The sequence below is a fragment of the Martes martes genome (genome assembly GCF_963455335.1).
Source record: "Martes martes genome assembly, chromosome: 14".
NCBI lineage: Eukaryota > Metazoa > Chordata > Mammalia > Carnivora > Mustelidae > Martes > Martes martes.
Window position 1 is genome coordinate 42,117,001 of NC_137902.1, and position 142,462 is coordinate 42,259,462.

The window sequence follows — 142,462 nt, forward strand, 5'->3', positions numbered from 1 at the left end:
GCCTATTGTTTTCTTTTCCTGTGCTATGTTTTTGCTAACAGAATTATGATTGCTTCAAAGGGCACCTTCTCTTTTACATTTTTTTTTCTTTCTTCTGGAAATCTGTGTAACACAGGGATCATCAATTACTTTAATGTCTTGTAAAAATATCTGGCCCTTTTGAAGGGTATATCTTCAACAATTTTTTCTATTTCTTCATCAGCTACTGGATTATTGAGCTCTTCTATTCCTTCTGAAAATTTTAGTAATTTACATTTTCCCAGGAAATACTGTTTCATTAATTTCTAGGATGTGTGGCATGAAGTTATATACAATATCCTCTTCTGAGGCTCCCATCTCAGCACTTATGGAGGTGTCCCTGGCTCGTTTGTAATGTTTGCCTCCAGCTTGTTTTCTTCTTAACCAGGCCTGCCCAGAGTCTGCCAGCTTTGATTTTACTGTCAAGAGCTGTTTTATTTTGGGGGCACATGGCTGGCTCAGTTAGTGGAGCATACGACTCTTGATCTCGGGAGTTGCAATCCCAAGCCCCAAGTCAGGTATAAAATTCAAAGCTTAAAAAAAAAAAAAAAAAAAAGTTGTTCTATTTTTCATTAACTTGTAATTTTATATTTATTAATTCCTTCGTTCTACTTTATTTGGGTATATTTTGTTTTTAATCAGTTTAAACTGAATATCTTGTTCATTCAGCTCTAATCTTTCCTGTTTACTAATATTTAACTGCTATGAATTTTCCATAAAGTTTCACATTGGTGACATTGATATGCAGTGCTCTCACTGTAATTGGCTGCTAAATTGTGTGACTTCAGTTACGATCGTCTCTTTAAGTTATTTAAAAGATATGTCTCTTCCCTTGCTCTGAAAGAAAATAGATGTTTCTGTTTTGGATTTATGTTCTTTTTGGTCTGTATGGTTCTGTTTTGGAGGGGACATCCTATTTCTGCTCATTTCTACTGCACTATGGTCAGGAAATATAAATTAACCTATTTTATTTTTGCTTTCTGAAAATCTACTGATTTGTGGCACAAAACATGCTCACTTTTTGTGACTATCCCATGTGTTGGGAAAGCATACATATTCTTAAGAAATCTCTGTGGGAACAACAACCAGTCTTCATTAATGATCCAGAACTTAGAAATGTAAAGCCAATGAATACCAGTAGCTATTTTTCCTCCCCAATAGCTACACAATTCCTTATTTCAGCAATGCATCTGATTCAATGTTCTATCTATATATTCACTTCTGATCACTCAGCTACTTGAATTCCACCCTTGAATCTGTGTCTAATGACCTGAGCACTCTAGTACTAAGTTCAAGCAGTCTCCAGTGACCCAAAGCAAATTCCTAGGCCAAACAAGCCAAATAGCCCCACTTGGATCAGGGTTCCATCATCACTCTACTCAACTACAGCCAGGGAAAGCAAGGTCATTGTTGAAAGGCTTTTTAAAGTTTACCCACAGCCAGGCCTCCTCTACTTCCAGGAGCAAGGGAGAACTACATTCCTCCATCCTCTTGCAGTTAGGTAAGCCAAATGACGAGTTCTGACTGAAGTTTCATGATTACTAGTTACGAGACCCTCCAATGTTTCTTCCCTTCCACTGCAACCAAGAAAGCCATGTGTTCCAGAGGGCCAGCTACAAGAGGACAGAACCTATGATAGGCTTCATCTCAACTGCCTACTTCATTCAAGCTGTACATGGGATGAGAATGAACTTTTTGCTGTCTAGCCAACGAAATTCTAGGATTTTGTTCATTAATGAGGCATAATTTAGCCAAACCTGGTTAATACTGTCCTGCTGACCATTAGCTCCCAGAGCTGTGGGGAAGTCCAATTCTCTGATATATTCCCGTTTTATAACAAAATTGACGTTTCTAGTACAAATGAAATTTGGGGGAAAGGGTCTTTCTCTTCTACAGTCTCCAAATTTTTCTAAAAATAACAAATGTGGTTTTCATAATCAGAAGGAAAAAACCCTTTAAAATATTAATAAAAGTTTCAATGGACTTAGCACTTTGGAACTGGAAACTTAGCCATCATCTAGTCTAGTCCTGATCTTTCATTCTATAGAACAGAGAACTGAGACCTGAAGCGTGTCCTGAATAAGACTACCCAATCAGTCGTATTGGACTAAGGATAATTACTCAGGCCTCTGGACTGCTGAATTTAAGTCAGTCACGATAACACATTTTAGGATTTATTCCCTCTTCTTTTAAAATATACTTTCTGTGACTCTCCATGAGTCTATATCCCCCACTTTTATCCTAATCAGTTTTGTACACTATCTCACTACATTCTCAACATAAATAAGCTCAGGTCTCCTATTATCCACCCTTAGCCCTCCAACCTTTTCTTTCCTAGCACCAATATCACATGGTAATCATATACCTGGGTGGGTTTGTGATTTTTTTTGATGCCGGTTTCCCCCACTAGAGCATAAGCTGGATCCATGAAAGCAGAACTCAGGACAATGTTATCCACCATTAAATAATAACCAAGTCTGGATAGTATGGGTCTATAACAGGTACTCATTACATACTTACCAAGCTGAATTAAACTTTCCAAGTCTTAAAGACTTAGAAATAATTACCAAGATGAAAACTAATCACCTCAAAGTTCTTTTCTCTGTTTCTTCAGAAAGCCTGTTCTCCTTAGAAAAGTTAAGGGTTCTATGGAAGGGCCAAGAAAATGGAAGGTTTTCAGAAAGGTTACTGAGATAAAGCCTCCTAGAAACCAAGAAAACGAGGAATGAAGTTATGGGGCAGAGGAAGTTCAAACATACCAACAGGAAGGGTGCCTGACTGGCTCAGTTGGTAGAGCTTGCGACTCTTGATCTTGGAGTCATGGATTCAAACCCCATGCTGGGTGTAGAGCTTACATACATACATACATATTAAAAATAATACTAATAGGAAAACAAAGTAAACCTATTTCTATCATACCTTTCCCCCTTATTAAAAAAGGAATTTGATGTAAAATATAAAACTAAAATTTTCCCACTCTATCCAATCAAATTAAGAGGAATTCCAATCATTTCAATTTCTTGAGATGGACATTTGAATCATTGATCTTTAGCCTTTCTAGTTTTCTGATACATATTTTTAAAGCTGTAACATTTCCCCTAAGTATAAAATTAACTGTCCCAAATTTTGCTATGACATGTATTTTCACTATTATTGAACCTATTAATTTCTAATTCCTCCATAACTTTTTATGTAATTCATGGATTTAGAATTAGAAGTATACTGCTTAATTTCAATTATTTTTCTTTGTAAATGATTTTTTTTAAGATTTTATTTATTATTTATTTGACAGAGATCATAAGTAGGCAGAGAGGCAGGCGGGGGGGGGGGGCGGTTAGCAGGCTCCCTGCTGAGCAGAGAGCCCGATGCGGGACTCAGTCCCAGGACCCTGAGATCATGACCTGAGCCGAAGGCAGAGGCTTAACCCACTGAGCCACCCAGGCGCCCTATAACTGATTTCTAACTTAATTCTACTATGGTCAGAGGACACTGTGAATGATTTCAATCCTTTGATATCTGTTGAGGCTTGCTTTATGACCAAAAAATGGTCATATTCTATCCTCACTGGGTGTGGTGCTCTGTATTAACTTTTTCTTTGTGTTGTTTGGTTCTCTACATCCTTACTAATTTTTTTGTCTGCTAGTTAAATCAGTAGTTAATGAGTGCTTATGATCCCTGATCTAAAATTATAAACTTACACACTGCTTATTATGGGTCAGATATGGTTCTAAAATATAAAACATAAAACATATATATATAAATCTTAAAACCACTCCATGAGTTAAGGAGCATTATTCCTATCTTATAGAGGAGGAAATACAGATGTTTGTCAAATCAGTTTGCCAAAATTGCTAATTGCACAGCTAGGAAGAAGCATATCTGGGATTTAAACCAAGAAGAGTTGGTTTAATTTAAACCCAAGAGGAGTCCGTGCCCTAAACCACTACATAAATAACATTAAATTTTATAGGGGCTCCTGGGTGGCTCAGTCAGGTAAGCATCTGCCTTTGGCTCAGGTTTTGATCTCAGGGTCCTGGGATCGAGCCCTGCATTAGGCTCTCTGCTCAGGAGGAAGTCTGCTTCTCTCTCTCCCTCTGTGTGTACACTCTATCTCCCTCTCTCTCAAATAAATAAATAAAATCTTTTTTAAAAAACCACTAAATAATATGTATACCAGCACATATATATATAAAATAGGGACTTTAATACACACTGTCATATATAGTGGTTAAGAGCATAGACAGAGGGGTGCACAGGTGGCTCAGTTAGTTAAACATCTGCCTTCAGCTCAGGTTACGATCTCAGAGTCCTGGGATCCAGTCCTGCGTGGGGCTCCCATTCAGCAGACAGTCTACTTCTTCCTCTCCCTCTGCCCTTCCCCCCAGCTTGTGCTCTCTCTCAAATGTTTTTTTTAAAAAACAACATGGATATATAAATATTTACATATATATGTTACAGATATACATAGAAATAGTGATCCTAGGATAAAATGTTTTCCCTCAAGTAGGGAAAAATTTTACTGAAAGAGCACCCAAAAAAATAATTAAGAGCAATTTTTTATCAGAAGTGTTTAAGATGTGAATTTGAAAGGACACAAATATTGCATCCTCAGTATCAGCAAACCATGCAAAAAAAAAAAAAAAAGAAAGAAAGAAAGAACAGAAAAAGAAAACAGAGAAGAATTATACTAAATATGACCAATGGTTATTATGAGATATTGGGGACTTTATCCTTTTGTTCTACTTTTGTTCTACCTTCTTAATCCTGACTAAGCATCACCTTTAGAGGGAGGAACACAAAAGCTTACTACAAGCCCTAACCGAATCGACAGTGTCCTGTCTTAACTCTCAAGTTAAGAGTAATGGTAATAAGACACTGAAAATCACAGGAGATAATGGACATAAAAGTGCTTTGTAAACTATAAAATATACAAATGTTAATAATTACAAAGCATCCTAGGACTAAACAAAAGCTTTTTCATGCCTTTCCCCTTTTAAATTTCAGCTGCTTTAAAGTGCCTAACTTTTTGAAAACATATTTTGTTTAAACAAATTCAGAAGACTTGGTTTTGAAGGGCAGAACATTAAAGTGCCACATATCCTTGAGTACTGACAAAAAGGAAAGCAATGACAAATTTTACAAAAGCATCAATCTCTCTCAGTATCACTGAAAATAGCCTGATCTGTAATTTAACAAAATGTTGATTCAGGGCTGATGATATAAATAGGAAATCTACATTTAATCCAAAAAAGTGATGTTATTTCCAGAAAAGAATTTTTATAACCCCCAAAATAGAGGAATAATTCATTTAAAGATGAATTAAATATACATTATATAACTAAAAAAGTATACATCATAATTAGTGATAAGACTGTACGCTCATTCTTTTAAGGATATACTTTCTTTTCAAAGTTTCTTTCCCTATTTCTGCACAGACTCCATGAATAAAGAATGCACAGCTGCCTCACAGATGTATAATTTCAGTGTTTAGATTCCATTCTTTCTAGCTTCATTCTGCTAGAGGTTTTGGATTTTCTATTTCCATATGGTTTTTGACCTCCCTTAGTTTAGGTTCTACCTCCCCACATCTTATTCTATTTTAGTCATTACAGAAAAACACATCAAATCTGAAACATCTTAACTTTCTTTTCAAAGCTTAAAAGTTGCAAAGCTGAACAAGAAAGGGAGAATATACAGAAAAAAAGATAATCAGGTAAGTAGAACAAGACAGCCAAATTTCCCAAATTTCCTAGTCAGATAGCGCCCGCTCCCTGGAATTAAGCCCCACCTTAATTCCAAGTTTCTTCTATTTCAGTTTAGACATTCACACTTAATGGAAGAGAATTCCAGTTTTGCTCACCTTTCCTCAAACTCTTAAGTTATGGTAGAAACATTTGGGGTGGGGGGGGGAGAAAGAAGGAAAGGTTAAGCTTTTTTTTTTTTTTTAACTTAAACTGCACATACCAAAATGTTTACAGGGGTTATCTTTGCATAATATGAGTATGAAGGATTTTTACTTTTTTCTCGGAACTTCTCTATGCTTTATACTTGTTCAGTGAGCATTACTTTTGTAATCAAGAGGCAAATAAGGCTTTTCTTTTGTTTTGAAGAAAAAACCTGCAAGGAAAGGGGTTATTTTTAAATGTCTACATGCCATAATCAATTATGTTTAAATAACTTCTGTGAAACAACACATGCAATTTAATAATATTCCAGGGGACAGTCTCGGTATCATTAATGGGTAAAAAATCAGGTTTCATTTCTCAACCCTCCTGACTCCCAAAACTGCCCCATAGATGGGCTTATTCACTTTCATTTTTAATTGATGTGGCAGTATTTCTTTTCTTTTTTTCTTCCTGTTCTTCCACAGGGTAGATTTTAAATGTATTCTAAGAATTGTGATACAAATCACACAATTATGGTAAGCAAATATCTGCCCAGTCTCAGCTACTTGGCAGTAACAGCCAAGATAAAGCTGTGAAAAAAAGGCCCGTCCGTGTGATCATCAACAATCAAACTTGTGGATACCTCAGAAATGAGATATATGATACAACCCTAATTTTTTAACAATACTTATGGGAAGCATTCTGGATAGATGCTTAGAAAGCAACTGCACTCCAGTGGCCTTTGAATACAGTTTTCTCTACGATGCAAAACAAACATCAGGGAAGTCAAAAAATACCAAACAAAAGTTACCAAAAAGTTACCATTACCACAAATTTTAAGTATTAAAAAGAGAAGGAATCAACTGTCAAAAGTCAATCAAATTTAACCCACCAAATACGTATATTTAGACCATGAGGAGAGAGGATGTTTTACCAGGTACCTCCATTAACACACCAACAAACACAGGCAAATCCATCTGTATATCAACAGGCAATAGTAGCAGGCAAAAATAAAGTAAAATGTAAAATGTGTGTGTACGTGTGTGTGTACAGCACACATCCTCATCTTAAAATGATCCTACTCTCTTTGAGAACAAATATAATTCTGTGGTTGAGAACATCGTCCCTGGAGTCAGACCACCTACATGTGATTCCTTAGCTCTGCCATTGACCAGGTACACAACCCTGGGCAAATTAGGTCACCTCTGTGGTCTCATTCTCCTCTTGTGTAAAAGGGAACTATCAACCATATCACATCATAGACTACTTGTAAGGATTAAATGAGTTAATATGTGTAAAGCATTTAAAATAGGACCAGTGGAACAGTCAGGACAATATGTTAGGTATTATCTAGTACCTCCAGATCTTTTATTTTATTGCTCTACAGTATTTAAACTAAAACTCACTCACCTTTTCTATGTGGACAATACTGAAAGTTAATTTAAAACATCACAAATTCAAAATCTCCTATGCTGAGTAAAAGATATTAAACTAAGGCTTTTTAGGGGTGCCTGGGTAGCTCAGTTGGTTCAGTGTCTGCCTTGGGCTCAGGTCATGATCTCGGGGTCCTGGGATCGAGTCCCGATACCAGCTCTCTGCTCAACAGCAAGTCTGCTTCCCTCTCTCCCTCTGTGATCTCTCTCACTTTCACTCTCTCTCAAATAAATAAAACATTTTTTAAAAATTTAAAGAAATTTTTAAAATAAACTAAGGCTTTTTACTGACTACTTTTTATTTAATGTTTCCAAGGTCTGATAAACTCCAACTCCATAAAATGAAGGAATAACATATTTTACTTACTGTTTCAATTTAAAAGGTCATGATATACAGTTTATAATTTGAAGTGCACTAGTCAGAATTAAAATATCCTTAATGTTAAAAAATTATATTGTGCAGAATTGGAATGTACTTGGAAAGAGAACTATTAAGAAGATCAAAGGGTCATGTATAATACTCTAATTGCTTTATACAGAAAAAAGAATGGGGGCTGGTGTCAGAGGGCCTTTAGTGGGAACTTAAACTGATACGTATATGATTTTATTTTTTGTTTAAAGATTCATTTATTTGTTAGAGAGAAAGTGCACACAAGCAGGGTGAAGGGGAGGCAGAGGGAGAAGTAGGCTCCCCACTGAGCAAGAAGCCCTGCAGAACTCATCCTGGGATCATGACCTAATCCAAAGGCAGATGTTTAACTGACTGAGCCACCCAGGTGCCCCAATACTTATGTGACTTCAATAAGGGTCTGAAATTGGCACAAACATAAGAAAAGGTTTTTTTTCTCTCCAACTTCTACCTCCAATTATGGTTGGTCCAATTTCCCTACCCTACCCTTTAATGATGTCTGGAACAATTCCTACAGCTTTCCCAGTAGTTTTCAGTTATTAAAAAAAAAGTCCAGTCCAGTTTATTGCTATTTAAAACTTTAATCTTCAATCTTACAGTCATCTCTTTCCCTCCAAATTCAGACTTGGCCCATGGTCCAAGAAAGTTCAACCAGGGAAGGGGTGTAGTCTCAACTGTTTGGGGAGGAGAGGGCAATGAGGCAATCAACTGTCTCAACATGCGACCACTTCTGCAGTCCTCTGTGGTGGCTACCACCGCCCTGGCTAACACAGACTATGACACAGGCAGCCAAATGATGGTTTTTCTTCTGGGGACAGGCCGGAGCTCTTTGGTGACTGAGGGGTGAGAGGCTCTAATCCAACTGCCCATTTCCCTACCCAGAGATCTGCTTCAGCTCAACCCCTTCTACTTTTGCTCCCCTCTCCAACAAAGCCAGCCCTGTCAAGATGGCTAAAGCCTGGCTACCTCCACACTGCCCACTTGAACAGAAATTCAAGACAAGTACAGGCTGTTCCACTGCTACCCTCTCTGTCCACTCTGAGGTTTCTGTCCACTTTTCTTTATCCCTCACTCAAGTAGGCACAGATAAACCAATCAGTTGTGTAACAACTACTGTCTCGGTAATGAGGATTCTGGTTCTGCTCCACTTTTTCCTCGTATTCCTAAACTTACAACTGGTTCTCTTAGACCTTCCCACACTAAACTCCTTAGGAAAGGCCACCTCAAGGGAACAAAAAGGGAGCAAAAAGTACAATGATCCTCACCGAGGCAAACGAGCCGTGGACAATTCCCCTCTCCTTCATTCTCTGAAAGCTTTCTGTCACACCCTAATAAGCCCTGGAAACGATTCAGGCCACTAAGTGCTTGGGCTTTCTTTAGAATATGGAATCCTTGACTTACACTTAACTCTGAGGTCCTAGTCCCCATTCTGAGCTAACTAGGAAAGTCCGGTGCTATTTACTTCTTTTATTTATTTACTTATTTTTTAAGAATTACTTATTTTGAGAGAGAGAGAGAGAGAACGTAGGGCTGAAGAGCAGAGGGAGAAAATCTCCAGCACACTGCCCGCTGACCTATGTGGATTCGCGGCTCGGTCTCCCCACCTTGAAATCAGTGCATGAGCCGTAAGCAAGAGCCAGCTGCCCAACCGACTGAGCCATCCAAGCGCCCCTGCTACTTCTTACTCCTACTTGTTTGACCTTGGTGAGACAATTAACCTTCATTATTAGCCTCCAATTCTTAACATATAAAACAAAAAAAGCAACAAAACCTCCCATTATCAATTTGCCAGTACTCCTGTACACAAAACTACTTTACAAATTCAAACGTTAATAATGTGAATAAACATAACACACACTTCCAGAAGGTATTAGATTAGATGTAATCTTCAAGGACCCTATATAGCAGCCATTCAAACTGCTTTTGAAGATAAACCTGACCTCATCTTCTCCCACACAAATACTCTCTCACACAAACATTTATCAAGCATTACTATGTGGTAAAATAGTGTTCAGTGCTTAATTGTGCTCATTCAGTCTTCACAGAAACTGTGAAAAAACTATTATTAGCCTCATTTCACATACAAGGAAATAAAGCTTAGAGAGATTAACTACTTTGGCGCACAGTCACAAACCCAGTAAACAGAGAGTAGTAAGGGATGGAACACTAAATACAGAGATAGGCAACTAAACATAGAAATAATTCAGGGTTTAATGAACATTTTAAGTTATTTGGAATCCAGAAGTCACTGTAATCGTATCAAGATCCCTTTATCTTCTTAGGCAATTAACAGCTTCTTTGTATAAAAATTTCACTATTTAACCTTAACTATATGACTTTTTGTTGTTTTTTCTGAATGATGTGACCAGTGGAATCTGTTACAAACCATCTTCTACACAAACTGGTAAGTCGCTAAGAAAGACTAGGAAACAGTGAATAACTTTAAAAAGAACAAAGGCTTAGTCAACACAATTAGAATAATGATGCCACTTGATTAAGAGACAGCATTATTATTGTAGGACTATATCCAGGAAGACAGGGATGTCTCTTTAATAATACATACCACTTCATTTCACTAAGTTTTAGTTTTGAAGAATACATGTTGAAAACTGTAGTTTAAAGAAATTTGACTTAGGTTCTTTATATTTAAAATACCTCGCTTTGTTTTTAGACAGAGAAACTTCATTTGCTTATTATCCCTTGCCCTAGCAGCCAGAAACAATCAACCTGGCCACTGCCAAGAAGGACAAAATTTTCTTCTACCCTCTTAAGTTCTATATTTGGGGGACTGCAAATTAAATGGACAAAAGATAGATTAGGAAGAGAAAAGACATATTTTCATTCACTTAACAGCGTTTACAGAAAGATGTGACTAAAAGAGGCAATAGAATTTGAGGCTCATGTGTTATTAGGGAAAAGAGAGGGGAGGAAGGTATTTATAGGAAAACAAGTGACTTTTAGGAAAGATAAACGGGCCCTTAGGAGAGTGGATATGATATATATGGCAATGTCAGTTTAGGTGTGGAGCCACTTTTTCTTTCTTCTCCTCTCTAGTGATAAGAATCAATCATCCCTGGTTTTGGCTTAAGGAGCAGCTCTGTGACAAGTTCTTCTGCGAGGCTATGCTTTTAGGCAGATAAGGAAGTTCAGGAAAAAAAAAAAGCCTATTCTCAAATACCTTCAGCTGAAAATATTTTTTATGCCACAGTGATGTATTCTGGACCCTTTCATCATCAACACATATAAGTATCTGAACACTTACCGTATACAAAGCATTGAATTAGTACCAAGGGCAAAACAAAATATTTTAAGACAAAATTCAGTCACCAAGGAGCTTATAAAATAAATGAAGAATATCAGTTAACCTAAACTTTTTTTTTGTTTGTTTCTAAACACTCTTACAACAGCAAAGGAATTTTTATATATCCTGAACAAAAATGAAAAACAAGTGACCAAAAAAACCAAAAACCAAAAACCAAACAAAACAAAACAAAAAATGCAAAATGCCAAGGAAAGAGTTAATATCCATACCCCAAAAAAGAATTTCTGCAACATGAATAAGAAAAAAGATTAGAAAAATAAACAAATGAGAAAGAAATGCAAAGAACCAACAAACATATAAAACTCTGCTCAACCTTAATCAAAGAAATAAAAATTAAAACTATAATACTGTTTTTTCAGCTGGCAGACTGGCAAAGATTGAAACAAACCAATGTTATTATGTGTTGGTGAGGGGGTGGGGAAATACACTCAAACACTGTTGGTTGGAATGTAAATCGTTACAAAGATTTTGCAGAGCAGTTTGGCACTGTAGCAGAAATGCATGGCTTCTCTTACAGTAAACACATTTCTAAGAATTCATCCTATAAAATAAAAATAGCCTCACAGGAAATGTACAAGCACCACAGCACTGTTTACTATGCAAAACAAAACAAAACAAAAAACCCACATCAAACTGACTAAATAGTCATCAATAGGGTATTAGTAAATAAAATGAAGGTATATTCATAAAAGGGAATATTACTTGGCTACTAAAAAGAATGAGTAAGTCTATATTTAATGACAAAAAGAGTCCTCCTATTTATTCAGTGAAAACAAAGAAAAAATGGTGCATAGTATCACCTCATTTTTTGGAAATGGGGAGAGGAAAAGAAAAAGAAATAAAGACAGTGGAAAAGAAAGATTACATTTATCCAGGCACGTGGCTGACTCAGTCCAAAGAGCATTTGACTCCTGACTTCAGGGTCAGGAATTCGAGCCCCATGATGCAGAAATTACTTAAATAAATAAAACCTTTTCTTCTTTAAAGGGGGTGCCTGGGTGGCTCAGTTGGCTGAGTGTCCGACTCTTGGTTTCAGCTCAGGTTGTGATCTCAGGGTTCTGAGATCCAGCCCCATACTGGGCTCCGAGCTCACCATGAAGCCTGCTGGAGATTCTCTCTCTTCCTCTACCCTTCCGTTTGTGGGAGCGCTCTCTCTCTCTAAAATAAATAAATAAGTCTAAGGGGAAAAAAAAAAAGAAAGACTGCATTTAACTCTGTACTTTTAACACTGGTAATCCGTGGGGTAGTGGAGGCAGGATTACAGAAGACTTTCACTGTCTACTTTGTGCCTCAAGTTTCAACCAAATACGTGTAACTTCTGTAAAGAGAAGAAACTAAGAGGGGGTGGCACCTGGGTGGCTCAGTTGGTTAAGCGTCTACCTTTGGCTCAGGTCATGATCCTGGGGTCCTGGAATCAAGCCCCAGATTGGGCTCCTTGCCCCTCTCCCTGCCGCTCCCCCTGCTTGTGCACGCTCTCTCTCTTTCTCTAATAAATAAAATCTTTAAAATAGAAAGAGAAGGGAACCTGGGTGGCTCAGTGGGTTAAGGCCTCTGCTTTCGGCTCAGGTCATGATCCCAGGGTCCTGGGATCGAGTCCCGCATCAGGCTCTCTGCTCGGCGGGGAGCCTGCTTCCTCCTCTCTCTCTGTCTGCCTCTCTGCCTGCTTGTGATCTCTGTCTGTCAAATAAATAAATAAATAAAATATTTTAAAAAAAAAAAATAAATAAAATAAAATAAAATAGAAAGAGAAGAAACTAAAGAAGGCTCTATGATAATACAGTTAGGGAAACTGTATTGGGGTGTTACCAGACTAAAAGCTGAGAAGGCTTGTAATAAAGAAATCTGATATATTAATACATGGTACAAGAAACACCAAAAGACTGCCTTTAAATAATGATGCGAAAGGTATGAACCACTGAGGAAAGCTTCACAGCAGAGATAGGATTTTGAAGCATTTTGATAAGCAAAGAAGAGGAGGAAGGAGAGTCCAGGTAGCCCTGTCCATTATAATACATAATTTTAAGTTTTTTTACTAGCCATACTAAAAAAGCAAAAAGAATCAGGTGAAATTAATTTTACTCCTACTTAATCCAACATATTCAAAACAATCATTTCAATAAATAATCACCATTTTAAAAGCATAATGGGATATTTTACAAACCTTTTTTGTACTATCTTCAAAATGTGGTGCATAATTCAGACCAGCCACATTTCAAATATTCAACAGCCACATGCGGTATTGCCTACTATAGGGGATAGTAGAAGTCTAACGATTCTGAAAGAGAACCCAGATACTTAGGTGATACAGGCTAATATAAATAGTAGTTTGAAGTGAACAAGAAGGCAGACTGTACCAGAGCAAAAGGCCAGTCTGAGATAATCTGAATTTCATATTGTAAGCAAATAAGAAACCAAAGGAAAATATTTAACAAGTAGGAATGATGACTACAGCACTATTTCAGGAAGATTAACTTCTTTTTCTCTACTCAGATTATATGCATAAATTCAACATGCAATTTTCTTCCCAACATTTTTATTACATGAAAGATTACTGAAACAAAAATAAAAAGAATTATCTGTCATCAAGCAACCACATTTTGTTGATTTAAGATACTTCTGAGTATTTACTGTTGAAATATTTTCATTTCATGACACTTAAATAATTTTTTGAAAAATGTTTTAAGAACTTTACCAAAGTTTAACAGCCTTTAACACTCCCTATCAAGAGCTTTTTTTAGCCAGAAATCTGAAATATTCTTAATTAAGTGCAAATTTAAGACATTTAAGATCTTAAACTACTGGCCTACAATACAAAAAACATTAACTGCTAATAGGAAAACTACCTACAAATTTTAATATACATAAAATGGTATCAAACCATGAAAGTCTCCAGATTTCTTAATTTCAAAATTGAGAGCTTCTAACATTTTGGATAATTTACCCAAAGGCTAGAGGGAAAAAAAAAATGCTCAAGAAATGAGATAAGAAATCAGGGCATGAAAGAACACCACTGGCCACAAGCCATTCCCTTCGTTACTTACAATGACTGCCAAGGCAGGAAGAGGGACTCTACAGCCAAGAGTCAGAAACCCAGTGATGTCACCACAACCAAAAGCATTACACGACCTGCAATTTCAGCAAGAAACTGCTCTGCTTTAAAGCTGGGGAATTTTCTTTCCCTTTTTTTTTTTTTTTTTAAGTAGAAAATGATCTTAAGGTTCACCAAGTACCCTTCACTTTTTTTTTAATCTTTTTTTTTAAATTTTTTATTTATTTTCAGCGTAACAGTATTCATTGTTTTTTCACCACACCCAGTGCTCCATGCAATCTGTGCCCTCCCTAATACCCACCACCTGGTTCCCCCAACCTCCCACCCCCCTACCCTTCACTTTTTAAGATAAGGAAAAGGAGATCCAGATAAGTTTAGCATAGTATCCAAGACTGCACAGCTAACTTAGTGAACAGCTAACTTAGTGAACCAGTACTAGATGTTAATTTATAAAAACTCAGAAGCCAAAACTTAAGTGTTCTGCTTCTTTATAAATTTTCATATTTCCCAGATTATCCACATTAGCTGCATTTCTTTTTTTTTTTAAAGATTTTATTTTATTTTATTTTATTTCATTATTTGAGAGAGAGAGAGCGAGCCCGAGCAGGGGGGAGTAGCAAAGGGAGAGAGAGAAAGACACCCTGCTAAGCAGGGAACTGGATTGCAGAGCTTGATCCCCAGGACCCTGAGATCATGACATGAGCAGAAGGCAGCTGCTTAACCGACTGAGCCACCCCTAGGCACTCCGATGCATGTCTTTTATAATTTTTAAAAGTCAAAAAAAGTTTGCTTTAAAAACTACTGAATATTGGGACGCCTGGGTGGCTCAGTTGGTTAAGCGGCTGCCTTCGGCTCAGGTCATGATCCCAGCGTCCTGGGATCGAGTCCCACATCGGGCTCCTTGCTCCGCAGGGAGCCTGCTTCTCACTCTGCCACTCTGTCTGCCTGTGCTCGCTCGCGCTCTCTCTCTCTCTCTCTCTCTCTCTGACAAATAAATAAATAAAATCTAAAAAAAATAAAAAATAAAAAAAAAATAAAAACTACTGAATATTTTCAGAAACATTCTCCTTCTGCTTCCTGGTTTACAGTCTTACTCTCAAGGCTACTTTCTCAGGAAAGCCTTCCAAAGCCCCTATACTCTAAACAGACAAGTTTCTTTATTACACACTCTCATAAGCTCCCTGTACTTCCCCTGTATGGATTTTTTTTTTAAGGATTTTATTTATTTATTTGACAGAGAGAGAGCACAAGTAGGCAGAGCAGCAGGCAGAGGGAAAGGGGATTGCAGGCTCTCCACTAAGCAGGGAGCCCGATGCGGGGCTCCATCCCAGGACCCTGGGATCATGACCTGAGCCGAAGGCAGCCGCTTAACTGACTGAGCCACCCAGGTGCCCAATGAATCTTAATATAGCTACAATTAGACAATTATTTGTGAAATTACTTAATATCTATCTTCTCTACCTAGGTCTTACACTGGTATTTCTCAGGGCTGTTCTAGGCTCTTCGCTGTGTACAGCAGGATAATATAACCATGTAATTATACACAGAATTGCTATTATGTGTGTATTTTTCTTCAGATACTCAAAAAATGACTTTACAAAAGGTGAAGAGCCAAAAGATAGCGGATTTTACGCTGTTCACCTGCCTAGAGCCATCCTTTCTTTGGGGGAAACAACCACTTTTCCCATCTCTCATGGCTCTAGGAAGGCATTCAGTGCTGGTGTTTAACTGGCTCTCTGACTGCTCCGGGACAGTAAATAGCCCTGGCCAATGATGGCACCCCAGACCCCAAGTAGTCCAAATAAGAATCTCTCCATGAGACAGAATATATGCACCTGGGAAAAAGATGCCCTTTTTACATCTTGACTCCACAGCAGTAAGAGCTATATAAGCCTGGAGTTGCCAGTGGCCATCCTCTGCCAGATGAAAGTCCTGCCTGAAAATCAAACCCAGAGAGTGGAGAGTAGATAAAACAGAACCCCTAATTACATCATCTGAACACTGAGATCCAAATTTCTAGTCTTTTTAAAAACTTGAAGTGCGGTGGGAGGTGACAAGTCTTTTTCCCCTTTAAGCTAATTTGTGTTGAGTTTGTCATTTGGAAGCAAAAAATCACTTGAGAAAGCCACCCAATTCTCATTAATAGAATATACAACCTACATGGCAGTTGCTCCCAAATATCTACCCGCAGTTCAAACCTCTCTCAAACTCCAGCCCCATACATGTACCTGCCAAGCGGAAATCTCTACTTGGTTGTTAAAACTCCATATTATCAAAACTAAACTATTTTCCTTCACAAACCAGCTCTCATTTTTCATCTTTACCCTATCAAGTTTCCAAACTAGAAATCTGCAAGTCATTCTTTCCAATCCCATTCCTTCTCTCACCCATAGCTAATTACCAAGTTCCGTCCATTCTAGACTCTAATTATCTGCCACCTTCCTAATCTGGGCCAAGATGGAACAGGTTTCAGTGTCCCTACAAGTTTTGGTGTCCTCAGTCTTCCTCTCTTTGAAATGATTCTCCACTATATACCTAATCTCCTTAAACTGCACATCTGATTATTTTATCCCTACACTTTATATACCCCATCCTCTTCCTTAAATCAACTAGAGGAATAGCCAAGCTCCACTGTTTCACACCTAATTAGTAGTACAAACAAATATACACCCTAAAGAAAACAAAATTCATCCGGGCGCCTGGTTGATACAGTCGGTCGAGCAACTCTTTTTTTTTTTTTTTTAAGATTTTTATTTATTTATTTGACAGGCAGAGATCACAAGTAGGCAGAGAGGCAGGAAGAGAGAGAGGAAGGGAAGCAGGCTCCCTGCTGAGCAGAGAGCCTGACGTGGGGCTCAATCCCAGGACCCCGAGATCATGACCTGAGCCGAAGGCAGAGGCTTAACCCATTGAGCCACCCAGGTGCCCCATGAGCAACTCTTGATTTGGGCTCAGGTCCTGGTCTCAGGGCTATGCAAATGACTGGTGTCAGGCTCTGTGCTCAGCAGAAAGTCTGAGCTTCTCTCTCCTGCCCCTTCTCCACTGTGTTCTCTCAAGCTCTCTCTAATAAATAAATCTTAAAAAAAAGTTAATCAGAACCATAAAAGTATGAAAATGGAATGACACCAGAGTAGCTCAAATTCACCTGTTTTTAATAAAAGATACTAAAAAATAACTTCCTTACCTAGTTGATGTCTATATGAACTTGGTTTGGGGACCCACTGGGCCCTCCACACTCTGATCTACTAAAGCCCTGCTCTAACCTAGTGTTGTCTTCCAAAACCACTACTGGGGAGCTCTAGGCACATCATTTTGTTTCTATTTTTAAAGAACTGATAGCCTTAAAATATTAGCTACAAAAACTGATATACAACTATGATTTAGAAAAATATCCAAACATTTACAATTACTTTTGTATTTACTTTTTAAAAAACTAAGTATATGATGATTGTTAATGATGACACATAAGTACTGGGTATTCTCTTTAAAACAGTCCATAAAATTGGCTATCACAACTCTCCTACAATTCCACCTTTACATTATCTGCACGATTTTGTGAAAATTAAGCTCTCAGAAAGCTAAGGGTCAACTGCCTCACAATCAGACTGGCACAACTAGTTGTAGGAAACCCCATCCAAAAATAAGTATTTCTCAAAAAAAAAAAAAAAATAAGTATTTCTCTATACTGCCTAAAATGCTTTACTTGTTAAAAAAAAGTTTAACAAGCATCCTCTTTAAAAAAAAAACAAAAACAAAAACAAAAACTTTTCATAGTAACAACAGAACTACAAGTCACTCCCACATAAGTGTGGTTTAAATTCTTCCCTACATCTAAAGGAATGGGAGCTTTGCTTAACTGAGAAAAACCCTTTTTGTCAGTCCTAAGGCACACATATTTTTCATATTTTAGCATCTCTGAAAATAGGGTCCATCTTACAATTGATGGCTTCTTGAAATTAACTAGAAGCAGATTTTCCTTATGAGTGGCCCATAAAAGTATGGTGCATCTTGTAACTTCAATACAACTCAGCATTTAATCTTATAAGTGTTAAAAAGTTAGACTGACCTGGTCAGTACGGACCTTGAAATATTTAAAGGCATTCTAAAAACATAAACACTAATAAAAAGTGGAAGAGGGAAGGACTTCCTAGTTCAAAATATAGCCTGAGGGGAAACCCATTTTCCTTTCTCTTTATGGCTCTCTGCTCCCCAAATCTGAAAACTGGATCGGTACTACTATAACTGATGTCCAGCCACTACTAGGCTAGACACAAGCCCTTCTCCATTTATTCACTTTAAAATGCAACAAAGTCAGTTACAGACGCAGATGGCAGGTTAGTAGTAGAACTAATATTTGTATACTAATCGCTATAAAAGACCAAATAACTCACAGAACTGCATTATCAATATGTGCATATCACTATATATAAATGATACTTCAATAAAGGTGACTTTTTTTGAAGATTTTATTTTTAAGTAATCACTACAACCAAGATGGGCTTGAACTCACCACCCAGAGATCAAGAGTCCCATGCTCCACCAAATGAGCCAGCCAGGCACCCCAATAAAGCTGATTTTTTACAAAAGACAAATTAGTAAGTGCAGTAAGAAAACACTAGATAAAAACTGTCCTTAACAAAAAAACCCTTCCTTCAGAAGGAATTCCTTCAAAAGGGATTTCATTCAGAAGAAAATGGGAATGACTTCAGAAAGGGGGAAAAGCACATGTGCAGAAAGCAAAAATAGTGGGAGACAAGAATAAAGGAAATCTGAGATAAATTCCCTGGAAAGAACTTCATTTAATAAAAGACACTGGAAACTTCTAAGTAGAGAGGTGACAAACTGGGCTTCAAGATTAACTTAAGCAGAATGGCATAAAATAACCCAGATAAACCTGAAAGTGCAGGCAAAAAGATTGTAATGCTGGCCCAGGTGCAATGAGAACCTGATTCAGTTAGCAAAAAAAAAAAAAAAAAAAAATCAATGAATCAATCAATCATCAAATATACAAATACATACACAATATATACTGTTGCATACAAATTTATATCAAATCCAAGAAATTTAAAGAAAAAGAACTGTGTGGAAACAAAGTAACAGCAAATCTGAAAACTCAATAAATCTCTGGAAAAAATATTAAACACTAAAACTCACACAAGAAATAGAAAACCTACGCAGACCAACAGTTCTTAAATAAACTGAAATGGTATTCAAAGTCCTCTACAGAGAAGAAACAAACAAACAAACTAAGCCTGAATGGTGTTATAGGTGAGATCTGCCAAACTCTCAAGATAATTCCAGTCTTTATAAAATGCTTCTAAGGGGTGCCTGTCAGTTCAGCACCTGATTCTTGGTTTCAGCTCAGGTCATGATCTCCGGGTTGTGGGATCAAGCCCTGTGTCTGCTCAGCATGGAGTGGGCTTGAGATTATCCCCCTCTCCCTGGCCCTCCCCCAACACTTCAGTGCCCTTCCTCTCTCTGAAATAAATTATCTTTAAAAAATACATAAAATGCTCTTGAAATGAAAAAAAGGAAAGCTGCCCAATTCATTTTATGAGTCTATAACCTTCATACCGACATGTATCAAGACTTGTACCCACATCACCAGAAATAAAGTGGAACAATACAGTGACAGTAGAAGCAACAGATGTAGACTGCAGGTAAGATGTGACGGAATGGAGAAAGGTCTGGGTTTGGTATGACATCAACAGAAATAAGGAACACCAGGGAAACAAGTTTGGTAAGGAAGAGTTCAGTCTGAACCAGAACAACCAGGTAGAGGTATGTATAAAGCAGCCGGGAAAAACAAGGATCCGCGGGCAGAGAAATACAGAATGAGATCTGAGAATGATTCAGACAGAAGAGCCTGAACAATAAAAATGCCAAGGGACTAGTGACATATAGAAAAGTGATCTGAAAAGTGAAACCTGGAGAACACATAATAAGCAGGAAGAATGGAAAGGGGCAAAGAGGGGAACAAAGTCAGTATATCACAGAAGCCCTTTGTCCTACTCCCATTCATCCTTCAGAATGGTTCCAAAGGGATGTTTTAAGGCCTTTCCGGATTGTCCCAGCACCACCAGCACCAGATCGGGTCCCCATTTTAAGCTCTTCTAATACTGTGCACTTTAATTATAATCAGTTACAGTTAACTACAGAATTCCTTCTTCAATCTCTGTCTCCTCCACTAGAACTTAAGCCCACGAGAGCAAGGACAATGTCTGCTGTTGCATCCAACTGCCTTGCAGGGTGTGTCAGGCTAAGTATCTGTTGAATAAAATGGATACATGAAAAAAAAAAGCCAAGGAAAGCCATTTCAAGAATGAGAAGATGATGTTAAATATCACATAAAGCTCAAGGAGATTATTTAGAAAAGGGGCTTAAATGTGTTATTTAGGTTATAGGTAGCCCTTGTGAAGATGAACTGCAGATAACAAGGGGTTAAAAAGTGAAAAATTAAATTAAATTAAAATAAAATAGAAGTGAATGGATGGCCAGGAAGTAAATGCAGAAAAAGTAAACTGCTCTTGGCAATCTTCAGAGATGAGATTATGGAGGACTGATTTTTAATTTTGCTTCAATTTTGCAATATTTTACAATTTTTCTTTAATGAACATCTATTACGTTTGCAAGGAGACTTTTTTTAATGTTAATATGATTTTAAAAGGAAGAGCAGCAACATGACAGCTTGAGGGAGTAGCATGCTCAAGGAAAGGTTTTTGTGAACTGAAAAAATCTTAAGCACATTTTTACTCTCAAGAACCCTAAAAGAGAGTAACTCCTACTCCATTAAGTAGGAGAGAGCAGAAAAATGAAACAAGGTGTTAACTAAGAGGAAGGACAAAAAAACATTCCACGGAGATGGAAAGAAAACAGATGATAGAAGTAACCCAATACATTCTGGAAGGAGCTCCCACTGAATGCCTCAAGCTTTCCAGTAAAGGGGGTGGAGAAGTGACAAAAAGTTTTAAGTGAGTTCCACGAACACTGTGCAGAGGGGGAACACCCAAAGACACGAGTGGAATACTGGTTCTATGAAAGGGTATTCTAAATTTCCATCACTCTTTTGTAAACTCAACCCCTTTCTAGCTCAGAACTGCCCATATTTTTGCTTTAAGTTCAAATATTTAAATAATACTCGTTCACAAACTTTTTATTTCAACTGAAAACAGTGATAAGCATTAAGTTACTTTCTACTGCAATTCAGAGTTGAACTCCTCTTTAAGTAAATACAATAAAAGAGTTGTTTTCAACTCAAGCAACAAAACAGCGATCGTTTAGAGTACGAGTAACTGCAAAGTGCCCCTAAACGTAAAACTGTTTGCAGAAAGAGGTTTTGTTGTTGCTTTCAAACTCATCCTAAATCTCGCTCTGACAGTTCCTGAATAGCAAAGAAAACCCTGGGTTCAAATCCCAGCTCACCCAGACAAGCTACTGAACCTCTTTGTGTCTCGGTTTCCTCGTCTAAAAAATGAACACAATAACTAGGGTTATCATAAGGATTAAATGACGTCACACAGGTGAATGTGCCAAGTCCGCACTGTGTACTCCAAAGAGTTTGGTAACCATTTATTTGAAAGAGAAAAACTGCAGCCCCCTGACCAAGTAAAACATCCGAGAGCATGGAAGAGTATACAAGTCACAAAACGCCAGACCCTTAACACATCGCACATTATTTTTCTTTCCTGACGCAAGCTATTTCTTTTTCTGCCAAATCTTTCCACTAGGAGTCTGGAAAGACCGGGGGGAGGGGGTTGGGGGGGATAGGTTACACTCAATCCGGCAGAAAGTTTTCAGAAACTGAAGTGCAGAATCACAACAGACATGGCAGCGGAGGCCGCGCAGGCAACAGGTGAACCTCGGAGAAACCTGGCACCTTCCCGCGGGCAAGTTTTGAGGGGGGGCTCGGAGCTCCGCCTGATTCTACCACCCCACGGAACACTTTTTCCCCCCCTCCTTCGCCGCAGCGGAGAGAGACAAATCGCGACTATCAGCCTCGCAGCTCCTGGGCGAGAGAGGTGAGCGCCTTTCCCATTTAAGGATTCAAGAAGCGTCCTCGGAGGCGGCTTTCGCCCACACCGCCTCTCCAAACTCTGCCTGAAACCCGGGGGTGGGGAACAAAAGAGGGGCCGGTCGGCAGGGCCGCCGCAGGGGGCTGCGAGGAGCAGACGTCGGGCGTCCGGGTGGCCGGGGTCTCCGGCGGGGCCGGGCCCGGGACCGGGGCGCCGGGCGGTGGGGCCCAGAGGGCCGCGGCCTGACCCAGCCGGGACGGCGGGGACCCCGCGAGGCGGCCGGGCCGGGCTGCACCCCGCTCGGGCCTCCCGCGCGCGCCCGGCTGCCCCCGAAACTTCGCCCCGCGCCCGCGCCGGCCTCCCCGCCTTCGCCGCCGCTGGCCTCTCCCGGCGCGCACACGCACTCACGGACGAGCCAACTCACCCGGCCCCCGGGGAACTCATCGTCCAGCCCTCGGCGCGGAGCGGGGTGGGCGCGGCGAGCCGCCGGGGCGCGGCGGGGGCCCGGCTCGGCCTCCGCCCTCGGCGTGCAGCGGCCCCGGCCCGGTCGCCCCTCGCGCGGCCGTGCGATCCTCGTCTCCCGCGGACGGACGCGCCGAAGTCCGAGCCTTCCTGCTCGCTCTCCCCGCCCTCCTCCCTCCTCCTTCGTCGAGCGCCAGCAGGCGGATTCCAATCTCGGCGGCCGCCGCCGCCGCCGCCGCCGCCGACACTCGCACGGGGTGGAGGGTGGGGGGGCCGGCGCGGGCGCGGGGGCCGGGGGGGAGGGGCGGGCCTCCGCCGGACTCGGAGCCGCGCGCGCGCACTGGGAAGGCACCCGCCCCGCCCCGGACGCGAAAGGAGCCGAGCGCGCGGCGGAAGCGCCCGAAAGGTCCGCGAGGCCCGGCGCCCCCTTGCCGGCTGTGGGCCCTTGTCCCCGGCAGCGGGGCGCCGGACTGCTGTTGGGGGGGCTTTCTCCTCCGCGGTTCCCCACCGGCCCCTCCCCACCGAGCAGCCCTACCGCCGCCGCGGCGGGGCCGGCTCGTCTCCGGGAGCCGCGTCCTACAGACGCCGCGCGCGGGAAGCACACGACGGAGCGCCGTGGAGGGGCACGGACACCGCCGGCGCTGGCTGCGCTCGGGCCGGGACCTCTGGGACGGGCCGGCCTCTCGGATCCCTTCGCGTGGACCCCTTCTCTGACACACTCTAAATGCTCCACGTGAGCGCCAGCACTCACACACCACGGCGAGGACTTGCCAGATCGTGGTAGTGGTCGTGGCGACAAAGAAAGGAGAGTGTGGCCACACTACATCCATTATCCACCCACCGCGCCCCGGCTCCTGGGTCTGGGCTCTCTGCCAGTGTGCCGAAGCCTAGGTAGGCCGGCGCAGGTGGGCGGGTCCGAGGCAGCGGCGGGGACAAAAGGTATCTCCGCTCCCACCCCCCGGCAGCTGGGAGGCCCGGCCGCTCAGGGCCCTGTGACCTGCGAGCCCGTGAACTCCTAAGGCAGAAGAGCGGCGGCGTTAACCTGGGCCAGCTGAAGTCAGCGGACTATAAATATTGCTCCCGCCTCTACCTTGGCTCACTCTTAGGACCTCGTGTGCCCTCCGGAGTCTCATTCCCTCCCTTTGGAAAATGCAATTAATTGTCACTACTTCTCTTCTAGCATTTCCCCTCATTCCTCGGGGAAAATGCTGTTAAACGTATTCAGTATCCTGTATCCGAAGAAAAAATATAGGCCCCCTTTTAACAACCAAATGTAACCTTAATCTCTTTGCTCAGTGTTGCAACAGTTACGTATCGTGTTAAATTAAGTCTCTGCAAAAGATAGCTCTGTTTAAGTCCTTTTATAAAATCACTTTTTCAGCGAGGTAAGAAGAAAAAAGGAAGGAAAAGAATGTGCCAAGCACTGGAATTTGTTTTTATACGCATTCTCCCTAAAGAGATGTTTAGATTCCAGAGAATTCCCTTTTAATCTTGTTTAAATGTCTAAATTCTTTTACATTCTTGTTTAAAGCTTTTTTTTTCTTTTTTCCTTTTACAAACCACTTTTGCCCTTGATGCCTCAGATACCTTCTGTAATTGCAAGGTTTTGTGTGTGTTTTTTTTCAACTCCGGCAATTCTCTAATTTTTTAAATGAACTCTTGAGCTGTCTCAGGTTTGAGAGTCAAGAGTTGTAGTATCTTGAGTGCAGGGAAAATGTATGATAATACGAGTTTTCTTCCATCAACCATGAATTTCCTTTCATCAACTAAAGCTTGTCACTTTTTCAAGTTTTCTACATTTCTACATTCTACATTTTCTACATTTCTGCTTTATTTTTAGGGGAAAGGGTGAACCTTTTACTGAAGGAGATTCAGACTCATTGGCCAAAGAACTCACTGATGTATGCTGAGCAATGTGTCCGATAAAATCATGACAAGTGTGTTAAAATACCCTCTGAAGCCTGCTTCGATTTTTAGGCATATGAGTCAGTCCATGAAATAGACAAGAATTTCAGTTTAAAAATTTAGTACATCAAATTTCTGAAACTTGCAAATCAGTGTTGCCTGGGTTTTGTTATATGCCACTGTAGAAATGATAACAAAATAGAGACATCCTGTCATGGTATCTTTGCATCTCTATGGAAGGATCTTCTTTTCAAGTCTTTGGGTTACTTGACATCCTTTTGTTCTCTTTAGATAAAGCACACGTAGTGACCAAGCTTAAAACCTTCCCATTTTCACAGCAGGCACCCTACCTACCTACCACTGAGTAGGGCATGGTGTTCTCTCTGGTTCCTGGCATGTGTATGCATGCCAGCTTGTTTCTCCAGTTTGCCCACTAAATGAACAGAGCAGCCAGGAAGCCCAAGGAGACATCTAGACACGTATTGTCTGGCCCCCAAACTCCAGCAACACCTCAAGGTCCAATTTTAACATTCTCTAATGTGATGGCTTTCCTTTAAGAAGGTTAATAAAATGGCTGGAAACGACCTTTTCTTCCTCTGCACAGTTTGAGGTGTAGGCCCCAAGAGTGGCAGTTGCGTACTCAAATCACATAGCCTTAGTTTGGAATGTAAAATTACACTTCTACAGTTCGCAGATCCTCAGACACCTTCCCTGATTGCCCATCTTATATTAGCACCCACAGCCAATTTTGTTCTCTTTATACCACTTTTTACTAATTGAAATTACCTTGTTTGTTTAGTTATTGGTTTATGGTCTGAGTTTCTCTGCCCTTCCTCCCCCCCTCCCCCCCCCCCCCGCCCCAGCCGAACGTAAACTCCATGACAGCAAAGACCTTGTCCCTCTTATTCTCAGCTCTCTCCTCAGAGCCTAGCTCCTGGAATACAGCAAGTGCTCATATCTGTTAAACACATAAGTGAGATATGACTAGAATTTCCTCTAAGCATTTCTGAACCTTGTCATCAAGACCTAGCTTTTGAGGGTGGCATGGACTATGCTGGAAACAGTAAGGGTGGATGAGGGTAACTGGGTTCTACCATTTTCAGGGAAGGCAATAGTTTTGATTGATTGAAGTTAATCCATCCAAAGTCATTTCTTGTTGTAAAGATTTTGTGAAGCAAAGGCAGCCCTCAGGCTCTGGATATGGAGGTAAGTTAGAGCCCAGTAAGGAGGGACTAGTGAAGGAATGCCCTTGGCGGGGTGATACTTTAGGTTAGCTTAAAACCCAGTGTTAAATGGACAAAAGCATTGTAAAAGGTAGAGGAAACAGCTACATTTCTCAGCATGGCCACTAATACATTATTCTACTGGTTAGTAATACCCTGTTATGGTTTAGAAGGAAAAAACCAAAACAGAAATTGTGTTTAAGAAAAAAGTGGTTATCTAAATTCAGTGCATAAAATAAAGTTCAAAAAATCTGCATTTGTTCTTTTCTTTGTAATGGATTTCTTTCCTTTTTATTTTTCCTTCTGTTTTTACTTCTCAGTTACTTGCTCCTTTTTCCATTTCCATTTCTCTTTGCTTCAGAGCTCTTGTTTACTATGATTCAAAGATGGTTTACTGAAGCTCTTGCTGCGAAGTAGCCACCGCGTGGTCCTCCCTAGCCCACAGTCACTATAGTCCTCTCCCTGCTATCTGTATACCCCTTACGACAGAACCTAATCCTTTCTTGGCCTTGTGGCAGGAAGAGTCTCAGAGCTCCTGTCCCAAGCCAGAACCCAGCCTCCTGCTACATTTGCTACTTAAGTGGGGAGCCCCAACCTTGGCTCCTTTCTTTGAGCTGACTCACAGCCTCTTTCTTGTGCTTGAAGCCCTGGCCTATTAACCTGTGTGGAACCTGATTTTTTCCCTGCCTGTTCTCCGGACTCTGCTCTCTAGAGTCAGCCCCCGCCCTGCAGTACACTCTGCTGTGCACTCTTACCCTTGGTGGCAACGCTTATGGACCTCCTGCTCTTCGTTTCTAGATTCTCTGCCCATATTCTATCCATCTGTCAGGCCTCCTTTCCCCATAACCTCAGGTTGGGCATCCTGATGCCTGCTGCTCTCCTGGACTACCACCTGTTGTTTACTCACGGCTCTGTGACTATCAGGTACTGCCTAGAGGGCTGGACTTCCTCCCACCGACCACCTGGAGCTGGGGCCTCCCCACCCCAGCCCCCAGTAAACCTTTTCCTTCTCCATTCTTAGCAGTCCCCCACCCTGCCTTTCCCTTTCCTGAGGGCAGTGGGTTCATGGCTTAGTATACTTTATTTGTTAACCAGATAAAAACAAAGCAACTAAATATTTTTTATGTGTATATATATGTGTGTGTATGTATTGTTTTATCAAGTTAATGAATAATCAAAATATAACAGATGTGTGTGTGTGTGTATCTTTGTACATGTAAAAACCCACACCTGATTCTTCTTACTACTCCTCAATGTTGGTTCTACTCAAGAATTCCTTTGGGACGAGGGGCCCAGAAATGCCCGCATCTGGAGCTGAGTCTGATTACCTTGTGAATGACTAGACAAAGGAAGACGAGGTGTCGGGAATGAGGATTCAGACTGAGATAACTGGGGAAGTACAGTCCTGGATCAGGAATGCTGAGTCATACTGTACCTACTGGATGTGGTCTACGCAGTAATCCAGATGTCTTCCCCTGTGTGGTATGGTGCCACCAATGTGACCAGGCATACTAATTTATACACCACACATGTTGGTGCCTATCCATGCCCTGGGGGACAGAAACTGTCTTATTTTCACTCCACTATATCCCTAGGATTTAAGATACTGCCTGGCACACCAGTAGGTGGTTAGTTAATACTTATTGAATGAATGAATGAATGAATGAATGGACCAACTAGGCATTTTATTGGACTCCTGGCCTTGACTGAATGAAGGAATGGATGGATGAACTAGGCATTTTCTTGGACTCCTCTCAAACTTAAAATCTAGTAAAAAAAAATAAAATAAAATAAGGCATGCAGATAATTCCTTCATTTGATATTTGCTTCTGGAGTTAGGGTTTATTGCCCTTAAAAGAGTTGATATTTCAGTTTGTTCTCTATGGATAGTTTGCCCTCAGTCATTTATTGTGATCAACAAAGACAGGGTTATATCCTTGACTTTAAATTCTAACAACTGTTTTCAATAAGTAAAACTTGAGTTCTAGAGTTCTATATGCTCTTTAAAACAACTTCCACACTTCTTTCATGGAGAAGCAGAATCATATAGATAGTCAACCAGGAACCAATACCTGTCAGTGTTTCTATACAAATGTAGATTATTTTACATTTAGTTTGCTACCCACCTTAACACCTGTCTTCCTCACTGTCTACCAGAATTAGTTACTAAGTATCCTCCTAATGGTCATTCCCTCTTTAACTGATCTTACTCAGTTTTTCCAGATTTCTCTTTTTTTACATTTTTTAAAAGATTTTATTTGTTTATTTGAGAGAGAGAATGTGTGTGTGTGCACAAGCAGGAGGAGAGGAGCAGAGGGAGAGGGAGAAGCAGGCTCCCCATCGAGCAGGGAGGCTGACCCAGGACTTAATCCCAAGACCCTGAAACCATGTCCTGGGCCAAAGGCAGATGCTTACTGACTGAGCCACACAGGCACCCAGACACCTTCCACCTGGCCCTATTGAATAACAGAAAAGTACAACTCCAACTGCAGGCTGGGAGCCTTATCCCTGGCTTGCTTCAAGAATCTGCTTTTTAGGGTGCCTGGGTGGCTCAGTCGTTAAGCGTCTGCCTTCAACTCAGGTCATGATCCCAGTGTCTCCCTCTCCAGCAGCCCCGTGCTTGTGTTCCCTCTCTTGTTGTTTCTCTCTGTTGAATAAATAAATAAATAGGAATCCACTTTTTTATTGTTTAACATTATATATTTCATATAATGTTACTATAACATATATATGTAACATATATGTGTAACATTTTATTGTATAACATTATGTACCTTATATCTTTCAGGGCATTTGGGGGAAATGAAAACAGCAGGATGCGTATTTGTCAGAATTAAGTCAGTTAGAATCCCATGTAAGATGTATAATTAATCAAAATTTTTATTTATTTGATCAAGGTAGATGTTCTTCTGAATAACAAAAGTCTTTCATTGTTATACTTTCAAAATTCAAAGACGATAAAACGTCCAATAATGTGCTTTTAAGAACTGATGAAATACAATGTATTTTAATGCTTCTAAAAGGCAAAACGACACAACCCAGGCCAGTAGTTTGAAATGTTGAGTTTCTAGGTTTTTGACATCTAATCTTATTTGTTTGTTATGCACAATCCTCGAATAGCCACACTATGAATGTTAACCACAAAAGCAGAAACAGTACAGTTCAACTGCATATAAACATGGAAAACAAACAAAAGTGAATAACTTAGGATTCAGTCACAAAGTTTAGAAGAAACACTAGCATGAAGTCACATGCGTGGATTATATTACAGATAAAAAATTAACTTTTTGACAGCTGCTTATACTGAAAACATGCCATGACCAGAAGAATTGCAACGTGGTTTTTACCCAGGTTTTTGTCTTTGGAAAAAGTCAAACTAAACAATCAGAAAAACCTCAGCCGTGCAGTAGAATGACTTTACATCTATCCCGGAAGCTGAACAATAGTGCTTGTTGCTTATGGGGCCATCAGGAAAAGCCAGCTGTGGATTTCTTTCTAGTACAATTAATTGCTTCCGCTGTATATAAAATTGAAAGAATTGGGTGCTTTAGTGCGGAAAAAGGATATCCTGCTACACTGCTCCTATTTCCTCACAAAGGCTATTAGCGAGCCTTTTGCCATTAATTCACATGCATTGGATTATCCTGTGATGAAAGACCGAAAGGCTTTTCATTTTTATAGTCTCTTATCTCCTATTTATTTGGCACCTCTCTGGAGATACCTGCTCTTCTCCCAAGACTGGTTAATTGCTAGGATGTCAGAAGGTAGCTAATGACTGACTTCCTTTTCAGAGACTAATTGTGAGCCCTTCTCCATATTTTTTTCTTGGAGTGGCCTTTCTCGTTGCTGAGAAGGTATTCAGAGCTACGTCATTGTTTGAAATGGCAGATACAGCACTCAAATGCCAAGTTTCAATCCCTGCCCACCGTACACTCTGAGACCAGCAAGTAACCCCTTTATAAATCATCTGTGTGGACCTGAACCGCCCCATAAATAGTCACTTGCTGGTGTGACTATGTAAATTTTAAATTAGTTAAAAGTAAATAAGGGGTGCGTGGGTGCCTCAGTGGGTTAAAGCCTCTGCCTTTGGCTCAGGTCATGATCCCAGGGTCCTGGGATAGAGCCCTGCATCGGGCTCTCTGCTCGGCAGGGAGCCTGCTTCCCTTCCTCTCTCTCTGCCTTCCTTTTTGCCTACTTGTGATCTCTCTCTCTGTCAAATAAATAAATAAAATCTTTAAAAAAATAAAAGTAAATAAAATTCAGTTTCTCAATCTAGGCACACTAGTGCTCAATAGCCGCATCTCGGAAGAGTGTGGATATAGAACATTTCCATCATCACAGAAAGTTCTGTTGGACAGTAATGGTAGAGACTATGACCTGCTCAGCTCAGGCCTCATAACAGTATCTGAGCCCATCTCCCAAATTGATTCTTTCCCCGTTTCTATTCTCACCATTCAAAACAAATGGTAGAAAGACTACTTTCAGGGATCATTTCTTACTCTTTTTTTTTTTTTTAAGATTTTATTTATTTACTTGAGAGAGAGAGAGAGCCTGAGAGGGGAGAGAGTCAGAGGGAGTAGCAGACTCCCCGCCGAACAGGGAGCCCGATGTGGGACTCGATCTGGGGACTTCAGGATCACGAACTCGCGGAAGGCAGTCTCCCAACCAACTGAGCCACCCAGGTGCCCTTGGGGATCATTTCTATAGTTTGCTACTAGGGAAGTTTTTGTGAATGTGCAAAGCACCAGAAATAGAGGACTGCTGTTCAATAGGGATAAAATTACAGTTATATAAGAGGGATTCTTGCCACATTACAATAGATAAACGTAAACATTTTTAAATAGTATAAAATAAAATGTAGAAAATAGGCCAAAATACTAATTGTGATTGTCTCCAGGTAGTAGGACTAGGATTACTTTTTTCTTCTTCCTATTTATACGTGTTTTTTGGATTTTATTAAATACATATTGCTTTCTTAGTTTAAAAAAAATAACATTCAAGGTACATAAACCCATTCATTTCTTTTATCACCAATTTCAGAGTAAGGTAATTTTATCCAGTCTATGTGTCTAAGAGAGAAGAAGTCATTCTGAGCAACTGTTTCTTTAAAAATAACTCTCAGCCACCAGCTTTTAGTTCATGGATAGATTCGTATTCTCTTCGATCCTAGCCTGAAAAGCAGAGAACCTGCGTATGGAGAGTCCTAGAGCCCTGTTAAATAGAATCACAGGACGTCCCTCTGGAGGAGATGGCTCTGCATCACTAGCACTCCCCTCCCCGATTCGTTGACTGCTTTGCATTTGTAGACGGCGGTGCAGAGACTGGGGATCAAGACCTCACAGGTTCAGGAGGCTTGTGAGGCTGGAGAAGGCTCTGGTTTAACCACTGAGAAGAGAAGCATAAAAAGAAGTCCTCATTTCCTAAAAGTTCAGGCATGACCATACAGGTTTAATTAGGAACAGCCAGCTGTTTACAGCAAATTATAAACTGTGTAAAGCAGACCTCAGTGGACACGCCCAAGATGTTCCATGAACCCTTCCTTCCCCAAGTCCGGATTCAGCAGATCTGGCTTGGCGAGGTAGGGTGCTGCAATGCCAGCCAGAGGAGTAGTCCAGAAGTCCCCTTCCAGAACTTTCCATGACCAAAGGAGATGGCCAAATCACTTATGGAAAACGTCTGTTTTTCTTTCCTTTTGTCCTTAAAACTTGAAGTCAATCCACTGTTCTCTTGACTGCCTCTGCACCCACCCGGTAGACAGACACTTCAGAACAGGCTAAACAATACGATGCGGTGGGAAGAACATCAACTTTGGAGTCAGAATTCTGGCTGAACTTCCTAATTTTTGACCTTGTGTGGACTTTGTCAACCTCTCTAAATCCCCATCTCTTCATCTATAAGATGGGGATAAATAAATAAATAAAATCTAATGAGACAGAAGTGAAAATTAAATGACAATATATGGAAAACAGTTGGCATAGAGTCGACGCTCAATTAATTTTCGTTACCTTTCCTTTTTCTTCTAGAAAGTGACTGGTCCATCAGTGTTTATGCTGAGGGGGAAAGAAAACAAACTGTAAAACTCCTAATGAGCCTTACTTCAAATACAGCCCAGTGCCGTTCAGTAATTAGTATGTAAGTTCTGGTTCAGCTTGGGCTGGGCTCCCGTTCTTCGTTCCAGCCTTAGCTCAGGAATTTCCTTCTCTAGAAACCCTTTGCTGCCCATTCTCAGGCTGAGTTAGTGTCCTTCCTGATTAGTCCCGTGGCACCTCAAGCTTATTTCTGAAAACCTGGATCCCAAACTCGATCAGTTTCTTATCTAATCATTGCATACTTTTCTTCAGGGCCTCCTGAACCTACCGTCACCGAAAAGTCACAAGTATGGAAGGAGACTCTGTAGGGGTCTCCGTGGCGATGACCACAGGCAGGACGGAATTGCCCTCACTACTGGTCTTCTGTCTTGGACCGCCGGCACACCCTGGATGCCTTGCACCCATTCTGCAAATGCAAGGAGCCTCTGTCATTCAAAGCGCTTCATCAGAAATAAAAGACAAGACCTTTGTTCACGGGTTCTCCCTTGAATCTGAAAATTATTTTGAAAGAGTCTATTTATACCTACTTTTATGCATCAATGAGACCTTGAGCTAGGCTTAGATAAGGGGACAGCTGATTTGCAAATGGAAATGCAGCCCTAAGAATTTACTTAGCGAAATGTTTTGGTTTTTTAAATAAGATTTGTATGTGAGAAAAGGAACTCGGCTCCCAGCTAAGCTGCATCAACATGGCATCCTTTTGCCATTTCGGTTCTAAATTTCATCAGTATCCTGCCTAGCTATAGATGGGGGGAAAATGATAATCCAAGGCATGTGCTGCTGTGGAAAAGTGTTCAGAGTTTTCACAGTTTGACTAACCCATAAATGCACTCCAAATAGCCATTGTTTATAGCTGTTTCTTGTGTAAACAGGTGAGAAAGACTTACATAAACAGTCAATTATTAAGTAATGGGGAAATGGGAGAGTGTTGTGGAAGGACCAAGGACGGAATGCTGGCTCCCAGGATGGCCAAGAAGAGAAGGTAAGTCCGTGACAGGTTAAGAGGCTAGAGAAATCCACAGTGCTAGTGTGTAGGATCCTGTATGCAGTTAGTGTGGGCGCTACTGACTGGTCATGGGAAGCCGTTTACAAATGTTAAGCAAGACCATTAACTGGCCAGATTTATTTTTGAAGAGATATCACTACCTGCTGTATGGGCGGTGGGTTAGCGGTAGATGGGCGGCCAAAAGGAGACAAGGTCAGGAAGTTGGGGAGATACCTAGAAAAAAGATGTTTGGAGGTAGGAAGGGTCCTGAGGAGGAGAGGAAGGAACAGATCCCAGACAGATCATGAAATAAATATGGCGGCCTGTGGTAACTCTTGTCAGAAGGAGCAGTGGTAGGAGAAGACAGACGCATAGGATGACTCCCAGATTTCCAGGTTCAATGACCAGGTGGGACCTGCCATGCCCTGAATGAAACGATACAAGGGGAGAAGCAGGTTGGGGGTAGAGCCGTAAACTCAGTCAGCACCAGGTCCAGAATTCCTACACAGAAGAGGTACAAGGCAGCAGGACTATGGGACTGGTGCCGAAACTATGTTAACAAAAATCAGCAGTCTGTCTGTTCGGATGGGGTGGCATGGTAAGACAAGTGGCAAATGGTGGGGGCTTCAGCTCCTCCCACCACCCTGAATCCAGCATGGGCATTGTATTGGTTGAGATTCTTCTGGTTGCAAGAGACAGAAACCCAATGGAAGCAAGCTCAAGGATCAAGGGGAAATTTATTACATCAAGAAAGAGATAGGTGTGGCGCCTCAGGAATGACTAGATCCAGGAGCCTTCATGTTGGCAGAACACTTCCTCCTTCTCATTTCTAATCTTTGCTTCTTGGTATTTGTTGGCTTCTCTCTCTCCTATGGCAGACAGACTTTCTCTGCACAGGAGGGAACACAGGGCCTTTGGACTAACATTCTTCCAGCTTGGCCACCAGTCAGAGAAAAACCTATCCCTTTCCAAGCTCCAGGTTTAACAAAATCTCAGGGAAAGGTTCTGACTGTTCTGGTTTGGTTACAAACCCACTTCCTGAACCAAGCACTACACCTCAATGGTACCAAGAGAAAAGATGGGAAGAACCCAGCCATGGCCATTCCTCCAGCCTATGAAACAGGCTGACTTGGAGATGGCAGTAGGATATCCAGGAGAGACAGTAGAGAAAATCTGGATGTGTGAGCCTGAGGATCTCAGGAGAGCTGTACATGGAAGACATAGACGTCAAAGGATTCAGCAAAGTAGCTGACAGCCTTGACAAAATTCATGGCAGAATTTATGCCACAAGCTCAATAAACACATTACCTCGGGATCATTATTACTTAGATCACCCTTACTATGTATTTTGTAGAGCTTTATTTATTTAAGTTAATCTATTTTTTTAAAATAATCTCTATACCCATTTTGGGGATCTAACCCATGACCCCGAGATCAAGAGTCACATGCCCTTCCAACTGAGCCAGCCAGGTGCCCCTATAGAGGTTTAAGTAGGATCAAACAGTAAAGTTCATAGTTAAAACATAAATTGTTTTTAAAAGAAAGAAAATCTTAGAACAGTGTATATAGTATGATTCCAATTAAGTAAAACATAATGTGTGTGTTCAGTTTGTGTGGGTGTGTATACAAGCATGGGTCTGTTTCCCAGATTTCAGAAAACAATGTGAGCTATAGCTACACAGATCTGTTTCTCAGACTTTAGACGACTGTATGGAACCAGTTTTGCCATATTCATCCAGAACTGCTTGATGAACAGTTTCAAATTTTTTTTTTTTTTCAGGTGAGAGAGCACACTTGAGCAGGGGAAGGAGGGCAGGGGCAGAGAAAGAGGGAGACAGAAAATCTTGAGCAGGCTCCACACCCAGCGTGGAGCCCAAAATGGAGCTTGATCTCACGACCCTGAGCCGAAATCAAGAGTTGGCCATTTAACTAAGCCACCTAGGCACCCCAGGGAAAGTAAAATTTATTCTTCTATCAAAAGTGGAAATTCTTGGGATCCTGGGCCTGGGTGGCTCAGTCAGCTAAGCATCTGCCTTCGGCTCAGGTCATGATTCCAGGGTCCTTGGATTGAGTCCCACATCAGACTCCTTGCTCAGCAGGGAGCTCACTTCTCCCTCTGCCCCTCCCCACTGCTTGTGTTCTCTCTCTCAAATAAATAAATAAAATCTTTTTTTTTTTTAAGTGGAAGTTCTTGGAGTCAAATACTTATCTCCTTTCAACTGGCAGGCATTTGAAAGCATTATATGGCGTGTCTTACTGAGACCTACAATGTCCTCTGTGCTCCTCGCCTCCTCTCCTATTGCCCTCTCCTTTGTTGTACTTTCAAGCCTGGACCTTCCCTGTGCCAAAATCCTTCCCTTAAAGCCTCCACATGTATTTTTTCCTCCTTCTGGAACACTCTATCTCAAACTTTGGTATGGTTGGTTTCTTCTCATCATTCAGACCTCAGCCCGAATATTATCTCCAAGAAGGTCTTCCCTGACTATCCAGCCAAAAGTAGCTTACTGCGGCCCCCAACACCATGCTCTTGTTTTATTTTCCTGTAGCACTCACTGCCTCAAATTATACTGATGATGTATACATACTCACTTATTGCTTGGAACCTTGTCTGGATTGTACACCCTCCATCCCTACACCAGAGCCCAGCAACTCACTGAATGTTTGTGGAATGAAAAGATATATTGCTGGAATATTATTCAGCACTATAAAGGAATGAGGTGTCAAGCCATAAAGAGACCTAGAGGAAACTTAAATGCATATTACTAAGTGAACGAAGCCAACAGCCTACAAAGGCTACATACTGTGTGATTCCAACTCTATGACATTCCGGAAAAGGCAAAACTATGGAGACGGTAAACAGATCAGTGGTTGTCAGGGTCTAGGGGAGAGGAAGAGGTGAGTAGGTACAGCACAGAAGGCTCTTTTTTTTTTTTAAAGATTTTATTTATTTATTTGACAGAGAGAGAGAGATCACAAGTAGGCAGAGAGGCAGAGGAGAGAGGGGGGAAGCAGGCTCCCTGCTGAGCAGAGAACCCGATGCGGGGCTCAATCCCAGGAACCTGAGATTATGACCTGAGCCAAAGGCAGAGGCTTAACCCACTGAGCCACCCAGGCACCCCAACACAGAGGGCTTTTACTGCAACTCTGTATGATGTCCGGATGTTGTCATACATTTGCTCAAACCCGAGGCATGTGAGTGTGTCAAACCCACTAAGAGTGAACCCTAACGTAACCTGTGGACTCTGGGTGATAATGACACCTCAGTAGGGGTTCCGCAATTGTAATGAATGTCCCGCTCTGGTGGGGGTTGCTGATAATGGGGGAGGCTATGTGTGAGTTGGAGCAAGGAGAATCTGGGCCACCTGTGTACCTTCTGCTCAATTTTGCTGTGAACCTAAAACTGCTCTGAAAATTAAATCTGTTAAAAAACAGCAGCAACATACATTGCCCAAGTTGTTGAGATGATTGAAGTGTGTGAGTGGAACATGGAGAAAAATTCTTAACATGGTCAGGATTGTCCTGGGAAAGCTAGAACCTGGAAAGCCTAAACACAAACTTTAAGAGGTATTTTCAAAATTGGAATTCCATATTCTGTGCTAAATTAAATGAAGCAAGTTTCTTTACTGGGGACCGGGCACTCATGCAGCTCACGTATATATACCGTGACTCTCTAGAATGAACAGCGTATGCAGCCCTTTCCTATGATTTGATCCAGAACCTGTTCTTCGTGCCACGTCTTTGTCATGAAGGAGCCTGAGTCCAGATGAATGCCAGTGGTTAGCCTGTACAGCGGCTTCCAATAGTCAGCTGTCTTGCTCAGAACTAATCCAACATAAGTTAGTTATTATCTTGTTTTGCAGATTCCAAACCCCTAGAATCTAAGTTCTTTTTGTTTTTGTTTGTTTTTGTTTGTTTTATTTACTATTATTTTCCCAGTGTCCAGACCAGTGCCTGAATAGAGCAGGTGCTCAGTAAATATCAGTTGAAAGAATGAATGAATGAGCAAATGAATAAACAATTCTTCTTCTGTGAAAAGGGTAGAAATTCTAGCACAAGGTAATTCTACCAAATTCTCATCCAGGTGATTCATATTTCCCAGCTCCTTGTGTAATATTTATTCTTGCTTCAGGTTTCCCCAAAGCATTTTTTTCTGAATGGACACATTGAAGGAGTTAAGAAAATCATGGAAGGGTGAGGACCTTGGGCTCAGTCCTCACCTACTCCATTGGTGATAACGGTCACTAACATTTGTGTTGTAATTTCTAACAAAAGCTATTGCATTTAGCTCTCAAAACACCTGTGAGGCAGGTCAGTACCTTCACTCTCAGGAGGGATGAGAGTTGGTCTGCCAATATCACCCTGATGATATTAGATCACCTTGATCTAAGCCCTGGTCTTAACATGTCGAAGTCCATGTTCAGTCCATGGCCCCCAGCTGCCTCCCCAGATGACCGAATGTACTGGGAAGCTATTTCCCCTTTCTCGGTTTCCACATCTGGAAAGTGCCCAGGGGATTTCTTAGATTCCTTCCAACTTTACATGACTTTTCTATGACTCTATGAGACTCCTTTTTTTTTTTTCTTTTTCTCCATCTAAATTGCTACAGCTTTGAAAAGTGCTAAAATAATACCTTATTCCTTCTTGCAATCGCACAGCTCTTTCAGAATCTGATTGAGGTACTAAGAAAATCAAATAAATTATGAACATTTTCTCTTTCTTTTCAAGTAATGCCTGGAAACAGAATACCTTAACAAAGAGGGAATTGGTTTCATTAAGCATAGTATCCTCAGAAGGGTCTTCCTTATTAAAAAAGAAAATAAGTGCTGTGAGAGGGTTTTTCTCTGAGCTTATTTCAAAACAAAAGACATGGAAGAAAATATACCAACTTTTCTGGAAATGAAGCCATTTAGAACAGAATAAAAATAAATAAATCCAAAATATTTAATCACCTAGTAGCTAAATAAATAAACTTTTCCAAAAAGAAAAGGCAAAGCCTGGTCTTCACTTTATTATTTACCTGGTAAATTCCCTTTGTATGCAAAACATTTGTATTATTCACATATCCTTGTCCGTTTAAACAAAGCAATTAAACTGCTGTTGGGCCACACACCCAACAGAGCAAGTGAGTTATTTGTGCTGCTTCTCTTTAGGACATTTCGTTTTGCCTTAAACTTTTTTTTCAGCTGTATGGAAATAATCTAGTTTTGGTGTCATGCGAAAAAACTTTACACAGAAAAATCTGTATTTGGTCATCCTTTTTTAGGTTTTATTGTGCTAAAAAGTAGAATTCACACAGGCAAAAAAAAACAAAAAACAAGAAACAACCCAAACCAAACATGCAAAATATTTTTGTGCACACCTCTATCACACTACTTTCCACTTTTGAAATCTTAAAAATTAAAAAAAAAAAAAATCTCAAAGCAAAAGTACCTGAGTTGAAAAGCTAACATTATAAAAGCTAGATTCCTAACACAAACACTGCAGACATAAATCACTCCGTTGCAAAAAGTTTGTAAGTGTTTATAAGTGTTAAATAAATGCCAAAAATGAGGAGACCAGAACTGTAGATCCAAAGTGTACTCCCCACCAGGAACTATTAGAAATTGTTTGGTGTCCTAGGACAGCCCTGATGTTAACTTGAAATAGATACAATCTTATCTTCAAAGCTACGCCAAACTTGCAAACACCGAGGGAACCCCATATTCAAAACTATCCTCTTCTCCTACTACCTTTAAAATGGTTTTTGTGTGTGTGTTTCGGTAAATTAAAGAGTCCCTCAGAATTGACACTCGCTTTCTGAGATGTAGAAAAACCGATTCAGTAAATGACCATGATGAAGTTCTTCTTTGAGATGCTTCACTTTTCTTTTTAATGATCATGTACTTTTTTAATGATCGCACAGGCATGTGTGTGTCCATGTGCGCCTAAACCCTTTTAAAAGATATTTTTGGAAACTTAACCCTTGGGAACTGTTTTTCCTTTCCTCTAGACCAGTCCCTGAAAACGTGTTTTTGTTTTCGTTTTTGCTTTAAGAGAAAACCTATCTAGAGCTTTTCTGTACAACCAACAACCTCCTTATCCCTGTATATTTGAACTTTCCAAAAATAACAGAATGCTCCAAGGTACTTGTTTGCAACTCCTGAAAAATCTCCAGTCACTCCCAGCAGATTCTACTGTCTGGTACTTTAGATTCACTTTCTTACTGCACCACAGGTAAAGAAGGGCCCGGTGGTAGGAGCACAATTATGTACGAGACACAGCTTCAACCTTGGAAAAAAAACACGGGCCTCCTGCTAGGGACGCATCCTGCTGCTTCTTTCTCCCTCAAGGAGAAGGAACACACTCAGGGAGAAAGACAGTCCCCTGGAAGCCTCAGTTCTCAGAAGAAAAAAAAAATGTTCTAATGCATTCTCATAAAACATGCAAAGAGAAAAATCGAAAACAGGAGTGAGGAGAGAGTAGCAGTGAGTTGGAAGAGTGCCTAACGATTGTGTTCAAGTGAGAAACACCCCCTCAGACTGCCTGCTTCCATGCCTTGTTCCATGAGCGTAATAACAGTGCTTCCTGAAGGGAAAGAGAATGTACCATTTCCAGGCTCAGAAACTAAGCTTCTCTCTTTGTCACCTAACAGCCTTAAAATGCTTACTTAACTCAAACTATCACTAATGTTTAAAGAAGTTTGAAGACCCAAGACTATTTCAATAAGTACTTAAACAAGTTCTAGATCAACTCAGCTCATCCATTGTCAAACTATGGGCCCGAATGGCAAATGAGTACCGTATCAGTCCCTCTCCTCCTCCCAACAGTCGACACCCCGGCACGTAATCAGTGCACTGCATTGAAAGGAACCCCTGAGAAGCCTGGTGCAGGTCTGAGGTGGGAGGTGCTGCCAACCCTGGCGTTCTTACTGAGGCTGGCAGAAAGTAAGGCTCCTCTCCCCAGGCAGAGTTCGGGCATATTCCCAGCCTAGTCTGCCATCCTGTTTCAGACACCGTCTCTCTCTTCTTGTCCACAGGAAATCATGCCTGTTGGGGGAAGGGGTGCTGAGGAAGACTTCATAAGTGAGCCGTCCCAGGACTGGGAGAGAAAAACATGCATAAGCCTGGACATTCATGCTCACGAACTTCATAAAGCAAAACAAAGGCTAGACGCGACCCAGAGTCACTTTAAAATCTCCTCTCGCACACAGCAAAGCAAAACTGGAAAAACCCAATTCCACTTTCCCATCACAATTCAAAAAGGAGCTCAACCTTCTGGGGACATAGGATGTCTTAGACGTGAGCCAGAGCCCCTCCTAAAGCCCTGTCAACCGCCCCGCGGCTCCCAGAAGGCACCCCCTAGACGCCTGGACTCCCTCGGAACGCTCAACTCTATTCCAGGTCTGAAGTCTGATGCGCAGAGGTGGCTCTGTGACGCTAGTAACGGAATAACACTTCCTTTTTTGGCGAGGAAAGCCCAATCGGTCTCAGCTAACAAGCCCTCAGCTATGGCTCTAAAAATACCCCACAGCGAGTACTGCTTGGCACTTGGGTCTGCTTGCCAGACAAGCTCTAGAGAACTCCACAGCACGCTCCAGAGTCTCCAACAGCGCCCTGAGCTCTGTCCCTGCTCTGGTGACCTCAGGGAAGGGTGTCACTTTGAGACCATGACTTTTTTTGTTTTTCACTTTGGAGTTCTTGGAATTCTGTTCTGAACATTTGAATTACCACTCCAGCCTTGGATTAATTACTAGCTTGGTTGAGGAATCTTCATTTGGCTTCTAGTCTGAACTATGCAAATACACGATCTGTGTGCAGAAGGAAGGACTAAAATTATACTTCAAAAGGGCTCAGTAGCTTCCTGTCTTCCCCCTTTCCCCCCAAAAAGAAACATCAGCCTCCTTGAATCCTTTGTTGCCAGCGGCAGGAGCGGCTCCCGGCCTGTCCGCATCAGACGCTCTGGGCTCCCTACACGTTGATGGCGTGTGCGTGCTTCTTGCACAGGGGTCTGTCCTTCTTGGAGTAGAAAGGCTGCCCCTCCAGATTCACGTGGCAGACCTGGGACAGAGGACAGACAGGCATGAGGCGGGGCCTAGCTCTCCCCACCACAAATGCTTAATGATGTAAGCAGAGTAGACAGTCGAACTATATAACATTTAAGACTCCCAAAGAGGAACACAGAACTAAACTCAAATTAAATGAAATGGAACACAAAAAAATACACAAGATGAAGATGATCGATTGATGCTATCCAAAGTTTACAAGAAACCAGTACAAAACCATGAGTCAATATCCATGGGGGTGATTAACATCCAAGAAAATACCATTAGGAAACTAACAAACATATCAGAAAAGATTATCCTCACTAACATTTAAAGGAAAAATAAATTAAAGCCTCCATGAGAGACCCCTACAGGTGTCTATTAGTCTAACAAAATAAATAAAACAAAAAAACCTTCAATCACATGTCACCTTTAACCTTAGAAGACTAGCTGAAAAGAAAAAAGAAAAAAAAAAGTACCAATCAACACTCAACAATGCCTACTCGTGCACTGCTAAGGACACAGCTTGGTGAATCAGCTCAGCCTTCTGTAGGGGGTATGACAATACCAGAGAGGAACCATAAAGATGTGCCTGCCCAGTACCACCCAGAAGAGGTTCATCCTGCAGAAACTATTGCACGGAACAATGTGTGCTCAAGCCAAAACTGAAAACTACCAAAATGCCTCTCAATAGAGAGATGACTAAGTAGATTCCTACAGTACATTCTCCAATGGAATGCCACCATGAAAACGATCAATCCAATATGGAAAAGTGTTGCAGGGAGACATTATACAAAAGAAAAAGAGGCAAACTTAAACTGATATGTCCCCATGATGACAATGTGTGAGTGCCGTTTGAAGATGGAGACATCACAGAGAGAAGAAAGCTCAGTCATGTATGCTGAGGCTACTGTATACACGTGATCTCATTTAATCCCCACAAAAACTTATGGGAAGGTATGACTTGTCCCCATTTCATAAGGAAAAACTGCAGTTCATAGAGCTAAGTGTGTCGCTTAAGTCAGAGAGACCTAGCAAGTTGTAGAGCTGGGACTTGATGTCCAGGTCTGCAAGACTCCAGCTCTAGCTGATCTTCCACTCACCCCACTGCAGAGAGGGGCTATGCTTACTTAAAATTGTTCTGGGCTTACAGGACTTGTACTGAGGTACCCTCCAAGTTTATTGGACTACCAGTATGTAGGCTGGCCCTGGGTGGGCAACAGACCAAGGTGTCAGAGTCAGCTGGGAAGTCAGATTGGCTGGGATGGGCCCCAGGGTCATAGACAACACTGAACATACAAAACAGGGAACAGAAGAAGTAGGCACCACACCCAGGACATGGACATCAGAAGACATGCAAGTAGGGACGCCTAGATGCCTCAGTCGGCGAAGTATCCAACTCTTGATTTCATCTCATGTTATGATCTCAGGGTCGTGAGATCAAGCCCCATGTTGAACTTCACACTGGGTGTGGAGCCTCCTTAAGATTCTCCCTCCCCCCCTCCCCCTCTAAAAGAGAAGGAGGAGGAAGAGAAGGGTAGCAGGTAGAGTTCCCATATACAGAAGGCATGAAGATAGAGAAATCACCCTCTTGAGATGAGCTAACTCAGTGAGCATGCGACCACTTTAAGAGAATTGGAAAGAAAAGCAGCATAACAGTGGTCCCTCGTGGGCCAGTTGAGAATGTAATACTTGGGATTACACAGGGCTGACCATGGGCCCTGAGAAACAATGGTGTAAAAAAGTGACCAGAAACATCCCAGGTGGAGGCAGTGATGTTGAGTGTAACCAGGCTCTTGGGGTGGCCTCAAGCAGCTGGTGAAGACGTGGAGACAAGCCCAAGACCCAACCTCGAGGATGGGTTTCATGGAGATAGAAAGGCAGCTCTGGAGTGAGTTGTCAAGGAGCTGCCTGTCAACATCTGGGGCTCTGCCTAGTCTGGGACAGTGCTGGTTACTTGTGAGAACTGTGGGATAAGTTGGAGAGTGTATTGGGAGACTAAAGGCCCAGAAGTAAGCAAGGGCCAGATCCTCAGGGGTGGCTAATTGATGGAGCTAAAATTGATGGTGGCTAAAAAATGGAGCTGAGGGTAGAAAACATCACAGAGAGGTGGTGCTCAGTGTCCTGGGCTAGGAGACTGTATGTGGGATACATGGTGGCTTCCTGGTGGAGGTCTCCAGACTACTCAGGCACAACAGGGATGGTTCAAGCCCCAGGCTCCGTGGTCAAGTGTCATCAGGGCCTGGGTGGGAAAGAGTCATGGATGATGCTGGGAGACAAGGACATCGGCCAGCTGAAGGAGCCACTAGGACTGCTGCCTTCCCCTCCTGATACCCATACCAGTAGGGAAGGGTTGGAGATCCAACAAGACTTAAAGGAAAAGAGGGGCCACTCTATCCACTACCCACTAAAGATAAGCCCCACGTCTTTTCCATTGGAACTCAAGTGCCAAAGCCAGATAGGAGCTTAACCCCTCACCCCAACCCACACAGCCTTTCTCAACCATCATTTTTTTATTATTATTTATATTTATTTTTATTTTTTTAGAAAGAGAGACCAAGTAGCGAGGGGCAGAGGGAGAGGAAAAGGTAATCTTAAGCAGACTCCATGCTCAGCACAGACCCCAATGTGGGGCTCCAACTCTGAGCCCCTGAGATGACCCGAGCTGAAATCAAGAGTCAGACACTTAACTGAGCCACCTAGGGGCCCCATCTCAGGCATCAATTTATGTGCTTGGGACTTTAGAGAGGCTATCTTGTTCTATTCTTTAATCCCTTATAAATTTCAACTTTGTTTCCTTTCAAGATTCCAAACTCCTTGAAGGTAGAGATTTGTTCTGGGATACTCTTTTTTTTTCTTTTTTTTTTTTAGATTTTTTATTTATTTATCTGACAGAGAGAGATCACAAGTAGGCAGAGAGGCAGGCAGAGAGAGGGGGAAGCAGGGTCCCTACTGAGCAGAGAGCCCGATGTGGGGCTCGATCCCAGGACCCTGAGATCATGACCGGAGCCAAAGGCAGAGGCTTAACCCACTGAGCCACCCAGGCGCCCCATGGGATACTCTTATGTCCTCCAAACTCAAGCAATATTTGGTAAACTGAATTCGTCTAAAGTTATGTGTTCTTCTGAGATCTAACTGATGGGAAAACAGCTAATCACCTGGGAGAGGTAGTTCTGATTTTCCTTTCTTACTAGGTCTTTTTTTATTATTATTATAAGAAAATATACGCATCAAAGATGACTTAGAAATATAAAGTGATGATGGGACGCCTGGGTGGCTCAGTCAGTTAAGCTTCCCAGGGTTCTAGGATCGAGTCCCACATCCGACTCCTTGCTCAACAGGAGCCTGTTTCTCCCTCTACCGGCTGCTCTCTCTACTTGTGCTCTTTCTCTGACAAATAAATATAATCTTAAAAAAAAAAAAAAAGAAATAAAAAGTGATGGAAAAGGACTCCCCCCACCCCGCCAACCATCAGTTTTCCAATCAAAAGATTGCTTTCCAAAAATTAAAACCAAAACCAAGTTCCACTTCACTGTATCTTAACAGGGCAGTGAGTGCCACACAGGGCCACTTTGGAGGAAGACATGATGATTCACCATGCTGATTCTCCAAAGGACAGGACTTGCCTGGTTTCTCTGCATAGACCCTTTTGCAGTGCTGTGGGTCTCTCACACCTTGCCAGAACTTATTTATAATCTTGGCCTGAACAACCCTACGCTTTATTGCTTCTTCTGCTCTCTCTCTCTCTGGGATTTGTGCCACTGTGACTCTCAGCCAAACTCAGTGAGCTCAAGGGAGCAGACCCATGCTCACTCACCTTTTCCATGGTACCCTCTCCATGTGACACACACCTCTCATCAGCCCGCCCTTAGAGAACAGGACTTCTGTGCCACAGTCTGCCCCGGACCTTCTCCAAGTCTCTTGGATCCTTTTAGAAGTCGGGCAACCAGACTTGCAGGCAGTGTCTTAGGATCAGACAAGCCACGGCTTGAGTGCAGGGGTCAGAGGGCCCTATGTGCCTTGCTGAGCCATGGCTCTGTGGGAGACAACCGGAAAGCCAGTATATTCACATCGCTGTCCCTTTTCAGAGGGAAGGACCTGATGTACTTAAAGGACCCTAAAACGCAGTTAGAAAATCTCTCCCAAAAGCTAGAAAATTAGAGTGTTTAGATTGAATTGTGTTGTTTCCTCCCCCAAATTCATATGCTGGAAGATACTCCCTGTACCTTCAATCTACTTGGCACAGGGACACACCAATGACCTTCTTTGGAAGCAGGATCTTTGCAGATATAATTAAGGTGTAAGTTAAGATGAGGTCATTAAGCCAATAGGACCAGTGTTCTTACAAGAAAAGGAGAAGCGGGGGGCACCTGGGTGGCTCAGTGGGTTAAAGCCTCTGCCTTCAGCTCAGGTCATGATCCCAGAGTCCTGGGATCGAGCCCTACATGGGGCTCTCTGCTCCGCAGGGAGCCTGCTTCCCTTCCTCTCTCTCTGCCTGCCTCTCTGCCTACTTGTGATCTCTCTCTGTCAAACAAATAAATAAAATCTTTAAAAAAAAAAAAAAAGAAAGAAAAAGAAAAGTAGAAGCTGGGTGCCTGGGTGCCTCAGTTGGTTAAGCAAATGCCTTCAGCTCAGGTCATGATCCTGGAGTCCTGGGATTGAGTCCCGCATGGGGCCTCCCCACTCAGCGGGTAGCCTGTTTCTCCCTCTCTTCCCTGCTCCTGCCCTCTCTCACTATCCCTGTCTCAATCTCTCCAATAAATAAATAAAAACCTTAAAAAAAAAAAAAGAAAAAGAAAAGGAGAAGCACATAGAGACAGACACACACAGAAGAGGGTGTCATGCAGAAACACAGACACACATAGGGCAGGCGGCCAGGGGACCATGGAGCCCGAGACTGAAGTTCTGCCGCTACGATTCAAGAAACACAAAGGATTGTTGGCAACCACCCAAAGCTCAGGGAGAAAGCATGGCCCCGCTGTGGACTTCTAGCCTCCAGAGCTATGAGACATTCCATTTCAGTTGTTGAAGCCACCGGGTTTCGGTCCATTGTTACAGCAGACCTGGCAAACTCACACTCAGAGTCAACATAGTGCACTCCACGCACCGTGGAGTGTGGGAGTGGTTAGACACTGACGTGTGTTGCTGTAAACTTTATGATGAGGGTTTCCTCTATTATAAGCCTATCAAAATGGTTCAAATGGAAACTGCATGGATATTTGACACATGGCCACACTTTACCTTGAGCAGCACTTGTAAAACAAAACAAAGCAAAACACAAAACAAAACAAAAGTGGTAGCAGCACATTAATTTTCCCAAATAAAGTTCAGTCAATTGCAGACTCACATCACAGGCCTTTCTCAGGGATGAATATTTCCTAGATGTAAGGCAGAGTCTTAATGTCAGTGAACTCATTGCTGTGTCCCCTCCCCAACCTGAAGCCCTCTTAAGGAAAATGCCAGTCTCATGGGAAAAATGACTTGGCTGTTTGGAAGAAATAGATGGCACATGGTTAACAGTTATGCAGGGCTTATCTCTGGTAACTATGTATCAAGAACAAGACCATTTAGAAAATAAAATGATAGCCCCAATTCCTAAAGAGTCTATCAAAAGAAGCCCTATCTCAGCCTTTCATAGAATGAGTAAAAAAGCTCCAACTTAGTGTTTCTTGGTGCAAATTTTGAGGAAAACCCTTGAAACACTTCATCACATCTAAAGCAACTTATAATCAGAGGAAACCCCCCTGCTTTATTATTCACTGCTCCCAATGATGGAGAGCATTGCTAGCGAGGCAAGCTGCTGGTATGACAGATCCTGGGAGAGTACTCTTTTCCTTAGTGAAATGGAGAGTAACAAAAGCCACACTGGTTTAGAAATAATTATTAGTAATAAACTTGGCTTGACTGTGACATATCCAGACACCACGGTACTTGCCAGCTTTTAAAAATGATCAGAATATCAGAGCACCAGAGTTGAAAGGGATGTAGATAGTTGATCATCTGGCCCCACTGGGTCCCTCTTGCCCCTTCTCAGAAAGTCAGAACCCCCAGCCCCAGCTAATCACATACTGCGCAGATGAAGCAGGTGTCATGCCAGGTGTGTCCCAGGGCTTCAATAAACTTGTCACCGGCCTCCACGGGGAAATCGCAGCCATGACATTTGGTGCTGAACAGATTGACGTAGTCTGAAATGAAAGGCAGAGTGAGGACCAGACATCCAGGCAGGCTGGAAGAAGCATCCTGGACACACCAACTTGATGCCATAACAATGACATCACACCACAAATCACTGAGCGGGGGCAGTGGGTATGATCTAACTGGTTTACTTGTTGTCTTGCAGACAAAATGCTCAGCTATATGATTGTGGGTTTTTTTCTTTTCAATAATTTGCACAGGTGGTGTATGGATTCAGGCTTAGTTACCACTCTGTGCTGGTTTGATTTGCAAACACTCTCCACATCTGCCATTAACTTTCTACAGGGTGATTTTCTCCTCTGCCTTTACAGCTCAAACAGACCAATCCCAAAAAGAAGAAAAAAATCATATTTCCCGATAGCTTGAAAGGAGAGCCCTTAACATTTTTAGGAGTTATATAGTATGTTCTTTCCTTGGCAATTCTTCTCTCATTGGGTATTTGTGTTGGTAACAAATTTTTACTACTGGAAACAATATTTGAGCTACTATGTGAAGACATGTCCCCCGCCCTGCCTCACCAAAGAGATAATAATACCATGTATTGCTTGTATAATGCTTTACAGTTCACCAAGCATTCTCGCATAGATGGTATTCTTTACTAGAATCTCAATGTCATGATCTGGGGATTAGTATGTACTAGTTTTCTTGCCACCCTCAACACAGTGCCTGGCACACGAATTAGTACCCAACACATACATGTGGGATGAATAAGGGAATGGATGAACCAGTGAATCAATAAATCAATGAATGAACTCAATCTTCAAAAAACCCCTCCAAGATTGAACTATAATTATTTTTCTGTTTTGTGTGTGTTTTATTTTGTGGATAAGGAAACTGAGGCTCGCCAGAGTCATACAGCTGAGACACACAGCTGAGCGGGCTGGGTCCCAGCACCAACTGTCTCATCTGGGCCCCGGGGACAAGCAGGTCTACTGTCCTCAGTGGAGAACTCTTCCAGATTCTTTGAGAGATGTTTGATGTCTCTTACGAAGCCTTCATTCCCCTACAAGTGTACTTGTCTCTCCACAGCTCTGCCACAGTTGGCTTCTCCTAGCAACTTCCATGTTTCTGCTTGTGGACAGTGTGCCTGCTCGATGTCTTAGACCACATGCTGAGAGGCAGTGTGCCATGCGGGGTTATGTACTTGGGTTCTGAAGAACAAAAGCACTGAGCTCAAGTTCAAGCTCTGTTTGGGAATTGTTCCTACTTGGGGCAAGTCACCTAACTTCTCAGTGTCTCCACTTTCTCCTCTATAGAAAGGAAGAAACTACAGGACCTAAGTCGTGGGGTTGTTGTACCGATTCAGTAAGATAACATATGTGAATGTACTTGGCACAAAAACTCAAAAATCTTGGCTCTTACTTGCATGTCTTTATAAATGACGGAAGGGGAGAAGGAAACGTGAATCCAGCGCCTACTCGGCACCAGTCCAATACTAGTGCTTTTCTAAGTTTCCTGGGTAATCTTCACAGCAGCTTTGTAAAGAAATATTATTCCCACTTTAAAGATGAGGAAACTGGCTGTCGAGTTTCTGTCACCTGGCAGGAAGGAGCCCGCCTCATGGACTCCAAAGTTCATCCTCTTTCCATGACTTCACGTGGTCTCATTATCTCTTTGCCATTGAGCTTTGATAAGTTATATCTCTTGGATATATTTTCCAATGTACGGTTTCCCCTTTTGTGTTTAATTATGGTTTGTCATGCAAATGCTGTTCTCTATGTCATGGTCTGTGAAGCCTGTCTTTGACAGAACCCTTAATTTCTCACCAGAACTAAAAACATCATTCTGCTTCCTCTACAAGTTTAGAGCAGGTTTATGTTCACTCCGTGCTCTGTAGTGTGGTTGAGAAACAGGGCCATACACTACCCCATCTCCGTGGGAGGGCAAGCCTTGAACCCCACTTCTGACTTCTCTCTCCTTACACCTTATAGTTTCCGCATGCCCTGGACTCTCTCGTCTACCTCATGCCTGTGTATGAACCAGGTCCTGGGCTTGGAAAACCCTCCCTACTTTGTCTACCTGCAATCCTGTGGGCCAGGACTTCCTTCTGGGAAGTCCTCATCCTCCACCCTTACCAAGAGAGATGAGATGGCGTTCCTGAGAACTTCTCTTGGGCTTCCCTGCCTTCTCCCTCCATTCATTCATTCATTCATTCATTTAGTCAATATCTCTTAACTATCTATTTATGTGTTGGCATATCCCAGGATGATGTGCCCACTTGAGGTTTTTGAGGGCAGAGACCCACTCCTAATGCTCAGTGCCTTTCAGAGGAATTGGCACAGATTTGATGGGTGAATGATGAATGGAAAAACAAAGAAATGGTTAAGAAAACCTTACTAAATACTGATTCCTTCTTTTGCTGTGCAGCCTAACATTAAACTCTTACAATAGAATGTCTAGTCTTTTTTTTTTTTTTAAGATTTTATTTATTTTTTTGACAGAGAGAGACGCAGTGAGAGAGGGAACACAGAAGGGGGAGTGGGAGAGGGAGAACAGGCTTCCCTGCGGAGCAGGGAACCTGATGCAGGGTTCAATCCCAGGACCCTGAGATCATGACTTGAGCTAAAGGCAGACGCTTAACAACTGAGCCACCCAGGCGCCCCTAGAATGTCTAGTCCTGCCTGCTGATTGTTTTTTTTGTTTTATACTTGATTCTGTATGATCTGGGGAACTGCCACCTTGTTTTAAAATTTGGTAGCACTGGTCTTGACCCTAATACATTTTTTTAAAAGTTCACATATTTCATCATTTATAAAAAAAAAAAAGAGAGAATATAATTGGAATTAAGTTTGTGCATGGGCCTTTCCCACCATGAATATAATCTAGTTCCTCATGTATTTATTTCTTGCTTTATTTCTTCTATTAGGTCTTTATAATTTTCTTTGACTAACTCTCTTGTGACCCAAGTTGAATTTGTACCCTGTATTTAATGGATTTTATTGCTGTTGTAAAAGGGTTTCTATCCATCAAATTCACAGTTGCTTTCTGTTGAAAAGGGCTTGGTGCTTTCGGAGAGCAGTGGTTCTTCAAACATTAGAATCATCTTGAGGGTTCCCTAAAACACAGATCACTGGGCCCCACCCCCCCGGAGTTTCTGATTCGGCACATTTGGGGTGGGGCCCAAAGATCTGTGTTTCTGTGATCCTGATATTGATGGACTTAGGATCATGCCTCGATTCCCAAACTTAACTGAATATAGAATCATACGGGTGGGGGTAGGGTGATGAAATTCTGCATCTGAACATCTGGGAATTGATCTTCTTATCTTTAAAGTTTCCCAGGTGATCCCCAGGTGATCAGCCTGACACGGGGCTCCATCTCATGACCCTGAGATGATGACCTGAGCTGAAACCAAGAGTCAGATGCTTAATCGACTGAGCCACCCAGGTGCCCCAGTAATAGCAATTTGTATTGGCACAAACACACATCTATCAATTATATGCTATTTATCTAACAATTATCACTATACACTCACAAGAAAGGAAAAGAGATGCTTATCTTCTCCCTTTCACAGATATGGAAACTGAGGCATGGGGTGACCAAGTAACAAAGTCATTCAATTAATAAGAGCTGGGAAGAGATCTCACCCATATATAAGAACTCAAGAAATTTTTCTTTCATAATTTATTGTCAGGGGAGAATAGTTTTAGTTTGCTTTGCTTTTCCCCTGGAGGAACTGGAATGTTTTCTCCTTTCCGATTTTAAAGTACGCTAACTTACTGTGTTTCTCTTTTTGCCCTCAGACTTGCTGCCCATTCACTGTTGCTCTGTTATTCTTCGTAATCCACATGCTTGCTTTTTCTTCTTCTATTTGGTGCTAGTTCTGTGACCTTAACCTTCCTGTCTATGGTAACTTTGTTGGACCCTGCCTCAAACCCTTTTCTGAAAAAGGCAGTCTATGGGAGCCCCTGGGTGGCTCTGTCAGTTGAGCATCTGACTCCCGATTTTTTTTTTTAAGATTTTATTTATTTATTTGACAGAGAGCAAGAGAGCACAAGCAGGGGGAGCAGTAGAGAAGCAGGCTCCCTGCTGAGCAGGAAGCCCATGACCTGAGCCAAAAGCAGACACTTAACCATCTGAGCCACCCAGGCACCCCTGACTCTTGATTTTGGCTCAGGTCATGATCTCAGAATCATGAGATCGAGCCCCACATCTGGATCCCCCAAGGAGTCTGCTTGTTCCTCTCTCACTCCTTCTCCTCCTCTACTCCTCCCCCTCCTCCTCTACTCCTCCCCCTACCCGTGCATGTATTCTCTCTCTCTAAAATAAATAAATCAATCTTAAAAGAAAAAGAGAGGTAGTCTATGAATAAGTGAGTGAGGAAGTGACTAATTATCTAGGACACCTGATTCTCTAATAGAGTGCTTTGCCTTCAAAATTTATAATTTATTCCAAGTTTCAAGGTAAAATGTAGCATTTTGAGGAACAGAGAAACTCTGAATTCAGACGGGACAGGGGTTACAGGATTCTGAAGGAACATCAGAGGAGCAGGGAAAGGGACTTTCACATGTTTGATTCTTTACACACTTTCTCTGGTTAAACATCTGCTCATGAGGCCAGTGTTCATATGCCCCTTTGTATGGATGAGGGAAGTGAGCTCAGACAAGTTTAATCACTCGCTCAGGGTTACAAAGCCAGCCTGAGGTGGAGCCTGGAACAGAACCTAAGACAAAGTCCAAAGCCAAAGCCTTTTCAGCCTCCAGATCAAACTCATCTGAGAGGTTTCCCAAGTTGTTACAAGATGCCAACCTGTGATCCACATATTTGGTGCAGGGAAGGGAACAGAGATCGAATGTATAAAAAAATTTTTTAAAGGCTATCGACCCAGCCCCCACCAAGGAAAGCATGACTCTGTCATTCGGAGCCTCCTGATGGTTCCATGTGAATGGACACAGGCAAGAGTTCCCTGTACCTGTCCCTTTCTCCCAGACCGTGGGGCCCCCCAAAGCATAGCAGTCCTACCTTTCTCGCAGTAGGGCTCCCCGTCTTCCATGTGGAAGAGGCTGTTCCCGAAGGGTTTTTTGCAAGCTGCGCAGACGAAACAGGTGGTGTGCCATGTCTGTTTCAGCGCATGCATCACTTCCTGGGGGAAAGAGCCTCCACTCAGGCCACAAAGGTTCAGGACAAAGAGGAAGTTGGGCCCCCTCTTCCTCACTGGGCCCTGGCTACTGCTGGAGCTCCCCGACAGGGAGCAGGGCAGAAGAGCTCAGGAGGTGGGCCTTGGACGTACTGAGGAAAGGCCCAGGGAGGGAGGCAGAGGAGTTCGCACTCAGATAGCACCTGCTGGGTGCCATGTTCCGTGTCAAAATCATCAGAGAGGTGGTTACATTGTCTGTGATTCTGAAACCTCCCATCAAAGCTGCTGATTACGTCGCTTTACCAAAGGAGCATGGAGGGGTCAAGGCCACATGTGGGTGCATGGCAAGGTCAGTCTATGAAGTGATAACTTGCTTTGCAGAAGCTCCAACACTTCCAGCTGTGTGGCCCAGGCAAGTCATCATCTCTCCCTCCAAGTTCATTTGCTCCCTGGTTCACTGGTGGCAAACCAAGTCCCTTGTAGGATAGATAGTTGTTCTCTCTCTATTAGCAGCCACTTCTTGGCTTCTTAATGGGACCCCACAATCTTGGAGAGGGAGAGAGATTGGTTGGGGAAGAGACAAGAGTCAGAGGACTTACCCCCATGATTTTGGTGTTGCACTTGGCACAGATTGGGGCAAAGAACTGCTCGTAACAGCGCTCGCAGTACACATTGTTCTGTTCCTCTACGAAGCACACGTCCGCCAGGGAGGTCTTGCAGTAGGCACAGTTGAACTCTTCTGGGTGCCAGGAACGGCCCATGGCTACCAGAAAGGGGCCCCTGGGGAAGCAGAGAATGGCATCTTAAGGCGGGCCCCAAAGCTCAAGACCCGACGTTTCAGGACCCCCAACCCTTTGGTAACCCTTCTAACGAACTAATGTGAAATTCAGCTAAACTCTACACAAAAAGATATTCATTGTTGCATCAGTAACACGAAAGAGAAACAGGGAAGCAACTCAAATATCTACCAGCAGGGGACAAGGGAAGCATTTTATAGGCTATCCCGTCAGTTGTAAGAGGAAGAGCCGAGACGACCACGCCGATGGCTGACGGTTACTGCGTGTTTACTCCGTGCCTGGCACTATTTAAGAAGAAATGCGTGTATTAACTTGTTTAGTGCTTACGACAATCCTAAGAAGTAGGATTATGGTGCCCACTTTCAGATCAGGAAACGGAGGCACAGAAATGTGAAGTAAGTGGTTCAAGGCCATAGTGCTAGTACCGCTAGGGTAGCGCAGATCCAGGTTGGCAGTTAGAGCAGTGGGACTATGAGGAAATGTTGTACATCTTAATTTTTACTTTTCTGAACTCTCTAATTATTCTCTAATGAGCATGTGTTACTTTGTTTTTAAGTAAAAGTATCTTTATTGCGTGTATACGCCCTCCTCCCCAACACACATATCCTGTAAACATACTATGTCCAAACGAGTGTCACCTACGTCCGTGAAATGACTTGTTTTCCTTTTAGGGTGGCAGATGCCCACCAAAGCCCTGAGCAGCACTGGCCTGTCTGCGGAAAGACCCAGAAGGAACCCTAAACGAAAGCTGGGTCAAAACTAGCCCTGTCAGCCAGCTTGCAACACGCCCAATAAACCCAACAACAAGACCTGTGATTCCCAGAACCCGGCCTTAGCCCAAGGGGGAGGTCCTGGCACCAGGCACCGTGCTGGGAGCTTCACCCACTTACCTCATGGAATTCTCCTGACTCCTGAGGGAAGTGGCTGTCTCACAGGTATGGAAGCCAAAGCTCAAAGAGGGTCAGACTAGGTGGCAAGCCAGAGGAGCCTGAGGCTGCCCAGTAGAAAGCCTTCTCCCTATCCCTGCCCTCCCTCTCACCCCCTGCCCCACCGCAGGGTTCAGATGGTGCACAAGCACCCCCCCCCCCCCGCCTGGGCTCCCAGAGCGCCAGCTCCATGGCACAGCGGGACCATACCTGATGACGTTATTACAGTGGCCACAGAGTGGAGTCCGGCTGCTGGCTGGGAAGCGCTCAGCCCGCTGAACGATGCCCCTGGCCAGGGGAGACACTTGGGGCCCCGCAGGGGTGTAGGCAGGGGTCCCTCGGGGCAGAGTTTGCTTGCTGATGGAGGTGGTACTCTTGCCAGGGGCAAACTTCTGAGAGAAGCTGTCATCTGACACCCATGGGGGGCGGCTGGCAGACTCCACAGGGCCCCCGCTGTAGGCCGCTGAGGGGGCAGGGTTATAGCTTGGGGCTGGTGAGGGGGTGTAGCTTGGAGCCGGGGAAGGGGAGTAGGTGGGGGCAGGCGAAGGGGTGTAGGGAGCTGGACTATAATTGGCCCCCGGGGATGGGCTGTACGTGGACACCGGCACTGCAAAGCCAAAAACAGCCAAAGAAAAATGTATCAGGGATTCATTTCCCCCAATTTCCCCCATGCCCAGCCAGAAATCTGTAAAAGGTGACTTTAATATTAGAGCAGCACAGTTCCAATTTTGATGGAAGACATGTTCCTGAACTTCTTGATGCCCCAGATTTGAGTTTGCAGCAGGGAGCCAAGGGAGATAAAGAGCAACCAGAGCTGAGCCCTCGGGAGCCTGGACAGGGCTGGGAAAGGGACAGAGCTATAAATATCTGCAGCTGTGTGGGGTGGAGCTGGCCTGGCCAGGCCTGGGCTTCCAGAAGCCTGCAAAAGACAGGGAATGGGGGTGGCAAGCGTGCCAGGCAAGCCTCATATCTGGGTCCCCTGGGCCGGGAAGGGGGTGGGAGCGGGTCAAACTTGGCCTTGACTGGAAGATGCTTTTAGCTGCACTCTGACCAGGGATTTGACATCCACAATGCCTCTCTCACATGTGTTTGCTGAACTTGGCCCTAGTCCAGGCTTGGGGACAAAGTAGATGATGGGGCAATTGGGTTTTCGGGTTCAGGTTTCACATTTAGCTACAATCGTTTCCTTGAAAAACACTGTAACTTCATTTGCATTGGGGGAAATTTCCCCTTGTTTCGATTGGGGTGGGGGTCTTGAGAGAGCCATTCAGAGGGAACCTGGGCAGAAATATTGAGGAGACACAGCCCAGATCTAGCTGCTCCCTCAGTCTGTGGCTGACTCTGGAAGGCCCAAGCTCCCCTACACCACTTTGAGGGAAACAGAGTATGTCTGAGAGCATGTGAAATTACCATGAAAGAGTGCAGAATACACTGCCTCACTTCTGGAACCCCTTCCTCCAGCTCTCCCAGAACTAAAACCCTTTTTCAGAGAAAACACAAAGGGGCACGGCAGCTGCTCACCCAAAGCCCTCTGAGGTCTGGACTCTCAAAACCTAGGTTTCCAAGTTCTGCGGTCCTCCCACTGGGGAGCCTGCACACACGTTCCAGCCGGCTTCCTCTTCTAGCCAGGAAGGCTCCAGAAGCCTCACCTCAGCTCACAGTCTGTGCCTCTGGAAAGAGGCCTCATTCCTCCCATCCTGGGAAGCAAGTTGGGGCAGCCTCCCTCCATTCCTGAGCCTGCTTAGGTGGATGGACTATGTTGAGGGGCACTGACACAGCCCCCCTCGTCTTCCAGCTGGGAAAGGAAGGTCTTCCTCAGGGCTAAAGTTCCCCACCTGGCCTTTGGTCTCTCCCACCTGGTTCTCCGGGCCGACTTTGGGTGGCCTGTGGCATGCTGTTCCAATTCCATTGTTCTACTCCCAGATGATTGGCCCCTCAGTGCTGGGTAACACAGGAACCCCAGTGCTGGCAGGGGGGGGGGGTAGGGAGCAGGCGTGTGTTATTGAAAGGGGAAGGGGTAAAATCTTCCACAGCCCTGCCTTGGAGCCATGTTGGGAGTGATGCTGGCTCCTAAAAGTAAAACCCTCTCCAGAAGGAATCAATCATCTTCTCACTTACTAAGGGAGTAGGCTTGGCACATAACAAGTCATCTGGTTTAGTCCTCTTTACAGTTGAGGTCACTGAGTCTCAGACAGAGCCAGTAAGTGGCAGAGTGAGTGTCCAAAACCATTCTATTACCCCAAGCTGCCTCTGTAAAGAATACAAGTCTAATTCCAGAAAATCTTGGTGCAACACCTCATTGAGGAGTAACTATCAACTTGGAGGCGGTCCCATGCTCTGGTATGTAGCACAGCCATCAAGAGCCCTAGGTTCAAGTCCCAGCGCTACTACATCCTGGCTGTGTGTCTTTGGACAAGTTCCTTACCATCTCTGGGCCTGAATGTCCTTTTTTAAAAACGGCATTAATAATTCTTAGTGCTTCACAGGGTGGTTATGAGGTTTCAAGGGGACAAGAAAAATAAAGTGTTAAGCCCAGTGCCTGGCACGGTGCGTGCATCATTTCACGTTAGTGAGGGTGGTGGCTTCTGGGTCTCAGGGTCTGGGTGAACTGTCAACTCAGCTTACTGCCTGATGGTCACCGGAGGGAACCTGTCCAGGGAAAATGTGGGATGTTGGGGCTGGGGAAGGGAGATATGATGCCCTGAAATCAGATAACCTGGGACTGAGTCTATCACCAGTGGTAGAAAGTATGATGCCACTGTCTGCCTAAAAAGGAGTGGTGGGGACCTCGTGGGGAGACATGATGCATGCACTGTGCAAATTTGTGAAGCCCAGATTCTGAGTGTTGCCCCCCTTCCTAACAACCTTGCACAGCAGCCAAGTGCCCAGAGCAGAGCATCTCAAAGTGCTGGGGCAGGGGTGATGAGGGGCATGCCACCAGGGAGTGGTGTGGGGAGAAGTCATCTAGCAGATCTTCAGAGCAGCTTCATCCCTCTCTATTATATATAATGGGGTTCTAAGCAAGATTTTGTTCCCCGCTTTTTTTTCCTAAAGTGGGGGAATCTCTGCTGAAAGGGATTAGGAACGAAGCCCCAATCCTGTGCTAGTGCACAGCCCTAGGAGGCAGTAAGCACTTGAAATGTGGCTAATCCAAATTGAGAAGTGCTATAAATGTAAAATACACACCAGATTTCAGGGCTTAGCACAAGAGAAGAATATAAATATCTCATTAATCATTATTTTATGTTGGTTATATATTGAAATGATGTTTTGAATATACTGATAAATAAAATATGGTAACATTATTTTCACCTGCTTCCTTTTCCTTTAAAAATGTGGCTAACTAGAAAATTTATTGGACAGTGCTGCCCTCATCAGCACAGTGGCTACCTGGTACTGATGGCTTCCCTAGGCTGGCTCTTTATGTGTATTACTGCATGTAAATCTCACTGCAAGCCAGAGAGGCAGAGAATATTTTCTAGCCCATTTTACAGGTGGAGAACTGAAGCTTGGTGAGTCTAAGTGACTACTGGAAAGTTAGGGAGCTCCCGCAGCCGGACTCAACTCCAGATCCCCTGCTTAACCACTCCCTAGGCAGCCAAACAGGCTTTAGCGCGCCCCTTCCAACTCGGGCCCTTGCCCACTTTTCGTGCTTCCCTCCAGCAGCACAAACCCCATTCCCTCTGCCTGGCAGATGTTCTCTTCCCTCCTCCGGAAGGCCTTCCAGACTCCCTGACCCAGCCCCGTCTTCTAAGCCCTCGGGAAAGTCTCAGCAGGTCAGAGGCCTGCCAGAATCTGGACCCCGGTGGGCTGCCCTAGGGACCTTCCGTTCCCCGAGGCGCAGGCCAGCAGCTCCCCACTTCCACACCGCGTCCCCCAGCTCTAGCGGGGTGAGAGTGGGAGCGCGAGGAGCGGCGGCTTCCCTGTCCCCTTCCCTCTGCGCCCTTCCTCCTGGCTCTGGTCGCGCCACCCCAGACGTGCCAGGAAGGAGACCTGATATCCCATCTCCGAGCCCGGGGCTGTTGCTATTTCTGCTTGACGGAATTAAGCCCGTCTAAATTAGAAGGTGATATTTCATCTCTAATTGGCAAGTTCAAAAGGCCCCTATCGCACTTGGCGGCCTCGGGAATGTGTAATTAAACAAGGTGATTTCTGACTCATTCCAGGTCGGGCCTGGCTCCCCGCGAGCGCCGGCCCCCACCCGGCCCGCGGGCCGACGTGGCCTCCCCCGGCCCGCTCGGGGCCCCTCCGCCCACGGCGAGGCCTCCCCGGCCGCCTCCCGGGCCCCAGGTGCTCCGGGGAGCGGCCGCCCAGCCCCGGCGCCACCGACTGCAGCGAACGCCACCCTCGGCCCAGAGGAGTCCCGCGGGGGAGCTGCGGCCCGGCCTGGGTCCCCGGAGGACGGGAGCGGCTCGGGCCTGCGTTCCCTGCTTCACCCCGGGCCGCCTGCCAGACGCCCGGCCTCCCCGGGAGCGGGGCGGAGGCCGGCCGCCTCCTTCCCCGCGGGCAGGCATGAGTTAACGTCTGCACCGCCTGGGAACGCCGCGCAGGGAGGCCGCCGCCCGGGGCTCCGGCACGTCTCGCCCGCCTGGGCCCCAGCCCGGGATGGAGCAGAGGGGCGCCGGGCTGGGGGCCAGGCGGCGGGCGCCCCCGGAGCCGTGCCGCCCCCTGGCGGACCTGCGGAGGAGAGCCGGCGCCCGGAGCGGGGGCGCCGAAGCCCGGGTCCGCCCCGGAAGGTGCCGGGGAGGACCCGCCTGGGAAGGGAGCCCGGGCGGGGACGGAAATGCGCTCCTGGCGCGGGGACAGAGCCTCGCCTCAGCCGGCTGCGGCTCCCCCAAACTCCTTTCCACCCTGCCCGCCGTGGTCCCGGTCTCCACAGGGCAGCCGTGTCCTCCAGCTACCCCGGAGAGCTTCGCCATGGCAGCCAGCTCCGAATTGCTCCCTAATCGTGTGGATTCTAACCTCAGAACTTTGTGTCCCTGCGTCTGAAAGGACGGGGAAGGGCGCTTCCTTTGTGCCAAGTACTCGACTGGGTGCTTCGTTTCGTCCCCAGAATACGAGGTCTACATAGCTGCGTGCCCATTTTTCAGAGCGGGGAACTCAGGCCGCGGAGACGAAGGGCTGTGCTTTGGAGGAGGCAGAGCGGACCCCCGCACCGGGGCCTGCGGGATGCTGAAGCTGCTTCTACCGCCCACACTCAACCCCGCCGGCAGAGCGAGCTTTGTATGAGGAGGGCTGATGACGGCTCCTCGGCCCTGCACCTCAAGCCTAGCTCCACACAGCCAGGCCCTTCCTGCTCAGTCCCTGTCTGACCTCCCCTAACCGCCGGCTTCATGCAGGATCCTCTCTGCGGTCTCTCCTTTTCCTTAACAGGATTTGCTCCCCAGTAGGGGCTCGACCTCATGACTTCTTGACCAACTCTGCCTCTCTTGTGGGATATAGAGAAGCCCCCTCCCCTCCGCTTAGACTTAGCTACCCGATTCTTCCCCAAACATGTCCTTAACTTCCTCACCCCGTCACAGTTCCCATTTGTGAAAAAGGTGTGGGTGTAATAACTCGGGGGGGGGGGGGAGGAGAACAGTTTGGATATTGCTACAAGTGGAAAATGTCAGTATTGCTACAATTTCTATGGTCACCATGGCTGTGAAGAGAAAATGTTGAAAGTATAATGCTTTAAATGAAAAGTGTGTGCCCACCGCAAATCCTATCTCGGCCATCCATGGGACTGGCATGGGCCCCCCATGGGAACCACTGTGACCCATGACCCCTGTGTATTCAGCCACCAGAGTACACAGTTCACCGCCTCTCCCCATGCCATTCCTTACCCCTGGCTTGAGTTCCTTACCAGCATTCATTCATTCATTTATTCCTTCATCCACTACCCTCGCTGAGCTCCTCCTCGGTGCCAGGCCTGAGTCAGGCGCTGGGGAGACGGTGAAGAAAATCTCCACAGCCCTGCCCTCCTGGAGTTCAGACTCAGAATCCAGAGGGAAGGAGGGGATGGTGATGTCAGCCTTGGACGGCTGCAGATGCCCAAAGCCCTGCTGTGGACATATCCACTAGACCAGGGCACACAGGACCTTCCCCCAGCCCCGGGAGACGGCGGCTAAAGAGCCCTCAGCTTCACTGAGCAGGGGGGCAGGCAGGGAGCAGGTAGGTGGGGGGCGGTGAGGTGCAAAACTGAGAATTGCCCTCAGGCTCTGGGGAGCAGGCCAAACTTTACCAAGGGAAGAGGAGACATGGGGCCGAGTCCTCATCACTGTGAAAGGGTGGAGACCAGAGCGATGGAACAGATAGCCAAGTGAGCTCTGCGGCCCGCTGACCCTGTGCCAGCCGTTCTGCTGCTGATCACGGGTGCTCTCTGGGCCTCCACTATCCTGCCTCAGCTGAGGAAACCAAAGACCAGACAGGATGAGCAGCTCACCCAGGGTCACAGCATGATTCAGTAGGTCTGTCCAGAGCCCACAGCGTTTTCATTACACCTGCCTGTCTTCCAGCTTGAACCAGACCCACACTCCTGGAGGAACAAGCTCTCTTCCCTCACCTTGAGCCTGGAAATCCCCAGCCAGGACTAGGATCTTCCTGAGAGCTGGGCAGCTCCATCCCTGGCTGGCACCGCATACCTGTCTGCCCAGGGCCAGCGGCAGGCTCCATAGGATTCTGCCCCACATTTGGAGGAAGGAGGGCTGAGCCTCCTTGGCAGGGCCTCACTGGCCACCAACCTTTTGGGGTTGTGGCCTAGAAGCCACGTCCAGCCTGATAGCCTCCCCTCCATTCTGCCTCTCACCTGGCTGGTAGACAGAAGGCCGGATGCTGGCGGTGGTGACAACCCGGGGCTTGGGCGCCGGGGCAGCTGAGGCCTCATTGTATGTATGAGTGGCAGGTGCTGGAGAGGTCGCCTTGGCGGGACTGTAGGCAGAGGCCTGGGGCCTGGAACCAAGGGGGGAGGAGTTAGCAGCCAGAAGCACAGCCCTACCCGGGCCCTGGGGCCTGCAGTCCTGGTAGGCTGACTCCCCCATCTTCAGGAGCTTCTGTGAGGAGGAAACCTGACAGAAGCCGTCCCTGAGTTGCCAGAGGCTGTAAAGGAAAGACCATGGCCGTCTTTGCAGGGAAGAAGCGGCTCCATGGGGGCTGAGTGTTTGTGAGCCTGGTGAGAGCAAGAAGCGGCTCCATGGGGGCTGAGTGTTTGTGAGCCTGGTGAGAGCAATACAGCCCATTGCTAGTGCTATCACCTTAGGAGAGAGGGAGGAAAATCACCAGCCTGCCAGAGAGACACACAGAAAACCCTTCACTCCCTGGGGAGAGACTTCCAGGGTGGGGCCAGGGCTGGAGGGGGCAGAAGCAGGAGAGAGGAGACAGATGAGGTGGTTAGAGCTACCCCTCTCCCTCAACCTTCTGACCTTCTGGGGCACAGCCTCAAACCACTGGCCTCCTCCCCATTCCCCTTCCCGCATTGCTGGAGGGAGCTGCCAAGTCTCAGGTTTCTGGGTGCTCCAGGGAGGGCTCAAGGGAAGCCAGGAGACACCCCCCCCCCAAAAAAAAAACCCACACGCACACAGGCATCTCTTTACAGAATTCCTGTTGCCCTCTTCCCACTGAGTTAGCTGCCAAGGGGTCTAGAGCAGCCTTTTCCCACTTCTGACCCAGGAACCATGGGACCTCAGTGAAGGGGGGAAAGTGCCCCAGTTCGTTGCCCTCAGGAAATGCTGTCCTTGGCCTCTCCCCCTGAAGAGCTAAAAGTTCCAAGAACTGGAGTTAAGCAGCATGTTCAGCTTTGTCTCATCCAGTGTTTCCCAGTTTCATTTGTCAGTGAACAACCTGCCCCCCAACTTTTTTTTTTCCCATTTAAAACTCAAGAATACCTTACTGAACACATCCTTCGTCTCTCCCTACATCTTTCAGATACCACTGGGGACCACGTGTCCCCAGGGCAAATGGGTCATTGATGGGGATGCTAGAGAAGTGAGCCCCTGCTAATATGTCCCTGCCCCCCAGCCCCTGGTTTCCTGCCTTCCTTCCAATGTTCCCGATGGGCCCAGTTGCTGGGCAGAGTCAAAGGATAAGAAAGTATCTTCTCCGGGGCTCTGAGCTAAGGACCCACCCCCGAGCTCCTGAGTGGATCCAGAAGCATGTATGGTGCTGCCCAGAAGGTATGGAGGTAGAATGAGCCTCAGACAGTCAGTGTCCCAGATGTGGGGGGTGTGCAGACTTACCATGCCAAGTTACCATATTGCTGACCAGGTAAGGCCATTGTCTTCCCTCCCGGGGCCTGCCTGCCCTGCTCTGATACGCCACAGTGGAGTAGGGGCCTCAAAGGAAGAGGAAGAGGAAGAGGAAGAGGCAGTGTCCCAGGGGTGCCCAGCTTCTACTGCAATGGAAGGCCTAGGGTCAGTGGGGCTTAGCCAGGCTCTCCCAGCAGTGGAGGAAGCTTTCCCAGCATCCCAGAGCTAAAGGTCCTGTGTCAGGGATTGGTACTGGGGGAGGAAACAGAGGCTTAAACCATCCAGCAAGGATTCTAAGGCCATGCCAAGAAAGATTGGGGTGTCCATTCGCCTCTCACTGGCTCCTTCTAGCTCCATCTACCCTTGGGCAAGAAGGGGAGGTGTTTGGGCTCAGAGTGTGGTTCCTTAGTCCTTTCTGCTCTGGCCTGAAGCTGGGAGCCCTCCAGGTGTCTCTCTGACCTCTACCTAGGCCTCATCTCCCTTTGCAAGGCAAAGGAAGGAAGGGTTTGTCCTGTTGAGGGAGTCCCGAGGGCCCTAGGACACAGATGACACGGAGACCCAAAGCACAGTGCTGGAGCTCACCCTTGACCAGGGCCCCAGTGTCTGGAGCTTCTCCATCCAACTGGGGAGGCATCTCCCCACTTAACAACAGAGACATTTCTTACCCTCTTCAAAGTGTCTTCTTTGTGTCCTTACCTGAAGAGATTCTGTGTGCAGAGGGGAAACAACTTGCTAAGTGACCCCAGGAAGCTGGAATAAAACAATCCCTGGAGGCCCAGAGTGGGCTCACCCTTGAGACTTGAGCTAGGCTGAGCAAAGGCTGGGCCTGGCACCACCTAGGCCCTTGTGAAGCCTGGGGGCAGGGGGGTAGCACACAGGTCTGCAAGCCACTCCGCCCACCCTTCATCCTGCCTCAAGTTGCGCCTGGGACCAATGAATCCTGACCCAGAGAGGCATGACCTTTCCAGTAAAACCCCAGGAGGGGAACATGGAAAGCTGGGAAAGCTGGCTCTGACCCCAGACACCAACTTGACAGCTTCCTGCGCCCCAGGAAGAGTTGGGCCTGTCCAGCCATTACAGGGCCTGGCCATGCTAGAATGACTCATCTGGCCTACCCCCTCCACCTCCCCACAACCCCTTGTACCTTTTACAAACTGCAACCCCCATTGCCCCCATCCCCACCCCAACTTTTGTCGGGTATCCAGGAGGTCAGATTGAAATGATACTTGAGAGCATTTTATGTACTGGGTGATTTATGCACACTTTTCTCTGTCCCAACCCTCAAAAAAGACATTGCATTAAATATCTTAGCAGGTGAGGAACTAAGCTGCAGAAAAATAAAGTCACTTTCTGCAGTGGTGGAGCAGAGATTTAAGTCCCATGACATGGGCTGCCTCTGGAGTTAGCATGCTCACTATCAAGAGGTAAAGAAAGAGGGCAAGTTAGTTGCTAAATATCTGCCCAGACCTGACATGCCCAGGTCAACACTGCCTCTGCTCCCTCCTCCAGAGAGCCTTCCTTGACTGCCCCAGACCACAGGGACAATTTCCATTCTCTCCCTTATCCCAGTTCCAGGCCTCTGTTATCTGCATGTGTCTGTGTGTGTGTGTGCATGTGTGTGTGTGTGTGTGTGAGAGAGAGAGAGAGAGAGAGACTTTATTGCTGTCTCAGAACACGTGCTGGCGGTCAAGGCAGCATGTCCCTGTCTCTGTCCTGACCCGCACAGTGTGCTCTCCTGTAGGGACCCAGGGTCTGCCCTTCACGCTCGGCACCAGGCAGTGCTAGGTTTGGCTTCCCAAGGACCCAGAGTCCTAACCACCTTGGACGAGCCTTTCCAAGGGCTGGACACAGTTGTCAACAGGTAGACCCAGGTTGAGCCTTTCCTGACTCCCTCGCCTGAAGTCACGGCCGGCACCTGGGGGGCCAGTTACCTTGGACTGTCCGCAGGGCTTGAGGCATGGGCTGCGGCAGAGGCGGTGGCAGCATGGGCAGTAGCTGCACTCAGGGGTGGCGAGGCGGCCCCGGGAGGGGCAGCAGCAGGCGGCTGGGCGGAAGCGGGCAGCAGCGGGGTGGCGGCCTGGCTGGTACACACTGGAGCATGCGCAATAGGGGTGCTGACGAGGCGGGACCGAGAAAGACAACAGGTCAAGGGGGTCCCGTATACACTGGAGCATGCGTAATAGGCATGCTGATGAGGCAGGACCGAGAAAGACAACAGGTCAGGGGGGGTCCTGCTGCATGGGAATGGGGGTTGCCGCAGAGGCAGGCTGGGCGGAAGGCACCATCCATCCTGCAAACAGGGTAGAATCTCCCAGAAGGCATGTTTCCAGGCTCAGGGAAGGAGCCTCCCAGGACCCAAGAGGGAAGGGCTCAGAGTACTTGAAGGTCCACAGTCACATCAAAAATATTCTCAAGCCTGGCTAGTTTCCACACAACCCCCTGCTCCCAATTTCTGTGTACTTCCTATCTTGCCTTTCTCCATATATACAACAAAAACACAGTGTGGTGGAAAAGTAGATTGAATTACCAACCGAGTTTCCTCACCCATCCTGTTTTCCTTCCCATTTTGCCCTTCCCCATTTAGTCAGAGGCATGCACTGTGTCTGAGAAGGGATGGGACAAGGCACAAAGCAGAGGTAAGACGTGTGCAGGCCCAGGGCTTCGACTGTGGATTGTGAGAGCCTGGGCATCAGGCTGCAGATGACTCAGGCCCCTGAATGCATTTGGAAGACGGACGAAAGCTACCATGTCAGGCAGGTCCAGGGCATCAGAACAAGAAAGGGGACAATGCAGCAAAGGGGATTCAAGAAGAGAGGGAGCCATGTCCCTGTTCTGGATAAACCCTGGGGACATAGCAGGACCCCATGGTGAAGAGGCAGGCAGACCCAAGACAGCCCAAAGATCCCCAGGCCAGCATGTGACCTAGCGCCCATAGAGGGTTTCCCCCAGACCCCCTGAGAGTCATGGACATGGTCCTGAGTGCCCGCACAGCTGAGAGACCTTGTAATTGGGAACGACAGAGTGGCTGCTCTGTGGTGTCACCAGCACAAGACCACGTGGGCTGGGAATATCCCAGCAGATGTCAGCCCAGGCAGACCACCACCAAGGACCAAGTACCCACATGCCCCACCCCACTCTGTAAGCGCCTTTTCCCCCCAGCCCATCCAGACAAAAGAAAAGCTTCAGAGCCTGGGGTGATGGGATTCGATTTCCGCCATCTCTGCAAAGCAGGGCAGAGAATAAATATTAAATTATAGGAAAGCAAAGACCTGCACATTCTTTGCTCCTTGGGGTCTTTGGACGAAGATTTGCACTCAAAATAACGGCAGCAAGATATGCAGCTCCTGCCCATGGAAATGACCTCCCCCATGTTCTGCAATTCATTCGCTGAACTCGTACCACCTGCCAGGTACATGTCTTTAATTTCTCACTCCAGTCCTCTGATGATCAGCTCCATTCAATAGCTGAGGAAATGGAGGCCGGGAGAATTCAGTCACCCAGCCTCCCAGCACCTCCTGGCAGAGACAGCAGGATCTGAGTGACGTGCCCTTGGATTTGAAGGAAGGCTTACCCAGGACCTCAAGTGGCCCCTCATGGAGGAATAGAGAAACTTCTCGTGATTAGCCAAGTAGAATCTTTCCGTGACAGAACACACTCTTCTTATTTGAAAACAGAAGACTAATCTTCCCTCTGTGAGTATTTACCAAATGCCGGGCCTTGGGCTGAACTACTATACAAACCTCAGTCCATTTGATCCTTTCAACCTCCCTGAGTGATTGGTATCATGATCCTCATTTTACAGATGAAGCCCCTGAGGTCCAGAGAGATTGAATCTCTGCTGAACGCCATGCAGCCGCCAAGGGGGCAGTGAAGGGTATGAGCCCTAATCACTACACAGCTTCTCAGTCTTTCATATGAAGAAAAATCGCCTGGGAATCTTGGTAGAATGTAGCTTCTAGTTCAGTGGGTCTGAGGGGCTGAGAGTCTACATTTCTAACAGGCTCCTGGGAGGAATGCCGCTGCTGCTGGTCCGCAGACCACACTTGAGTAGCGCCGTGCTGAGGAGGTCTCTCCCAGATAGCAACGCAAGTGGGCCATGCGCTGTTCACCAAAGCATTGCTGAAGTGATCTCCTCCATCCAGCGAAGTGCACGGTAGCGAAAGGCATGAAATAGTGAGAGAGGGTTGGGGAAGAAGAGAACCAGGGACTTGGCAAGGTTGTAGCTTGACTTTCCTGTGGGAGGGGGCGCCATTCTTCTCCATGACCGTGTGGAAAGCATTCAGGGTGGACAAGGGCAGCGGCCAAGTCCTGTCCAGCCCTTTCCCAGCTTGGTGGTTCTGACAGAAAGCCTCAGGCAGCCCCGCTCTCAGGCCTGCTGTGTCAATGCCTTGAGGACACTCACCCACCACCCTCCACAAAAGAACCTGGTTTCTAGAAGCCATGCCTGTGAAGCATCTGCCTCAGAAAAGGGCTGAGTCATAGCACGGCGCTGGCCACTCAGACCCTCCTCATGGTGTGAGCAGGTGCAGGCTGGGATGACTCAGGCTATCAGAGGTCCCCTTTAATTGTTCTCCCTGACCCTGTTGCATGCTTCTGGTGGGCTTCTGAGAACTGAGGACACCACTTAGGACAAGAGTGATGAAGATGTCTGGGTTAGAGACCGTATTCTGTAGGACAAACAGGAAGTTGCCTCTGCCTATCCCCTTTGCTCCAGTTCTCTGTCAGACCAGCTTACCTGGTGGCTCTCCCCAGGCATAGCTCCAAACGAACCTGAATTCTGGGGGGCGAAGGTGGAGCTGGATGGGGGCCCTAGGAAAATTCATAACTTAGCATCTTGTTTAGGCCCACTGTTGGCAGACACCAAGCAGCCAGGGCCTAGAAGAAGTAGGGGTGGCACTGAGCGTGTCCTGTAGGATTTTGGGTTCTGGTTCGGGTCAACTCTGGCCTGAAGTTCCACAGGGCCCCAGAAACCCCAAGGAGAAGATATGAGAGAGCAAGCACTGCAGGGGACTTACTAGGTCCTGGCTACAGTCCTGAAGAGAATACCCATGAGATCACCCCAGCCTGGTCTAGAATTCAACAGTCGCCTCTTGACTTGGTCATAATCCTCTTTAAATATCAAAGCAAAAACCAGACTAGGCCACCAAGCCACTTACACTCAAATGATCACAGCTGTGTTGGGGAGGGCATGGCCAGAGGAAACTTACAGCCTGGCTAGTCCCCCTTTCAGCCCATCTCTTCCCTCATCCCGGTTGGCAGTAAGGAGAGCTTGCCAGCCCTGTGCCCCTGCTCAGTGGTGATGGCCCCTGATGGGGGGAATGGCAGGGCTTGGTTGATGTTCTTATTGATAATGACGACATGTATGGGAAGGATGCAGATCTTGGGTTCTGTGGTCATTGGGCTCAGGTTGGAACTGTGGCTGACGATGGAGGTGTTATGATTGATCGTGCGGTGGGGGGCGGGGATTGACACTATTCAGGTGAAGATGCTGTTTGTCTTAGTTAAGAGAATGGGAAATGAACATCTTGGTTGATTGCATGATAGCAGTATACCAGTCAGGGGCTTGGTCTTGAAATTATTCACGCTGCCACCGACCGAGTTGGCATTCCATCTTGCAGCCTGATGGCTACGGCTCAGGGCAGCCCTGCCCACATCCCTCTGCAGCTGGGCTGCTGCAACGCACAACTCCAAAGGCCCCGGGGTCATTATAGTCTAGGCTAACGACACCCTCAAGAACAGTGTCTGGCAACCTCCATAGGCTATGGCGTCAATGAAGCCCTGCAAACTTTGCTAGTCCTACATGGCCTTCAGAACACAGAGCACCCTAGCCTGGCATCCCAGCTCTGGACCACTACCCATAATATCCATTCCAGCCAAACTGATTAACTCAGGATTCCAGGACACCCTTCTTCTCAGCACTTCTATTCCCTCGCTAAGAACACCTGCCCAGCCTTCCCTAACTGCACTTGCCCCAATCCTACCTAGTCATGAAGATCAAACACGCAGACACCTTCTTCCAGAAAGCTTTCTCAGACCTCCACTTGGAGGGGTGCTCCCTGTCTCTGGCTCTCACATGACCAACCTTGCATCGTGGTCAGCCACCGTCCACAGTGGTCCTTTCTGATTCCTTTGGCACCCACACCTGGCAGACTTGGTGCCTTGACTAAAGCTCACAGACAATGAATGCTGGATGAGGAAATCTCTTCTCAGCATCCCCCAGAGAGCTTTATACAGTTCCCTGGCCTGGGACTGCCAGTGCGCTCGTGCAGGGGTCGGGGGTTATTGGGAGGATACTGGGCAGGCTGGAGAGCAAATGAGGGCCTTCCAGGGCTTTAAGAGGGATCCAACAGGCAGAGGCGGAAGACAGGGGCTGCAAGGTCACCAGCTCTGACTAGTGGTCCTCTGCCAGCCTCAGACACCCACTGCCTGGGACTTCTCTCTGTCTGGCAGTGTATGGCCCTACAAACTACCCTTGGGCCTTGGATGTCCTCAATAAAAGCCAGCTAAATATGGGGCGCACCAGGGTGCCTTGATGCAAGCAGGGGCCCACACCTCCCCTTCCTGTTGATCCCCCAGCCACCTGCCCTGCCTGGTCCTGGCCTTGGCCCTGGACTCAGACTGATAGAGGCAGGAAGGTTTTGGGAGTCCAAGGGGGAGTAGGCTGGGAGGGTGCTTCAGGGAGCATCTCAGTGCGGTGGGCAGCATAGACCTCTCCCCCTTGGCAATCCCTTCCAGGTGGGATTGCCAAGTCTCTAGAGGCAGAAAGAAAGCCTTTGCCCAGGCAGTGGGAGTGGGAGAGCCTTCTCTGGCCAGTCCAGCCATAGGGAGGGAGAGTTGGGGAGCCCTGGGAAATGGACCTTCACATCTGCCTTTATTTTTGGTTCCCTATGGTTCCCTCAATCAAGGGACAGGCTGATGGGTAGGCAGGTGTGTAGGGAAGACATGAGCCGGCCAGCCTGGACCTTCCTAAATGCTCAGGACTAGGACAAGGCTGCAGGTGGCTGGGGCTAGATGCAAGATCAAGCTGGAGGTCTTCCACACCTGCCTGCTGCCTGAGCAAGGCTTCAGCAAGTCCAAGGATCTCCCCTCCTCTCCTCTCAGTCATGGCCTCAGCCCACTGAGGTCTCCCAGCAGTTCCCCTGTGAGTGGCTCTTCAGTCCGGGCAAGCCCTTTCCTTGCTTCCTGAACCAGGACTGATCATGACAGCATCTTCCTGGGCCAGGGGCTTGCAGCAACCTGGGGATGGGGATGATTTTTGATCCGTAGGCCTGCTGGTGTGGCTGGGTATGGGAGGGGAGGTAGGAGACATTCCAGAACCTTACCCCCCCCATCCCCACTGCCCTGTGGGAGGCTATAGCTGCCCTGTGGGCCCGCAGCACAGACTCCCAGCCACCATTCACCATCCCCTGAGCTTCACCAGCCCAGGGGGGCCCCCAAGTCAGGAAGTCAGCAGCAGGCAGAGCTGCACTGGGTTCCAGCCCCAGTGGACACCGCTGAGCCCCTTTTCAGGGGGTACCTGTCCTCTCCCCATCTCAGAACGCCCCTCTTGAGTGGTACGCACACAGGCACAGCATGACCGGGGCTGGTTTGGTTCATTTTAAATCCTCTTTATTTCAGAACAAGCATGCGTATATGTACAGAAGAGAGTACTAGGGAGCCATTCATTGCACACAGCACAGAGAGGAGAGCGCACACCCCAATCTCACCACAGCCTGGAGGGGCCTCTAGCTTGTCTACCCTGGGGCTTCCACTTCCTCCACAGAGAGCCTAGTTCTGGGCTGCCTGGGCTCCAAACGGCAGGGAGAGAGCGAGTGGGAGCGGGGGTGGGGGGGCAGGGTGGGTTGGCCTCTTCCTGGGACCCTGACCTAGAGGCAGCTTATTCCAGGACAGCACTAGGCCAGACTGCCTCTCTTAGGAGCTGAGGGGGGTGGGAAATGGCCCAGGGGCACGTTCTGTTTCCCTCGGGTCTGTGGTACTATGCCAGCCAACCCTGCCATGTCTTCTCTGATCTATGGCTGAGGCCCAGGGCAGGGGAGCAGAGGCGTGGGCCATGGGGGTGGAGGGTGGTGAGGGTGGCACTGGGGGGGCAGGAGTGGGCGTGGAGCCGTGTGGCGCTGGGCCTCGGCTATCAGCTCTGGGGCGGGCAGAGAACAGAACTGCTGAAGGTTTCTATCAAAGGTGCCCCCCAGCACAGTTGTACATTCTCAAGCATCACCATGGGGCTCACATGCCAGAACTGTGGGGGGGGTGGGGGGGAGTCCAGCCTGAGAGGAGTGGGGGCATTCCAGATAGGCTTTTAGCTTTTAACATTAAGGATTTGGGCCGAAAGGCCATGATGCCAGTTGCGCAATTTGGCAAAACGTGGGCTGTTACGTTCCGTTTCAAACCTTTCCCTGTGGCACAGAGAGAGAGAGAGAGAGACAGAGACAGAGACAGAGAGACGAGAGGAAGAAAGAAAGGGGTTAGGGGATGTGTCCCATTCCCCTGTCTGACAGCTCGGGCAGGGGGCATGGGAGGAGGGAGTTTGGTTTGGAGAGGCTTGGCCACCCACGGAATACTTTCCAGGTTTGGGACAAGACTAGAGTCCCAAGGACCAGGATTGAGGGACGAGAGTCCCTGAGCTGAATAAGAAGGAGGCCACAGAGAAAGGACCTGGCTAGTGGGCCTGAGGGCCAGCTGGGCAAGGGGGTGGGCCTCTGGGTTCTCCCTGGCCCACGTGGTGAGGGCTGGGCAGGGCTGCTTTGGCTCTTGGGACTGAACCACATAGGCAGGTGGGCCTAGCATGGTCTCTGTTCCCAGGCTGGGCATCAAGAAAGAGGAACGCCTGTTCCCATGATGAGATTTGGTGAGCAGACCTGTCACCTCCCTATGCTTCCCTGGCCTCTGCCAAGCCTTCTCTGTTCCCAGACAGAAGCCTTCACATACCACCAACTGCCCACACCTGCCCAGGCCTGAACACAGCCAGGTACACACGTGCAGCACGTCCTCGTGAGACCACGGGCACACCTACAGAGGACCAGGACTTCCACAACTTCCCACCCACGGGGCCTCTGCGGCTCCCCCCACAGCCTGCTCAGCCAAGGGTGCAGCACAAAACAGGCAAGGCGCAGCCAGAAACGCAAACACAGAGGAGAGGGTGTACCTGGGGAAACACGAGTGCCACAGATGCCAGAACCCTAGACCTTCCAGGCTGGAGGGACCGCTAACAGCCTCCAGACCAGAGGTGCACATTGGTGGCCCAGAGGCCCACATCCAGCCACAAATGCGGTGTGTTTAACCTGGACCGTGTTTAAAACTCCTTTTAAAAATTAATTGCTACATCCAGACCATGGAATACTATTCAGTAATAAAAAGAGATGAACAAACCATTGGTACACTCTCTAACTTGGCTAAATCCCCAGGGAATCAGGCTGACAGAGAAAAGCCAGTCCCACAAGGTCACGGACTGTATGATTCCATATACACAACAGACTTGAAATGATAAAACTAAAGACGTGGAGAACAGTTAATAGATCGGTGGTTGCCACAGGTCAGGGAGATGGTGTGTGCGGTAGGGAGGTGGGTGTCGTGATACACGGGCAACAGGGGGAGAAGCTTTGGGGTGATGGAAATACTCTGTGTTTGGCTATCCCAGTGCCCACAGGCTTGTTGTGATTTTGTACTGTAGTTTTGCAAGGTGTTACCATGGGGGATAAAGGGTGTAGAGGACCTCTCCATATTATTTCTTACAACTGCATGCCAATCTGCAATGATCTCAAAATAAGTAGTTTAATAAATGAATTGCCAGCGTACAAAGGTCATGAAGATCAGCGTTAGGTCTCTCAAAATCAGAGATGGGGCAGTGCTGGTCTTTCATTTCTCTAGCCGTCCTGCATCCCCACATACACGCTTTTTTACCACCCACGTCTGCATTACAGACTCCCCTTCTACACGCGGAGTCCTGCGTGCTGTGGCCCTGCGGAAGATTCTGTTCGACTGCCAACGTACTGGAAAACCACTGTTCCAGACCAAACTTTCCTGATACCAACAGGAAGCGAAGGCCCGGAGACATCACGCGAATGGCCTAAAATCACGTGGAAAGCCAGCAGCAGAGCTGGAGCTAACTAGGACCTCTCCGAGGTTGGGGAGAATGAAGGAAGACCGCAGAAGCAGGGGCCCTGCTGGCAGCAGGATGTGCGGCAACAATCGACCATCCCATAGAGACCACCCAGGACAGACATGGCCGGTCTGTCTGGCCAGGTTCACGGCCATTGTCATCAATGCTCAGTGACAGGCTCAGAGACAGTCCCCGAGAGTCAGTAACTCTAGTGAGCCTGCTCTGCTTGCAGCTGTTGGTAAATTCATAGCCTGCCCAAGAGAGGATCCAGGAGAGGAAAGAAGAGAGGGGCCAGAGAGAGGGGAGAGCCGGCAGGAGAGAAAGGACGAGAAGTCCTGGGACACCCATGGGGGTTTCTCAGGGATACCCAGGGAGGGTGCTGGTTTCTCCTGTGTGGTTTTCAGACTTGCTAGGCTGGCAGACCATCAAGAATAAAAAAATTCACAAAGTGCAGGTGACTTTTGCCATCTGCGTGAAGGTTCCCTTTGGGGGAGGGCTCTGAGCTGGGCTGGCCCCAGGGGAGTCAGCCACAGGAGCTGGGACAGAGCTGACTGTGCACAGGGAAGGAGGGAAGAGGACCCTGGGGTGCTTGCCCAGAGAGGCCACAGTGGGGAGGAGGGAGGAACTGGTGGGTGCCTGAGCTCCACTGGAAGTATGGGAGGGAGAGGAAAAAGAACCTTGGGTGGGGGGCACCGTGGAGTAGGGATTCAGAAGTGTTTTTATGCTCTTTGTGGAGGAGGGTGCGAGGGCCACCCTCCCCTTTGACTCCTCTGTGAACTTGTCACTCAAATCAACTTTCTTCCTTAACCCTTGGGGTCTAAGGGAGGGGCTGAGTTCTTCACACAGATGAGCATTGTGTAAAGGCAGAAATCGCACTTACAAGATGGTTGAGCTACAGGGTGGGGGGCAGGGGATATCTGGGTTACACACTGGGGTCCTCTGGGATGGTCACGCCCAAGCAGTGGGAACCTGATGCCTCGAAGATTTGAACCCTGCCTTGGACAAACTAGGCTTGCCTCCACTTCCACCCTCATCAGCGCGGCCCCACGTGGACCTGACCTTCTGAGCCATCAGACCCCCGGAGCACTTGCCCCAAGTGTGATGGAAGCTGTGGTGACCTCTCTGAGATTAGAGGCTCAGCTCTTGGAGGGAGGCCCCATTTGTGCTCTGCTACTTCAGACGGAGGCCAGGAGCCCCAGTACTCCCTGCACCCCCGTAGGAGCTGATAAGAGCTACTATTTCAGTCTGCCTGGAAAGTTTGCTAAGGTGCTAGGGTCCCTCCTAGGAGGGGGCCAAGTCCATAGCAGACGCCTGGGCTATTTAGGGGCCCACCCTGCCTCACCTGGAAGGAGAGGGTCCCTGGAGATTAGGCTCTGCCTTGGGCTGGCCAGCAGGTGGGCATGGGAGCCTCTGAGGGAAGCCACCTGCTACCATGTGTGGGGGATACCTTCTGTGTCAAGAGCCAGGACCCCGAGGAGAGGAGAGCAGAGGAGGAGGGCAGAGCTATGCACTACTATAGGACTATTGCAGGGGTGGGGTGGGGAGCAGGGCAGGCCTGGGAAGTGGAGCAGAGACGTTCTGTGAGGGGAGGGGATGCAGGGTCCTGTGACAGGCAGACTGCCCCCTGCCGTCGAGGCCAGCGGGACACCTTGCCTGGTACAGAGCCTCTGCTCACAGCATTCCTGCCTGTCCACCCCACCCCCCGCCCCACCCACAGCAGTAGGAAGAAGAAAACCCTTTGCACGTGTACAAGCCTGTACAGGCTGTTGCCCGGGCCCCAGGGCTGGCAAACTCAGGCTCTGCTGGAGTCTGCGACTTGGAAGTGGTGTGCAGGGATACCTCCCTGGGGATATAGCCTTCTGAGATTCCCTTCCTGTCAGTGCTGCTGAACTGGGAGGAAGAGAAGGACGTGGGCCCCCTCAGCGGACAAGACAGGTCAGCAGGGTGTGGGAGTGCAGCTTCTGACATGGGAGTGGGGCATAGCCCCCCTGGGGAGCAAGATCCCTGACCAACCCAGACCCAGGGTGGGGACAAGCGTGCTCTCTGCTGCTCAGACGGCCACTCGGGTGACCCCAGGGTATGATCAGGGACCACAGTCCCTCAGCAGACCTTAATCACAAACAGAACAGGAACACTGCACCCAGCACAAGCCTTACTTGGGGCCTCTGGCTGCTTATGATTCAGTGAGATGAGATCACACACCATCTCCATCGACCACGGGAAGAATGCACATTTGTGGAAGGCTCTGAGGACCACTTCCCAGAGATTAAAGTCAGGAAAAGGGAGTGGAGCAGGAGGCTTCTGCCCCTCCAGTCCTGGGTAGAAGGTTTAGTGGCTGTCCCTGAGCCTTCACAGCCTGGCCAGAGACCCCGTGGGTCTCTGTGGGGGAAGCTATTTTTTCTCCGGAGTGGGGTGTGTGTGCCCAGAACTGAGGGGGAAGCAGGATGAAGCCTCTATTTGAGCTCTCTTTCCAGATTTCCCTACAGAAAACCCTGCAATAGCTGGAAAGAGGCTCTAAAATGTGCAACAGCCTTCTTCTGGGGGCTGAGCCAGGCTCCTGTGGGATTAGGCCCCAGGGGGAAGGACTGATCTGCCCACATATCTCCAGGCCTAGGCAGAACAGGCCCCGGAAGATGCTTCTGAAAGGAGGGAATGACCAATGAAGCCTGGACACGTCCCTTCTTTCGAGCTTTGGTGTTCTCACTCAAGAACTTTGCAGAACCTGCAAATATTCCCGGGGAAATATGAGAGACGGAGGTTCTGCCTTCTAGACCGTGTCTGGTTAATGAGGTGCGAGCTCAGAGTGCCCAGGCAGGAGAACGAAACGTCCCCAGAAGTACTCACTCCAGGGGCAGGGCTCTGTCTCACAGGAGGGAGAGCAAACACACTGCAGGCTTCCTGACGGAAGGCTATTTGCTGGGGGGCGGGGCAGTGGCTGTTGGTGGGCGGTAAGCCCCTCTGTTGGGGAACTACACTCCTCACCAAAGCATCCATATGGGTGGCTTCAAAGAGGAGGTGGAAAAAACCAAAAGAGTGCCATGGAGCCTGGGGACAGCCGACAGCTCGGTCACACTTGAAGTAGCTAGGTACCATCTATTGAGTGAAATCTCATTTCTTCCCATTGGGGCTCTATGTAGACATCGTGTGGGCACTGAAGGGTTAACAACTGTGACTAGAACTACAGGCCATCTTAAGCAGGCCTGGGAGGACGACGCTTTCCCTTGGATGCCCCAGCCAAAAAGTGGGAGAAGTTTGGACTGGCATAAATAGAGGTTGGAAAACAAAAGCCCCCTCAACTCTGAGCTGACCCCAGAGCCCCACTGTCCACGCAATCCTGTGATCACTACATGCCGGTTAGCCAAGTACGGAAAGCCTGGACCCACGTACCAGAGCCCCTCTGAGCCCCAGCGCCTTACAGGGAGGCCGCCACAGAATGTGCTCCTGAGGCAGACTCTCCCAGGAAGAGCACGCACATTTGCCGCCGGAAGTACAAACACAATCATACGGAGCCCCGGGCCTCACCACGGAAGACCCTAGCAGGTTCCAGTGGGTTTCAGGGCAGTGTGCCCCCTTCATGCCCAGGCCCGTGAGCACCTGGATTCAGGTGGTAGGTTAGTGGCTACAGCCCCAGGTCTGCCACCGTCAGGGGACCATACCCCGAGACACCCAGCCTAGCAGTAGCCACTGTGCTTTGAGCAATTAATGGAACAAATACCTCAGTGTAGGTATAGACAGGTGAATCCTAAGGTGAGGTGCCCCTGCCCAGCACAGCCCTCCACATGCCAGCTTCCCTGTGCCCAGCCTCCAGACTCACAGGGGACGGGTGGGCCCTGAGCTGAGCCCGCGGGCAAGGCAGCTGGCCAGGTGCCCTCACAGGGAGAGATGCCCTCATTCTCAACAGCCCAGCAAAGGCCAAAGCAGCCCTGCCCCCTGCCCAGGGACAGAGCCAGGAGAGCCCAGAATCCTTATTTCTGCAGCCTGGGCCCAGGGGATTGAGACTCTGCTCCAGGCACCCAGCTCAGTGACCTGGGACAAAGGCCCCCAAGCCAGTGTCTGCTGGAGCCCTGCAGGGGCCAGGAGCTTCCAAATACATAAACTTGAGAGGTTCCTTCCGTGAGTCATGTGACCTGGGAGCTGCCTGGGGAGGGGTTGGGTTAGGAGGGACAAGGCCACAGAGCCTGAGTCCGGGCACTTACCTTGACCTTCGTAAAGCTTCTTCATCAGGGTCTTGCACTGTGGGTAGAAAATTGTTGATTAGGAGGAATCGCAGGGAACATAGGAGTCCCCACCGAAGACCGAACAGTGATTGCCCCCAGCCTGTAAACCGTGGCAGGGGAAGACTGTGTGCTGGGCAGAGGGCAGGGGGAGACCAGAGGAAATGGTGCCATTGGGAGGGAGTAGTCTTTTAGTAGTAGGCTTTTGAGGCCCTCTTATCCCAACTCTGGGTCATCACATGGCATGTGGCCGCCCCCACCGCAGTTAGAGACCTGGGCAGAGGGCCCATGTCATTCAGCAGCCTGCCCCCAAGGGCCCAGAGTGGTCAGCAGACCACTAGTTATCTGACAAGACCAGCTCATCTTCAAGGGCAGGGGTTTGACAGCCTGGCTGCTGTGGGCCCCTCCGCATCTCCCCTGCCCACGCCCCCTCCCCACCCCCAGCCCCACTTACTGTATTCTGTCCCGGTCATCTGGGCCAGGATGCGGAAAGAGCGAGACTGCAGGTTGGAGGAGCGTCGGGCCCACTCGTCAGCCTCGTCTTCCGGCTTGTTCTGGTTCTTAATCACCGCCTGGTACACGGGGGAGGCGCTGTCCACAGCAAGGTCTTTAATAGGAAGGCTCCTGCAGGTCAGAGAGAAGCGTGAGTGAGGGCAAGGCTGGAGGCCTGCTCCTGTCCTCCTGCACTCCCCCCGTGGCTCATCCACTCGCACCCTTACACCCTACACACCAGTTGGTGGCCCCTGCTTTTCTCAACCCGCTGTGCCCTCCACCCACTGCCATCCAAAAGCCTGCGACAAGGGCTTGGCCTGGGTCCTCAATGCTCAGAGAGGCCACAGCAATTCCTCACGGATCCTTCCAGCCACGCCCACACCCCACCCTGGGCGGACTCCACACACAGACCTGAAAACCCACTCCCATAGCTGCTGCCCCCTACCCCAGTGGGGACGGCTGGATCTCTTTTAAGGGAAGAAGAGGCGGAATAGGTCTCTTGAAATAATTTCAACCTCTCTGAGCAATTCCTGAGTTTGGGGCTGGGTGACAACGGGCCTTTTGGGGGACTCAGAGGCTTCTTCAGGGTCAGTCCTTTGTCCCCCGCACACTGTTGGATCCAAACAGGGAGCCACCAGTGCCAGGCCTGACCCAGAATAGGAGTGGGGGCTCCCGTTCAGCAAACACGGGCAGGTGTGGTGGGGAGGTGGCATGAGAAACAAGGCAACAAGTCTGATGGGCTGGCGTTGCCTGCAGATGGGGAGGGGGGCTCTGGCCTGCGGGAGCTGGGAGAAGAGCTGCAGGCAAGGTCACTAGTCCTCTGCTTCAGAACAGCATGGCCTTCGGAGGAGAAACAGTTGACCTTCCCTTAGATTCCTTAGGCACATGGCAGGTGCTCAATACTTACTTAAATGAATGAATCCCAGATCAGAGCCAGAAAGGACCCCAGAATCTCTTGGGTCCAGAACCTCCCAACCTGAATCAGCCTGCAGAGCATCTTACAGGTGCCCACTTACCCTGGCCAGTGAGAGCTGGAGGATCCTGACTGCCCAAACCACACTCCAAGAAATTAGGGTGGACTTGAGTCAAGTTCACAGCAGTGGCGCCCTGACTCCCCAGCCTATGAACCAGTGGCCCAGCCCTCTCTTCTTATAGATGCTGAAACTGAGGTCCAGAGAGGCTAGCTCCAGGTGACAGCATGTAGGGGCCCTATTGGCTCAGAGCCCAGGTTTCCTGGGTCCCACCCCACAGTCCTTTCCATCAAATTTTCTTCAGCAAAAACGGCTGAGAGAGGGTACTTCTGCTCACTGGGGCCTTGCTCGCCCCAGATGCTCCACACCTGGAGACATGGCCCCGCCCAGGCACTCACTCTGTGCAGTCTCCCCTTGCCAGCTGCTATGGCTGCCTCTACTTGCCCTCCAAAGGGCCAGCTGGCTGGGAGAGGGAACTCCCTAGTGCCCACATCTTCTAGCCTCTCTGCAAGGAGCTGGAAGGAAACACTGGCCTACTTTCCCAGGACTGGGAGTCCCTCAAGATTGGTCCTCAGTGTCTGGCTCAGAATGGGTTCTAAGAGCAGAGGTGGAGAAAGGTGACAAAATGTGACCAAGACTGCATGGAGCTGCCTCTACTTCCCTGAAGGGTCTCCCCTGCCCCCTGGGAGCTCCAGCTTCTGTCCACCTCAGATCAGATGGGGAAGACCAGCAGATCCCTCCGGGGTCCAGCAGCAGGGAGGCTGGGGCTGCCCAGAAAGCAGAGTGGGATCTCACGCAAGAGGCCATTTCTGGCATTGGGAGGAGCAGAGGCAGGTCTGCTGCCTTCAAGTGAAAGGTACAGCAGGAAAGCAGAAGCAGGACTCTCCGGTCTGCTAGAAGGGAAGGAGGAAGTGTGGACTGTGCCACGGGAGAGGGAAGGTGTAGACCCAAGGCCAGGCCCTGCCCTTGAATCTGCCTACACACAGCTGTTTGGTCCAGAAAGTGGATGGAAGGTGTTTGCTACCATTTCCCTGGAATGTGCCCTTGAGACACTCCCCTGTTCCTTCCACAGCTCCAGGGGCTCAGAAACTTCCCAGGGGTGAGTCCCTTGGGATTCACATTGCTAGCTCCACTTTCCACAGTGCTGTGCAAAGACCGGGGATTTGTGTTGTTGCCACGACAGCCCCTGGGAGTCAGATGAAGGAATTCCTGTTCCTTTTGAGACTCCAGGACTCCAGGAGAATATGTACAGAGAAAGGATGGAACAGGCCCTATAGTCCTGGGACCCTGGGTCAGAGGCGACTCTGGAGCCACTCCCAGTAATGATCTTCTTGCCACCAAATACATGCCACAGTTACCACAACATCAAGGTCACCTCTAGACACTTACCCACTGTCCACTGCCCTCAAATCTGACTCATCTTTGGCCTCCCATGGATGATACTGGCAGGTGCTGGCTCCTTCAGATCCATGAGGATCCTGGGGAATGGCCTCCAAGAGGCCCCCTCATCACCCCTTCCCTGAATAATGGCCCCACGTGGATTCTGACATTCAGGTCTCTGCTGTCCCAGAGCAGACAGGAGCTGCCGCAAAGCATAGCCCAGAGATCCACTCCCAGCCTTGGGTGCAGGGGAGGCAGTGTGATGTCCCTGCTCTCATTTCCGTGTTCATAGTGACGTTATTGGAGGCAAAGCCCAAAAGCACTTGCCTGTATAGTCTCCTGAGCATGTCGTTTGGCTGTGAGGTGGGTGTGAGGAGGAAGATGGACAGAACCGCTGTCCTCAGACATATCCCACCAAACCCACACACCATCCCTCAACCAGACAGACGACCACGACGCGGAACAGACAGTGTGGAGTCTACTTACGCCAGCGGCGACGCCCTGCCAAGCAGAAGAAAGCCCAGCAGTGAGTGCGTGTCCATCAGCGGACGGCAGAGGGGCCGCGCACACACAAGGGAGCAGGGTTAGGGTCAGAAATGAGTTAGGGGAGTGGGGTGGATAAAGGAGGAAGAGAAAGAGACAAAAAGAAAACTGTCAGTGAGGAAGGAATCATGGACATTAACAGCAGAAATGGAGCACCTTACGGCACAGGGCGGCACCTACCACCTGGTACCACAGTTGCATCAGCCCAGCAGGGCAAAGTTAGAAGGAAGGGGAAAGCAGGTTGCTTCCCAGGCACACAGGGAAGGGAGGGAGAGGGGAGGGGAGGGGATAGGAGGAAGGTGGGAGAGGTACTCTGAGAAGCCTAGGTTAGATCAATGGTGCGTCATGTTAAAAAAAAAAAAAGAGAGAAAGAAATAGTGGTGAAACCAAATGATAGTAGTCTTTTTCCAAAGACAAAAAATATATAAAGTTAGTGAAGAGCAGTTCTTCCATTATTTTCCACTGAACTTCCCTCTGGCAATGTTACCGCTCTTAAGGGCACACCAAGGACACACGTGGCGAACAAATGTTAACAGGAAATCCCTGTTAGCTTTTTAGCTTAGTCAGGCAGCCTTGTTTTTCTGGGTACACATGAGCAAATGGTTGAGTTTTGAAACTTACGTGGTCATATTTTCTGCTTTGAATGGTGGGATTAAAGAAATAACACTCTCCAGAGTTCTGCAGAGAGCTACAGCTCAGAACCTGGTGGGTTTGAGACTCAGGGCTCCAGGGCAAGCAAACTCTGCCCCCTGGTGGCCCAAGGAAGCACTGTGAGCGGAAGAGGAGAGCGGAAGTCCGCACCCGGTTCCATCCTTTGGCCCCTGGAGCCTCCCCCTTGTAACTACAGGTACTGTCATGGCCACCGGTATGGCCACGGCTGAGTTCTGCAAAGGTCAAACACTATCAGAGTTATCTGGGACTTTTTAACCCTTTTATCTCTCTTACAAACATCTGTTTTTCCCAGCTTCGGGGGAAAAAAAAATACAACCATCATTTTAAGATTTCTTGCCTTGAGTTGCTTAAGATCCTGACTTGGGGATAACAATGATATTCTCAAGTAGAAAACAATACGAGTGTTTGTGTGAGAGAGAGAAGGACAGAAAGATAGAGACAGAGAGAAAGAGACAGAGACGGAGAGACACATACAGGGAGAGAGAGAGACTATGAGAGACAGAGAAAGAAAGAGGGAGTGAGGTCCCTATTACCATTTGCACTATTAGCGTTTTTTCCCCACAAATGATTTCCAGCCAACTCTTTCCCTATTTAACACTTGAGTTCCTCAACCATTGCTAATAGGCAAATTCTAAGAACCAAGGATGTCTTAAATCTCACTGCCCTGAGAATGGGCTTCCCTGAGTCCTGGGTGTTTCCCAGGCTCTGCTGTGGGCTGACTACAACCAGTACCTTGGATGATTTGTCCAGAGGCCCCTTCCCAAACAAGAAACCTGGTCACCTGTTTGAATTGCTCGCATCATTGGAAGAAAGCAACAACTTCCCCCAAAGAATGGCTTAGTCTGTGAGAAGACTGGTTTATCCAGATGTGACCCAGGATTCCAGATGTTTCTTTCTAAACTGACCCCCTTGCGGAGCCCGGGGGAAAATGCAGAAGCTGTGAGAACCGCTTGGAGCAAGCACCATATTCGTCGATTCTCCACCCTTCTCCTAAAGCTGAGACTGATTCTGAAGAGAGAATATGATGTTCTGGAAGGCCTGGCAAAGGTTGGCTCCCCTCCAACAGCTATGGCCCCAGAGGCTCAAGCGAGGGAGGAAAGCTGGTCTCGATGCCCAAAGTCTCTGATGGCACCCAGCAGCCTGGTGCTGTTGGCCTCCACTGGTGAGGAGGCCCAGCCAGTGGTGGAGGCGATGACCGATGAGCAACGGCGGAGGAGGGGAGGCGCTTACCCACTGAAGTCACTGCCCTGGGCCTGGGCCTGCCCAGCAATGGCGTCCATAATGGCGTCCTGGGAGTACATGCTGATGGGTGTGTTGTACTGCGCATGGATGATGGTGGCCTTGCCGCCCAGCCCCTTCACCTCAATGGGCTTGTGGGTGGACAGGGCAGAGTCCTTCAGGGCGCTGGGGTTGAACCGTTCCTGGTAGTCGGCGCTGGGGGAGGGCAGCAGGGAGAGCAGAGGAGGAAGAGGAAGGGAGGTGGAAGGAGAAAAGGCAACAGGTGGTGTTACACAGGGGGTCAAGGCGAGGGCTGGTGGTGGAGAGACCTCCCAAGGCCTGATCCCAGATAGGTCCCCCAAGTCCTCTGGACTATGGACAGCGGGGTCTGGTAGAGAAAATCCTCAGCACCCTCCCCAGAGCCCTTCGTGGCAGGTTTCTCTGGCCCACCCTGGCGATGCCAGACCCTGGGAAGCCTCTGCTCAGCCTGAGCTACATCTCAGGGTCAGCAGGGGGCGCCAGGCATTGAAAGCTCTCTCACCTCACCAGCAAGGAAGCAGAGACAAAGAGGGTTGGGGGTCAGGGACAGGAGTTGGGCCACACGTGAGAAGCAGCGGCAGCCCAAGCAGGGTCCAGAATGACCGAAAGGCAAAAAGCAGCCGGGCACCCATAGGGGTTCTGAGCAAGGTTCCTCCACGACGGGGCTCGTCCTGCTGGCCATGCCCTCCGTGGCCCAGGGCTCTGTTCCTCCAGATGATCCAGGGCACGTGTTTCTTCCTCGGAGCAGGACTCGGGCTGCTCAGTCCCCCTCAAGTCCAGCTGGCTGTGCAGCCACCAGTCTCTGCCCATCCGGGCACTCCCCTCCAACAGATGAGTGCACTCCCCGGGCCCAGAAGGTCAAGCGCAGCCCTTCGGAGCAGTCCCACCACCGCCGGGACAGATGTGTCTTCAGGCTCACGTGGAACCCAGCAGGAGTGCGGCACACACTCCACCACCGTCCCCCCCTCCCCCCAGCGCCAGCCTGCTGGTCTGAAGCAGCCACCACAGGAAAGGGCGCAGGGAAAGGGCACATCAGACAGAACCCTGGCACCCCTCCCCAGTGCCTTTCCTCCATACTTGCAGCTCCACTCACATGCAGGCTCGCTCCAGGACACGAATGCACGCCCACTCACACATGCACACGCACGTACACGTGCTGACGCAGGCGCACGCTGTCCAGACCCACAGACACTCGGACGCATGCTGGGATATGCACACAAGTGCACACACATGCTTTCCTTTGATACTAACTTGGCTGGAGAGTTGGCTACCACCTGGGGAGGAGAGAAAGAGCAAAGAAGACAGGGCTATCAGAGTGCGGTCCTGCCAGGGGCTCTGAGCGCTGGGACCATCTTCAGACTGGCCCTCGTGGAGGCTGCTCCAGCCCTGACAGGCACCGGGGGAGGAGAGTGCCGAGGAGAGGGGCAGGGCTCCGAGTCAGGGTCACGGCCTCTGAGTTTGGGTCAAAGGTGCTGACAGTGGTGATTCCCTCTCAGTAGGTCCACAGTCCCTGAAGCTTTGCCAGGAGTAAGGGTTTCCTAGTCCATCTTCATGGGTGCCACATACTGCCTGGCTGGAGACCCCAAGACAGGAAGATGGAGAGGGAGACCCGACCAGCTGTGGCTGCTATGGGCCAAGCCCAGGCTATAGGTGCCTCCTAGCTAGTCAGCCATTCTGGACTTATCCTTGTGTAATTGGCAGTGGTGCTGGGGCGTGCAGTTGGGTTACCCACAATCCCCCAGATGTACTCTCCCTCCCAGAGCGGGCGCAGGCAGCCCTGGCCACTACTTCTGGGGCACAGGGGTGCAGTCCCCTGTGATGGTCCCTACGGGCCCTGTGGATGGTCAGTGAGGCAGGATGGAGGAAGGCGGAGGCTCAGGAGAAGGTCCAAGGGGTATTGCAGGAAAGCCCCTAGCCAAGGCAGCCCAACTCAGACCCAAGAGGGACCCTGCCCTCACTTTTGTCTAGAGCAAGCCTCCTGGAGCATCATCTCCTTGGGGGAGGCATTGCCTACATTAGGTTTCCTTAAATGCAAATCCCTTGCAGGGCAGACCGGGGCAACACCAATGGCCTTGTCAGAAACCTGAGGGAATGGGCGCCTGGGTGGCTCAGTGGGTTAAAGCCGCTGCCTTCAGCTCAGGTCATGATCCCAGCGTCCTGGGATCGAGCCCCACATCGGGCTCTCTGCTCAGCAGGGAGCCTGCTTCCTCTCTTCTCTCTCTGCTTACCTCTCTGCCTACTTGTGATCTGTCAAATAAATAAATAAAATCTTTAAAAAAAGAAAAAAAAGAAACCTGAGGGAAAAGAGCACAGGTGGCATCCCTGCCCCCGTCCCAGACTGGACCACTCGGGGCTCTGGCTGGGAGATCCTGGGCCCCAACTAGCCTGACCCTGGTCATCCCTTGGCCAGGCCAAAGCTAGGGGGCCCTCTGGCTGCACACCTTACAGTCTTGGAGTTGATAAACTTCCCTCTGTCCTCTAGGCTCAATTAGCTCCAAGTGGAGCTATATTAGGAAAGATCTTCCATCCCTTCTCCATTTCTGGCCAGTGCTGACAGCTGCAGGGTCAGCTCTTGCCCTGACCAGCCCAATGTCCCCTACAGAGGGCAGTGGGGTGGGGAGGGGGACTGCCGCCTCTGCCCTTCCCTGCCCCAGCACCTGGCAGCCGGCACCGTCTTTGGCATTGACTCCTGCTCCATGCCTAGCTTCCACCTGAAGACTTGGAGGCTGAGTGGCCCGCAGCAGACAGTTCAGAGAGGAGCCAGCACCCAGGTCTCGGGGAGAATCAGTCAAAGATGTAAGATCCACCCAGAGGCCCCTGCACCGAGTGCCCTGAGGGGGTACTGCCCTGCCCTGCCAGCTCACAGCGGATGGAGAGAGACTGCTGCGATGCTCTGGCCTGCAGACCTTGTACCCTGTTTGTTCTCGCCAATCCTCCCAAGAGGATTCAAGCTGCCAAATACTCACATTGCAAGCTGCCTGGAGAAGAGAAGGAACTTCTTTTTGGAGCCAGGTGGGACAGAGTTTAAATCCTTACCCTGAATCTTCCTAGCGCTGTGACTCTGGGCAGTTCCCCACCAGTCTCAGCCTCAGTCCCTCATTCACAAAATCGAGATGATGGTGGCCACTGCACAGTCTGTGCACACTAAACAGAATCCTGAGTGTAAAGCCCTTGGCATGACTTACGTGTGCAATGGATGGGATGTGGGGATTAGCATTTACCAGCCCTGTCACCTTCCAGCACATAGGCACTTAGCAAAGCTGGTAGCCTCAGCCCATCAGAAGCTGCCTGGGCTAGCCCAGGTCAGAGGCTCCCTGCTTCCAGCATCGCCTGGGGACCGCAGCATAGCCTTTACTGTGGATGAACGGAGATGTACTCCTTCCACTAGCCTGTCAACCCTTGGAGAAGATGTTGGACCCTGCTGCTCTGAGTGTCAAGTAATAAGTTAACACTTGTCGGCTTCTGAGAAGCCCCTGCACCAGAGGGAAGGCACCCCTGGAGTTATGGGAAGCTGGGATGGGGCTGGCCCTTGACTTTCCTGGCCAGGTTGTGAGGTCCCTATCACCATGTAGGGAGGAGTCAGTCTGACCCAGGTACCAGCCCTGTGTGCCACTGTGCTTATTAGCTGTGTGTGACCTTGAGCAAATCACTCACTCTGAGCTTCTACTTCCCAGCTAGGAAATGGGGGAAATGATGCTCACCTCTGAAGTTGCCAAGAGCTGGAGTTAAATAAAGCACGTGGACTGTTAGCTGGCCCCAAGTGTAGACTGAGGGTTCACAAGGGGACATATTACTGTCACTGTAGGTGGGCTTCATGGAGGTCCCTGTCTCACAGAGACTGATTTTCCCTGCCAAGGGCCAGTTCCAGAGAGCACCAGAAAGAGCTACCAGCCAATCCAAGGTGGAAGGAGGCCATTTCTGCTGTCATTCCTTGAGTTTTTTGGCAGAAGCTCCTTGCTGGAAAAAGCCCAGGGTTTATGGCTCTGACGCCTTGGTCTGAGGAGGCTGGGGTCCAGGTGCTCAGGCTGTCGAGTGCTCAAGGGCAGCTTCAGCCAGGATCCCAGAAACAGCCGAGGGCTATGGGGAAGCTGGGGATCGGCAAGGGAGCAGTGAATCAGTGGGGCACAGGTACCTTCTGTAGCAAGGGCAAAGGAAGGGCACGGGCGGGGCCAGACTGACCCAGGTTCTGATTCTAACTCCTGGGAGCATCTACCGTGTGACTTCAGGTAGCACACGGCAAGTGTGCCGGCACGGAGTTCAGGGCTGTGCACGTGTGTCCTCTTTCCATCCTGCCAGCAATCCTGAGATATGGACAGTCTCACACCCAGGTACAGAGGAGGAGCCCCGAACCCTTAATGATGGCCTCGACTCAGCCCGCTCCACCTCTAGAGCACATGAAGATAATTATACCCATCGTAGCTGAGAAGTTAGAATAAGATACAAGCAGAAGGGCTTAGAAGCTTGTACATGCTCGGCTTGGGGGCTCCCTCCCCTCAGCCTCTCCACAATGTGCACCCTGGTTGCAGGTTCTTTTAGCTCCTGCGCTCACAGAGTCCCACCAGCTGGCGCTCAGCAGGTTGGGTGTGGCGGGGGGGGCAGGCTACCATTCTCCTACACACCCTCTTTGTCCTCGGTTCTTCCTTGCCTCATTCTATCTCAGTTCTACAAGCCCATGACACTCACCCCATTCCTGAATCTTTCTGCACCCAGCTCAGTCGCTCCCACCTACAGGCAGCCTTCCCAGATCACTCCCAGCCCCCAGAGAACTTACCCTCCTACCTTTCTACTTCTTCCCTGCTCCTGCCTCAGGGCTCCTCCAGGGGACCAGCCTGACCCTTGTCCCAGGGTTCCTTGAGGCAGCAGGCTTCATCTTGTGGGGGGTGTGTGGCAAGGGGGTGCTGGTGTGGACGTTTTGGGAATCAGTATCTCTTGGATTCAGACCTCACTTAGCCACTTAGCAGCGGGACGACTGGACCTCGACTAAACCTCTGAGCCTCAGTTTCCCCCTCTGCAGGATCCAACACATCACCCCAGCTTGTGGAAAATAATGACGCATCTGGCTCCTGACAAAAATACCGGCCAGGTCATTACTTGTATGGCTCTAGGCTTGTGCCATCGCGTGGGCCAACTGAGGCCAGCTCCTTGCTCTGACTGCCTGGCCAAGCCTCTATGAGCACTGAGGACCCCGGTGGCCCCAGACCACCAGCAGAGAGCGGCGCACCTGTTACCTACCCTCCTGGGAGTCCAGCACCTGAGGCCTTCCCTCGGAGGCTCATCTGATACATCTGAGCCATCTCCCTCAGGGTCTCTGCTGAGTACAGGCCAATGGGGTTGTTATACTGCCTTGGCTGGCTCGAGCCCTGCGGGGCTTTCGGGCTGAGTGAGTCCAGGGCTCCCTCCAGGCTGGTCTTGGCCCCTGGGCTGCCCCGCGGAGGGCCGGGCTCAGAGGCCTCCGTGTGTGAGGAGAAGACGGAGGTCTGGGAGAAGGAGCTAAAGGTGTGCCTGAGCTCCGGGATGCCTGGGGTGCCCAGACTCGCCCTTGCCTCAGAGTTGGGGCTGAGTGCCGCCGGGCTGCCGTTCGTGTCCCGAGCGGGGTCCTGGCCCAGGGCGCGCCATGCAGGGGAGAGAGAAGAGAGCGGTTAGAGGCCACATGGGTCCCAGCGCTTCCGCAAGGACCTGAAACAGAGGTGTTAGTGTGAGCGCCCAGCAGCCTGCCCCCCTGCCGCCACCACGCAGAGCTCGGGAGGGGACACAACGGACACCTGCAAGAGAAGGGTTTTGTCGAGGAGAGGGAGGGAGGCACCCATCCCTGGCCCTGAGGCCCACATCCTCCTGACCAAAGTGCCAGCCCCACACAAAAAGCCAAGCCAAGCCAGCCCGCCTGCAGGGCTGCAGAAAGGGGACGTGGGCCTCAGGGAGCTGGGGAGAGCCCCCTCCATCCTCTCTCTGCTTCCCATTGCCCTGAGTAGAAGCCCCTAGTTGGCACAGCCTGGCCTCCTGCTCTACCAACCCCATACTGAGATGCCTCCACATGGCCAGCCAGAGACCCCCCCCACCCTGAGCTGGCAGTGGTCAGGCAGAGTAGAAATGCAAGAGGGAAAACTGGGACACTGCGGGGCTGACAACTTGTTCCCAGAGTCTGCCTGTGCAGCTTCCCCCAAGCAGCCCTCTGCTCCCTTCCCCCATCTGTCACCCACCCCAAGCCCCTGTCAGCCTCTTCATATCAGAATGAGGTCATGCGGAAGGCAGGGAGTGGGCCCTGCAGGAGGGGTGGGGTGGGCCTTCCATGCTTCAGGTCAAGTCCTTTGGGCACACAGGGTTGAGCTGCTTCGAGGGAGCACCGAGGGGGTGGCAGGCAAGGCGGTGAGGTATGCCTGCCCTGGGCTTGCTGCCTGACTACCATCAGCACCTCTGAGGGGGCTGCTGGGACATCCAGTCGGGAGGGGCAGTGGAAATCAGAGGGAGAGACCCTATGTCAGAGATAAACTCTGAGGACCAGCAGGCCCCCTCCCTCCACGCCAGGGCTGGCTGCTCAAACCAGGGTCTCTGGCTTTCATGCCCCAGTGACCCCCCTTCCAGTACCCTCAGGATCCTTGTCCCCACCTAGCTGGGAGGAAGATCCCTCTCCTAAAAACACCATGGCCTAGGCTGGTTTCCCAGCAGCCCAGCCATGAGGTCCTGGGACCAGCACCCAGGCAGACACCCCACACTCGGTACTGCATGGGGGCTGGAATGCCTCTTCTTGGGGGCCTGTCCCCCTCCCTCACGCTCAGCCATAGCTGGGGCAAGAAGAGGGCTGATCCTACTACTCTGCCCGGTTTGGGCCAACCAAGGGCCAGGCAGGCAGACCAGGAGCCACCCCACAGGAACCACCGCTGGGAGTGGAGTCAGCACCTACCTTCTGGTGGGGAATCACCGGCAGAGGGGACTGGACCGGGGGTGCTGTTGTGGAGATGGGGATGGGGCGCTTTGACCTGGAAGAAACCAGAAAGGGGTCCAAGTGAAGACAATTGCCACTAAGACCAGGAGCTCCTGCCAGGGCAGGGCTGGAGACAGAGAGCATTAGAGACCCGGGTCATTGGGTGACAGCTTTAGGTCCACTGTCCTCCCCATGGACTGGGTGACTCCAGGAAGGCACTGGGCCTGACCAGGATGAGGAAGTCATGACCCTTGGACACTTTGCTCCCATGGGCCTCTGTTAGGTCCTTAGGAGGCTATCTGGGGCAAAGAGGAGGCAGGGAAGACCCTGGCTTTCAGGCCTGACTCCCCACGCACTGACTGGCAGCACTGTGACCGCCTTGACCCCCCAAGGCTTATCCATAAAGTGAGGCACACACGTGCCAGGTGTTTGATGGCTTGGCCCTGTCCTCCTCCTGGTCCAGAGGCCCTCCTTACTTTCCTGTGTGATCCTGTGGCACAGGCTGGGCCCACATGACTGCTGCCGGACCCCTTCCCTTGGGCCCTTGATGCCCACATCCCTCTACCCCCTGCTCTGGAGAGCCCCCACCTACTTCTGCAGCGTGAGACTCAGGTTGTAGCTAGCAGACTTGATCTTGTTCTGAGCTTCCAGGTGGGTCATGGTGTCTGTGTTGACTCCGTCGATGGCCACCACAAGGTCACCCTGGCTGAGCTGGGACTGGGCGGCCTTGCTCCCCGGTGTGATCTGAGAGAATGGCAGATGGGGCGGCGGCAGTGAGCGCACGAAGGACGCGAGGATGGGCTGTTCTCGAGGAAGAGTCACCTGGGATCATCCAGTAGAGGCCTGCCATTTCCTCTTCCATTCACTATAGGCAGCACCCACTGCTCCCCAAGCCTGATGCCTCCTCCTGGCACACCATCACCCCTCTGCCTAGCGTTCTGTATCTGAATGTGACCCAGAGCCCAGCCCTGGCTAGGGGAATGTGGATGGAAGCAATACCCGCCACTTCCAGGCCTGCCCCTAGCCACCACCCTTGCCATCCTGCACTCTCTCTGCTTCTTAGCTGACTGGATGCAGAGGACCCCGAAGAGGACAGCTGAGCCACCAATGGAAGGACCCGAATCCTCGAGTCATTGCTTGAAGGAGAGAGGATTAAGAAGTACTGCATCTGATGTTGCATGAGGGAGAAGTAAGCTTCTGCTATGCTAGGCCATTGAGCCTTGGGGGCTGTCTGTTACACCAATTAGCCTACTATAATGGCTGTACCCCCAAAACCCATGGGGCACTTACTGGGCTCCAGGAGGGAGGGTATATGCACGAGTTAAGACTCAGCACCACCATAGAGACTCTGCCAGGCTAGTAGCCAGAACAGATAAGCCCTCAGGGGAGCACCCCAGGGCAAGTGCCTAGGGCTATCATGGCAGGGAGGCAGAGAGCTGGGGAAGCAAGGTCCGCTGGGGCATGGGGCAGGGCTCAGCACTATGTGGCTGGCTTCAGACTTCCAGAAGAGGAGGTGCAGGTGTGGGGACCAGATCCCAAATCCTGCACACTAATGACATCACAGAATGTTGGAGTCTGGGGCCCCTTATCCCCAGGGTGATCACACAGAATGCTATAGACACCACACGCCAAGAATATCTCCTGTCATGTCAAGGTCACACTCCCAGGGACATTACATGCAATGTCAGGATGGCTCAGACCCACTCTCAATGACATCATGCACAACGCCAAATTCCGCAGGTCTGGCCCTCCGTAATAGCATGCCCCCCACCAGCCCAGAGATGTCACTTGAAATGCAAAATTCTGGAGGGCCTAGATGATATCATCTATGATAACTTGATGGCTGGCCCCTCGGGACATCACATGGAATGTGAGGAAGCTCCAGTTCCAAAGATGCCTCATGGAATGTCACTGAGACTGGCTTTACACCCCGTGTCACAACACGAAATACCATACCCTACCCCCTACAGATAACACAAAGAATGACTTGATTCCCATGACATCATGTGGAAGGCCCCATGTAGAATGACGTACAGGCCTCGCCCCAGTGACATCACAGGAAAGAGGAGGCTCTGGGAGCCAGGCCCCACCAAGCTGTAACTAGAGGATGTCCCTTGGCTTTTGTTCCCCAACATGCCCACCAGCCAGCCTTCCTGGCTTCTCTGGGCACATCTCAGTCACCTTCCTGTCTACAACCCAGGGACAAGGCTGGCTTCTAATGCTGGCAGAAGTCGTTTTCTGGCCCTGGCCTGGGGGACCATCCTAGAAGGAGTCCAAAGAGGACCTAGGGAAAGTCCCCTATCCTGGGCCTTGGGCTTGCCAGGCCCTGGGCTCCCAGACATGGACGGAAGCCTCCTGCCCCACCCTTCGTGAGGAGTCTTCCACCAAACCAGGGCCACCTGGGGTCACCAGGCTCTAGTCCCTGGTGGGCTCTACAGGCCAGGCCGCAAACCGCCTGTGCAAACCCAGGGACAGCAGCAAGAGCAGACGAGTCCTCGAGGAGAAAGTGCCCTGTTAGCCCTGGGGACTGTGCTAGCTTCGCCAACGCCGAGTAGCCTCCCCTCACCCATGAATCCACTGAGCCCTGGCAGGGACAGTAGAGAAACCACCCCATAGACTGCCAGGAAACCAAAGTCCAGCCCACTTTCCCGGCTCCAACAGGGGTATCTTAGAATTACTTGGGCTGGGGTGCCTGGGTGGCTCAGTCGGTTGAGCATCTGCCTTCGGCTCAGGTCATGATCTTAGGGTTCTGGGATCAAGCCCCATGTTGGGCTCCCCACTCTCCCGCTGTCCCTCCCCCTGCTCATGAGCACACATACTCTCTCTCTAATAAATAAATAAAATCTTAAAAAAAAATTACTTGGGCCTTCTCAAAATGCACATACCTTATCCCCAAATTCATGGTCTCAGGGAGCCTCTACTAATGACAGGAGTGTTGTTTCCTTTTATTTTAAGGGTGGAACAAAGGGTTAAAAAAAAAAGAAGAAGAAAAACAAAGCACTTTCTGGGCCAAGAGGGGACTCCTGAGGGCAAGCTGAGCTGTCCAGCTGGGCCTGTCTGCAGAAAATTGGCTTTCCCTACACCTCCTGGTTTCACGTTCAGGCCTATGCTATCCCCAGCATTTTCTGATACATATCTTCAAACAGAGAAAGCAGACAGAATTCTACAGGGAGCATCCCCACACCCACAACTGAGTTTCTACCTTCACACGGTTCAGCTTTCTGTGTCACGTGTCTAGCCTCTCTGTACAGTAATCTGTCTTAGTTTGGAAGCTTTTCAGAGAAAATAGCGGATACCAATATGCTTCCATTCAGGGTGAATTGTGCAATGCCTCTGAGGTCCTCATGAACAGCCCACAGGGCTCCCCCACAGCAGGACATCCCCACACAAGGGCTCCCATACAGTAGAACACCCCACACCAGGGCTTCCCCATACCAGAACTCTCCCAGATGCTTCTCACCATCTACAGACAGCATAATGAGCTCCCAGGTATGGCAACCACAGACCCCAGATAGAAGGGCAGGCCTTCTGCCTGCAGGGGTAAGGCCTGCCAGCCAGGACTGGAGCTGTGTCCAAAAGATCATGGATGTCAGTGTGAGCAAGGACACCAGAATGACATCCAAGAGCTGCTGGGGCCAGATCAGCTAGGGCAAGGTGTAGGACTATTGGGAATGCCCTCTCTTTGGAGCTGCCCTGGAGACATCTGTCTCCCTCAAGCGTGGGCTAACACCGTATCTTTCCATGGGGTCTCCTGCCTCCCCCTTGCCTGGCTCCACCTCATTCTCAGTATAGATTGGGTGATCCGGTTCCCTGGGAAATGCCCAGCCTCCCCAGGGCCTGGTTAGCAACCGAGCTCCCCCAGGAGAGTGCCAAGCTAGCTCCTGCCTGCCTGGCGCCTCTCTCCCCACACCTGTGTCTGCTCATCAGGGCTCAGCTGGCCTGGCTTTCAGCTGCCCTGAGCAGGGCCCATGACCTCTGAGACTGGGGGTGGGTGGAGGTGGGTGGAGGGTATTGTAATCCTCTTCTGGAAGGGTGCTCTTTGGCTCTGTCCAAGTCTCCTAAGAGGAGGCAGGGACCCTAAGGAGGGCAACCTAAGGAGGTTGCCCCCTGCTTGGTCCAAGGGCCATCAGATCCTCACCCTCTTCTCAGGAGCAGCCTGCCCTGCAGGAGGATGAGGCCACCCGGGGACCCCTGCCCAAAGCCCAGGACTCGGGAAGAGTGCAGTGCAGGCGTGGTATACCCATGTGTCTCTTGCCTGACTCTCTGCTTCTTTCTCTGCATTCCTTGTCCCACAGAGGACCCAAAGCCACTAAATCCTTGGAGGATTTTTTCTTTGAAGTCTTTACATCCCCTTTTGAGCATTTGAAAACCTCTTCATAACAACAGTTCATTCCCACTTCACTTTTCATTCTTCTCTGACCACCAGCCATCTCTCAACTCAGAGCCCAGATGTGGGCAGAGCTCCAGGAGCGTGCGTGGTCCGGTCTCAAAAGCTCCTGAGGTCCCTGGGGGCCAAGACTGCCACCAGGCTCACAGGAGCCCTTCCTCCTTGTTGGGCCGTGGTTTCGGGTCCATGAGAAGGGTCACCAGGCTAGCAGGTGCCAGGGAGCAGCTGTGGCCTCTGTGACTGTGGGTGACTTGTAGGGAGGCAATAAAGCAAAGAGCACAGACTTTGGTCTGAGCCAGACCTGAGGGTACAGGGCAGCCTCCACACTCTCTGGGTAAAGATAGCAGCAATGCCTTTCCCACACGATCGCTGGGAGGATTACATGTTTAAATATGTTATCCCTGAGCTGAGAAAGCCTCAAGGAAGTTCCCAGTGGAGGAGGGACAGGGGCTGGCCCCCAGCCCTGCCCCCGGAGGGCGCCATAGAGGAGGAGACTGGGCAGCTGTACCCCAGCTCCACTGGGAAACAAGATCTGGGGCTGGCAGGAAGTGGGGTGTGAGGGGCCAACCTCAACTGACCAGTCCTAAGCCAGCCTTTGGTCCCTAGAGGGGCCTGAGCATCAGCTGGAAGAGACAGAAGTCCTGACCGGGGTCCCAGGGAAGCAAGGCACTGGTCAGGGCTCAGGTGCGCATAGGATCCTATTTCCCCAGCTCCCTGGTGGCAGAGGGGGTGGCTGGGCTCTGCAAAGGTTCCCAGCCCTCACTCTCGGTGCTCCAAACCAGACAGGTCCCTGCCTTCCTTCCCTTCTAGAGCTGCCAGCGTAGGTGTGGTAGGGGCTTGTGGGGCAAGGGTAGGTGGTAGATGCGGTGAACTATGCAACTTCCAGCATCTCTCCCAAGCCGCCCAGACTGACCACCCCAGCAGACTTCCCACGGAGCCCTAAGTGCATTTAACATGATGTGATTAAATGACCATCACGCCGTGCTCTGCTCCCTGCCCATCTGGCCTCCCCTGGGGCCTTGCTCCGTCCCTCATCCGTTCACTGGAACCTTCTGTCTCCCCATGGCCCCACTCCCCAGCTCCACCCTGGCTGACAAACAAGCCAGAGTCTTGGCTATACACACAGAGCCTCTCTTTGCCCAGAGGATTTTTAGGGCAGTGAAAATATTTTCTATGATGCGATATTGTGGAACTAAGTGATTCTACGTTGGCCCAAACCCACAGATTGAACAACACTGAGCGTCAACCCAGATGTAAACTATGGAGTCAGGGACAGCTCTGAGCACCTGGGAGGGAAGCAGGCAGGGCTAATGCCTGGCCTGGGAACCTCCAAGAACGCATTCCCCAGCTGGGGGCCTCTGTCCGGTTATCTTCCCCATTCGCTCATCTGGGAAGGCCCCTGCCAGCCTCACAGCAGTCCTCCGGAGGCTTGCCTGACCTTCAGTGTGGCTATAAACAGCTCAGCCTGTCAGCACTGCTAGGCGCTGCCCAAGAAACAGCACTAAGGCCTCAAAATTCCGGGAATGGCCGGTACAGTTAACCCAGAATAGTCTCGGCCTGTCCCCCTCCCCCTCCCAGGGGACCCTCTGTCCTCTGCATCCCCACCGTAACTAGGAGATCTGACAAATACTGGAACCAAAAAAAACCCAGCAAAGAAGCAAAAGCTTCTGGGCTGGTGCCCCAGGAGAGCCTACAAGGCCAGATGAATAAGGCCTTAAGGGACAGAGGCCTTGGAGCAGAGAGAGGGGCATCCCGCATGCCCACCCCACCCCACCCCAGGGGCCGGGCTCGGGCCCCACGACTCCCCCATCCTCACCACCACCTCAGCAGAACAACAGGTCCACAGCACTTTCCCAGTGCTTGTTAGAAAGCACTCAGCCATGCATACTCCCATTTCACAGATGAGACAACCAGGCTGAGCAGGAGAACCGACAACTTGGTTCCAAAGGCAACACAACTGTGAGCAACAGAGCCAGACAAAAGCACACACTTCTTCCATAAAGTCAAGGGCTGCAGCGTGCACCAAGAACAAGGCCCCAGACCATGGCCCCAGCCTCTTGACCTAGCTTGGACAGGGGCAGGCCCGGCCTTTGGAGCACTCCTCCGTGGCTGCTCCCACCCCTCCCCCACTTCCTGGAGAATTGGCTAGGGCTGGGAGGGGGGCGGTGGGAGGGGAGCTCATGTTGCAGGCCCAGCCGCACCTGTCCAGGATAAATAAAGGCATTTCCCCTCCACCCTCCCACTTTCCCTCCTGAGCCCACTTCTCTGTGGGTCCTCGCGGAGACCCACTGAAAGGAGGCCGTGGGGGCTGTTATCGGCCCTCGCGGAGACCCACTGAAAGGAGGCTGTGGGGGGCTGTTATCGGCCCAGGGTTGATTCTGGCGGGTGGGCGGGCAGGGGCAGAGTAGGGTGGAGACTGGAGCTACCACTCAGCCTGAGCCTTCTTACAGGAGGAACGGCAGCCAGCATCTCCAGCTGACAAGGGACAGGCCCCATTCAGTCCTCTTCTACTAATCCCCAGCCCAAGGGTGGAGGGCAAGCCAGGGAGTTAGGGGTTACTGAGGTCACCAGAGCTCCCGAGCAAATCTGAGCCTCAGCTTGCCTGGCACTGAGGTGAGATGGTAATCCCAGAGCCCCTCCCCCCACCACCTCTCTCAGGTGCCCAGGGGTGTCGGCCCTGCTGAGAGTGAGCAGGTCCTGCCTTCGTTACCCCCACCCCCCACCCCACCACCCTTTGCCGCCACTGGCCTGTTCCAAAGGCTCAGGCCAGGATGCCGAGGCATCCTACTCCCACGGAGGGAGAAGTTCCTGCTGCAGAAGGGCCTTGAGAGCCCCAGCAGGAAACACCACAGCCCCGGTGGGAGTGTCCTGGGCCTGAGCCGGGGATGCCCCAGCCCAGGGCATCAGTGGCCCCGCAGAGGAGTTTGTGGAGAGGTTCTAAACCCTGGGGAGGACCGAGCGCCCAGCCCAGCTTGTTCCATTGCCTTGATGATTTGGGGCACGCCTCTGAAGGAAGCCGAGAGGCCATTATCCCTGGCCCCCAATGCCCTGCCGGAGCTGGGGGTTCTATTTATAAAGGTCCCCTGTAGTCATTAGTTCCATTACCTCCCAATATACCCTTTCCCTGCGGTGGGGACATTCTTCCTGCTGTCTAGCTTAAGGCCTCCATGCTGCAATATAAGCCCTGGGCTGGCCAAGGCCAGGTGGCGCATAGATCCCGGGTGAGGTCATTGGCTATCCTGGGTGTCCCTGAGCCAGGAGGCTAATTTCCACCCGCTGGGGCAGGGAGCACCAGCATGAGGCCTTGAGGACTGTAAGGCTGGGGGAGATGTGGGCTCAGTCCCAGGCATGGGAGGCCTGTGGACCCATGACGGTGAGGGTGGATAGCCCTGCACCCATGCTGGTGGGGAGCTGTGCAGGGTCCCAGAGGGAGGGGGCCACGTCCACGCATTTGAGCCCACATGGCAGCATGTCATCAGGCAGGGCGTGCAGGGCTCTGGGTGTCCTCCTAGCGTTGCACACCGGGGCCCCCGGGACAGTGGGTCTGGAGGGGTGGAGACTCAGGTTGGATGAGCCAGACCTCATCAACGTGGGATCAACGTGGTCCTCTCCCTGGACTCGAGCCAGGCCAGTGCCCCCCCCCCACTGGGGGGTCATGTCCTCTACAGCCGTTATGAGGCTCCTCTGGCACTCCTGAGGGGGGCTTCTCCTTCTCAGGTTCCCCCCAAGGGCCCACTTCAGGTTCCACAACTGGAACTGCCCCTCCATGGGGGCATTGGCTCCCTGTCCCCTCTGCCAAGCACCTCCAGGCCTTCTCTGGTTACCCACCTGAGTGCCCCCTTGCCCACCCCCATGTGCCTGCCCCCCACACCCCAGGCCCATGGCAAATCTCCGAGGCCCTGAGGAAGAAACTGCCTCCCTGTCCCCAGGTGGGCAGGGTCCAGACTCCCTGGGCCATCCATGCCCCCAACCCCCTAACCAGGCTGCCCCCTCGTGCCCACACCAGTGGTGCGGGGAGCTCAGCCTCAGCCTGACCCCACCAGGCTTGGCTTATCTTGCTTCTCCCATACCTCACAGTCTTCCCTGAGCCCCGAGGTCTTCACCCTAGCTCTGCCAGACTTGCTGGGGAGTCCCTTGACAAGTGTTACCTGAGTGCCTACCATGTTCCAGACATGGGGAGGGGACGGGGGGACCCAGCGGTGGTTAAGACAAAGACAGCTTCCTCTCAAGTGCATCTAGCTTATTGCCTCTCTGGACTCGAGTGTTCTGGCTGGGCAATAGAGTTACTCAGACAATCTCCAAGGATCTGGGACATCGCCAGCAGGCTGTTCCCTTATCACAGACCCTGCAGAACATATGGGCCATTTCCCCAGGTGAGCATGGGGAAGAAGATGTCAGACAGTCAGAGCAGCTGTGGCCATGGCCAAATGGGCAGGACCCCTGTGAGGGGAGGGAGGAAGCTGGCAGGAGATCCCCAGCAGGCCCAGGAAAGGGGAGGGGTATGGAGGTGAGGCTGTTACTTGCACCTGGGATAGAGTGGATACTGGAGCCCAGTCACCAGCCCAGCCCAGCCTTGAGCCCCAACAGTAGGACCGCTGAAGTCCTTGGTCTGTCCATCTATCCAGCTGCCGGCCTGTCACCTGCACTCTCCATATAAGAGTGCCCTCTTCCCAAAGCAGCTGCCCACTTCTATGGAGATGCTCCAGGCTTAGGGGCACCCTGGGTTCCCCCTCCCCGGGGAAGGGCTTAAGAAGGCATTAACTATACTCCGTCCACTGGCCTGCCTACCCAGCAAACTTGGCATTTCCTTCTTGGCTCAAGACACCCACTACTTGCCCATGTTTCACACTCACGACAGGTCGGTGAGCTCAGGTGGACAACAGCTATGGCTGAAACCAGGGGCTGTGGCTGGCAGCATCCAGTTGGAGCCAGTCCCAGCCCCCAGACTGGGGACGGAGCATGCTCTGCTTTCCAAGAGCCTCAGACAGGACAGCGCAGGGATGGAGGGATGCACACACCCGCCTGTGGGCGCGTCCTGCCCCTGTGGGCACGTCCTGCCCCTGCGGGCACCAGGCTGTGTGGGCAACGCACACTCACCCGGGAAATAGTGAGCGGCATGTTGAAGTCCTTGCCTCCCTGGAGACGGAAGCCCCAGGGCCCGGGCCCGGTCAGGGTCACGCTGTAAGACATGCTGGTGCTGACAGCGGCAGCCTCTGTGAACAAGAGAAGAGAGGGGTGAGAGGGCCCTCACGCACCCACCTCCCTGGCCTATACCTGGCCCCCTACCCCCGACCCCCAGCCTTGCCTGCTCCGTCCCTTGCTGTCTGGCCAGGCTGTGTGGAGCTCCTGAGAGGCTCCTAAGAATAGCTGGGAACGAATGCCATCGACACTGATATCTGCCCTCGGCTGCGCCCATAAATGGACTGTAACCCTACACTCCGCCCGCCCGCAGCCTCCCACTGTGACTCACGCGGCTAATATTGCCCCCGGGGAGGGCTGTCCAGCATCCAGCACCCCCCAGGGCACAGGATGGGGGACCGGCCAGATTAGCGATAATGCTCTCTCCTCCTTGCTCTCCTCTCCTTGCTCCCTCTGCCCTTTCGAGGGCCCAGATGTGTGTTCTCTCTGCCCAGCTCAGCCCACACCCCTTCACCCAGAAGACTGTGGCTGAGCTCCTCTGGGCAGGGGCTTTGCAATTTGCTGTCTTCTTGCTCTGGGCTCCCTGGTGAGGACCTGAGATTGTAGCTTACCCAGAAGGAAGCCTGGGATGGAGCTGAGCCTCCGGCTGGTCTGGACAGAGCTTCTGCTCAGGAGACTAGCAATTGGCCCAGGGTTGTCCAGCTGTAAAAATAATCCTAATAACAACAGGAGCTCTGGGCATGCCCGAGCTCAGCATCAGGTCCCTCAAGCCATTATCCCATCAGATCCTGAGAGACTGCCAGCTCAGCCTGCAGCAACCAGGGCTCAGAGAGGTTAAGTGACTTCTCCAAGGTCACACAGGAATGAACCCAGGCTACGCTGGAGCACCTGAATGGTGCTCAGTCCTATTAGACTTGTGCCAGATAATGGGTTCCCAGTGGCTGCAGACACCTCGCAACGCCCAGACCAGGCAAGGGAGTGAAGGGCACAGGGTCCTGGCCTAGGGTCTGAAAGGAGGTCTGAGGCAGGCCCACACCCTCCAGACCCTCTAGGGGCCTGGAGGTTATTCCTGGCTCTCCTGGCTCATTTGTGCCCTGGAAAACTTGACAGCAGCATGGAAAGCTCCAGCTGCCAATGTTGCATGCCAGATCCCCATGCCCTTTGCACTGGAATGGCAGGGGGCAGGGAGGAGGGGAGGAGATGCCATTTGCTCAGCTGCTGGGATATGGGGCCAGAAGGCAGAAGGATGGGGTTATGCGTGCGGTGTGCTCAGCTTGTAACACAGAGACAGTGTGTTCTGGGTGGGGGCCTGGGAGCCTAGGCCCCTCAGGACTCCAGCCAGTGTGGTCTTAGGGCCAAGATACCTCCAGAAGTCCTTCCTCAGAAGAGACCGCAGGCCCTATGTGGCCTGGAGATACTTCAAGGCCATCCTGACTCTGGCTGGGGAAACTGAGGCTCACGGAAGCTGCTCTTTGGCCCTCTGGGAAGGCTCTAGCCTAAGCTGGGCCCTGAGGGCTCAGTGCAGGCCTGGGTGTGAGTAATTTCCCAGCTGCCAGGACCCCCACCTAATACCGTGGGCCTGGCCCATACAGCATGCTCAGTAGGAATCTCCCATCACAGGAGCATTTGGTAACTTGCCTAAGTTCACACAGAAATCCAGAGGAAGAAGTCAGCGAGGGACCTGTATATTTTCACCCACTCTACCGCCTCTTCTCCTGTGTATCACACAGCCCAGTCTGTCCCCGATGCCCGGGCCTGGCCCAGAAAGCCGGCCACTCATAGCCAGCACCCCACCCTCCTCTATACTAGCCCCTGCCCCACCCCTACACCCCATCCCATCCCTCCCAACCTCTGGTTTTACCCCCTTTCCTGGGAGGGGTCTGTCCTGCCAAGCTGGAGAGGGCCTGACAGCAAATATGGCCAATGTGGGGAGAGAGAGGAGCAGATCCCGCAGAGGGAGGGGAAGGCCCGGGCTAGGCAGTACCTGGAGCTGCCGGCTCTCTCTCTGGACTCTGGCACCCACACTGCCTGATGCTGCCTCTCGGATGGGGGAGGCGGGTGTAGGATGCTCTTAAAGGGAAAGGCCGGCCTCCTTCCATCTGCCTCCCCTTGGAGACCAGAAGCCAGTCAGAAAGCAGCTGGCCCCCCAGAGGATGGGCGTGAAGTGTTTCCTGATAACAGCAGCCTATTGGGGAGTGGGGACAGGGGCAAGCCCAGTGTCTGTCCCTCCTCCACCCTGCCCTTCGAAGTTTGAGATGGAGGCTTCAGGAGTGAGAGAGGCCAGGTGGGGGACAGAGGGAGGGGAGAAAGAGAGGCCTCTGTGGGCATCAGAGGTCAGGCCCTGGGTCTCTCCTCCATCACCACACTCATAGGTAAAGACCATGCTTATCTGAGGAGAACTTCTCTGCTTTTTATTTTCCTATACACTGTCAGAGCCATAGAGCCCCGGGATGGACTTAGACAAACCACAGGTACAGAGTGCACACGCCTGTGCGTGGTGCATGCAGACATGTCCCTATAGGAGAGTGTGGGCCACGGCAGACAGAGCACTCAGGAAGCAGGGGTGTGGCAGACAGGCGAATGATGGTTTCCTGTGCAGGAAAGTCTGTGCTTGGCTTCCAAGGCGGGCTGTGGGGATGCTGAGCTGGCCTGCCCGTGTCAGTGAAAGGCCCAGCCTGGATGCAGAGGCAGCTCACAGTTAGCCAGCGTGTCCCACGGAGCTGTCGCCATTGTCATTGCCTGGACAATCACAGCACACAGCATTTGAGGAGAGGCGGACGACTGCGGGAAGCAGGAGGGCCTGGGCTCCCGCACTTTAGGCTGAGCCTGGGGTACAGGCTGTTGAGATGAGAGCACTTGGCGGGGCAGGAGTTGGGTGGTGTGGGGCCGTGAATCCAGCACGGCACAGGTGACAGGGCCACTTCAAAACCTGCAGGCTCCTGGGGGTAATCCTGGGTCTGTGTGTATGAGGGGGAGGTGAAGGGGCTGGATGTGTCCCAGAAGAAAAGGGGAGCCAATGGGCACCTACATCCTGGGGTTCGGGCTGGGGAGCAGCCCCTTGGTCTGAAAGCAAACAGCACACATCTGTTTAGCCCACAGAGCGTCCCCCTGGGAGCAGTCTCCCAATGAGCCACCATGTATAGGGTCACGGAGCGGTGAAGAACGGTGAAGGGAAGTTGCCTAGAGGGGCCAGGTGGTGTCCTGACTGGGGGATGGTCCTTCCCCGAGACCACAGACCATATGGCCTGGAAGACGGAGGACCATGCCTAAGGCCACTGACAGGACGTCCCCCTGGGATGTCTCCCAAGCTCTCTGACTCCTGCAGTCCAGCAGGACTCAGCTCCCCTCGCCCCCACTTCCTCCACTCTTCCTGGGGCCCCAGCATTCCCTCTCTCTCTGCTGCCTTCAATGCCCCATTTCTTGTCCGTCCTACAGCATCAGCTTCCTCTGGGCTTCTCCCTGCCGCCTCACCCCTTTCAACCCCTGCTTCCCCAGCCACTGCAGAGAAGCCCTACTACCCCGCAAGGCTGACCAAGACACCACAGGGCCCCAGCTCAGTCCTCCCTCCGAGGGCTCCCTGCTCCCCAGGCTCAGGGCTAGACACCTGATTGGGCCTCCCACAGTTCTGACCACCTCCTGCCCTTCTTTTCTTCTCTTCTGTCCCCACCACCAGCTTCCAGAGTCCCTCTGGCTGTTCCCTGGTCACAGAGCAACATTGTGTTCCCAGACACCCCAAGCTCCACCCCCCAGGCCCCCCCTGCTGCATTCACACAGGGTGTCCCCTCTGCCTGGACGACTCAGCATGACCCCCGTGCTGCCTGGCAATCCTTGCTTCACCTCCACCTTCCCTGGGGAGCTCTCGGGGACTTGCCTCTTCTTTCAGCACCCTGTGTGATGGCAGTGCTTATCACACGTGTTAGGTGACTGCTGATGTGCTATCCCTCTCCACCCTGTGCCACAGCCCAGCCCAGTATTCCCTCCAGGACGGCACACGGTCTTTCATCATGCACTGCCCCCAAGCCCGAGGGGCACTTCCCATCTCTGTCCTGGACTCTGTGGCCGTTCACAGTGCCCAGGCTCAGGACTGGGGAGTGAGTCCTTCCTGAGGTTGGAGCCAGTGTTCCCCGGGAGAGGCAGGGGCTCCACAGTTGGAGGGAGAAGCCCAGGTCTCCCCCTGTCTGGGATGCCCAGGGAACAGCCTTGGGGAAGTAAGGCAGGACATGGTCTTGGGCTCGTGGGGAAGCCCAAGAGAGCCCAGGAGCTGGGGGGTGTTGTACGGGTGTGAATGGAGGGGTTGGGTGGGGAGCTGTCAGCTGAGGGGGGAGGGGGAAGGGTAGCCTCGGGTCCTGTGCACATGGCATTTCCAGCGTTCCAGAATATGGCCTTCTCTAATCACCATCGACATTCCGTTCCATAGGCACTTGGGCTGACAGCTGGCCTTCTTTTAATAGCCACAAGTATTCTGGGTGACATCCTAATCTCAGGGCATTCACTGTGAGCACATACACAGCTCGCAGCACCCCCCCGCCAGGTAAGTCCAGCCTCCGGTCACGCAGAGAGGTACACACCAGCCACCCTTCGTCACAGGCAGCTTAGAGCAGACCTGTTGAGACACACTTGATTCTGTGCCCTGCGGTGTCACAGTGACAGAGAACATGTGCAGGGCACATGGTCACACACAGGCACAAGTTACACTCCACTGTGCACACACATTCTGTCCTGCTGTACACACTTACACACGCTGCACATTTCCCACAGCACCGCATGGCCCCTGCTGCCGGCCATGGATGTACAAAGTCAGGGTCCCACCATCCCACAGACACTCTCAGGTGCGGTCCAGACTCACTCAGGCCTGCTCAGAACATTGTGGAGTCCCAGAGACCCCCAGGCACCCCAAACAGGAAGGGGATATCTGGTGGGGAAGGAGTGATTCCCAGAGGGCCCTGGACCTGCCCACAAGAATAGCTCCCCTTTTTTGGCCACTTCCTAGGCTACTTGCCCCTTGTCCCCACCCCTGTATGGATTGGCAGGGGCCTGGCCCAATCACCTTCCCAGAAGTCTCCGCTTCCTGCCCCCCCGGGCCTGAGAGGGGCCTTGGTTTCCATGTCCTCCAGGCCCTGACTGCAGGGGAAGCGTGCGTTCACTTGCTGGGCAGCCTCCCACATGGCTGCTGCCTCTGTGTCCATCCAGCCCTGGGAAAGGTGGGACAGTCACAGTGAGGGGAGGGGGACCTTCCCTAAGCCCCGCTCCTGCCCTCGTCCCCAGCCAAGACTATCTCCATCCTCTGGGCAGGTGTTCACTACAGGGAGGTCCAAAGCCCTGGAGGCTTGCTGGTCACAAAATCCCTGCCATCTGGGGGCACCTGGGTGGCTCAGTGGTTTAAAGCCTCTGCCTTCAGCTCAGGTCATGATCTCAGGGTCCTGGGATCGAGCCCCGCATCAGGCTCTCTGCTCAGCGGGGGGCCTGCTTCCTCCTCTCTCTGTCTGCCTCTCTGCCTACTTGTGATCTCTGTCTGTCAAATAAATAAATAAAATCTTTAAAAAAAAAAAAATCCCTGCCATCTGTGAGTGCCTGTGCCAGGTGTGTGAGTGTGGGCCTTCTTAAGCATGTGGGATGCTCCATCTTTACGAGGGTCCAGGGCTTTGTTGACAGATAGCATTCACTCCTTTGATGTCATTCACTATGTGTGGTCAGGGAAGGAACCTCTGACAGCTCCCCCCTTAGCCCCTCAACAGAGGCTCTCCAGGGATGGAAGCAGTGGGAAGAGGTCAGTGGAGATTCTGGGCGAGGCCAACCATGGGCCCTGTAGTACAATGATGGAGGAGCTCAGGTGTGGCTGAGGACAGGAGGTCACAGCACAGAAAGCTCTCCTGGGGACATTAGGGGGCATCCCAGCCCCGGGCCCCAAAGAGGGGCTGGCAGGCTGGTAGTTCCCAGGGCTAACACCAGCTGTGGGGTCGGCACCCACCCGTGGGCACCCTAGCCAGTCTTGGATGTAGACACAACTGTTTTCCCTCTTAGTGAAGAACACAGAGGCTCAGAGGGGGTGAGTGACCTGCCCAAGGTCACACAGTGAGGCTCTGGTAGAACAGAGGCGTGACTCCAGGTCCCCGGACTCCTGGGCTAGAACTCCTTCTGTTGTATCCTGTGGGCTCTTCAAGGCTCCCAGGAGGAGGGGGCTTAAGGCTAAGAACAAAGGACCCTGAGCTAGCTCCTGCCTGGGTCTCAGGAGGCCCACCTACGGCCAGAAATGCCTGTCTTTTCATGGCTCTCAGCTTCTGGAATACTGCCAGCATGGAAGAGAGATGGCCTGGCATTGGAAGATGGGTCAGTCCTTGCCCTGCTACTGGGTGATCTTGGGCCAACCCATTGCCTCTCTGGCCCCAGGGCCCCTGCCTGTCACAGGGGATGGGGCAAGGGAAGGCCCTGGGGCAGTCATGAAGGGCTCTTCCTGCCATCGTCCCAGCTTCCTGAAGGTCCCTTGGTCTCAGAGGCCTGAGGCTGGCCTGGTTGAGGAGAGGAGGGCAAGGTGCCAGCCTCAGGAGACCACCGCATCCTTACCACCTCGCTCTCTGAGCCCAGGGACGCATGGCGCCTCTGTCCAGAGATCCAGCTGAGGTCTGAGGCCTGGCTGCTCAATGTGGAGCGGTGGGTGGAGCGGTAGCTGGCGAAGGGGCCAGTGCGCTGGCCCGACACACCGAGCAGCACCCCCAGGCAGGGCAGGTGCTGGGCAATGGCCATTCTGCAGGAACAGCACATCTGGTTAGGGGGATGACAGGCAGACACCAGGAGATGGGGGTGGATGGACAGACTGCTATGGGGCTAATGGGAGTGGACAGAATGTGGGAAATGGGTGGTTCCGACACTGGGGTTATGAGGACAAATGCTGGAATGATGGGAACGGAAAAAAGACACTGGCAGTCACAAGAGGTGATGAGGAAGGCCAGACAGATGCTGGGTTGAAAGAGACTGACAGGCTCATAGCCTTGAGGATGGACAGACACAGGGGCCATGGGCAAGGAGGGTAGCAGGTTCGGCAAGGTGCTTGGTCTCAGCTCTCAAGGGGCTGGCCCAGGCTGCATCTCTCCCAGTGAGGACCAGGGACAAATCCCCAAGGAGCCTCTGAGCCTGCAGCTGGCCTTAGCATGGTGGCAAGTTACTGACCCCACCAGGCAGAAGGAGGCACTGAAGGGCCCCTTGCAGGAGAGGCTAGCTGTGCTGGGAATCCCATCAGCAGAGAGCACTCTGGACCAGAACCACGCCTGGGCCTCCACCAGGGCCCTTGAACCTCTCCCTACTGTGGTCTCTCCAGGACATTGCTGTCTGGGGGCTTCTCTTTGTAGGGGGTATCACTGCTGATCGGCCATCCCAGCTGCCTTTTGGCCTTGGCTCCCCAAATCCCATAGGCAGAACTGGACACTGTCCAAGGAGCTCTGATGTCCCTCCAAGCTGATCCCCCTGGGAAACTGGAGCAGCAGAGGGGGTCACACCAGCTCCAGACCCCATCCAGTGTCACTGGCTGCTCCCAGTTGCTAGAGGCCCCCATCCAGTGCATATAGGAGAGACAGAAAAGATGGCCAGTCTCTGCCCCCATTCACGGCTTTAGGCCCTCCATGGCCTGGGGACCTGGGGCTGGGTCCTGGAGGAGGGCTGCACCTGTACTTAGGGTGGGTGATGGCATAGATGATGGGGTTGTGGATGGCAGAGGCCTTGGCGATGACAGCAGGCACTGTGTTCATGTAGGGCGTCAGGACATGGGCGTACCTAGGACAGAGAAGCCATGGTTCGCCTGCTAGCTGGCCGTCCCAGAGACTCCACAGCCCACCTGCCCTCTCAGGAACCTGCTTCCCCTGGGCCAGGCCCTGTGGGCTACAGCCCAGCCTGGCCCAAACTAGCACCGCCAAGCCAGCCTCATGAGAGGGACTGAAATGCAGGGAGAATTCTGACCTGAGGTGAGCAGAAACCTGGGGAGCCGATGAGGGAGGGTTGCTGGAGGAAGACAAGGCAGGCTGTGGGGGGTCTGCCCGGTCCCATGATAGCCCGGAGCCTGTGCTGTGGGCAGGAAGCCCTCCCCACCCTGAGGACCTCTGGGCTTCTGGCCAGCTCCTCCTCCACCCCCCACAACCCTGAGACCCACTGCTCCCCGGCTGTCTTGGAGGGACTTCACATGACAGTCTTACCAGGGACCAGGCCCTTCCTGCACAAGCAGGTCTTGGACCCAGACACTTCCCAGGATGAACAACTCTCACTGTCTCAAAGTGCTTCTGAAGTCTGGCCTATGTCCTAGCTGCTGCAGACATCAAGTCCCCAGACTAGCCACGAAGGACTGGCAGGCAGGAGGTGAGCGGCACCCCAGGCCGTGTGCCCACAGCCCAGGTGAAGAGAGAACCAGAACCTCAGGAAGAGTCTTGTGTTCCCATGGGATCTGGTAGGAACTGGGAGCACCTGTGGGCCCTCAGATCAAACCCACCATGGCTGAGAGCTCCCCCAGCATGTGTCCCAGTGCCTCCAGGACATGGCGAGGCCATCTCCCTCGGGGAACCTCGCTGCCACTACCACAACCGCAGAGAGAATGAATGAATGGCTGTGAGGCTGGACTTTGGGTGTGAAAATGGCTGGCTTGGGCTTGGCCTTGGGCTGGGGAGGGACAGGCCACTCCAGGGTCCCCTTACCGTCCTCCCACCCCCTCCAGCCCCTGTCCCAGCCCCTTGGGCACTGCTCACCCAGCAAAGGCCGTCAGGGCCACAGTGGAGTAGGGGGCCCAGGAGAGCACGAAGAGAAGGATGACCAGCAGCTCAATCTTGGCCATTTTCCACTCTCTCTGCAGCCGCTGCCGTTGTCGGGGGGACCTGACACCGCCCTCGCAGGCCCTGAAAGTCTGGAGAGCCCTAGCACAGGCGCAAAGTCCAAGTCTGACCCCACTCTGGTGGCAGCGAAGGCCGCGGTCATGGAAGCTGTGGGGGACGCTCCCTGGACCTGGCCATTCTCTCCAGCGCAGGAAGCCCTGACTCTCAGAAAGTTCTCCATTACATCCAGCCAAAGCACCTCCCTGCGGTTCCGCCTGCGGGGTCTTCCCTACCCACAGACCTCCTGATTAAGCCTAAAGGCCCCTCCTCAGAAGCCCCTGTCTCCTGAGACTTCTCTAGGCGCCCAGGTTGTGCCGGTCTCTGGGCACCTCACCCTCTAAGCACATGGGCTCAGTTCGTCTTTGCCCATCTGGAGCTGGGAATCTCCTGGGGAGGGGAGGGCACAGCGGGAGGCTGGGGGCAGGGTCAGGTCGTCCTGGCAGAGGGGCGTGCCCACCCTCCCATCAGCCCCTCCTCCAAGCCCAGCTCTTACCGGCCTGTCTCCCGGATGGCCCTGAAGATGAAGATGTAGCAGTAGATGATGACCAGCAGGGGGAGGAAGAACACGAAGCAGAAGAGCAGCATGGTGTAGGCTCGGACTGACGGTGTGAAGCTCATGTAGTCCCAGGAGCAGGAGGTCAGCAGCCCCTCGGGTACGTAGGCGCCTGGGAGTCAGGAGTCGATGCTCAGCCTTCGGGGCAGCCTGCTTCAGGGGCTTTGGATGTGGGGTCCAGTCTCCCGGAACCCTGCTCCCCACTCCAGCCCTGCCCACTGCCCTGAGGAAGCCAGAGCGGGTGGAGGGAGCTTTCCCAGCCAGTTCTAGCTGGCAGAGCCCACTGCTGCCCATTTTTACCAGGCTGGAACAGAGACCTGACCGTAGCCCCCAGTCTTACTCTTCCAGATTTTGGCCAAGTTTGTGGTCCTGCCACAGAAAGGTGGGTGCCTGGCTGCCAACCCTCCCACCTGCTCAAGCCCACACCCCAAGGCCTGCCTCAGCATCAGAAGCCCCTGTCACCTCCCACAAGCCAGGAACCCGTCTCCCCTGGTATTTGGGAGTGGGAGCCCGGGTCATCCTCGGATTGCTGATGGTGCTACCTCGGTTTCCCCTGCTGCTAGTCATGCCCCCTGAATGAGTATCCACCTGCCTGGAGGCTTAAGCACTCCCTTGGCCCCTCTTGCCAGCTGACCAATGCAAGTCCATCTACCTGCCCCTTGAACGTGTCCCACCCAGCTTATCCTCCTTTCTCCCAATTCCCCCAGTCCACTTACTCCAGCCAAAGAAGGGTGGCAGACTCCAGGCCAGGGCATAGAGCCAGACGCCCACCAGGACCAGTGCTGCCCGCCTCTTGGACACCACCCCAATGGCGGCCAGTGGGTGCGTGATCACCAGGTAGCGGTCCAGAGCGATGGCCATCAGGGTAATCATGGAGGTGATGCCGAAGACAGCCCCACAGAAGGCATAGAACTCGCAGCCTGTGGGCACAGCTCCCTGACCTTAGGCCATGACGGGAGCCCATGAGGTACCCCAGCGGAGGGCGGGTCTGGGGATGGCGCATACGCAGCTCCTGCCTTCACCTCTCCAGAAAAGCCGCCCTGAGCCCCTCTCCACCCTGGCTACTTGCCACATCTGGCCCCGAAGCTGAGTCTTCCCTCTTGCTCACTCAGGGGGTCAAGGGTGGCCACCCACTCTCTGCCCAGGAAGAGCCATGACCTCCTCATCCGAGGCCAGCCTCCACTGCAGGCATCCCCTGCCACAGCCTGCCTCCTCCCTCCAGCAGAAGGGAACCCCGAAGGTCTACCTGCCTCCCCAAAGAGCCACCGCTTATGGAGGCTGCTGACGAAGAAGACGGGGGCCTGGGTGAAGGACATGAAAAAGTCGCTGACCGCAAGGTTGATAATGAACATGTTGGAGGGTGTCCTGAGGCCTCTGGTCCTGTGAAGGGTTGGAAGCTGTCAGGAGTTGCTTCTGCTGGGGAGTGTCCCCAAACTATGCACGCACGCGTGCACACACGCACACACACGCGCACAGGCACGAGCCACAGGCCACGACCTGTCCTGCTGCCCAGCAACCACCAGCCAGACAGCTCTAGGGCCTGACAGCGTGATCTAAGAATCCCCCCTAGGCAGCAACTCTTGCCTCATATGGAGAGCGATACGGTCCCTACAGTTCTGTGCAGCTGAAGCTGGCTTTAGGACTCGTCTGCTTCCTCCTCTCACCCTCTAGATCCTCTCTGCATGACCGACTCTCTCTCCTTGGTCACACCCCTCATTCCACTGAACCCCTCCCAGCCAGTTCTCCCAAGTGCCTCCTCCTGCATGCTCAGACGTGCCTTCCCAAGAGCTCCCTCCACCTCTTTGATCCCCAGCGACCCCTCCTGGTTCCCCTTCTGCCAGAATCTCTGCAGTCTTCATATTCGGGGTTGGCACAGGGCAGAGGGACGGAGAGGTGTGCCCCACAGGCCAGGCACTTTCACAAACTCCTCTCCCGTAATCATTCATCTTTGCATCTACCCCTCCCTCTTTTCCAGATGAGAATACTGAGGCTCCCACCCGCAAGGTGGTTTGCTCCAGGTAACAAGATTCAGTAGGTGGCATGGCCAGGATTCAAACCCTTATTGGATGGGCACTGCACAGTCTGAACTTGCATAATCCTACATTGACTCCCTGAAATAAATCACAAGTCCTTTTTGCAGATAAGAAAAATGCACCCACAGGGACACCTGGGTGGCTCAGTCAGTTAAGCATCTACCTTCAGCTCAAGTCACAATCCCAGAGTCCTGGGATCAAGTTCTGCCTCGGCCTCCTTGCTCAACGGAGAGCTTGCTTCTCCCTCAGCCCCTGACCCCCGCTCATGCTCTCTTTCTCTCTCTCTCTCTTTCTTAAATAAATAAATTTTAAAAAGAGAGAGAAAAATGGACCCTCAGAGAATAAGTGACTTGCCCAAAGTCAGTTCAGCTAATAGGTAGTAGGGACTTGCCTGTCTCGGCCATTCAGCCCAAGAATGGAGCAGGTGGGGAAAGAAGCTGGGGTGCCTGCCAGGGGCTCTTGCTGAAGGTCTTAAGGACCTTGGGACCCTGTTTCCAGTGGGGCTGTTTATCGAGGCAGAGAGAGGATGCCCACTGGAGCAGGTGGCATGGAGGTGAGCTGAGAGCATGGCAGAATGGGCAGAGCCATGTGAGTCATAGAGACATTTGTCCTACACAGAAGGTGTGACCTGGACTATTTTTTTGACCCTTCCCTAAGCTAGAAGAAGGAGGCCTGTCCTGAGACCGCAGAAGGCTTGGTGGCGGCGTCCCCACCCAGGCTTAACAGAGCCCTGCAGAGCTGGCGACAGCAGGGCTGTCTCTGCATGGCTGGCTGCCCTCAGTGCCCTTGCCCTAGTCTCGCCAATCAGGCACCTGCAGAAGGTATAGATGACCATCAGATTGCCCAGCATCCCCGTGAGCCCCACCAGCAGGATCACTGTGCCCAGGATGTAGTGGGCATGGTCTGGAACATCCACCGTTGGGAAGGGGACCCAGGCAGCACCCTGAGCCCTGGCTGTCTGTGGAGAGACAGACAAACAAGAGCATCACATTATCCTATCATCTGGAATAACCCTGAGAAGGAAGGGTTAAGATTCCCAGGAGGGCCGGTAGGGAAACTGAGGCTCAGAGTGGCACTGCCATTTGTCCACACTGCTAGGAAGTGGCTGAACCGGAGAGGAATCGCAGGTCTCTCTAAAGTCAAGTCAGAGCACCTGAACCGTGGCACAGAGGCATGAGGCTCCTAGGATCACCTGTAGGAGGCGGGACAGACAGAGAGACACATGTCTGACAAGGAGGGACATGGCTGGAGTGAGTCTACCTTTCCAGGGAGAAGGCAGAGCCATCCCTTGGTGCTTCCTCTCCCCTGTAGGGGCCCTGACCGAAGCACTCGAAGCACTCGAAGCGGTTAGCAAGGGTCTTCAGGTCTTCCAGGCCCTGGAGACTCTGTGGTGGCCGAGTTCCTTTCCCCTGGAGCCCCACCCCCTCACCAACCTCAATGAAGAGATTGTATTCCCCCACAGTAAAACTGGGGAGCGCTGACCTTATTACCTGGCGTGAAACAGAGGAAAAGAATTCCCCTTTAAAGAAAGCTTGGGGGCACCTGGCTGGCAGAAGTCGGTTAAGCATCCGACTGTTGATTTTGGCTCAGATCATGATCTCAGGTGCGTGAGGTTGAGCCCCGAGTCAGGCTCATGCTCAGTGGAGGGAGTCTGCTTGAGATTCTCTTTCCCTCTCTGTCTGCCCCTCCCCCCCATAAATAAATAAATCTTAAATAAATAAATAAATGTAAAAAAGAATAAAGAAAGCTTAGGTTCCCCCAGGGTCACTGCTGAGGCCAGCACAGAGGGCTTTAAAGAACCCTCTGCCCCAGCTCCTTTCCGGGGAAGGAGGTCAATTTAGTCTCTGTCTTGTCTCCTATAGCTAGAGAGCCTTCCCGTACAATCCAGGATGTAGGCCCACATCCCAGGGTCCTCAGGGTACCCTCCGTCCTCCCCGGTTACCAGTGGGTTCGATGGCCTGGCCAGAAGGACGGAGGCACCCGAAGGCACCCACCACGTCACTCTGGGCAGATAATCCAGACGCCTCGGGTATGCCTCCCTCTCTGGAAGGCTCTGTGGGGTATCCAAACACCCTCAGAAAAGAATGCATGCAACCAAGGGCAGGTCTGGGCCATTCCAGCCCCGTCCCTTACAGCTGGCCTTTCCGTTCCTCAGATGCTCTCTCCACAGGGATGGACTTTGCCCATACTCTCCTCTATTGGCCTCCCTGTGGAGGACAAGCCCAGAGGAGTCCAGTAACATGCCCAAGGTCCCACAGAGGAGCTCAGGTCTTTTCTCTCTCCCTGTCAAAGCCCCTGGGTGTTCCCAGCAGGGAGGCCAGGGTGGGCGGATGGAAGGCTCTGTGTGCGCACATGCTGGCCCCCGGCTTACCGTGGGACTGATGGCCAGAGGTTGGCCCAGGCTGGAGGTGATGCTCCGGGAGCCGTCCCACCCGCTGGGTGAGGCTGGGGTGGCCACACAGCTGGGCTCCTGGGCTCTGGGCCCTGAAGGAGGGTTCATCCTGAAGTGGGGTAGTCCTTTCTCGAGCCGTCAGGATATTAGCTGTGCCCAGGCTCCCAACCTTCCTCCGTCCTCTGTACCCCTGCCTGGTCTGCAGCAGCCTGTTCCCGCGTCTTGCGTGGACCCAGCCCGGAGCTACTCTTGAAGCTGATGACTGCTGTGTCCAGTGAAGCACAAAGGAACGAGAGTCATAGCTATGGCGACTCACAGCCACGGGCTCTGTCCCCACCTTTAAGTAGCAGAGCTGGGAGTGCACATGCCCAGTTGCTCAGTACTGCGAGCTCCCCCAGATACAGGTCCCTGGGTGTCTGTCCACAGAAGGTCTGATGATGGCGGCGTCCATGTGTGAAAGTGTGTGTGTGTTTGTGTGTGTGCATGAGTGTGAGAGTGTGCGTCAGTGTGAATGTGTGTGTGTGTGTATTTCAAGGGAGACTGTTGTCCTTGGGCTTCCAGATACTGGGCAGAAGTCTTTGTCCTCCCGTCTGACAAGGCTCTCTTTCTCCCCGGAGCTCATCAGAAACAGCCTCTGCCGCCCTCAGTAAACCCCACAGCTGTCCGAGGGGGCAGCATCACTCTTTCCATGGAGTGCCTGGCCCTCAGTTCTGCCCACAAGAGCCTACCCCATCTTCACAGCCACCCCCATGAGCCAAGGCTGGTCACCCATTGCACAGATGAAGAAGCTAAGAGGTTGTGTCGTGATACCACACAAGCAGGGTGAGATCAGACCATAAGGCATTTTTATTTATTTATTTATTAACATATAATGTATTATTAGCCCCAGGGGCATAAGGCATTTTTTATATGTTGTCTTTCGATAATAAACTTTTAAATTGAAGTACAAAGATTTTATTTTTCTTAAGATTTTATTTATATAAAACAGAGATAGTAAGAGGGGAGGAGAGGGAGAAGCAGGCTCCTGATGAGCAGGGAGCCTGATGTTGGACTCGATCCCAGGACCCTGGGATCATGACCTGAGCTGAAGGCAGATGCTTAACCAACTGAGCCATCCAGGTGGCCTGAAGTATAAAGATGTTTAAAAACCACCAAGTGCAAAACTGGTAGAGACCTGGGAACTCAGGCCTGGCTGAAATGAGTGAACGTCAGAGGGTGAGGTGTCCCCAGGCCTGCACCTCCATCCAGTCTTGCAAGAGGCAGCGGGAATGAAGTGAAGAGTCCCAGAGCTGGAGGGAATGGCAGCTGAGCAATCTTCACAGGTGTCCCCTCAGCTTCCAGAACGTTCTACCTTGGAGCGTGTCCTGAGACACAGTGCAGAGGTTTGTGGAACGCTGGAGTGGAGACACACACCATCTCTTGCTCCAGGACAGCCCTCGGTCTTTACAAACAGTTCCCCTTGAGCCCCAGATTGGGGCCAGCGGGTGGGAGCACCCACACTCGGAGAGAGAAGCTGCACTTCCCAACAGGCGTTAACTCATGGCTCTGACACACTTCCTCCTGAGACCTTCCATTTCAGGTCTTAGCTCACAGAAGCTTACGGAAGCTCATCTTGGGTGCTGGGTGAGGCTGGACCCTGGCTTTGCTTCTTCCTGTAACGCCCAAAGTGGACTTACCGGCTGCTGGCTTTTGAATATAAGGCTTTCCCTACTATCGCCGCTGGGAGCAGCTCTGAGCTGACATGAAGTCCCATTCAATGTCCTCTCTCCCTCTCCAACCTGAAAACTAGGAGAGAATGCAGTGAAGTAGCTGGGACCAGGAGCTCTCAGAAGGGTTTGTTGGGTGGACAGAAGAGAAGGGGCCACGCCCAGGGCAACAAAGGCCTTGGAGCAACTCCCAAAGGCCCAGGGAATTGAATCCTTTAATATTGCCCTTCTCCGTGGCTGACATACAGCCCCCTTAGAAGTGACGCCGAGATGTTCCATCCCCTCTTCCTGTGCTGCGACCCTTCAGGGGAGGCCCCCCCACGACTGTCATGCTCCACACCTCTGTGCCCAACTTCTGCTCTGCTCGGAGCCTGTGGTCCAGGCTGAGTCAGGAGAGCTACATGGGCAGCCCCAGCCTCCAAGGACACAGTGTTTAACTGTCCCCTGTGGACACACCACTGCCCAAGCTGTCCTGGTTATAAGTCACGGGTCTGAAGTGGGGGAGCCCTTGACCTTCCATCACTCTCCTCAGACCTTTCAGGTACGCAGCTGCATTCCCACCTCTGAGCCCCACCTCTGCTCCCGGCTCTGCCTTGTCCGTCAGATCTCTCTCCAGGCCTGGCTCAAAGGGGGGCCCAGCCTCTCCAGGCCCATCCTGGCCCTCCTGTCGACAGTCTCAGGTGCCCCGCTCTGCCCAGGAATCAGCACAGGGACAAACAGAGAGGGGGGACCTCCAACCCCTCCCAGGTCCCATCCTGGCTCGTGCCCACTCCCTTGGATGGCATCTCCTCCTCTCCCTGTGCAGCAGCCGAGGGCAGGCGGACGTTCAAGGCCAGCCTCTGGCTCTGGGAACTTCTGTGTCCCCCGGTCCCCCGAGCTGATAACAAGTTGCCATCCCCGTACATGGCTTCTCTCTTCATGGCTTCCCCTTTTCTCTTGCCCCCGCCTTACAGCTCATTCTTCGCACTGCAGCCCTAAAGTCATTTGGAAACATGGAGTCAGATAACCCCATACTTCATCCTTTGGCGGCTTCCATTGCTCTTGAGACATAGACAAAGGCCCAGATTGGAGAGGAGGTAAAGGAAAATAACACAATGCCCATGGATTTTGTTGGGGAAGCTAAACCCTTCAGCATCAGCAAGGAGAGGACTGCTCTCACCCACCGCCTCAGTGTACGTGCATACGGGCCAGGCGGCCATCACACCCCGCTACTGCCCCTTTTGGATGCATGTTCCAGAACAGCCCTGTTTTCAGGAAGGAGCGGCTGAGCTCCGGTGCCAGGCAGTCTGGGTGTGGCTGCCTGCTAAACCAGGAAGCTTCTGAGAAGGCCAGCTGCCGGCACCCTAAGGCCCTCCTGGGAGCTGGATTCAGGCCATCGGGGAAAGGGGAGCTGATCACACGGGGAGTTGAGTTCAGGTGCAGACCCTCTTGCTGGGGAGGAGGAGCTAGCTTGGTCCCTGAGCGTCTGGGCTCACTCTCCAAGGTGTCCTCATGGGGCTCCAGCCAAGCCGGCCTCCCCTCGGCACGCAGGAGACGCCCAGTCCCTCTGCCGCCCAGCTTCCGCTCATGCATTTCTCTTGAAACCGTCCTCCACCCCTTCTCAAGGTTTCAGCTCAAACACCACCTCATCAAGGTGTCAACGAAGCCGTCCTGAGGACCCAGCTGTTCACAGCCTCCTGTCCGTCCTGTGGAGGACTCACTAATAGTGTCATTTATAGTGATCGTCATCTGATTGTGCCCTCTCCCCTCCCTGGGTCACAAATAGATTTATGTGCCTTATCTCTGTAACCCACTGCCCAGCGGAGTGCCTGCACGTCCTTTCGGGAAAATAGAAATCTCCTTGGTTCTTGCTTCTCGAAGTGCTGTCCAAGCAACCGGTGGTAGAAGTGGCCCTGAGGGGGGACACTGAGGCAACCCAGGGATTAGCAAGAGCAGGACACTCTGCCAAGTCTGAGGCTGGAAGGACAGAGGAGGAAGGGGGGTCCTGGGATTCCAGGGGCTAGAGATGTCCAGCAGGCTGCTGCAGAGAGAGGCTGCTCACAGGTGGGAGTGGGAGCCTCGGTAGGGACATGGCGGCCGACAGGGTTGCCATGGTGAGCAGAGCGTGAGACGTGTGCTCCCACCCTCTCCTGTCTGGCCTCCTGTCTCCTGCTCTTCCCTCCCAATGGCCGAAGCTGCCTGGAAGCCAAAGGTAGGAGGGGTTGAGCAACTTGGTTCCCTGGCACAGAGACCAGAGTAGGGAAGGGCAATGGTGCACACAGGTTATCATCCCCCACCCCACCCCCAACGTGCCACAGTGGCCAGTAGATGGTTTGGGTGCCACCCCAACCCCCTGGCCAGCAGATTGGCCCTCCCAGTTCACCTTCAGGTGCTCTAGCTCCTTGATTTCTTGTGACCACCCCCCTCCCCAGAGGCTGCTTGTGGAGGGATGGGCTGAGCCTTGGGTGGGTAGTGGTGGCAGCTGTCTGCCTGGCCAGCTTCTGGGTTCCCCTGGACCAACCCAGGCCACCCTGCTGTCCAGCCTGGCCTAGGAGTCTATGGGCCATCATGCTCATGCCCCTCTGCATGCACACACACAGAGATGGGAGATCTGAGTGTGCACTGTGGTACCCAGAACCCTCGCCTAGTCTCTGTGCTGCCTGCTCCTCGCACCTCACTGGCACGGCTGCAGGTGGGGAAAGCGCTCCAGGCCCCTCACCCTCAGGGGGAGTTCTGGGGACATAAGAAGCAGGAGGCCTGAGAGCTGCTCTGGGTGTCTGCACAGCTGAGGGGCCGGGGAGACGGGGGTATGGTATGTTTTGTTAGAGCAGGCAGTGGTTATGCACATCTCACTGGTGGGTCATCAGCCAACACAACCCACACTGGTTGGGGGGCTAGAATCAGCCAAGGGCATGGACGCTGTCTACAGGGCCCTGATGCCAACTTTACTTACTTCTGAGTCCCAGAATTCCCATCCAGCATAGAGAAGTCCTGAAAGCTCTTATAAGAAAAGCTGATAGAGGGGCGCCTGGGTGGCTCAGTCGGTTGGGAGTCTGCCTTCAGCTTGGGTCATGATCTCAGGGTCCTGGGAATGAGTCCTGTGGCGGGCTCCTTGCTCATTAGGGAGCCTGTTTCTCCCTCTGCCTGCTGTTCTCTCTGCTTGTGCTTGCTCTCTGACAATTAAAAAAAAAAAAAAAAAGCTGCAAGAAAAGCCAGGAGGGCAGGCCCGTGGTCCCTGTGTTTCTGTCTTTCTGGCCACAGCACCAGTGTCCAGGGAGCCAGGTCCCTGTGACCTAGCCTAGCAGGCAGCACTATACTGCCACTCCCACACCATTCCCAGCCTCTTCATGGCTACGGATCACTTTCCACGTCCTGAGGCTGGTCAGGGCTATCTGGTTACCCAGAGACTCCTGGGAAACTCCCAGAAGCTGTTGCCAGGGGAATATTAAATGTCTTAATGAGCACATTCCTGCAGGCACCAAGCCAGCCACTCACCTGGGCGCCTCATCTCCTGGAACCTGTTGGGTTCCAGGCAAACCCTGTCAGGATAGGGCCCACCGTCCTACAGCATGGGGTGGGGGTGGGGGACATAAACTCGGAAATTTGGAAAATCTTACTCTTATGCTGTTTTCAGCTGCAGAGCAGCAGATATAGCTCTGTCCATCTACCTGCTCTGGATGCCAACTAGATGCCCCCCTCCCCCACCGCTGCCCCACCACCAACGTAGGCCTGCCTGCCTCTTGGGAGCCAGCCGAGTAGCCCAGTGGCCCTGCTAATGTCCCCAGAGGCATCCAAGGGTCTTTAGGTCCCTGTGGCCCACATTTTTGTCACTCCTCCCACACTTACTCCCCCAGAATAGGGGAGGTGCCTTCTGTGCACCCCATGACAGCCGAGAGGGGGACTCGCCGGGGTACATCCATGGGACAGAGTTTCCACAGCACCGCGGGGCCCTTTCCTGTCCTCACAGGAGCACCTATGGTGGCTCCTGGGTTTGCTACCTACTGACGCCTACGTTCCTGGCCTGGGGTCCAGATCCAGGGCCTTCAGTGTTTTCTAGCCCCATCCTTCCTGATCCACGCATGTCATGTCAGTCTGGGGGCTCCAACTTCGTACCATCCAAAGACCACGCATTTATTAAGTGACTACAGTGTGCCCTGCCCTGGGTTAGCATCAGCTAGAGTGGCTGCCCTGGGCACATTTGCTGTGTTATCAGGAGGGGAATGACACTGTGTCTCTCTCTCTCTATCTCTCTCTCTCACACACACACACACACACACACACACACACACACACACAGCCTGCCGACCCCAGAAACTAGCTTTTTCCTCCCCTTAGCTGGAAGCATCTGTTTAGGGGAGTCAGGGCCAGTTAACAGGTGCAAGAGAGGAATAGGGAAACAGAAAGTCAAGGGAAATATGAGTAAGGCCAAAAAAACCGAACCTTTTAAAAAAAGATTTTATTTATTTATTTGTGTATTTATTCAGAGAGCACTCGTACAAGCAGTGGGAGATGCAGAGGGAGGGAGAGAGAGAGAGAATCCCAAGCAGATTCCGTTTCGAGCTCAGAGTCGGATACAGGCCTGGCTTGATCCCATGACCCCGCGAACATGACCCGAGCTGAAATCAAGAGTTGGGCACTCAGCCGACTCAGCCATGCAGGTGCCCCAAGAACTTTCAACTCAAAAACTGATTGCACACCCCAGAGAGGCATGTCCCTTGGGCAGGCCCATCCCATGGAAAGCAAGAACTTGCTACTGGATTTCAACCACAAGACTGATTCCTTAGAGCCTTTGACATTTCCTGGGGACACATGTAGCACTCTAGCTGATGCCCGCAGAGAGCCGAGTGAACCACCTGGGGACTATATACCGTTTTTTGACCTTTGGGTAACATGCTGGAGTAGCAGGAACAACAGTTTTCTTCCTCACTGTGTTTTCACTTCCTTACCAAGAGGAGCATGTGTCTGAGGGGGAGAGGAAGGGAGGAAAGCATCCGCTTTGATTTCTAACAGCCCAGAGAGATTTTTGACAGCTCATAGAGGACACCATGGGGCAGGATGGAAAACCTACACGAACCACAGAGATGCACTTCATAAAGAGGGCAGTTCTATCATGGGACACGCGTCTGGGTTCATTCTCAGTGAATAAAGTACCCCATACACCCTCAGATTTCTGAGCACTGCATGAGTGGACTGGAAGACTTCCGAATGCAAACCCTGAACTTGAATTGGCTGTGTCTTTGATGTTGACTGTGGACCTGGTAGCTTTGCAGGGCCGCCGAAGCAGGAGAGGGCAAGTCCTGGCTGTCAGGTTTGCACAGCACAAATGCCCACTCCACCCCACAAGGACACTGGGGTCAGCCAGGACTGTGCCCCCCTGTGGAGCTGTGTGACCTTGGGTGACTCCGTCTTGCCCTCTGAGTCTCCTTCCTTGTCTATGGACTGGAGACCAGGATACTTCATTAGAGGCAATGGTTTAATTTGACAAGAGAAATGACTCATGCACCTGGAACACAGCAGGCTTCAGCAATGTGAGCCCCTAATCCTTTTAGCTGATTGCAGAAGGATTGAGATGGCTATGGCAGGTCTTGTCAGGATCACAGCCCACTTTGTGGCAGGAAGGGCCCCTCCTGAAGCCCTCGAGGTCAGGGAGCAGATGCACAGAAGGCAGCAAGGCAGGTGTGGGGACCACATCTCTTTTCCCAGAGAGGGGAAGTGAGCTCCTGGTGTGAGTGTGAGCTCCCTGCCCACAAACGGCCAGCCCCACTGTCCAAGGCCCCAGCTTTTCCACCCGCAGGGGATATGGAGCTTGGCTCTTTGTAGGGCAGTGAGTTGGGACAGAAGGTGCTCATTTTCTCTCCTTGAAGACTGGCGAACTCCAGGAGCTGCTGGCAGTTTCAGGCAGCCAAAGTCAGGGACTAGCGGTGGCTGGCACCCTCCTCTGTTGGGGCTTTTCAGTCTTCTCTCCCACCCTTCCTTCCCCACTTGGGCCAGTTGGGGCTCTGAACAGAGCTCCCAGTCAGCTCACAGATGGACCTCTGTGAGCCTCTGGGGCCTCTTTCCTCTCTCTTCCTGTCCACCACTCTGTCCCTTGCCTTCACATCCAGCCCTCAAGGCACTCTGGGATCACTAGGGAGCTTAAAAAATTATGTCACCTGGAGCCCACCTCCCAGAGACTCTGATTCAGTTGGCCTAGGGTATGACCTAGGCACTGGGACTTTTATTTTATTTTATCTTTTTAGAGATTTTATTTATTTATATGAGAGAGAGGGAGAGAGAGAGTAGGAGGGGGAGCGGAGGGACAAAGGGAGAGGGAGAAGCAGACTCCCCACTGGGCAGGGAGCCCAAGACAGGGCTCAGTCCCAGGACCCTGGGAGCAAGACCTGAGCCGAAGGCTGACGCTTAATCGACTGAGCCACCCAGGGGCCCCGGCACTGGGATTTTTAAAAAAACACTGCCTAACACAAAGTCTTAGGCGCCCGACCTCCATCTTTATGCTAATGCCTTCCAGACACAGACCTGGACTCAGAGGCGGGCCCTGTGCCCCCACCCGCCATTAGCTCCAGTCCCCTCAGCTCCAGCTCTGTCTGCTCTGTACAGGGCTGTGGCTTTGCAGCCTGATTGCAGCCTATACCAGGAGTGGACTCCTCCACCTTCTCTGCCCTGCCAAGGTCCAAATTCAGGCTCCAACCAGACCTGCCTGAGCCCCTGTGAAGTAGGGGAAAGGGCTGGTGATGAGGGGTCCGGTGCTTGGTGCCCAGGCGCAGAGGGGCACAGGAGAGGAACCAGTGATGAGGGCTGTGACGAGCAGAGCCGTGAACTCCAGAAGCCAGGCGGAAGAATCAGGGTTCTTAGCTGGGGGTCAGCAGGGAGACTTCAGGTCATCCTTGAACTTGGATGAGAAAAAAATGATACTGTTTGCATGAATCTCTAGCCAAAATTTAACATTTTCCTTTATTATGAGCATGGACAAAACCCCCACAGTAATATGGCCTGTGATTCTGTCACCAGTGGAAATCACTGCTGCTTTTCTATGGTGGTAGGACTGTTGTGCAATGGCACAATATTGGTTTTCGTCTTCACCACTTCAGAATTACAGACCCTGCATACACCTGCCACCAGATCTTGTTGACTTGTTAATGAAGAACCATGCATGTACCCCCATCACAAATTTATTTATTTACTATATTAGTGGTCATATTTCATTGGGATTGGTTTCCTTTATAATCCTGTGTATTTTATTTCATGCATTCATTTTATGCAATGCTCCTGGAAAGGACCCTAGAGGCTGCGCAAGACTCCAAAGGGGTCCCTGGCATGAAGGTTAAGAACCATGGAGTAGAAGTTGAGGCAGGTGTTCCGAGATCAAGCTGTGGCCATGATTGTAGGGGGCTCCCGGTGGCCTCCCCTGGGTACCTCACAAAGGTGGCCTGGAGGTTTTTTAGGAACCGGGAGACCCTGGGAGACACCGACAAGCCCCTGGATCCTTCAGATCTGGTTGTTTAGCTTTGCCTAGGTCCCCGGAGCATCCCCAGCCAGCATCTGGCAAGAGCTGCCTGGCCTCGAGGCCCCACCATCCATCCCAATCCCTGAACCCTGATGCCCGGTCATAAGTCCTGCCTGCCTCTTTCTGCAGATAAACTTCAATTCCTTGGAGCTGGCAGAGCTGACCGATACCCCATGGGGACAGAGTGTACAGGAGGCCTCGGCCACCCAGAGGAGAGGGGACCCAGCTGCCGCCGAGACAGACGTGGACCCAGTGCGCTGTGCTCAGGGCAGTGCCTCACCAGAGAGCCAGAAGCAGCCTTTGCCGCAGGTCCAGGAAGCTACTAGGCCTTAGGGAGAGGGCCAGACAGAGCAGGGAGATGATGTGGAGAATAAGAAGTGGGACCCCAGTGCAGGATTGACTGGCAGAGCCTAGAGCTGCTCCCTTCGCTGCCTGTGGACACAGAGGGGCTGGAGGCTCACACTCACGCCCCAGAGCATGGACCCTCCAGCCTGGCCCACCCCTCTGGTCTTCTCACTTGGAGAGGCAGTGGTTGCCACCAGGGACTCAACCTTTCCCTCACCATCTAAAAGCTTCTCAGAATCCTGGTTCTGAAAGTGAAAACTTCACAGCTTCCCCCGCAAGGACCGGGAAGCCTATGACTTCACAGCAGCTCCTCCGGCCACCTCTCCCCACTTGTCCCTACCTGTCCCCACTTGGGGCTCTGTGTCTGCAACAGTGGCCGCGTGGTAACTGTGTGACAGATTTGAAGAGTGAGGGCTCCCCCTGCCTCACAAATCCCTGAGGACAGGCCAGGGCAAGGGAATTCCTGGGATTGTTTTGTAGTTTTTATTTGTGCAATCTAATTGATACCAGCACATCCTTTAAAAATGAAATCATGGGGCGCCTGGGTGGCTCCATGAGTTAAGCATCAGACTCTTGATCTCAGTTCAGGTCTTGATCTCAGGGTCATGAGTTTAGGCCCCGTGTTGGGCTCTGTACTGGGCATGGAGCCTACTAAAAAAAATAAAATAAATGAAATGAAATGAAATCATACCAAAAGGTTTATGTGAAAAATAGTCCCTTGTCCCATCCCTCCTACTCCCTAGTTCCACCTCCTGGAAGCAACCATTTTCAATCCCTTAATATTTCTTCTGCTAGCTATCTCCATATTTGTAAACAAAAGGCTTTTGCTGCTGAATCTTGTTTAGAAGGATGTAGAAAGAGACTTTTCCTGTTGTTGGTGAAAGCCCCAAAGCAGAAGTCAAGAGGCTTAAGGGCCCCCACAATCTAGAAAAAAAAATGTCACCGAGCTGCTTGACAGCCCTCCAAGCTACCTCAGAGGAACCCGAGCTGTCCCCCGCACCCCTTCCCCAGTGAGCCACCATGTTTGCAGGAAGGTATGCTGGTGTTTTTCCTTCCAAGAAGCTGGAGGCTGGGTGAGTCTCCTCACCCCTACTTCTCAGAGGTAGATCTGGCTAGTTTTCCCAGAGAGGACTTGAGTAGAGAAGAGGGCTGGTTGGGGAGAGAGGTGTCTCAGTATTCACTTAGCTGCCTGTTTTGGTTCAGTACCTCCAAGCCCAGTACTTTTGCCCGATGCCCATCCCCCAGTGCAGAGATCCCCCCACTCACCCACACCCTGCAGTCTTCGACCATGATGGGGAGACAACTGTGCAGAGTGGGGAGGTTGCCAAGGGCTCCTAACACCATCTAGGGCTTCCTAACACTCCTCCTGCAGGCCTCTTTCCTTCCCCCACCTCTTCCCAGGTACCTGGTTCTGCCCACTGCAAAGCGTTTGGTGGCTCCCACCATGTAATCAAGTGATTATGGGTGGTTCATGGTGGTTCCCATTGCCAGTTTAAGACCTAGCTTTCTCAGGACTACTGAGTCAGTTTCCACTCATCTTCCTGTGTCTAGGTTCCAGATAGTTGTGGCTTCCTCTGCTGTTCTCCCCATCATTGGGGGTTTCTGTCTTTCAAATGTCTACTTACTGTGACTTTCATGCAAGTTTTGGAGAGACAGCCAACCCAGATACAGTGTTCCACCCGCCATCTTGATCGGAAGTCCCTGTTTGCTTTCTGCTCCGAGGTGCCCTTCGAGGCTGGGTGTTTTATGTTCTTCCCCTTCTCTGTAGGTTGTGAGGGCACAAGTGGAAGCAGGAATTGGCAAGCGGCACAGGAGCCCCGGACTGAGGCACTGCCCATCTGTGCTAGGACATCTGTACTCTATCCTGGCTTCTAAAGATGGTTGATAAATTATTAAAAAGGCTGGGATTTTATTATATATTTTCTAGATCACTTCATTAGTTACTGGGGAAGAGAATATCTATGAAGACATTTTAATTGACTATTGCCACCCGTGACTTGGAAGTCTCTCCAGAAGAATCTTTGTACATCAGGGTGGTCCTCCTGGAGGCTTATTTCCCCAAAGTTCCTATAGCGGGATTCTGGGGTACAGGCCTGGTCAAGGATCTGGACCTCTGTTCTGAGGGTTGGCCTCCCCCACCATCCCCAGCTTCCCCTCCCCAGTGCAATGCCCAGCATGGCCACCCCTGTGTGCAGCTCCAGCCTGGACTGCACTGAACAAAAAAGCACAAATGAGAACAAATCGCCTTAATGTGGAGACTTGAAGGAAAAACAGTATTTGATTTTACAGAACGCTGAGCCTAAAAACCTAAAAGTTTTTAAGATATGCCCCTCCCCCATGCCAACCCCAGGTCTAATTGACAAGCATAACAGGACTTTAAATCCCTCTCCCCAGTAGCCCAGCCCTGGGCTGGAGTGCCCTTAGGTTCAGGTTTCTGATCTTTAGATTTGTCACATAAAACTGATGTGTCCCCATGAGAAAGAATCGAGGCCTGGGGACCCCTAACTATGTCGTTTTCAATCTCATGGTAGATAGCTGGTCTGAAGTTCTCTCCATTATAGATTTTGCTGTTCCTGCCTCTGGTTAGTGCTCCTGGAAGAGACTAGAATCCAGGGAGCCTGGGTTCTCAAGCACTTCTGAGCCCCATGATTGGGACGAGGCTCTCCCCTGGGCCTCCTGGGTCCAGTATCTACAGAGGACACAAAGACAGAGTCTGCAGGAGCTGGGGCAGGGCTGGGCTTTGAAGGGGAAACTGGTTTCAGGAGTGAGGAAGCCTATCACCAGAGCTGGGCCTCAGGCACCCCAAAAAGGATGGAGGTACTTACCTGAGTACTTGCTTGCCTCAGTGAGGGGCACAGCAGCAAGAGCTCTCTGGGAGGTCCATTAAGGAACCACCTAACCCCACATTCCTATTCCTCCCCCTCTGCCCTGGTCTCGGGCCTGGCCTCAGCCACCCTGTGCTCTGAATGAAACCACACAACAGTGCTCTGTTTGGGTAGGGCTGACCCAGGTGAGGCCCAGGAAATGATACCCTGCAACCTCCTTCCTATACCCTTGCAACTACACAAGAGGAAGGACTGTGGCTGCTGTACCCTAGGCCCTCACATCATCATGCCAGCCACTAGATCCTGCCCCCATCCACCTGCAGAGAGCCCCAGGAGCAGGGGCACTCTTGACCAGCTCTTGAGGGCCCATGAACATGGAATTCCTGGGACTTCAAATTCAAGAACAGTGAAATGTCAGGGTGGGAAGGGCTCAGCCAGATCTGAAAGTAATGTGAGCAGAGTAGGGAATGGGAAAGGCAGCCAAAGGTGCCATGTCAGGCAAAGTCCTAGTCTCTGCCTGATGCTGCTGGGAACTCTGGAGTGTAAGCTACCCTTGGGATTTAATCCAACCTCAAGACAGGGGGCCTAAGCTAGCAATTCTTTGCTATGGGCTACCCCACAGGTACCTAAACACCCTAGCGTTTCCAGTTCCCTCCAGGGTGAAGAACTCTCAGGTACCAGCACTTAGAAGGGGGTGGGTGGGTCCACAGGACTGGGGAATGGTGGCCATAGGTCCTGGGCAGAGCACCAAAAATGACTGCTGTGTTGAACAAGTAACTAGAATGAAATTCTCCAAAAGACTAGAGATCGGTGAGTCACCAAATCCCAGAGTGGGAAGGAAAGTCAGAGGTCATTACACGTGGATTCCCAACTTCCAGTCCACCCTCTGAGGGGATAGGGAGGGTCTCCTCCCCTTGAAGTTTAAACCTTCCAAATTTGTCATTCTCTCACCAGTCATCCAGAACATCCTGTCCTCCAGCCTGTGTGGTCAAGCTGGCCACAAGGTGACACAAGAGCCTTGGCCAGCATCTTCTCAGATGACTGCTGGGACCCTGGTACTCACCTGGCCAGCCCTGCAGCCCACCCACTCTCGCAGGCTTTCAGGAAGGAGATTATCTGGCAGACAGAATTTCTAATGACTCTAGCCACACCTCCCTTTCCCCTGCTTACAGGTTTTAGAATTGAGCACCAATAGACATTAAGGCCTAAGTCTTCTAGAATTGGCCCTTCCTACTCTCTCTTTTTCTAATATACAGTGGGATATTTGTCCCCCTCATCTCCCTTGCCCCCCCCACCTCAGGGGCTCTAGATGTCGGGACTACATCTGCTGTGTTGGCCACCATGTCCCCAAGGTCACTCCTGGTGCCCAGCAGACAGGAGGAGGTACTAAGTGACTTTGGTTGATCAGAACTGATGTCACAGGATGTTTGTGACACCAAGCGTGAAGAATGAGCCTTGTCTTAGCCTGCATTCCCTGGGAAGCAGAATCTGAGGCAAAAGCTTAGATGCTAACACTTTTTGAGGAGTGAATCCCAGCGAAGCAGGAGTGAGGCAAGCAAAGGAGAGGGAAGTCCTCAGGGAGGGCTGACTGAACCGAGCACAGCACTGTAACAGGCACAGTGATTGTTCAGCTGCGAAAGACGTCTAAAGAAAGCTGCATGAACTACCACGACGTCAAGGAGTTGGCCTCAGAGAAAAAAAGGGGGAAACACATTCCCATCTCCTAGTTGCTGAGTTTACTGGGTGCCTGCACCTGGGGCCTCTCTAGCCCTGCTCTTAGGTCTGGTGCCCCTCGCAGCCCCAGTAGGAACCAGAAGAACTGAATCCCAGGGCTGTGGTGGTATGCTTTGGCACGAGCTGCCGCCTGTGGGCAGGCCAGCCAGGGGACTGAAGCCAGTGGCCCGCACCATCGCTGTCTCGCGGCCCACAGCTCCACAGGCCAAAACACATGCACAGCCGCCCAGTGGGTCTGCAGTTGCTTGCGTCCCAGTAGGGACAAGCTCCAGGACAGGAGGAAGAGACAAGCAGCAAGAATGTAGGGGCAGGGATGCCACAGGGCCAGGAGGTCAGGGCGGGCACTAGGTAGACATGGCCTGCATCACAAGGCTGTGCCCAGCTCAGCACACTCCCTCTGATGAAGATCCAGACCTTCCCTGTGCCTCAAGGATGTGGTGGTACCAGGTGGTCCTCCAGAAGGCTCACCTGTAATATCAGGCAGACAACGATCAAGTAAATCCAGGGAGATGCACAGACTGGGTCTAACATAAGACTTTCTCAGCCGCTGTGGGAGAAAAAGACAACCCTCTGTCAGAGCTGGGTGTCTGGCCCCATCCCCACTCAGGTTCTGTAACCCCTGGTTCACATGGGAAGGTTCTGGGAAGTGCCTGGGGAGGGTCTGAAACCACAGAGTGAGGGATGGTAGGCCAGAATGGGAGTGGTGAGTAGCTGAGGTGGGCTGCCTTAAGGAGTTGGAGCACACTGCCCAGATCCTTCCATGGCCCAGAGGGCAAGATGGACATTTTGGAGAAGAGACATATTCAGGTTGAGAATGTGACTCACATGGTTCCGGCTGCCCTGACTCAAAGGGGTGTCCACAGTCGGCATTGCTGGTGTGGCGGATTCAAGATGGCCTCCAATTCTTTGACACTCCTCCCCTTGAGAGGTGAGATGTGTCCCTGCCCCTTGAATCTGGGCAGACTCTGTGACTGCTTTAACCAGTAGAATTTGGAGGGAGTCCTGCTCTACCAGACTGTGCCCAGGCCTTAAGAGCCTGGAAGCTTCCACTTCCTGTGTCTTAGAACACTGTGTGTGGGGAGCTCCGGTTGCCTTACAGGAAGCCTGATGCCTGGGGCTGCCTCACTGGAAAAGCCGCATCAGTCAGCTTCAGTTCACAGCCCAGCAGCGCTCGGACTTCCGGCCATCCTGGCTAGGTGCCAGGCACATGAGGGACATGACCTTGGACCTTGCCATCTGCCGGCCAGGTAGCCCTGAGTGACCTCGGTTCATGTCTGGTGCAAACATCTTGCAGCAGAGCCCTGCCCCGATTCCTGACCTACAGAACTGTGAGACAGAAGAAAGTGGTTGTTGGTTGAAACCTCTAGGCTCTGCGGTAGCTTGTTACACAGGAAAGGACAAACAGAACCAGAGGCTACAGGCCCTGTCCACCAGGACCCCCGCTCCACTTTTGTGTGGTTTTCCTCGCTGTGCCTTCTTCTGTGTTGGGCATCATTTTCAGTTTAGACTAAAATGGCCTCATTTACTGGTGTGTGATCCAAGCCTAAGGGATGCAAGGGTCGCTTTCAGAAATGACACCCCTGAGGAAGAAAAGGGATTTTCTCATATTATGGTGGTCCTACCTAGTCTTCCCTTAAGATAGGATAAACTGCCCATTCCTAAGCCAACTGCTAGTGAAGAAAATGGCGTGAGGACCATAATCGGCTTAGATCTGCACTGTCTACTATGGTAGCCTTGAGACCACATAGAGCTATTGAAATTAAAATAGAAATTAAATGAAAAGTTCATTCCTTCAGTTGCACCAGTCACATTTTGTTCAGTAGCCACATGTGGCTCATGGCTAATGTAAGGGACAACACATAAAATAGAATATTTGCATCATCGAAGAAAGTTCTGCTGGATAGCACTGACTCCCCAAGGGGGGAGTTGGGAGGGTAAATCTGGGGAAGTCAAACACAGTTATCACACTGGAAGGGGGTTAAGGGAGGGGTCTGTGGGGGCCGTGGTTTTGTCTGTCCTTCCTTATTTCAGTAGCTAGTTAGGTTTATAATTCCCTATAAACACCAGGACCTCCTGCATTCTTCCTAAGCCAAGACTCAGCGAAATATAAGAAAACTAAGTCCTCATGGCACTTACGAATAGCAAAGCAAGAAACCAAATTGAATCTAACAGCACATCAAAAACTAATATACTATGATAAAATGTGTTTTCTATCTGAACTACATAGATAGATACAATATTAAGAAATTGATTATTAGAACAGACATATTGATTGTTCAAAGGAGAAAAATCATGATCATCTCCACCAACAAGTAGAGGATGTTTAATACAATTTGACATTTTAGTTGTTTTCTGCTACAAGCCCTACCCCACCTGGGGACTGGTCAGGAACCTCTCTGCTGTGTGTATTATATGGCAAAGGTAATACACTGGAGAGACACTGAGATGCTCTCAAAGAACCAAATAGAATGTAACAGAAATAACATTGCACCTGAAAAATAGACAGATAGGACTTCACCACCCACTTGTATGAATGCTCCCCCTCTGCCACCGTACGCAAGCCTGGACTTGTCTGTGGTAGAGTGTGGTTAAAGTCTTGGGGAGTTCCCATCACTCCTCCCGGTGACCTGGGGTCTCCTTGGCAAATGGTGCCAGGGTGTGACTATGCTCTACAGAGAGAATGCTAGCTACGTACCACATGCCCGACAGGAGGCCAGGTGAGGGGGTCGTGGGAGCAAAGGGGACTCTCTGCCTGCACCATTAGCCCTGAGCTTCCCAAAGTGGGCTACGGGAAGCACAAGTTCCTCTGCCCTCTGGAAGAAGGTGTGGCCTGAGACCCTCAGCTGTCCCCTTGGGCTCCCTCCAAAGTCTCATCACTTTCACCTCAGTGCGCCCTCCAGTGATTAGCAGATCTTCTGTGTGCTGTGATGAGAAAACCGGTGGGGCACCTGGTCTGGGTAATAAGACCCTGACCTAGGAAAGCATTCTTCCAGAGGACAGGAATACCAGGCTTTCTGACTCAGTTTCTGGTGACCCTAACTAGGAGGGTCAGAGGTCAGAGCTGTTGTATTTGCCAGACTGTGGCTCTCTGGGAACCACTCAGCTGACAATGCCCGGCTCCTCCTGAGGACACCCACCCCACCAGTCCCTGTGCATTGGCACCAATACAGACCTGTTTCTTGGGACAGCTACTGTGTGCCCCCCACCTTCCCCCATGCCTCCCAGTCCTGATCACTAGCTGTGTTCCTCATACCCCCCACCATACTCTACAGCCAAATTCTATGGAAACAGCCTAGAATCTGTCCCCGACTCCCAATCACCCCTGCAGACCACCAACTGAGCCCCCTTCCAGGGCTGACAGCAAAAGTTGAACTGAGGAGATAAGGCTAATACACCCCAAATAGCTGTGGGCCATAGCAGCCAGAGACCTACAGAGGAGGGTGACCCAAATGAAGAGACCGGGATGTCCTTCCTGGAGGAAGTGGGGCTAAAGTGAACTCTGCCAGCTCTTATCATTTAATGGAAAACACAAAGGCACATAGAAATTCTGTCCACTGATGAAAACAAGCACGTGGTCAGACCAGTCTGGAGCTCCCGGGATGGCCTTCTTCCCACCTCACCCGAGCAGGCCACACACATGGATCCGTCCCTGGGCAGGTTACAGAACCAGCTCCTGTAACACCTGCACAGACCAAGTCAGGCCCCAAGTCAGGGGCAGCAAGTCTGGCTGGAGGCCAGGGTGTCCTCTCTTGGAACTTCTGGCTCCCATTAAGGAGGGAACTGCAGGTGACAGAGGCAGAACTGGGAGGGCAGTCAGCTCTGCCCCGACCCCCACTGCCTGGCCAGGCCCTCCCTTGGATCCCCCCCTGGATCCCTCCAGACCCCTCCCAGGTGGTTCTGATAGGTCTGCTTTGGGGCTGGATGCCAGTCAGTCACTGGGAAGCAGCCTCAGGAGCGCCTGAGATGGACTCACCCTCACCCAGCCTCAGCAATGGTTAAGCTTCTGACTTAAGCAGAAGCAGTTCGGTTAAGCTTCTGACTCTTGGTTTCAACTCAGGTCATGATCTCAGGGTCATGAGATCGAGCCCTGCATCGGGCTTTGCACTTGGCATGGAGCCTGTTTGCCTCTCTCCCTCTGCTCCTCCCCCATCTCTTAAAAAAAAAAAAAAAAACTAAACTAAAACTAAATCAGATCACATATCCCTTGACAGGCAACTCTGTCCCTCCCTCTCCATATATGTTACACAAGCCTCCATTATAGACCTTACCTCATTGGGCTGCCCCTCCCTGCCCACACAGAGGAGGCCCTCCAGGGTAGGGTCATGCCTATCGAGTCACTGCTGCAACCTCAGTGAGAAGCTGAGGGCCTGGCAGGCCACTGAGCAAGCCCACCTGGACCACAGTGGTATCCCACCTGGCTGGCTCAGCCATTCCTCCCATGTAGTCCACGGAACTTGAACTAAAGTTGTTCCAGGAGCAAATGTGGCTGGTGCTTGTTCATTTCCGTTCAGACAGCTAGGCATTGTGCCAGTCCTACTTATTAAATACACCTTTCTGTTCCCGCTACAATGAACTACCACCTGAGTTATATATTGTATTCTCATAGGTGCTGCAATGCATTTCTGGGTTCTCTAATTAATTGTTTCATCCTTCCATGTATCTACGCTTATGGTGATACCAGTGCCCAGTGCCACTGCCACCCAGACTTTGGCCCCCCGGGAACAGAGGGTGACCACCCAGATGCAGCGCTAACGAGGAGCGGTGGCCAGGGCGTTGAGAGGACACCTGCGTGTGCACAAGGACGCAGGAATCCCGCTCCCATCCATCTCCAGACCCTCCTGGCTGCAGTTGGAGAGTAGTCCTTAGGGAAGGTCACTAATGGCCTCATGGCAACCTCAGGCACTGCCGAGGTCCCACTCTAGCCAGACCCACGCGTTTGTTCAAGCTCAGCGACCCCAGGCCCTTGGAGCCTGCCCCCCCCCCGCAGGTAAGCAAGGTGAGCAGGTGCCTTAGAACAGTAACAGCCCCACTGGAGAGGCTTTGCTGCCTAAACCACTTCAGCAGAAACAAACTCAAATGTAGTTTTTATAACCCAAGGGATCGACTGTAAAATGTCATCCGCAGGAAGAAATACATCAAAACAGAAATTTTGGGGGGGGAAAAAAAACAGGAAAAGTCCTGGTCTTGTCAGATATAAATAAAATATATACAGAAAATTACTGTAATAAAATACTATGAGACTAGCACAGGGATAAAGAGATCAATGGAACAGAAACCAGAACAGAGACCGGAAACAGACCCCACACATCTGGTCCTGTAGATGTGATAGGGCAACACTTTTAAACTCTGGAAAGAGGATAGATTATTCAATAAATAATGTTAAACATCTAAATAGGTGATTTTGACCCATTTTAAAAAGAGATGTCACTTTCAAAAAATCTCAGAGCAAATCTTAGAGGAAAGATTTAATGGTTTAAAAAAATCAGTCATGGGGCACCTGGCTGGCTCAGTCAGTGGAGCCTGTGACTCTCTTGATCTCAGTGTTGTGGGTTCGCAAGCCCCACGCTGGGAGTGTAGAGATTACTTAAAAATAAAATCTTAAAAAAAATTAACCATAACAAAACAGCAAAATCAAACCAACCAAAAAATTATGCAAGAGTATCTTTTTGGAGGTACCTGGGTGGGACAGTCAGTTGAGCATCCGACTCTTGGTTTCAGCTCAGGTTGTTATCTCAGGGTCGTGAAATCGAGCCCCAGGTCAGGCTGCACAATTGTCAAGGTAAATAAGTCTTTTTTAAAGTTTTTTTAGGTTTTTTTTTTTTTTTTTGACAGACAGAGATCACAAGTAGGCAGAGAGGCAGGCAGAGAGAGAGAGAGAGGAGGAAGCAGGCTCCCCGCCGAGCAGAGAGCCTGATGCGGGGCTCGATCCCAGGATCCTGGGATCATGACCTGAGCCGAAGGCAGAGGCTTTAACCCACTGAGCCACCCAGGTGCCCCATGTCAAGGTAAATAAGTCTTAAAAAAAAAAAAAAAAAAGGCAATGAGCAGCCTTAAAACGCTTCAGGAGTTTCCATTTCTAATTAGTAATGGTGGCTTGTATCAGACAACTGTCTGCTGATAACAATTCTAAATTCTGGACAAAATATTTTTTAAAAGCCAACTGTCTGAAAGCATTTGAGAGCAAAGAGAAGTAGGCAGAAACCGGGGAGGATATGATCCTTGAAAAAAGGGAAAAATGTGGAGTGAGATCCCCATTCACTCAGCTTTTCTCTCAGGTCACTCAGTCTGTGCAGTTGGGGGGCTGGGGTGGAATAGGTGTGGGTGAGGAGGGGATGGGGATAGATCTCAAGCAGTAAGAAGCCAGTGTACCTGGCTGAGGAATCAGAGGTCAGGGAGCTCAGAGCTTCTGACATTGAGGGGGGAACCCCAAATAGAAGGGCACACCAGAGGGAGAACCCCAAGATCTGTGCACAAACTCCTCTGAAATCCTTGGCTGACTCCTGACTGCACGTGTACAGGGCAGGACTCCAAGGAAGCCAGAGGAAGGCACAGGTTCAATGGAAATTTCAACTGTCATCCAATGCTAGAGAAACAAAAATTTGGAGCTCAAATCCTGTCGAGTTAGGAAAGTCTGGTAAACATTCTGGCTTTGAAACCCCAGAAGATCCACACCTTAAAAGAAAGGCCCACTTCCTGGAACCAAGGACTACACCCTAGGACAAAGGGCAAAATGGAAATAGACCCATTCTAAAAAGTTGAAAACCAAGCCATCCTAGGCTCAAAATGATCTGCCTGTGGTTCCTTCAAGAACAAAACTTGACATTTGTAAGAGGAAGATAAGGAAATCTAGAGTCTCTAAATTGTATCAACCACAATATTCAGAAGCCAGTAAGAATTTTCTGGCCATGCTGAAAAGTGGGAAGATGTGACTCATAGAGGGAAATGGTCATGGGGATAATACAGATGTTGTATAATACAGATAATACAGATGTTGAAACTAGGAGACAAGGATTTAAAAATAAGTATCCTAAATACATTGAAGAATGTATGGAAAAGATAAACATAAGAAGAAAAGAGATGGGAATTTCAGGAGAGGGGTGGAAATTCTAAAAAAGAAACTAAATACAAATTCTTTTTTTTTTTTTTTTTTTTTTAAGATTTTATTTATTTGCCAGAGAGAGAGAGAGAGAGAGAGAGTACACACAAGCAGGCAGAGAGGCAGGCAGAGAGAGAAGCAGGCTCCCTGCCGAGCAAGGAACCCGATGCGGGACTCGATCCCAGGACTCTGGGATCATGACCTGAGCCGAAGGCAGCGGCTTAACCAACTGAGCCACCCAGGTGTCCCTAAATACAAATTCTAAAACTAAACATAAACAGTATCCAAAATACTGTATTGCAGAATTTCAGTGACTTGATAGATTAAGTTTGCATATTATAATCTTTAGAGCAACTACTAAAATACAGTGCAAAGAGCTCTAGGTAAAATGCCAAAAAAAGAGAAGATATATAATTCTAAAAAATATGCTCGGTGGGGCACGTGGATGGCTCAGTTGGCTGAGTGTTCAACTCTTGGTTTAGGCTCAGGTCATGACCCCAGGGTCCTGGTGTTGAGCCCTGGGGTGGGCTCCAAGCTTGGCTTGGAGTTGGCTTGAGATTCTCTCCCTCCCCCACCGACCCTCCATCTAAAGGCTCAAGAACTTGAGCACACACACTCTCTCTCTCTCTCAAATAAATAAATAAATAAAATCTTTTAAAAAATTGTTCTGTTGACCCAAAAGAAGCCAAGAGAGGGGATATAAAGAACAAATAGGACAAATAATAAATAGCAAGATGGAGTACTTAAACTCAACCATATAAAAATTACACAAATAAAAATCATTAAATCAAATTAATTTAAAAGGCAAAGGGTAAGGGATGCCTGGCTGGCTCAGCTGGTAAAACATGTGAGTCTCAATCTCACGATCATGAATTCAGACCCCACATTGGGCATGGAGCCTACTTTAAATAGATAGATGATAGATAGAAAGAAAGAGAGAGAGGGGCGCCTGGGTGGCTCAATCAGTTAAGTGTCTGACTCTTGATTTTGGCTCAGGTCATGATCTCAGGGTCATGAGATCAAGCCCCATGTTGGGCTCCATGTTGGGTGTGAAGCCTGCTTAAGATCCCTCTGCCCCCTCCCCCCCTCAAATAAATTAATATATAAATAATAAAAACACTAATACAAAATCTGATAGGGCTATACTATTATCAGATTATACTTTGAGGCAAGGAGTACTACCATAGATAAGGAATGACATTTCATTATCATTCTAAACAATTTTATTCCCATGAGCTTTACTTGCAATTGCATTCCCACAGTTCTTTCTTCTCATCTCCATCTATCTATTTAATCCCAGGTACCTTGAACCCATCAAGCTTGGTGGGGGGGTACTGTGGGCAGAATTGTGCCACCCTTGCCCCAAATTCATATGTTCAAGTCCTAACCCACAGGACCTCAGACTATTTGGAGACAGGGGTTTTTGGTTTTTTTTTTTATGTTTTATTTATTTAAGTAATCTCTCTCCCCAACATGGGGCTCAATCTCACAACCCTGAGATTAAGAGTCACATGTTCCTCCAACTGAGCCAGCCAGGCACCCTGGAGATAGGGTCTTTAAAGAGATAATTAAGGGGAAACTGGGTGGTTCAGTCAGTTAAGCATAAAACTCTTTTTTTAAAAAAAGATTTTGTTTATTTATTTGAGACACAGCAAGAGAGGGAAAACAAGCAGGGTTGGTAGGAGAGGGAGAGGCAGGCTTCCCAAGGAGGAGGGAGCCCAATGTGGGACTCGATCCCAAGACCCTGGGGTCATGACCTGAGCCGAAGGCAGACACTTAACAACTGAGCCACCCAGGTGCCCAGCATACAAGTCTTGATTTCAGCTCAGGGCATAATCTCAGGGTTGTGAGATTGAGCCCCATGTCAGGCTCTGCACTTAGCAGAAAGTCTGCTTGAGATTCTCTCTCCCTCTCTCTCTGCCCCTCCCCCTGCTCATGCGTGCTCACTCTCTCTCTTTCTCTCAAATAAATAAATAAATCTTCCTTTTTAAAAGATTTTATTTATTTATTTGACAGAGATCACAAGTAGGCAGAGAGGCAGGCAGAGAGAGAGAGGGAAACAGGCTCCCTGCTGAGCAGAGAGCCCGATGCGGGGCTGGATCCCATGACCCTGAGATCATGACCTGAGCCAAAGACAGAGGCTTAACCCACTGAACCACCCAGGTGCCCCAATAAATAAATCTTTTTAAAAGAGAGAAAGAGAGAGAGTAAGTAAGGGTAAATGAGGTCATTGGGGCAGACTCTAGTCCAGTATGACTAGTGTCTATATAAGAAGATACAATTAGGACACAGAAACACACAGAGGAAAGGCCTCATAAAAACAAAGGGGAGATGATGGTCCATCTACAAGCCAAAGGGAGAGGCTTAGGATGGAAACAAGACTGTTACAGCCCTCTCTATTCCCTTCCATCCCCAGTGACAGTAAATTAGTTCATTATTTCCTGAGCATGTCTCTTCTTGAAGTTTCTTGCCATCTCTTTCTTGAAGTTTCTTGCCATATGCAGTCAATACCAACAAACAGAAACTACTAACATTTGGTTTTTTTGAGTCTTCTGGAGCTATAAGTTTACCAGCTCACAAGCTTACTAGGTTCATGACCTACCTCCCAAGTACTTATAGGTGATGGTTTTCTCAATTGCATCAGTGTGGAACAGCTTCCCAAATCAGCTTTATTGTTCCCTCAGTTGACTCCTACAAAAATCAGGTTTTTGTTAAGGCACACTTCATCTCTTAGCTTCAGTTTCCATGTCAATCAAAGTATGCTATCTTTCTTCTGGGGGCGGTGTCAACAGGCATTCGGAATGACCCGGTGTTTGACGTACCGTTATAAGCTGTCCTACAAGACAGTCTCTGGGGGTGCCTGGGTGCCTCAGTGGGTTAAGCCCCTGCCTTTGGCTCAGGTCATGATCTCATGGGATCGAGCCTCACATCGGACTCTCTACTCAGCAGGGAGCCTGCTTCCCTCTCTCTCTCTCTGCCTGCCTCTCTGCCTACTTGTGATCTCTCTGACAAATAAATAAATAAAATCTTTAAAAAAAAAAAAAAAAAAAAAGACCGTCTCTGGCAAAATCCCGAACACCTGGTAACAGAATCATTTACCTTCGTACCAGGAAGATTGGGAAAGCACCAAAATCTTCATGTGGCATGTGCCCAGGCCAACTTTGAGGAGACTGTGCTGCAAGACCTACAATTCTTATGAGCTTATCTAAAACAAAGAAACAGGGATGCCTGGGTGGCTCAGTTGGTTGAGCGACTGCCTTCGGCTCGGGTCATGGTTCCAGCATGCTGGGATCGAGTCCCGCATCCGGCTCACTGCTCGGTGGGGAGCCTGCTTCTCCCTCTGCCTCTGCCTGCCACTCTGTCTGCCTGTGCTCGCTCTCTCTCTCTCTCTCTCACCAATAAATAAATAAAATCTTTTTTAAAAAAATAAAAAAAATAAAACAAAGAAACAGAGACTCTTAATCTCAGGAAACAAACTGAGGGTTGCTGGGTGGGCAGGGAGGGATAGGGTGGCTGGGTGATGGACACTGGGGAAGGTATGTGCTATGGTGAGTGCTGTGAATTGTGTAAGACTGATGACTCACAGACCTGTACCCTGAAACAAATAATAGGTTATACGTTAATAAAAAGTTATAACAAAACAAAGAAACAAACAAAACGTCAGCAGGGCCTATGGTGGTTCCTTGCGTGCTAAGTGTATGTGTGACATGCTTTCCTCCCTGAGATGCAGAAAATGATTGTGAAAGTGTTGAAGGCACAAGGTCTGAGTCAGAAAGCTAAATTTAAAACTGAAGCTTTTTGAGTAGCAACAAAAACAACAAAACCCAAAACAAACTCCGCTAGATTATGTCAAAATCTTAATGACATACAGTAGCAAAGCTTTCTTCCTTGTTCATGCTGTATGTCTGTTGCTGGTTGCTGGGACCCTTTCCCTTGACTTTCTTGCTCAGGAGTCTAGGCTGCCGGGCCAGTCACGGTCTTGAATATGGCCAGACTCACGAGCAAATGGATTGTTCTGGAAGGTGACAAATTGGCAATTAGATGTTCTGGTCCTGAAGTGGCACATATCCTCTGATCAGAACTGATTGGTCAGAAGCACCCAGGTAGTACGAACAGAAGTGCAAACAACCAGGTTCCCTAAGGTAGAGAGCAGGAAATTGATCAAAGCATCATCCAACTGCATATGAACTATACGTGTGCTCTAGGTCTGGTGACTAGAGGCCTGACTTTGCTAGAGTTGCAGCCCCAGGTGGGACCCTTTCCAGATTTAAGAGGCCTTTGACCAACTTTCAAACCACAACTGTATACTATATACCTTCCTCCCTGTCTTTCACCAAGGAACCTGTGGTGATTTTGCCAGGTAAGTACGCCAGATACAGAGGAATCCCCCTGGGCGACTGGGTGGCTCAGTGGGTTAAAGCCTCTGCCTTCAGCTCAGGTCATGATCCCAGGGTCCTCTGATCGAGCCCCGCATAGGGCTCTCTGCTCAGCAGGGAGCCTGCTTCCCCCTCTCTCTGACTATTTGTGATATCTCTCTCTCTCTGTCAAATAAATAAATAAAATCTTAAAAAAAAAAAAAAAAGGAATCCCCCCAACATTTCAGTTACCATTGACCCTCCCTCTAAGATGGAACTCATTCCTTGATACTCAGGCCACCAACTTGGCCCAGCAATCAGGGCCTTACCAGCATCAGAGTCTTCAACAGGCCCTGTAAGCAGCCGTCATCATGATTATGTCCCCGGTTTCTGAATGTGTGGTTGGAACGGATGGCCTGCTGCCACAGAGCTGCTGGGGGCTTAAAGAGTAAGTCCATCTTCATAGGAACTGCCAGGTAGAAGCCACTGGATTACCTCTCCCAGCCAAGGGAAATTAACTCCCCCAATGTTGGAGGTCGTTGGAGCTGTGTTTGCCTCGTCTTCTGTACTCAAGCGATCGCTCCCATGGGTCATGGAGGGGAAGCATATCAGCAAGAAGCCAGCAGAACCTCAGGTAAAAGGGGACACAGCTGGAGGTACCTGAGGAGGATCAATAACCAGGGACGAAATCCAGAGCATATTCAGAAAGTTCTCTGTGTGGTCGAAGTGGGAAACCTAATCAAGAAACATGGAAAGAGGACTGACTTCACAAAGTAAAAAAAAAAAATAAATAAAAATAAAAAAATGTGGAAGGACAAAGGGAGTCAGGGTCTTCTCAGGAAATGATTCTCCTTTTATAACTGAAAAAGCACCATATACAACCCAAAATGTGGCAACTCCTTATCAAAATATCAATTTTTCCAACTTTTGTTCATGAAAATGTATTTTTTATAAAGACAAGTGTTTTGTTTTGTTTTAATTTTAAAGATCCGATTTATTTATTTGACAGAGACCTCAGGAGAAGGAATACAAGCAGGGAGAACAGACAGGAGAACAAGCAGGCAGAGGCAGACACAGGCTCCCTGCTGAGTGAGGAGCCCGATGTGGGACTTGATCCCAGGACCCTGGGATCATGACCTGAGCCAAAAGCAGACACCCAAAGACTGAGACATCCAGGTGCCCCCCCAAAATGTAAAATTTTTGAGATGTAGAAGAAGTAGTTGTGTCTGTTTATCTAGTTTATTAATTTAGCTATTCATATTTTTAAATGCATATTTTATAAAGTAGTAGTATCTCAATCTGTAAATGTTTCTTTTGTTCATTCCACGTGTTGTGAAACAACCCCAGTTTTTATGTCCTCTAGAGCCTCTTGGTGAGTCATCCAACAGGTTTCTTAAAAAACTCATTTCTTGAGAACAAAACCAAGAAGCCTCGAGAATTTCAATTCCCTACTTACCATCAAGAAGATCTCAAGGAAATTGATTTGCATGTGGTGCACTTATCATAGGTGGAAATGGGGACCCGCTTGACCATTCTGCAGAGGTGTGACGCTGCTATAATGCCGGGGGAACACCCAAGGCCCTGTCTGCTAAAGGGTGGGAAAAGCAGATGGCCCTGGGACTTGGGACATGCTCACAACTGATTCGGTAGTGGACAAAGGATCCATACTGGTTGCTTAGGTTGAAAAAAAATAGGGGCGCTTGGGTGGCTCAGCCGTTAAGCATCTGCCTTCGGCTAAGGTAATGATCTCAGGGTCCGGGGATCAAGCCCCGCATCAGGCTCTCTGCTAGGCGGGTAGCCTGGTTCTCTGTCTCCCACCCCCACTGCTTGTGTTCCCTCTCTCATTGGTTCTCTCTATCAAATAAATAAATAAAATATTTTATAAAAAATAGAGGAACTTCAAGAGATTAAGAGAAATGTAAGAGTCCTGTTAACAGAATGTAATGTGTTACTGAAACAAACATTTGGGGACAATCAGGGAAATCTGATCCTCAACTGGATATTAGATTGTTTTTTCAAAGATGAGATGATAGTATGGTGTTTGTGCTAAAACCGTCATTTTCTGGGATGCCTGGCTGGCTCAGTCAGAACACATGACTCTTGATCTCTGGGTGGTGAGTTCGAGCCCATGTGGGTGTAGAGATTACTTAAATAAGAAAAAAATTTTTAAAAGAAAAGAGTCCTTTTCCTCTAGATACATAATGTCTAAAACTTAATTTAAGATAATCTAGCAGCAGAGGTTGGGGAGAAAACAGAGAGGGTGTGTGTGTGTGTGTGTGTGTGTGTGTGTGTGTGTTGGGGGGTGGAGAGTAAAGAGGGAAAAAGATTGGCCACAATTAATAATTGGTCAAGCTGTGTGATGAGTACTTGAGGGATGATTATACTAATCTCTCTATTTTCAAGCATGACGGCTTTCATTTTAAAAAATAAAATGTCTTCAGAAGTTTGTTTTTCAAACTGAGGTAATTTAGAGAACATCCTATAATATGAGAGGCTTTTAAGGACTAGACTATTCTTTTTTTTAACTAGGCCATTATTTATTAGTTTTTTGAAGCTTTAGGCATGTATAATAAGTATGGAATGCAGAACAGATAGGGTTCCTTGCCTTCCCCTTCTAACAGTTGCAAAGTATCAAGAGGCTGGTTGACAGTCGACCAATTGTTTACATTTCTGTAATACCTTGGCAGAAGGTGTTGTGTGTTATCAAAACCACTTGTCACCCCTTACTAAAATGCTCTACCATTTAAAAATTGTAAATAGGGACACCGGGGTGGCTCAGTTGGTTAAGCGTCTGCCTTCAGCTCATGTCATGGTCCTGGGATCCTGGGATCAAGCCCCACATTGGGCTCCCTGCTCAGAGGGGAGTCAGCTTCTCCCTCTCCCTCGGCCACTCCCCCTGCTGTGCTCTCTCTCTATCAAATATATAAATAAGATTTTTTTTTTTAAAGTTCCTCCAGTAGGAAAGAAGGCCTGCCACTCAGCCTGCATAGGGGTAGGGAGGAATTCCTTTGACCCCCACACCAGGCATCTTGAAAATCCCACTAGCTTCAGCCTGAGGCAGAAGACCCTTGGGGTCCCTTCCATCCTGGGCACTGGTCACAGACATTTCCGAGTAGTCCTTCCCTCCAAAGCAAAATGAAGTTGTTTTAGCAACAGGTAACTTCACTCTTCCTCCATTGTAACAGGCCCCCCAGAGCTCCCCCTCAGCATTGAGTCACATTCTGTCTGGGGTTTGTCTCCTTCTCCAGCTTGTGGACGCTTTGGTAGATCTTTCCCGTCTGCATGTCCTAGTCAAAGGTGCCCATGGAGCAAGACGGACTGTCAGTGTCATAGAAGATGTTGTGGTCCAGGGGCCAATCCAAAGCACGGGAGATGTCCACCTGGTCAAAGTACTTTTCCACACAGTGGTCAGGAAAGAGGGAGTACAGGGATCCCTTGTGCTGCTCTAGAACAGCCAGGGTGGTCTCAGCTGTGGTGCTAGCCAAGTACCTCTCAGTGGGCTCCAACTGCCCGTCATTGAACAGATTGTTTTTCTTGTCTTATCTGCTGCAGCCAGCATGACCACTGACTGATCTTCCCAGTTCAAACCATAGACTTGTTCCAATGGTAGCGGCGTAGCCTCCTGACTGGTGAAGAGCCACAGAGCTGGCAGGGGCATTGACGGTCACTTGCTGCACTCACATGCTGAGCAGACACCACTGGCAAACCTTTTCTGCAGGAATATCTATGAAGAGCAGAGAGTTGGACTCCTCCTCCCCCACCTGGAGTCTCGTCGCCCTGGCAGCTCTTTGATGGAATGCACTCAGGCTTAATGGAAGACCTTGTCCTGGGGGCCATCTTGGTGCTAATGACTGTGGGAGAGCTGACTCAGGACTATATTTCTATTTAGTCTTCTCTGAAAGAGTCTTTGAAAATGAGTAACTCTCGATGTTGGTGTCTGTGGTAGTAATGAGACCGAGGTCTCACAACTACCACATGGTAAAGCTAGAGTTTGATCTTTGGCGCTCTCTCCTGACAGCTATGTGACCCTGAGTCACAGCCACCTTGTCAGAACCTTACACTAGTTTCTATCTGGATTTGGATCACTTGGTTGGTTCATGAGGCAAAGTTGAGCTCAGGCTGGAAAGTGGCCCACCAGCCTGGGATATTCAGTGTGTGCCGTGGGCATTGTCAGTGTGTGTGTGTGTGTGTGTGTGTGTGTGTGTGTGTGTGTATTTTAAAGAAGGAAAAGAGAATACATATCAATCTAGAAAGTCAGTTCGATTCAGTTCAGTTAAGGGGTACCTGGCTGGCTCAGTCAGTGGAGTCTGTGACTCAGTCCTGAGGTTGTAAGTTCAGACCTCACAGTGGGTGTAGAGATTACTTAAAAATAAGAAATGTGGGGTGCCTGGGTGGCTCAGTAGGTTAAGTGTCTGCCTTCGGCTCAAGTCATGATACCAGAGTCCTGGATCGAGCCCTGTACTGGGCTCCCTGTTCAGTGGGGAACCTGCTTTCCCTCTCCCTCTGCTGCTCCCCCTGCTTATACTCTATCTCTGCCAAATAAATAAATAAAATGTTTTTTTAAAAAAAGAAAAATAAATAAATAAATATATCCTGGAACTCCTGGGTAGCTCTTGGTTGAGCATCTGACTCTTGATTTCAACTCAGGTCATGATCTCAGGTCATGAGATCATGCCCTGCATCAAGCTTTCTTAAGGTTCCCTCTCAGCCTCTCCCTTTGCCCTTCCCTCCTGTACTTGCTCTGTCTCTCTCTCTCTCAAATAAAATAAATTAAAAATCTTTTTAAAAATATAGTTCAGAGAGTTGCTATTGCATTTTTGAGGAAATGATGTATTAGTTAGCTTTGGTGTGGTAACAAACATGCCTCCTCCCCTAAACTCAGTGACTTACAACATTATGCATTTCTCATTCACATTGCATGTTTCTATCTAGGATGGCTCTGCTTCTTGTATCTTCTCATTCCAGAACCAACCTGAAGGATCAATCCCCTATTGA

The 142,462-nt window shown here is 50.0% G+C and overlaps 2 protein-coding genes and 1 pseudogene across 7 annotated transcripts in view; all 3 read right to left on the bottom strand.

Annotated features, from left to right (window-relative positions):
- Positions 1-38,031: 38,031 nt before the first annotated feature.
- Positions 38,032-100,140, bottom strand: LDB3 (LIM domain binding 3). Of its 5 annotated transcripts, XM_080823020.1 has the most exons (15): positions 98,266-98,376; positions 98,058-98,173; positions 89,166-89,317; positions 88,553-88,628; positions 82,906-82,928; positions 81,628-81,831; positions 76,794-76,963; positions 76,322-76,358; positions 63,961-64,143; positions 60,595-60,737; positions 54,018-54,414; positions 52,684-52,864; positions 51,970-52,090; positions 46,882-46,997; positions 38,032-40,828 (listed from the first exon to the last, which is right to left on the bottom strand). In XM_080823020.1, the coding sequence occupies exons 2-15, from the start codon at positions 98,148-98,150 to the stop codon at positions 40,739-40,741; spliced, it is 1,986 nt and encodes a 661-aa protein (XP_080679146.1). In that variant the 5' UTR covers positions 98,151-98,173; positions 98,266-98,376; the 3' UTR covers positions 38,032-40,738. The 5 variants fall into 5 exon arrangements, with proteins under 5 accessions (XP_080679146.1, XP_080679142.1, XP_080679143.1 ...); XM_080823016.1 differs by lacking the exons at positions 81,628-81,831; positions 82,906-82,928 and adding an exon at positions 86,887-87,251 and having other exon boundaries at positions 98,266-98,410; XM_080823017.1 differs by lacking the exons at positions 63,961-64,143; positions 81,628-81,831; positions 82,906-82,928 and adding an exon at positions 86,887-87,251.
- Positions 100,141-101,123: 983 nt separating this feature from the next.
- OPN4 (opsin 4) lies at positions 101,124-112,031 on the bottom strand (the record flags this gene model as incomplete). The annotated part of the gene is given in 11 exon segments (XM_080823656.1): positions 101,124-101,162; positions 103,147-103,179; positions 103,181-103,291; positions 104,661-104,841; positions 105,756-105,863; positions 106,823-106,987; positions 107,439-107,610; positions 108,215-108,418; positions 108,745-108,878; positions 110,344-110,489; positions 111,903-112,031. Coding segments are annotated over 11 exon segments (1,422 nt in total).
- A 28,413-nt stretch (positions 112,032-140,444) lies between these two features.
- Positions 140,445-142,462, bottom strand: part of LOC308355014 (regucalcin-like) — a 53,294-nt pseudogene continuing 51,276 nt past the window's right edge. Inside the window, exon 2 of the transcript in view lies at positions 140,445-141,253. The product of the transcript in view is annotated as a regucalcin-like (transcript). The remainder of the gene's footprint in view (positions 141,254-142,462) is intronic.

Excerpts from the sequence above, each read along its gene's own strand:
- LDB3 (XM_080823016.1), bottom strand. The coding sequence starts at position 98,150 with ATGTCTTACAGCGTGACCCTGACCGGGCCCGGGCCCTGGGGCTTCCGT. Across the intron at positions 89,318-98,057 it reads TGCCGCTCACTATTTCCCGG|ATCACACCGGGGAGCAAGGC; the intron begins GTGAGTGTGCGT and ends CCATTCTCTCAG. Across the intron at positions 87,252-88,552 it reads CGGTGATTCCCCACCAGAAG|GACCCCGCTCGGGACACGAA; the intron begins GTAGGTGCTGAC and ends GCCCTGGGCCAG.